Below are 109,799 nucleotides of genomic sequence, written 5' to 3'. Positions count from 1 at the left end.
AAAATAAATTGAAATATTTACAAGTTATAGTAAAATTTTGGATTCTATCACCATCGCATATTAACGAACTATCAGTAATAAAATTTACTATAGATTGTAAATATTTTATAAAATTTACTGTTTTTGAAAAATTTTCTACTATTTACCAATTTTCAATATCAAAATCAATTCTTCTTAATTTTTCTCGTAATTTTTTTAAAACTTTATTTAACGAACTGTGGTATATAATTGAAGTCTATTAAGAAAAAAAAGGTGTTTAAAGTATTTGAACCTCTAGTCTAGACCTTTCAATCATATACTTTAATGAATTAAACCTTTCTCTACTAATTAAAGTTCTATATTCAAGTTGATCATAAGTCAGCCTTTGATATAATTAAACGAGCATATAAATTTGCAACGTCTATTGGAAATCATGAAATCTTCAAACTTACTGGTCATCCCCATCTAAAATTATTGATATCATATTCATTTTTAATGCTAAAATGCTATATATAAAGGGTTTGGCACGTAAAAAGATTAATTTGATATAACTCTCTCCCCCAATAAATTTCAATTTAATTTTATGTACTCCCAAAATTGGATTAAGTTAATTAAATTAAAAAATGTTCATAAGGTTGAATTTCAAAATCAATTAACAAGGATGGATGAAATCAATTAAAAATAAGATGGATAATAACACATGTTATAAAGATGGTGAGCCTTCTTGATATTTTCAACATAAAATTCTCAATGTCTGATGGTGCATCTTTGGTTATCTTGATCAGATCTTAATTTTATTATTTTATTGAATCAAATATTTGTTTGAATTTAATGGACAACAATATATATCATATTTTTCCATCTTAAATACAATGGGCAATGAAAAGAGTATATTTCTTACCTATCTTATAGTTTGTGAGTCTTATTAATTTTTTGAATGTACGTACTCCACCTCCACCGAGTGACTATCCACATATGGAAATTATATTAAATTTAAATTTCTAAGCTATGAACTAAAATAATAAAACCTCAATTATTATTTAAATTTATATTTTCAACTAATGTGTAATTGTTTATCACACACAAATGTTGAAGTCTCCACCCCTTCATATATTGAATTAAAGAAAAAAAATTGGTCAAACTCGTATGTCATGTACTGTCATAGAATTCATTTTGTCATCATCTTTTATTATCCTCCACACAAATCACAACTTGGAAGTCTCAATCAAAACCTACTAATAATACTCACGAAAATTTTTAAATATAATTAATGATTCAAACTGAAATCAAAACTAAAATAAAGATTAAAATTTTTGTTTAACTAACTTTATTTGGTAAAACAACTGGGGAGAGATAGAAACTGGATCAAGAGAGGAGAGAAATATGAAACATAACATGTTGCTATATCTTATTATAAATGCTCACCTCCTTATTTTAAATCAAGTTTTATTGTTATTATTAGTTTAACGTGATTATTTCAATGTTTGACCTATTGGTTGATATAATATGTATTTTAATTTTAACGAGTTGAGTTATGAAAAGATTAAAATATCCATTGATATGTTGATAGGTATACATTCATGTATAAGTCAAAGAATTTAACATTGATACATAGGGCATCTAAACCATGCCTACATTAAAAATGTCTAGGAGGGAGGAATCACTTTACATTCTATTTTGCTCTTACTTCCTTCAAAAATTTCTATTTGTCATCCATTGTAACTATATGGGTTAAGGTGATTATGTAGGAAGTTTTTTTTTTTTTTTTTTGTACGAGCGTGATCTAGATCTTTGATATAAATTAAATATCACAGTCTAGATCATGTGTCATTTTCCCTGAGTCTAGATCATATCCTTTCCCCTGTCACAAATGTTTGAGTTGAGTGGAACGTTACACGGTAAATTGATATATATATCTTTTCATATATGTATGGGTGTGATCTATGATATCTAACAGTTGAGTGGACTCATACATATGAAACAATAGTATGAGATCTAAAAATAGAAATATGTTTGAACATAACAATTACGTCCACATTGCTTTGGTACAATGAATTTCAAGTCCAAAGTGGTTACATAATGAGGTGGTCAATTTTTTGGAGTGTAATTATGATTTAGACCGAAGCATTATCACCATCCTAATGCAGGGACGACAAATGTTTGAATGTGTTATGGTCTAGTCTTTTTTTATAAACTATGCTTATCAAACATAAACGAAAATGTTCTGTTAAATCAAAATACTAATTAATAAAACACATTATCAACAACTTAATTAGTTTGGGAGTAAAACGACTAACTTAATTATGTTAATCTAAATATTTTTCAAGAAAATACTTGTCGATTTCTAGGCTTGGTTTTGGTCTAGATTTGGTCTCTAAGTTTTAGAGTGCTACACATTAATTTTAAGTTCTAAACTTTAAGTACAGTTTCATTAATCTATAGATTTCAAAATACAACCGTTTTAGTCTTGAGATTAAGCTTGTTTAATATATTGTATTAATATATACCATGGATAAATATATAAATGTTAAAAAAATGAAAATTTTGAATGGCGATACCGACAATTATTTTAATCCTAAAACCACATGGAAAATGTGGGTGTGGGGAAGGAAAGACAAGAGGTGGTGAAGAAATAAGAAGGGTTCGTACGATCCGCAAGGGCTCAATTGTCTTTAATTATAAACCCACAGTCGTCGTATTTGGGTCTACATATTCATTCATCTCTGCAACCTTTCTCAGTGAATTTTGCAACAAACAGATTTCCATCTTTTTTTTCTTCCTAAGGATTTTATTTTGGTAATTATTCAGAAAGAAGAATGGAATCACACATTCTGATGAAACACCTCATCTATGGTCCCCTATGTTTGATACCATAAGTTGTAGAAAATTAACTAAAACCCTAAAACTTTTAGGGTTTCTTTGATAAGTAGTTTGAAAATTAGGAATATATATTCCATCACAGTTGTATTGTTAAAAATCCATGAAATATTAAAAAAAAAACAACCAAATGTCATTAATCTAAATAGAATATATAATGGATTAAATATCTATGAATATGTTTATAGAATTTTTTCCCAAGATTAACGCATAATGTTATATTTTTATCCTTCAATTTTGAGTTCTTAGTTTTAGTTTAGGTTTCTAGGCTTCCATGTTTTACACTTTTACCATTTAATTTTAGTAATCCTTACTTTCATTTTAGTATTATCTAATCTAAGTAGTTAACTTTAAATAATTATGAAGTGAAAATTTTAAATTATGTATAGCAGTTAGATTAGTGAAAAACGATTGATTATATTCTAAAATTAATCAATACACGTCGATTCTATACATCAAAAGTGAATGTTATGTGAAAAATCATAGTTAAAAATATTAATTTTAAAACCCTCAAATTCATAAGAGAGAAACAAACTCCAAAATTTAACCTTTTAAAACTTTAACAACTTAACAAAAATCAAGTTGAGTAACTCAAAATTTAAAAGGTGAGCAATTTTCCACTTATAAACCAAATGGAAACTATTTCTCTTTTTCTCAATTTTAATCTTTATATATTACATATGTTAATTTAGCACACCGAATATGTCTTCTAATATAGTTATTACGATTTAAAATTTCAAATATTAATACTGAAAATATAAAAGTACTATTCTTATAATTTGGACTATTTAAATCTTAAACTTAAAATTAAAAAAAATGTTAGCTTACTCTAAAAACATGAAACAAAATTTAAATTTAAAGCGTGTCTATCAAATAGCCACAAAATTCTTCATTATTATTCTTGTCATTGTCTCAAATAATACTTGAGTTTTTTGGACAATGGATTTTTTTTACTCAATGGTTAAAAAAATAACACTTTCATGTCACGTTTAACCACTGAACAACTATTCAAATTTCACAACTCTACTTTTTTTACTTTAAACGTTCTCTCGATGAATAATTGCGAGATATGATTAATAAAATTGTCACGTTTGTCGTGTGTTTTAAATTTTGATGGTTGTAACTTGAGACAGAGCCAAAAAAAAGAAATGGTACGAAAAGTAAATAAAATGTTACATTTAACCCTCCTAATTTTATTTTTTAAAAAAATAAAAAATAATTCTTGGTTGGTGCCTGGTGGTTGTCCTTTTGAGTCTGAAGAATTGCTCACCCCTCGTACAAATGGTTTTTCCTATTTATGGAATAAGTTGTTGTGGTTACCTTATGTTGTAGCCATAAGCCTAGCAATTGAATTGACCTATTGCTTAGGGATTGTGCCAAAGTGCACCTCACATCGATGGGTGGGGTGGGGTGGGACCTTCTCTATTTCATTGTTCGATAGGACTTTTAATTATCTCAGGGTCTTTCTAATTTTTTGGACAGGTCGTTTTAATTTACCAATTCATGTGGTCATCAACGGATAATTTTTTGTGGATGACACACATTTTCTAACTTATCTAATCTTTCAATTATGATTCCAGAGAAAATAATAAATTAAAAGCTTTGCTCTCCAATTTTATACCATTATTTGGTCTCGAGTCACACCCTAGGTAACCTATTTACACGATTGCACATGATTCCATTAAAATTTTTGGTGGAAAAACTTTGAATCTAATAGAAGTTTAATATACAAGCAAACCAATTAAACTTTAATCAGAAACAAATATACTTAATGTACAATATTTATACTCAAACTTAAAGACAAACAAAGTCATAAAGCTTAGATATGAAATCAATCAAATATTTGAAAAAACATAAAAAAAAACCGTGTACTCAAATCGTGGTCTAACACATTTTTGATAAGTATTGTCCTGAAGATAAATACAACAACTAACTCCAATAGAACTATAGCCTTAAACTAATCGGATACAGTAAAACTTTTGGATATTTGCTCTCAACTCAACGTAAGAGCAAAGAAAAAAAAAAAGAATGAAGAGAACTCTTCAATTTGGAATGGATGCTTCAAATGAAGGAACAAATCGTCTCAGTAGATACAACGAAATTATTCTCATATTTTATGTGTTTATTTAATTATTTTATAGGTTTCGAGTATCAAAGAGGTAGAATCGAGTGTTAGAAAGAAAATTGAGCTAAAATTGACTAATTCAGAATTCTAACAAAGAAATTAGGCCAAAAGACCTAAAAATTATGAAACAACCACTAAGGGGTGTTGTCCTATAGAGCTGCAAAGTTGTTGCTCGAATATAATTCATAGCTTCGGTTCTTATAAGGTCATATCTTTAGATCCAGTCATCATTTTGGGCATATGACCACTTGTTTTCTTCGTTTTTCCACCTTCTATCCATCTACAACATTAATTTTAAAGTTTTCTTTTATCTTATAGGTAATCAAGCAAAATAGATGTGCGTCGCTATCTTTTCCACCATTGTGTGAAGGTATGATATTTGTTCTTTCTAGTTTTAAGAAAAAAGAAAGAAAAAAAAAATGAATTTCGACCATTGTATTTTTTATATATATATTTTGATAATATGCTTGTGATTTCTTGTTTAAGGATTTTACTCTTGATTTGTTGATTATTATTAATTACATTTTCTTGTTATTAATTGACAACCAATGTTTGATTGTATGCACATGCAATTCCAAGCTTTAGATGAATGCATAATAGGTGACATATAATTGTATGTTAAATCTCCAAGAAGCAATATGTTAGATAGGCTTGTGATTGTGATTGACAACAAAGATTAACATTATTATATTGTCCTAAGTAGTATAGATTGCATTAATATAGGTTTAGTATAAATTTCATTTGACTGGCATTTACAAGCAACTGTGAAAGGCTACATCAAATTGGTAATGTTGTTGAGAGGAAGCCAATTAGTTCTTTTCTAGTTAAGTTTTAGTTAAAGTAATTCTTTTACTTTGATTTGTTTTCTTTTCGTGTTAGTGTTCTAAGCATGACAGGATATTATCGGCAAAGTTGGGGACAATCTAGTGAAGTGTCTTTTCCTAATGATGAAGTTCATGATCTTCGTTGCCAAGTTTTCAAATTAAATTCTTTGGTTAGACAAATTAGAGAAATCGCAACAAGTGTGTAGATGTGTAGGATTTTCTCTTTCGTGGACCATCATAAGCAAGCATCATCAAGGTATTGTAGTGGAGCTTCAATGCTAGTAAGTGGCATTATGATTTCCATTAGCGTAGATGGGAGAAGTTCTTTGGCTATAGACAAGTAGGATAGGACCAGAGCCACTATGATATATACCCTTTTGCATCTAACATGTCGATGCATGGCTCCCTCTACCCACTCAGATATGTTTTTAAAGAAATTGGTTACAGAGCTTCCTAACGACTCTTCTAAGTTTCAGCAAGAACCTCTCCATAAGTACGCAATAGAAGTTAAGAAGAATTGCATATCCAAATCAAAGAATTGTCAATGACAAGAACCATGCGGATGAAACGTGGGAGGTTGCCAGTGATTTGAAACGTAGACGAAAACGCGGATAAAATATGTGAAAGACAACGACGACTAGGGTTTGAACCTACTCTCTGATACAATATTAACCTTGGGGCTTTGAATTGATTGTCTAATTAGTATTACAAATGAAAGTATATCGACAAGAATAGAAACAAAAAAGAGAAAAAATACAAATATACCCCTAATAATCTCATGTTAGAATAAAGTGTTTCAAAGAGACAATAGTGTTGGACAAAATCCACTACTATGAAAGCAAAACTTGAGGCAAATATTAAATAATGCGGCATTTAATGAATGAATACATTAATTGTTCTCTTACTTTTAGTTGAACAATTATTTTATTTTGGTGTACCAAATGACAATAAATTTAACTTTTCGGTACCAATTATATTGCACGTGCACACGATATTAATATGCATATGAAGATGTTATGACATAAATAAAAGACACACACCATGCCACATTCAAGGCATCACACACACACATATTTTGACTAAATATAAAGTAACATCAATTTGATTTTAAAAAACCCACCATCCCATGATCCCAAATAGAGGATTAAGAAAATGCTTTTAAATCATGCGCCGGCGCGAGATGAAGGCAGTCGCCGCAGCCAGATGAGCACTATCGTCGGGGGCCGGGGGCCGGCGGCCTGCTTCTTCGATTGTGGAGACAGCCACAGAGTTTGCCCTTTTGAGATATATAATGATGTGGGCATTGACTAAAGACTATTAGAAGTTGAGGCAAAGAGTATTGTTTTGATGGGTGGGAATGGGACGAGAAAAGGCATTTAGACCTCTCATTCAATATACTAACCGTACATTCCAATCAGTATGTGATATTATATTTTCATGGGATTCAATAATGAATTAGTGAATCTAACCTTTCTATTATTTTGAAAATAAGTAATAAAATGAATAAGAATATCAATAACTATTTAAAATGTTTAGTATTTTAAACATTTTGTTTTAAAAAATATTTATTAATATCAACATTTTATTATTGATATTTATATTGATTTATTAATTAATCATTATTCATTCAAATTTGAAGGAATATTTATGTATCATTGGTTTTGTTTTCTTTAAATACAAACTAATAGTAAAAAATTTACACTAAAATACCCAAACAAAAAAGATGTAACTTTGGATTTAGTTGATATTTGGGTTGTTTGGTTGTACTCCTATAAAACACATTCCATAGGTATATATATCTCTGGAATGAATTTATTTCAAAGCAAAAAATAATTAATATAATTTTCTTCATATAAAAAAATATTTTTTTTTAAAAAAAATATTAGAGATACGAATCTTTACCTACCATATTGAATTAAACTCCAATCAATGTTGTTGGTGTAACAATGTCCTTTTGTTAGGTTTATTTTGTTTGACACTTTTTTTCAAGCTATTTCAATACATTTGAATATATATAGAGAGAGAAATTTTAAAACGTTTTGTTGAAGAAATTAATTACTTGTTTGTATATTTTTGGGTTTGGTCATAAAGTTAATATATATATATATGGGTGAAAACTTTACTTAATCGTTTTGATCGTGTGAGATATTCTCAAATGTTTTTTTTTTTAATTAAACCAAATGTATTGTTATTGTTGTTGTAAAAGTTTACATGTGTTCATTGTATGCGTCTCGTGGCTAGCTCCTAACCTAGTTCTTTTTGTCGTTTTCTAAGTCAAACCTACCTTAAAAGAACTAGTGTGATGTCGAGTCTATATTTATTAATTAATTTAGAGAAACAATTAAGTAAAATTTTATTATGAATTTTTAAAATGATAAAAAGTAATGAAATTTAATTAATTATAATTTTTTTTAATTATTCTAAATTTATTAACTTACGTGACCAAAAATCAAAGTTATAAAAATGTAAAATCTTAAAATCTATGAGTAAAATTGCAACATTTTGATACTTAACAACTAAATTTGAAACAAAAATCAAAACTTAAAGATGGATGGTGTAACACTTTGAAAAATATGAAAACTTAAAAAAAATTTAAAAACTTAATCAACTTAAATAATAAATTTACACGAAACTAACTTAAATTGATATAAACTTAATTCCGAAAAGTATAAAGTATAAATTGATATAATATACCCTAAAATATTTGATCAAAAGATGTTAATAATATTAAACGGCTTTTTCAAGGGCTGAAAGGGTATGAAACTTTGATGAAAAATAAAAAAGAGTAATGCTTCGTAGTTGAATAATATTAATGCCTTGTATATTGCATTGTTTATTGATCCTTAATTTAAAATAAATGAAAAGGTTGTATGAAAATTTTAACTAATTTAAGAGACATCCGTTAACGTGGTTTAGATGAAAGATAATCCAACTTTTTGAGCCCATAAATTCACTTTGGTCTAAAAACCAAGTTAATTAAATCATAATATTTTTATTTTTGAATATCAAGCTGATAAATATTGGTTGTATCTCATGATTTGTTATATAAAAACTCATATGGTTTTTGAGACTATTTTTATTAGAAAAACAAACACATATACTTCTTAAACAAAAAAAAATAATTAAACTATAGATAAGAATAGAATGGAAGTGCAAAGCTTTTAAAATGAAAGGGTAGAATAGTGAGATGGGTGGAGAGTCCACCCCCAACCAAATAGAATAACTCCATGAATCTATATTGTTTGGTAAAATGTCACACCCAAGAAAACTCTCTCTCTTGTCCTAATTGCTTGAGAATGATGTGTGCCATGATGAAAACTATGGAGTGGACTACAATTTTTATTGTATTAAATGTTTCTGCCACACAATATATATTGAAATAATCAAAACTTTGGATCTTACACACACACAATAATTTTATTTTAGAACCTAATGTTTTCATTTTGTAATATAATTCCACCATATTAATTGTTTTTGTTGGTGATATATATATCCATAATTTTACTAGTTCGACTTCAACATTATTCGAATGAATCCATGTTTTCTATGTATTGTTTAAAAACTAATTAAACATTACAAAATAAGTAACCAAATGTTGGGAATACAAATATTAATATAAATAAAAAATATGTTAGTTTTTTTAAATCTTATAGAACATTTATTAATTAACAATTTAAATATATATATTTTTAAAATTTCACTACTTTTCAATAAATTGTTCAGGGTCTAGTGAATATTTTTATCGACATTTTCATAAAAATTAATATTTAAAAAATAAATATTCCGATTAGTAATCGATACATTCTAAACCCTAAACTTAACAAAAATGGACTCTCTCTAGTCATATTTATGTTGCACAAATGCATGAAATTAGTTATTGTCAATCATGCATTAAACAAATATTTACACTCAAAAACTTATGAAATTTCATCAAATTTAACTCATATCCACATGGTTTACTATATAATCATTACGCATGTACTTGGTTAATAATAATACAAGTTAATATGGCATATGAGCATAAAATTCACCAAATTATTTCAAGAAAATATATAATGTTATGTAAGTAAGTTATATTTCACCTCTCTTTTCGTAAATAATAGGGTGTGTTAAAAAGTTATGACGCCAACTATATGTGAAAAAGAAATAGATTTTCATTCAACGTGACATTAACAAAAAAAAATTGAAAATATATAATATTTGGTATGAGATTTGCTATTGAGATGTATTGAGAAGATCCAAAATAATCGATAAGTTGGAAAAAGAACCAAACCTCAATGGTCGACTTTACTTAAAATAAACTAAATAAAATTGTTCAAACGATTTTCTAAAAGAGTACTAGTTTTAAAAGACGAAAACTCAATCACGCTATCACTAATCATTTTTCATTTTTGAAATCTACAATACACCATCAATTATCTAACATAACATATAAAAAATATATATATTTGGAGGTTCCAAGTATTTGGTGCAAAGATTCATTTTTTAGTGTCACATTCACTATCATTTTAAAAATAAAAAATAAAAGATATTTAATTTAGTATATATATTTGACTATTAGTTCTCTCATTTAGTCTATGTATTATTTTTCTAAGAAGTTTCATTTCCTTCCTGTCATTCAATTAAAAACCAAAGGGGCGTGGAGATATTCAAGATATATGTTTCTTTTAAGTTAGCTCATCCCATCTCATTATCCTACCTAATTTTTCTTTTAACAATAACGACAATTAATTTTCAAAATCATTATCAAATATGATTTTATTGATACTAATATAATTTTTTTTAGGGATTGAAATGTATATTTTAGAATAATTTTAAACGTATATTTAATTAATTGAAACATACTCAACTAGCTAGTAAAAATGTTAATTAAACTTTTGAATCTTTGAAACTTCATAATTGATCGATAAAGAAAAAATAAATATTTTATTTATTTTGAGGTAGAAAAAGAAAATCAAATGGGGAATGTGAGGGAGGTGGCAACTACACACATATATTTATGTGTATTTTAAGAGAGTATTTGGAGGCAAAGTCAAGAAGAGTGGTGGTGTTTGCTTAATTGGTCTCACATTTCTTGGAAGATAAGAAGTTGAGGGTTTCATTAAAAATTGGGTGCAACTATTCAAGGTTGAAACTTTGCATTTTTCCTTCTCTCTCTTTCTCTCTTGCAATCTTAATTGCAGAAGAAATTTGATCCCATTTTGATGTCACATTATTTTTTATGACCAATTCTTTTCTCGAAAGGTTGACTAGTGCGTCTTCTCATAACTACAAATAAACAAGACAATTTAAAAGACGTTAAAAGCATCCTTATCTAGCTACTTGGGAGTAGGAGTAGGAGTGAGCATGATAAACTAAAAAACAAATTGATCGATTGAATTGGCGTCGGTCAAAGAATAAGAGAAATCGGTTGTTGTCGATTTGGAAAAAATTCAAATTAAATCAAGAAATCTAGAATTTTAAAAACATCATAAAGAATTAAGCCGACTGACTTTTACTACTCAATGGTCGAGTCAGTACAAAGATTTACTAAACTGATCATAGTTGGTTCTGTTGGATTTTATGTTCTAAAACTCGTGATTCGTGAATATTAAACTGTTTTATTATTCAATGAACTTTGTTATTTAGGTATTGTTCACCTAATTGTTCTTGAACAAGAGATTTGCTCATTATAGATTCAGAATCCAATAAACTAAGGTTCCTTGACTTTAAATATGAGTACTTGAACTTTATGTAATGACATAAATATAGATTAAGTTCAAGTAAATAGTCTAAACAATTTATAGTATAAGAATAGAGTTGGATACCTTATTCTGAGGACAATATGGATGCAACCCAGTTTGTATTTAGTACAAATGATGTGATCCCAAATCTTTCATGTAGAGACATGCGAGTGGGTCATCCTATGTAAAAGAGTTTGCATAAGTTCAGGTCATGAAACAGTCACTTTTACATTATAACACTGTTTACTATTTAAAACTAACTATTTCAATTTTGATGGCTCAGGTAACTTGACCTTAGTCATAAGCTAACTATGAACTCTTGTTTACTTGGATTATCCTTAGATCTTTATAGGAGATCAGAGTAGCTCATCAACACTAGGCCAATAAACCTTCCATTTTAGTGGGGTGAGACTGGGTTGATAGTTGAGGACATAAGGTGTTCAAGATGAAATTCCTCCTAACTCGCTTTTAGGGATAGTAGATAGATTGTTCCCTTAAGTGCTAACTTTAGATCTTGAACAAGAAAGTTCACCCTCTCATTAGTCTAAGAGAGACCCATTTTAATGGTTGAGCCATAAATCAATTGTTCATCAGAGGACCAATGAAGCTTAAGGAACAAGATGTAATTTTGGAGGTAAAACGATGATATTATGACCTAGCTGAAATTACGAATATCATATGAAATGTTGACTTACTAATCATGGTTATATAAAAGTGTATACAAATATATCTACAATGAAAAAAATTCATTTAGAAACTATAGTGGATAGTCCCGTTAGTTAACAATGTTGATTAACTAGGTAAAATAGTTTAACTGGTTAATTTCATATTGTTGAAGCTCACATGATCCTTAGGTCCATTAGATTCTCCTACTAACTTATAATATAACTAAATTTAAAATATTGTGATTGAAAATTTTGAACGGTTCCAATTGACACTATATTATTAACAATATAATATTGAGAGAGAAATGAGATTTAAATATTGAAATTTTGAATGAGGATTCAAATTAAGTCAATTAGAGTTGATCGAGATTATTGAATAAAATAATAATTTAATACTGGATATTAATTAACTAATTTACAAATTTCATATAATTATATAATATTTTTTAATATTTTGATAATGAAAAAAATCTAACATCAACTTAGTGAGTTTATCCAACTTTTCATCTTGTATAAATTAGGATAAGTTTCCACTTCAAATTAAACTTAATGAATTATCAAATTCTTGTTAACTAACTGCATGCATTGCTTACATGGATAATGCTTATAAATAGGCGAGGATTAATTTTCATTAATTCTTAACGTCATTTGCTCAAATTTAGCGTAAATTAAGCAAATCTCACCAAAAAAAAAAAAATTACTCTTTCAATTAGTTGTTTTAAACTCACATTCTAGTTTCCACAGACTCATTCTAAGTTGGTGATCTACAACAACGAAACAAGGGACAATTTGAAGTTCAAATTAATGTATAACTTCTAAACTTTGTTTTTCCAATAATACAAAAACATGTTTAATCCTTTATTCTAGATTCTTTAGCTTTCGTAGCATGCTTTACTAATTTTTTAGGTTCAAATATTTACCAAACTAACCAAACGGTTTGATGGAAAAACCAACACTAACCGAGCGATGATCACCCCTGCTAGGAAGTACACTTTGTCCAAATCCGTCAAGTACCCCGTATTTTGCCACCCACCTAGTGAGACCATCGACAGCCTTGTTCGAAAAACACATAACATGACAGAAAGAGATCACCAACCTGTATAAAACATGCTAATATGGGCACAACTAGACTAATGAGTTATATAGTTACTTTTTCTTTTCATGATTAGTTGATTTTAGTGCTTGTTATTCAAATTGTTTTACCCTATTTCTAATTGCATTCTTTTTTTTCTAATATCTTTCTAATGAGAAACTTAAATGCATTTTTACACAGGTTGATCTGTTGTTTAATAAAGAATTACATTACAATTATAAAAAAAAATGAGCAAATTGTAAAAACCACCCGTAAAAGATGGATATTAATTTCAATTGTGCATCAAATTCGCTCAAATTGAATCCTCAAGAGGGTAGGAATTGAAATATTTGTATAAGTTTAAAGTTCAATTTTTTATCTTGATCCAATTTCTTCCACTATTACTATTACAAGTTTTATAGTCAAATTTTAACACAAACACACATATATATAAAAGTTTTACAACTCAATTTTAATTGTCAAATGTTTGAAATTATAATTATAATTAATGGAAAACTTTAAAAGTACTTGTAATTTTCCAAAAGAAATTATAATAGCTAAAAAAATGTGGACTTCAACTCTTCAAGAGTTCTAGACATGGATATGACGTTTTTTAATTAAGATTTAATGATTGAGAGAAATTTTGTTTGAGTGGTCAAATAATGTAGAATCTTGGTAGCCTCCCCTAGAACAGACCTTGATCATAAACTTAGGTGGGTTGACTAAGTCTTCGATTGCGAACGAGTTTAATTACTCCCTAGCTATGTACCTTAGTTCGATGATCAAAAGAGTCAAATCAAGCTTAGGTTAGCGGTAATGTCTTGATGTTCTTCCTAATAAATTGGAGACGCAATTGAACGGTTGATACTTAAATAATTTTATATGGATCAAAAGAATATCTTGAATTACTTGGTGTTAAAATATAAGATATAATTAAATTTTGGGTAAACGTCAATCTATATAAACTTTGATAGTTGTATCATTTTGAACTCTCTATTATGATTTATAATTCTACCAATCAAGTATCTAAACTTACGTAAGTGAATTAATATAAGCTCTTAATTAAGATTTATTTGGAAGTGTTTTTTCCTAAAGTTTGAAGCAAACAAAAAAGAAACACCTCAAACTGACTGAAAGCCATGTCCGTTTGGGTTGAAGACGGTTTGTTTTGGGGACTAAAGTGCCAATTGTGGGTTCGAGTTTTCAATTATTATTATGTAAGATGGTTCCGGCCAAACCACTTACACCACAAGAGCCTTAATTACAAGGGAAGTGTATCATTGTTACTTATGATTGTACCCTATTTATACATATGGGGATGGTCATAAGTATACGTATGTGAGAAACGTGGAAAATGACATTCTCTACTTTCCTAGTTGCACGATTTCAAAGAGTTATGCATTACCTATTTCAGAACATCTCCAACTACATTAACATACCAAGAACTTTCACTCTGAGTAATCATTTTAAAAATGGCAAAGAGAAGTTAAATTTCTGACCTACTGATAGACCAATAGGAGAAGAGTAGCATCATTTATTATAAGGTTCTTCTGAGAATTAAAGTCAAAACATAGCTGAGCGCTGAGTCCACTGACGAGAGCGCTACGATCAACAGAGCAACCAGAACGAGAGCTAATGTGGCAGTCTTCAGCTGCACCAAATTAGATTGAAATTACAATAAAAGCCAAAGTTCAGAGATAATATTAAGTGAATTGGGATTATGAGTTAAAGTGTTTTATCAAATATGAATCTTACAACTACAAGAAGACAATGCACATGCGCAATATTTAACATAATAATCTTGCCTTCGTACCGTGCTTTGGAAGCTAGGCCATTCAATGTACTTCAGTTGACTAGGCTGCTCGACCAGAAATATTAACAATGATCTCAATCCCCTAAAGTTCAAAACAAAACCATTCAAAAACAAGATGGACCAACATTCATGAGACTTTTTTTTTTAATGAACAAAAAAAACTAACCATCCGACACCGTTTTAGTGACCGGATAAAGCGCAGATATGGGCACATTGGAATAAGCAGAACAGGGAAAATATACCTCCAGTAATACAAATAAGTGATTGTAGGACTAAAACCAGCTCTAATTTTCAACGTCCAACATTCATGATTAAGATGGGAGAAAGAGGTGGGAAAGATTACCAAAAGGTTTCTTTAATCAGACTCAAGAAGAAAGGTTCTGGAGGCAATTCATCATTAAAGCTCGGTTGCTGATAATTTTGTTCCAATGCAGCATGGTTAAAGCCCATTCTCCCAGCATAGAGATGATGTCCACTCCTTTTGGAAATCTAAAGTAACAAACAGAAATTGAAAGATCAGACTGTAATAGCAATCAAATTTTAAGTTTGAAATGAGTAGAAAGTACCCTTGTGTGCAGTCTCTGAAAGAGACTGGATTTATTTAATCTTGTTGTGTTGTACTGTAGAACGTGGTATGGCTCCTTGGACTGAGGAAGACAAATTATACCTAGAATGAAACAAGTTTCAATGAGGACCAAAATGATACTTGAACAAAAGAAAAAAAAAGATATATTATGAGAAAGAGAAAAGTGGACTTACCAATATGAGGAGTGCCAAGTGTAGAAGTGATCACCATTTTAGAGCAAGAGTTCGACAACACCACTGCAACAGGGTACAAAACATGCTTACTATCAATCCATTACAAAATCAATGTGAAATAGACAAATAAACATACAATTTATTATATGATTTGCCAGTTGCTCGAAACTCTATCAAACAGCTTAATTGTTACTCTGAATAAGATAGATTATGATATTTGCGCTACAATAGTGTTTCAACAGTGTAACGGCCTGTATTGTTCAACAAAGCTATAACAAACTATAATGCAAAGACATAATCTTCGCACAGTATAACAACTTATATGATTCAGCAAAAACGACTTTTAAGATAATCTAACAAATCCTTAAAACAAAAGCATCAAGGCCAAACTTTGCTTCTTTCACAACTGTCACCTGATCCTTCATCTGAAAACATTTTGGAGAAACAGAAATGAGTAAAAAAATACTTAACAAGCAATTCCAATACCAAGCTTCAAAATTCTTTTTTTTTCTTTCAAATTTTTGTAACAAAAATATAAATCCTTGCTAAACTTTCAGTGAAAACTTTGTTACAGAAAATGCTTTTAAAACCAAAATCCTTCAATCAAATAAGCTTTTAAAACTAAATGTCTCGATCTAAAATTTTCATATAGTAGTTCCAATAAAACCAAAACATTCGAATAAACTTGTAATACCTTTAAACAAGCAAAACTTTGTTCAGCCCTTAAATAAAACAGCAAATATTTCAATACATTCAATACTTTGGACTAGACGGAATTTTCAATCAATCAATACTTTTGATTATCAGAGTAGAAAAGATGCATAATTGAGACATATGTGGTTACTCATTAGTAACACCAGTTATTCATTCATTCAATTAGAGAAGTCCATTAGCAATAGACCAAAACATTCAATTACTTATATGTGAGGTCATATGAGTCATGAGTGCAACACACATGAATCTTCATTCCAAAGGAATGCCAAACCACAAAATGTGTCGTCTCACATAATTTCAATCAATCAATTTGCTATGACTACAAAAAGAAGCAAACAATTTTCAAAACAAAATCTTGGCGTATCCGAATAACCATTTTGTATCAATCAGAAATCTTAAACAAGCATTTGAAACAAAGCATTTAGTTTCAATTAGCAATTTCATTTGAAAATTCATCAAATCTAACCATTCAAACTTTCATAAGTGGACTGAACTGAAACATACTTTTAATTTCAAAACGCTTCCAAAAAAGTCGTTTGAAATAGTCTATACTTTCATTTAGCAAAAACCATTAGAAACAAACAAAACAATTTTGGTCAATCCTCAAATCATACAAACGTATTTTCAAATGTTCACAACATACTTCCAACATTTTTTAAAACACAATTTTGTCAATTTTATATTTTGAAAGGTATGTGGAAACTGCTTACCTGGACGGAAAATTTATTGTTCTCAATCCAAAATCCAAAACCTTGAACGAAGCCTCAACAGCATATAAGCCTAAACAATAGAAACAGCGTATAGGTGTTAGAACGCTGCTATAAACTTCAATAACTACTAAGAGACACCGAGAGATTGCTCGTGTCTTCATGGTGAATATTTTTACTCATAATCCACCATAAACTTTAATCAACCACTTCAAATCCGTCCAATACTACAAACAGATAGCTTCAGCGTGTGAAAGAATAATCTAACATAATTTAACTCGGGTCCAAAAGGGTTCGAAATATGTTAATACTTAAAAGAACCTTAATCGAATACTTCGAGAGTAGTAAAAGAAAACGCTGCTGGTGCTGCATTCGCAAACTAAAGAGCGGTGAAGAAGAAGAGACTCACCGTAAAAAAAAAAAAAGAGTACACCGACGAAGCTAACGCAGTTACCTCGGTTGGGTTTCGTGGGTACTGCCGTCAACACAGGAGCTCACAGGGTATGAGGTTGTCGAAATCCAGAAGAATTTAGGCCCGCCGTCGCTCGTGGTATGTTGTAGCCGGCGAAGAGGTTTGCAACCGGGGTGGGTCGGGCAGCTGCTAATGAAGGCTTGAGGCTCTTTTTCTTTCTTCCCCTTTTCTAATTTCCATATAACCTCGTCAATAGGAATTTTGGTAAGGATGACCCATATGGAGGAATTGCTCCACTCCTTGTGATACAAAAGACTTTGGACATGTATGGGGTAGGGGTTAAAAAAACAGTTAAAAAACTAACCAAACTCCCATCTAATTGAAATCGAACCAAATTGTATGCACGTGGTTTGGTTCGATTTTATTAAAATTGATAGTGCTTCTTATACGGTTTGATTCAGTTTAAAAAATTAAACCAATTCTAAAATTGAACTGAACCACTTTATTTTTTAAATATATATATATACGTAACTAAAAGTAGAAGTTTTCAACCCAGTGGCACTCGGAGTCAGTGCTACACTCCGAGTGCCACTAAAGCCTGATATCCAATAACTAAATGCAGAACAATATTTATGCACTTTGACTTCGATTATAATATTTATGCACAAGCGGTTCGATTTCAATCCGATTTTATTTATATACAATCAATCGTTTTCAATTCGGTTTGACACGGGTGAGCGGTTTTGGATGATAATTTTTTTCCATTCTTTTGTTTGATGCGATTTCAGCTTCAAACTGAACCGCGAACACCCGTAGTATGGGCTAAGGGTAGATTGGACGATAACATTAAACTTTTGTTTAGGGCAAGATGATTAGGATTTTGATTAAAAATCACCCACGTGTCATTGTTATTCTTTGACCATACGGGTATTTGTTTCAAAAGTTGGAAAATTCGTTCTACCAACTTTAAGACACCATCTTCGATGATCATTGCCGGCCAATCACCAACCACCACCTCTAGTGAATCCACTAGCAAATTTATTACCACCACCTTCCACGACTCTACCAACAAACTTTCACAACCAACTCTAGCAACCACAATGGTCTACACCCATCAATCTTGAACGATTTTAATAAAAACATTCTCTAGTGTATATAACACACAAAATGAACTTGTATATACAAATACTTAAAAAAAAACTTTTAGAACATATCGTGTTTTTATTTTAATAAGTTTTTAACAAAAGTGTTTAAATGAAAATGAATTTACGAACAAACATTTTTCTAAGTATTTCCAAATATTTTTTAGAATACATGCAAAATTATTTCATCTACTTGTCGATAGTCATACATGAAAATTGTAATTAAATTTATTAAAGGAGCAATCTAATTACAAATTTTAATTAAATTACCTATCAACTTCTACCAAACATGTTATAATATAAAATTGTGGAAGACATACATCCCAACTAGTAATGAACTAGTTTGTATAAATCAATGGAAGATACAACTCGAACTATGATTTTTAAAAGTGGTATTTCATATACCTAGTATATATGCCAAAAAATAACAGTGAAAAAATAAACATGATATAACATATATTATAATAAGAGAAACTGTATCAGATGACAAAAATATTTAGAAAAAATCTGCATATCACACTTATTTTTTTGCATATTGCAAATATGGTAAAATTAGTGACATCTGACCATTAGATAACTATCAAAGGGTTATCTTCTTTTAAATTTACTACTTTTGTAATTTATAAAATGTAGTGACATAAACTTTGTTATCATTTTTTTTTGTTATATTTGCAAGTGCTCAAACACATACTACAATAAGCCAGATATTTTGTACCCAAACGTCCTTTTGTGTTTTTTGTCAAATGAGTGCTCTAATTCTCTATCGTTTGCTCTTCTTTTTTGCTCTCTTTCCTCTCATCCATCCATCACCTTAATATGCACTTATAAAAGCTTACATTTTATTTAATATTACTTTTTAGTCTTTTAAATGCAATTTTTATACTATCGAAACTATTTTTTAAAATGATTAAAAATATGTTTAGAAATAATTTCAATATTTTGTAACACGCACATAATTTTTTTCTTAATTTCACGTGTTCAAAAGTGATTTCAACATTTGATAGTATCGTGATCATTTAGAAGAAAAATTACGGAGTAGGTACACGTAGTCGATTTATCGGGTATTTGCTTAAATATTTTTTATATTTTTTTATTGTGTATCTGTGAATTTTTTTATTTTAGAAATTGTTCTATACATTATAAATATTTTATCGATTTGTTATATTTTTTAAAAAACCTCTCAAAAAAAATTCTATATAAATAAACAAATTTAAGACCGAATATGAGATTGAGAGCTAAAACAAAAACATAGACTACAATCGGGCAAAAGGGCAGTTAATCTTATTGGGCTAATGGGCTTTACACAATTACACGCTCCACGTCCACGGTAAACCAGAACCCAAATTCTTCTCCGCAGCGTACCTCAAAAGGAACTGTGACCCAGCAGCGGAAGCACCACAACAATCCAGCCAGTTTATCATCCTCCTTCTGCGGGTCTTTACCAATCACCTGGAGGCTGCAGCTGGTGAGCGTAGCTCAAATTTTTTTTCGCGCTATCGAGGTAATTCAACGTTTCTATGAAACTATTGCTTCCAGTTAGCATTCGAGAATGGTAGCGAAGTGTAATGAATTGTTTGACATTGAGAACTGAAGGACTGATTTTCTCTGTTCGTAATTAGGGCTTCAGTTTCAGCGCAGCTTTAGTTTTTGAATTACTGTATTTTATTTTCTATTCGGTGAGTTTGCGATTAGGATTAGCAAGTTGACTGGAGTTTCTTGTTTAGCTGGAAGATAATTGTGTTATGGAGTTGGTTTATGGTCGTGAAGCTCTAGAGAACTAGGATTGTTTATTTGTTTACTAATTTTTGTTGTTGCAGTTTTTTTGCAGTTTAGTGGACACTGTTTAGCTGCTGTATGTTGCATAATTCGCTTTAGAGACAGTAGTTATGGATTTTGACGAGTATGATTATTTGGAGAAAACAGTTGAAAATCCCGAGGGACAAAAAGTGAAGGAAACTGCCAATGGCGGTGATGGAGAAATGAAATCTGGAGATAAGCATCATAGTCGAAGTTCAAAATATAAGAGTGATGGTAAAGATGATGGGGAACATAGGTCAAAGCATTTGAAATCGGATGATGAGTCACGTGATCGAGATCGGCATAGAGATAGGACTTCTTCCCGGCATCGGTCTAGGTCCAGAGAGAGAGACCGTGATAGGCATCGAAGCAGTAAGGAAAATAGGGGAAAAGAGGACAGAGAAGGGAATCGGGAAGAGAGAAGCAGTAAGGACAGGGATGTGGACAGAGATAAAGAACGTTCTCACGATCGTGATAGACGGGGTAGAGATGGTGAAAGGAATAGGGAAAGAGAACAGTCACGTCGAAGTAGAAGTCGTTCAGAAAGACATCGCAGTGATCGGGATGATGGCATAAGAGAGAGGAGTCGAGACAATGAACTCAGGGAAAGAGAAAAGGAGAGAGAGTCTAGAGAGCGAGGCAGAGATGGCAGGTATTTTGTACATTTATATTTTTGTACCATGTTTTTTGGTATTAGAAGTAGAGAGAACCAAAAGATTATTTGCGTTCCTATAATTACTTTCACTGTCTAATGTTGAAACTGAAAACTCTTTCACCGAGTAATTTAATTTCATGTTATGTCAATGGATTATTGACATTGTTGTGCTGCTTTGATACACATTTTGATTTAGATTTAGATTAGACATGGTGCATGGGCATTCTAAATGATGGTAGATAATGCTTCTTCAGGATTGAAAAACAAACTCTTGTATGGCGTCGTATGATCATGAAATGATCAGTATGCACTAGTCATTTAACAGTTTAATTGCTTTGAGGAATAAACTTATGGATTTCAGTCCTTGGGCAGCTGTAAGTTCTGTCTAATGATCGGATCTCTTCTTCTTATTTCCATACATCATCCATTGTGAATATAGATTTTCATGAGATCCAAAACCATAAAACCAAAAAAATGATGCCCTCGTTTTGGAAGGTGAATGGTAGGTTAAGGTATAGCCAACGAGAGAACCATGTCACTAGGAGTTTTTGTTGTGGTCTGAGAAAACCTGCGTCTTCAATTGCCATCGTGATATATTGTCTTCTAAGGACATACTTGGTTATTTTATTGTTAATCATTATCCATTGAAGTGAACCTCAATTGGGTACTGTATGACATCCAGAAGAACTTGTCATTCACAAGGTTTTGCCTATTTTTTTCCCAACTAAGTTTTACAATGTTGATAAATGGAACTACCCCCATGATGACATCCTTGGGTAAAATAAAATTGATAGTTGGAAATTCGTCTTCATAGTTTATAAGTGTGTACAGTAACAGTTTTCTGGTTTTCTCGAATTTCTCATAAAGATTAGTAATTAGGAAACCTTAGATGGGCAAGACTGCCTGCTGGTAGCAATTTTAATGGCAGAGGAATTCAATCCATTTCCAGTGTCCCTGCAGAACAACTATGAAGTTTGCTTTGGAGCTTTCTGTGTTTCAGTAATGGAGGTCATATTTAATGGCGGTGACGTGACTTATTTTCACCATCACCACGTTGAAGTTGAAGATTTAATTTTTTATCTATTCTGTTGCAGAAATGCTGGTGAGGGAGTTGTGGGCTTTACTTAAGAGATGAATTCCATCTTCTGATGCTTGTGGGAAATTCAATATTCAGTGGCTACTGGATTCTCATCATACATGAAATTATTTTGTTAACGTTTAATTTAGGTGTTGGAATAATTGTTTTGGAGAATTTATAGTAATTTGAACGATTTTATTTTTGGCAACCATTGCTTGCAATTGTTTTTTGTACACCTTCAGATACTTTCATTTATTTTAAATTACTGAAGTTTTTTCTAAGTTGAATTTCCAAAAATCTTGCATATCTTTAACTATTAGTTTTGAGAACATGAACAAGTCATTCATTATCACCAATATCAGTTACTGCGATTGAATTTACGCCCCTTCCCTTGAATACTTCAGTTGATGCTTTATATGTAATATTGTACAAATATAAGACTGCAATAATTATTTCTTTCACTTTTTGTGTGGTTAATCCTTTTCTCTGGAGTACAAACTTTTAACGTGTTCTGTGTTAATGCAATTAGGTTCTTTGCTACTGCATCAATTCAACTTGATGACGCTGTTGTCATTTAAGATTTTATTATTTATGGAAGGTACAAAATCTGTGGTCAATCCATTGTATGACTATTTTGGCCTGATTCTTAACTATGCAATCAAGTACTACCAGTATGTCCCATCTTTGGGATTTTTCATATCTCTCGGTTGTTTCTTACCTATTAAAATGCGTAGGGAACTTTTTAATTTTATAAGCTTTTCATAAAAAGTGGAAAAATACATGTTCTGGATTGTTCTACTGTTGCCATAATTTAAGGGTGTAACTATCTCATTGTATTGTTTATTTATTTCAACGTGTGTTTCTTCACCCTTTTAAATAGAGTTCTTTTTAGTTCACTTATGGGTGGTCTCTCTCCCATGACTTAATTATGCATCTGAAGGTTGTGGTTATAATTTTGCTAGCTAATAACAAAGGATGTCTCTGACCAATGTTTTTTCTCCACCCCATAGAAGATATAAAGATAAAAAGGACGAAACAGCTGAACCAGAAGCTGATCCTGAAAGGGATCAGAGGACTGTATTTGCCTATCAGGTGAACCTTCTATTGGGACAGAGAAATTCCAATCTTTCTTTTTCTTATTGCATATTTTTCTTTTTATGAAAAAATATATTTTCATAAGAACAATCAAATTTCATTTTAGTACTTATTGCATATATTTAATAATGTCTTGTCAACTGACATTTTTTGCATGGCTTGGCCAGATAAGTTTAAAGGCAACTGAAAGAGATGTGTACGAGTTCTTCTCCAGGGCTGGTAAGGTTTGTATGCTCGTCAAATTATTTCTATCACATTTTCAGCCCTTTTAAACTTCTCTAAGGATAGAATGTTAGTATTGATCAAACTAAGTTGCTTTATTTTATTCGTATTGTCCTATTCTGTGGGAAGTTTAACTGCATTTTCTTTTGTTGAACTACTATATTGCATGGTACAACATACAATTAATCCAGATTATCCATAGAAATTATACATCAGTCTTTTTGCCAATGCCAAGTAACATCTCATGTATGGTATAAGAAATTGGTTGTCTCTGATAAGTATGCTTTTGTGTGTGGAATTTGGGGTTCAATGTGATAGCACCCCCTACAGCATGATTCTTTGTGGTATATGATAAGATTATATTGAGTGTATACAGACAACAGACCAATTGTTAGAATTCATGCTTGGTGGGTATTGGGACTTCTAGGAACTTGGGGAACTCGTCATGTTTTTTTGTAGTAATCTACTGGTTGATGAAGGATCTTTCCAATTGGTCTATATGATAGGCTGATGAAAACTTTTGAAAAATGTGTTTGGTGCTCTTTTGGTTGGTTCAAGCTGTACCCAAGATAACTTATTCTTGTCGATAAGTTCCTTGTATCTATAGAAATCTCTCCCCCCCCAATATTTATAAATTATTTCTAATTTATTCTCAAGGAAAGTTGAGTTTCTTAGCTAGAGATGAAAGCCATCAGCCTGGAAAATCTCTCTCTCTCTCTCTCTCTTTCTTTCATTTATTATTTATTAATAGAAATTGAGCTTTATAAGTTATATCCATAGCTAAAAAAAGTCATCAGCCAGGCAAGTCATTGCTGTCCAATTTTTCTTTTCATTTGATGTTACTAATTTCGTACATGATGAATCTCTCTAATTCATGGGACTCAACTTACAGGTGCGAGATGTACGCCTCATAATGGATCGTAATTCACGACGTTCTAAAGGCGTTGGGTAAGATTAATGTGCTTGATGATGTTTACGGTTAATTGGAGTTCAAACACTTTTGATTCACGTCAACCTGTATTTCATATTTTGATTATTGTCTTGAATCAAATGCCATTGCTTTTTCAAAGTTCAATGAATGTTTAAGACAAATGTGATAGAACTTTGAGTCTTCTCCCGAACAAGAAGAATATATTGCCAAAATAATATAATTTTCAGGGAGAATGATTTTATTAATAGAAGAACAACCCATTACAAAGAAGGAAAAAATAAATTTGGCTAATATAATAAAACCAATACAATAAAATATATAATACAAGAAAGGAAATAATCAATATGTATGTGTATATATTTTATAAGAAGAGCAAATAAGTATATTCTTTTTTATAAGACGAGCAAAGAAGCATAAATTGTAGATTCTGTATAATTGACAGAAGAAGGGGGAACAAATCAGCTTACGAGTGTAGGTGGAGAAAACCCTGATTCAAAACTACAAAAGGAGAGCCTTTCAAAAGTGCAATAATCACAAAAGAAATTTTTGTGGTTTGAGGATTGCCAAAAAGTAATGTAATGAACATTATTGCAAAAAGAAAAAAAAAAATCCTTCGAGACCCTTTTATTCCCCCCCACCCACACCACCACCACCAAAAAAGAAAAAGAAAAGAAAACCCTGGTTTCTTTTGTTCCATATCAACCGAAAGAGGCAAGAACTGCCCAATTTCATGAACCTTGGCTTTGCCCTTCAAATCCCCCTTTAGAGGAAGGCAAAAATCCATGCTAAATTTAGACAAAGTGCAGCACTAGGCACTATAGGTGAAAAACATCGGATAAAGGGGTGATCCAGGGTTTCTTCGTTCTTACTGGAGTATGATGGCAAATACATTGGGATAGGTTGGACCTATTTATAGTAGGAACTCCAAAAGAGAAACAGTAGGGTTTCTGTATCAATGTGGCAGAGAAACATTAGGTTTTGGGGACATGGAACTTAATTTGATAGGTAATTTATGGGAAAGACTCATTTTTGGATGAGGTGAAAACTTCTGTAGTTCTTTACAAAGGTAATGAGGTGACATGTGAGGGGATTAAGGGCTCGAGGAATAAGGGAGTCAATAACTTGAATCCGGTTGTGCTCATTCTCCAAGAGATAAAGTTCGAACTTGGAAGTACTAGGTAAAATGGATGGTAATGTCTCATGGAATTTAAAATATAGGTTGAATGGACATTTATCAAGTCTTGTAGTTGTTCATAAGGAATTTAATTATGTGGGGATAAAAATATGATTTTGTTTCTCTGACGTTGTGAGAGGGCATTGACATTTTCAATTGAGTGATTGGGGTATCCTTGATTCCTTAGTAAATGGCTCGTTGGGGCTATTGGTTAGGGTCTTGAGAATAAATGTTTTTTTTTACCATGTCAAAAGGACCATTGGAATTTACAATGACCTTTTCTGTGTGGATGTTGGATGATAAGGTGTTAGTGTATAAGGGTGACTTCTACACCTTAAGCTTGTTATGAGAGAACTTGGCTTCTTCTATGTATATGTAATTTATCCTTTGTTTTCCTTCGGTTTAGTATCATACAAATATGTGCAGGTATGTTGAATTTGTGGATGCAATGTCTGTGCCCATGGCTATAGCACTTTCCGGCCAGCTCTTGCTTAGTCAGCCTGTGATGGTAAAGCCATCTGAAGCTGAGAAAAACCAGGTTCAATCAACTTCCGCAGCTGGTGGACCGGGTGGAGCAATGGGCCCCTACTCTGGTGGTGCCAGAAGGTTATATGTTGGCAATCTGCACCCCAACATAACTGAAGATAACCTTCGTCAGGTTTGTAATTGTCATGGGACATAATACAATCGTTATGCAGTAGTAATAATTCTTGGTGGCTTATGATTTCTTGAATCAACTCTTTTATGTTAATTGCCATGTGCTGCAAAATTCAGTTTTTTTTTTTCGTCTGTTGTTAAAATGTTGACATTGTAATATTATAAAACGATCCTTCCTCTACTTCCAGGTTTTTGGAGCTTTTGGCACTGTGGAACTGGTCCAGATGCCCGTTGATGAATCTGGCCATTGCAAGGGTTTTGGTTTTATTCAGGTAATATATCTAGAGGTTATTTTATTCTTCGAGAGGGGCACAGTAATGTTAGGGCATAACCCTAATCAGAACTGTTTGGCTGCAGTTCACACGTCTTGAAGATGCTAGAAATGCACTGAGTTTGAATGGACAACTTGAGATTGCTGGTCGAACGATAAAGGTGATGCATATTCATTCTGTTTTCATGTGCACGTATTCTTTTTTAGAGAGACAAATTTCACGTGCATCTATTCTTATGTGCTAATTTTTTTGCTAGCATACTTGGTATGCTCTTTTCCGTGGTGTTGAATAGCAGTCAAATGCTAATCTCCTAGCTGTGGGAGTGTTCTTCTCATTTGTAAGGATTTAGAGTTCTTCAATGGAGTGAATTGGCATGTTAAGGGACAGGGGGTATGTGGAAGGAGTGGAATGGTGCAGAGTTAGGAGCTATGAAGTTTAGGGAGTTGTGAACTTTTGGGGCCCATAGGCTAAATATTTTATAAGATAAAAAAGTGATGTTTTTAGTAGTCGGACCACTAACTCCTTTGGCTAAACACATCTCAGTTTAATCTTTTCGTTTGAAGAGCTTTGAGAGTAAGTTCGTTGTCATTTTCTAATGCATTTTATATTCTTCTTCAAAAAAGTGGGCCTTTTGTTAAGTGGTTAGCCTGACAAATAGACAAGGTGTAGACTTTGAAGGTTTTGATCGCTTCAATTTTCAATGGCTGCAAATGCTCTAACCTCGTCGTGAACTTCTTCACTTTCTTCTTCTTGGGAGAGATCTCGTAGGTTCTGATTACTTAAATTTTCAAGGGTTCCAAACACCTGAATCTTGTCGTCTTCTTGTTTTTTGTATTTGTTGTCACAGTCTTCTTCTTCTTTGGTTATCTGATTAAGCAATATTGAAGTTTTCTCTCTGTGGGTGTTAGATTTGATTACTGACAAGTTGATAGCAACATTTAGTATTCTAATACTAAAAATTATGTTGTTGAAAGAGAAGTGGAAAATAACAAACAGATAGGCAGCCGAAAAGCTAGTAAAAATATGGCAAGGTTTTCTTTAAATGCTCTTTTCACTAAATAGTAAAATATGTTTATTGGTTTTTTCGGTGCTTTGGAAGATTAAGTTTTCAAGAAAAGTAAAATTCTTTACGTGGCAAGTTTTACATGGTCATACTAACATGATGGATCGTCTTGCCTGGAAGTTGCTCTCGCTTGTTGGCTCATTTTGTTGTATTCTTTATCGAAAGGCGGAGAAAGACATGGATCATATTCTTGGGCACTGTGACTTTGTGAGAGCTGTGTAGGATGATTTTTTTTCAAATGTTTGGATTCTCAAATGCACGTCATATGGTTACTACTACTAGTTATATGATCAGTGAGTTCCTCCTCTTTTTAGGAGAAAGGGTGTTTTTAATGGATGGCTGAGGCGTGTGCTGTTCTTTGGGTTCTATGGGGGAAACAGAATATCAGGATGTTTCGAGGGTTAGAGAGAGGCTCAAATATATATATTTTTATGTTTGGTATCTTGTTAGATACCATATTTCTGATAATATTTTGTTATCTTGTTATACAGGTGTCTACAGTCACAGATCAGCCTGGTTTGCAAGATGTTGGAGCAAGTACAGGAGACCTTGATGAGGAAGACGGCGGTGGCTTGGTAAATAAATCTTCTGTATTTGTTCCTCTGTCTATCTAATAACTGAAGCAAAATTATACTGCATCTTAAAAGAATCACCAAGAAAGTTCAGTGAGTTGACGGATTTATTTCATGCTGTAAAAATCTTTCATCCATTGCTTCTATTACCATTTGAAACTTGGAAGAATACATTCATATTTATTTCTCTGTTTTTCGTCCTTTCTGCTTTGTTAATGTTTATATACCCAATTTTGTGGACATCATCCGTCAAAAAGTATGCCTCTCAGCTCTTTCTTACTCCATTTTATTTATTATTATTATTCTTTAATATCATTTCATTTGTTTTAGTCGTTCTTATTTGAATGGACCATTAGAGAATCAAGGTTGGTCTTTCTATCTTGGTATGTGTTATTTTTTAATCTTTATTTTTAACACAAAGTTCTATTCTTATTTCTTAGAGAAATATTTAAGTAAATTCAGTCTTTCCCGCCCTCACTTTTTAACTCCATCTTCGTCTCAAGGGCCAAGCATCAGAGATATCAAGAAGTATTTTTGGTTTTTTTAAAACACAGTTCTATTCTAAGAGAAATATTTAAGGAAACAAAGTTCTATCCTTTTTAGCTTGTGCCTGAACGTGGGCCAAGCATCAGAGATATTAAGGATTTAAGTGTCTTCCTTTTTGAGCTCTCCCGAAGGTTCAAACATGCAGACCTTTGGGCAAGGCAAGTGTTTGTCAAGATTGAGTGCTTAGCCTAATGGGGCGCCTCTTAGGGGGCGGGGCTTAAGTTGTCCAATTCAAATAAAGGTAAAAGTAATATCAGAATCTAAAGGCTTAGCATTAACTCTTGATTTCTTTTTTTACACTAATCTCACAGGCTTCATGATTTATTTATGGTCATTGGCCGTGGTAATATTAGTTACCTCTTTTTTTTCTTTCATTGGGAAGTGTACTCTAAACCTCTGAATGTAAAAACTTACGAGGTAATGTGTGATAGTAACTACTTTCTATATCATCTATCCTCTTTTACAGTTATCCTATAGATTTTGAAAGTTTCTGGTTGAAACCTTTGATTAAGAGTTCTGTGTACTTTAGCCTCTACGTTAACAAATATGTTTTTAATTTTTCAGTCTTTAAACGCTAGTTCTAGAGCATCCCTGATGCAGAAGCTGGACCGTACTGGTGCCGCATCTAGGTTTGTCTTTGTTGAGCTTATTATCATTTGGAGATTTTCAATAAAAAGGTCATTTGAAATTTGCATGTTGGTCTTATATCTGTTCTCTTTGCAGCATTGCTGGTTCTCTAGGTACACATGTTGTAAATAACACAGGTGCTACTATGCCGGCACCGATCCTTGGTGGTGCAACTATCCCATCCCTTAGTGTTGGTACTTCTTTGGCCGCCTTTCCTGCTTTTCCTGGACTTGGTGCAGGCGTTCAGGTTCCCCCCGTCACTGCCAATTTACTTGGTGTTGGTACTCCAAGTGAATGTCTACTGTTGAAGAATATGTTTGATCCTACAGCTGAGGTATGCTTCAGCATTCTAAAGGTATATGTTAAATATTCTGTTTACGTCTAAGTTTAACTTGTTACCCTTATGTTTGGCAGTCGGAACCAACTTTCGATCTGGATATCCGAGATGACGTTGAAGAGGAATGCTCTAGGTTCGGAAAATTGAAACATATATATGTTGACAGGTAAGTTTAGGACTTAAAGTTCATGAAGCTACTGCACATAGTTTTTAGGGCCAATTGCAAAACTCACCCTCTAGGTATAGGGATGGTTGCAATTACATTCTCAAATGTCTATTTGTAAAAATTGAGCTCTCAAACTTACACAAATATTAATATTGGACCTTCATACTTACAATAGTTGTAGAAATTTGACCCTGAAACTTACGATGGTATGGTTGATAGTTGCAATTACACCCTCAAACCTTTTCATTTGGAAGTCAAATTTCTACAACTATTGTAAGTTTAAGGGTCCCATCTTAGCACTTATATAAATTTAAGCGCTCAACTTTTACAATTAAAAATTTGAGTGTAATTACAACTACCATCGTACTCCAAGAGTAGATTTTGCAATTTGACCTAGTTTTTAACTCCTTATTTTCTCAAACATTGTGTGTTCATTACTTCTTTATGGACAGGAATAGTGCCGGTTTTGTATATTTGAGGTTTGAAAAATCGGAGTCTGCAATGGAAGCCCAACGTGCCCTTAATGGAAGATGGTTTGCGGGGAAAATGATTGGTGCAACTTTCATGGTAAATCTTTGGTCATTGTCCCAAACTCTTTTATCGAATTTTGTCAATACCACCTAACAAGAAAACACAAGAACTATAAAGAGCACCTAAAAGATAGAAATTAATATTGCAATACTATCGAAGAAACTATGATATACCGTAGTCTTTCGAGAGGGCTACCTCCCTAAATTTCCCACAGGAAATCCAACAATTTTTTACCTCTCAACCCCACTCGCTCTACTACTACCTATAACCAAAAGCTCTAATGAACTTAGTAAATGAACTTACTACTTACTATCTTTTTACTAATATGTTCCTTCTGATAGAATGATGACCAGTCGAATTATCCTAATATTTTCCTAATTAGAAGTCTTATAAATTTCTTTCGTATCTTCAGGACATTCCAAGCTATGAAGCGAAATTTCCAGACAGTAGATAACACACATCCAAAGCACAGTTTGAACGCTCTACTCCGAAATGCTTACCGGCTTGTATCTCTTTGAATCCGTTGATTATTCTAAAGTGGCTTAAAGATGCCAAGGTCAGAAGATGATTTGTATCTCTTTGAAAGGTACCAATTTTCTATTTATGAGCACGATGGCCCAGCGAACGAAGATGGTGAAAGGAAATTGCATAAACCTATATAGGATCTATTGTTAAACAGAATATTGAAAAGTTGATTGTAGTGTAGCTCAGATATGGCCCTTTTGTATGTTCTATTAGGAGTTTTTTAATCTGGACATGATTTGACCTAGGAAACTCTATGCCGATTCTTCGGCTTGCTCCTATGAAATCTGCGATGTTATGACGCTGTTTATGTTTATGCATATTATTTTATGCTTAGTTTTAACTGATTTTGGAACATATGAGATTTCAATCTTAATGTTCTGAATGGCTTGGCATTTCTTTTCTTTATTTAAATTGAACCTTGCAGCCCAAGCATCAGATCTGCCAGAATCCTGCCATTGCAATAATGCTCATTGACAAATGGTTTGTCCTTTTCCATCCAAACGAATATTTATATTAAATATTTACGTGCAACATGCAAAATATGTCATGCATTGCATCTGCAGTCTGTTTCTTTCAAATATTCCTTAAAATGTCATTTTAATCGCTTTGAGTTTTTTTGTACATAAAACTTTTATATTTGTGAGCATATATACTTTGACTGGACAACCTGGTCGATCCTATAACGTTTAAGTTCTAAAAAACTCGTAGAATGTTAAATTTTAGGTATGCGATCATGGTGGATTGAACCAATAATTTCTTAATTTTTCAGATCATGTATTAATAAGGAATACATGATGATTTTAATAGTTTAGTTTTAGTTTTTTCTCCCTTAAATCTTATGTTTAGATATTCAAATGTGAACAAATTTTGTCAAAATTGATTGCAATATATAAATGTAATTTAAGATTAAAAATATAGAACTAAAATTCTAACTCAAAAGAACATCAATGGGGAAAGATGCCAAGCATGTTTTAAATTGATTTAAAATATTCATGTCCATGGACAAAATCCAATTTGTGACTTTATTTCTTAAAGAGCAATAATCCTTTTTTCCCAAATCCAAAAGGTAAATAATTGGTTGATGCTTTGGTTGAATCGAACGAAACAAATAGAATAAAATAAAATAAAATTTACAACTATAAATTTAGTTATTGAATTGCAAGGGTTGCACTTTTGCTTTAAGAGATAGGAACTTGACTAGTGGATTTGCGTTCTTTTAAAGTTTACAGACTTGTTTGAAGTCATTTTATCAATCCCTGAGGGACTATATAATTTAATATAGTTTATAATTATGATTTAGATAAAGTTCTTTTAAACTAAGATTATTTACAAGGATTTGTAACAAACTATATATTGTATAGAAGATATTTTTCAAACTAGAGAAATTAAATTCTAATTTTTGAAACTATAGAACAAAATCACAACTTTGTCCAAACAGTGGGGCTAATGAGGTTTTCTCAACAATAATTGGTTTGACCCTCCATCTTTAGTTGATAGGTTTGGTTTCTATCTCTATCTTCCATAATTGAAATTTGAAAATAATATAAATATAATTTTAAGAGTTAAAAAAGTATATTAACTAATTTTGTACAATAATTAGAAAGAAAAAAAAACTATAAAATCACTAATTAGAAAAGAAAGGAAAGAAGTTTATTGGTAACAAGGGTCCCACTAAGCAACTAAGTTATTGATTTAGCAAACATTCAACAAGATATTATCATCAGATTGTGTTTTCTCTTAAGATTGCTATTCTTTTTCTTAACGTTCATTATTGGTGGCAAAAGAATAAAAGCCTTTTTTTAATAATAAAAAAATGAGTTCAATTCATATAAGGGTTGAGTTAAAAATAAAAGAAAAATATATCTTATATACCGATCTTCATTATATATGTGTCAATAGCTTGTTAAATTGAAATTTGATAACTCTCGATAGTTATTTAGGACTTGCATTTCTTTTTTTATCAACAAATTATGTGAAAATACATCTTCCAAAGCCCTTAAAATTTTAAATAACTTTTTACACTGAAATTTGGTACTTCATAATGATTTCGTGGAAACATCTATTTTTTATAGGTTACAATCTGAGTGTCTCATGATAGTTGATCACATGATAATTTTTTTCTTTTTAAAATTGTTTTCTACTCATATAGCCTAAATTAATTGGCGTTATTATATGGTTGTCTAAATTTTTTTTTATATTTTTACATGAATAACTTAATAGAATATTATTTTACACGAATCTATCTCAATTATCTTATCGATCGTGTGTTTCGAAGAAGAAAACAAAACATAATTGATAATATCTACAGTACTATACATTTGAATTTTCTAGAAATAAACTAGGAGTGTATTTGATAAGTGTATGAACAAGGAAATTTGTACAATATATGTTCTTATATAGTCAACAATATATACTATGCATACCTACATTTTTCAATATATTAATAAACACACCAAAGAAATAAACCAAAATATGTATATTTACCTATGGTTGATATCCCAATGAAGGATGATTAATATTCCAATCATATACTTGATATCCCAATGGAGGGATGATTAGTATTTCTATGATTAATTTTCAGCTAAAAGTACGGAAGGAGATTAAAAAATGTATTTTACAATGAAGAAAGGTCAATTTGAAATGTGCAACATTAAATATCAACTAAAACTAATTAGATAACAAAAATAAAGTAAAAATTTAAAAATAATATTAACAATAAAACAATCAAATCTTTAAAGAATGTATTGACGGGGAGATACATGTAACTAATGATATTTGAAAAAAAATTACAATCCTGCCTAGGTATGAATAAAATATGAAAATTGAGAAAATATAATATTAAAATAAAATAAAATAAAATATAAATAAATAAGAAAGTTGGAAAAATCTCAAAATTTTCACTCTCCCACCTTTTCTATTTTTTTGAATTTTTTTAATGTAAATTTGGAATACATGACTATCTTATAGACACATGACATGAGCATGACATGAGCGTTGGATGATTAATAGAACGACACATGTTAGATGACTTGATGAGTATCTATATATTATCTAATATTTATAATAAAGGTAAATTAAATGTATGCATATACACGTTTGTTTAAATATTACAACATTAAAATAGATGAAAAAAATCTACCAATAGGTTAAAAATGTCGTGAAATTTAGTTTTTTCTATTTTGAAGTTTGGAGTGCAATTGAAGGTGTATGTGCATCCAGTATTGTTCTTTTAAACATATCAATAATCTCTTTAAAATTTTAAAGACCATGTGGACATTGAACTCTGAATAAAAAAAAAAAATCGTAATTCTTCTATGTGATCACAATACCACAACTTATGCATTTTTCACCAATTTCATTCTTTCTCGTAAAAACTCCAATCATTACACAATAATAAATAAACAAATGAATTAAAAATTGTTGTTTTTTTTATATCAAAAAAGGAAAAATTTAGAATGAACCAAGATATTTACAAAATATAGTAAAATTTTATTACAGGTAAAAATACTTCTAACAACATTTAAATGGATTATATATTTTATTTTCAGTCTTGTAAGAAGAAAGAAGAAAATAGAATTATGAAATGATAAAGTAATCCCGGCGGGGGAGGTGGAAGAGAATGGTGACATTTGATGAGTCGTATTTGGGCGGCTAGTGCTTGTAGTTGTAGCAGTTCCATTTTCAAATAATAAAAAGAAAGAACTTTTGTCTTCGTCTTCGGTCTCCCTCGATTCTCAAATAGGTCAAACTTTAATCCTCACTTAATGGCTTCCGTCTCCATCTTTTCCCCGTCCTTCTCATCCCTTTTTAAATGCTCCCGTCCTCAATTTTCCCCACAACCGTTGTTTTTTCTTTTGCTTTTGCACCCATTGAATTGGAAGAAGACATGGAAAATGTGGTTGATGTTTTGATTGTGGGAGCTGGAATCAGTGGTCTCACTACTGCATTGGGACTTCACAGGTGAACCCACTTTGTAATTTCTTTGTCTGATTCTGAATCCATGCTTTCTCAGTTTTATTCTTGATGTTTATGATTTCACTTTATATCGTGTAGATTGGGTATCCGAAGCTTGGTTTTGGAGTCATCGGATGATTTGAGAGTCACTGGATATGCCTTGTCCTTGTGGACGAATGGTTGGAAGGCGTTGGATGCCGTTGGAATTGGTGATTCACTTAGGCAAAACCATGACCAACTTGACGGGTAATCATACACCATCCAGTCTTCAATGCTCTTTTCTTTTTGGATTCATGGTGTTTGTTCTTATGCCAGTATGAAAACTTCGAGTGAGTGTAGGAGAACTTAACTGACTAAATACTTGATTTTCTGAAATGGACTTAACTTCCAAGTTTTAATTATTCTTGTGTTCATTTGTTCTCACATCATAATTTCTTTCTAAGTTGATTTCTTACGGTTATTGTACTTTTTTTGTTCATAGCTTTACATCAATGTTTGGAAGTTATGTTAATTGTGATTTCAAAAGACAGTGATCTTGATGATCTCACATATGAAAAATCAAGGGACCCCATGTTCTTTATAAGATATATGAGCTACTTCTTTCATTGTCAAATGTTTTGAGATAAAACCCTGTAATGGTTCTGTGTAGTAGTATTGATCATTATTGATAGGATTACTAACAATTCTAATAAAATTTTAAGATCTTTGGGTAGTTTTATTAAGTTGAAATTTGTTTCATAGCAACTTTCATCACAAATTTTCATTTTAACGACTGTTATATAATGTCAATTATCTTCGTTTTCTGCAATGTAACGACTGTTTTATGTCAAGGATTGTGGCTCTGATTTCTAACATCGTTGCTAATTGTCTGCAACAAAATGCAGGATTATTACTACATCAATGATTTCAGGGGATAAAACATCAGAGCTTTTGTTTCCAGCCCCAGAAGAAGGGTTAGTTAGGCATTTTTTTCGTTTTTATAACTGGAACCATATAATTATTCTGCTCAATTGCTGTTTTGTTGAGATCTATGAGCTTGTTTTGATGAGCAGTGGAGTCCGCTGTGTGAGAAGAAAGTTTTTGCTGGAATGTCTGGCCAAGGCACTTCCAAGTGGAACCATCAAATTCTCCTCCAAGGTGGTTGCCATTGAGGAGTCTGGTTTGCTTAAACTTGTGCATCTTGTTGATGGAACCTCAATCAAGACTAAAGTAAACTGTGCCTCCTCTCTTCTCTTATTTCTCAGATATGATCTATCTTCTGTATTGATTTGGTTTATTTCAATACTACTTGATTTGATTGAAAAGGTGCTAATAGGATGTGATGGGGTCAAATCAGTGGTGGCAAAATGGCTAGGCTTCAAGGCACCAGCCTTCACAGGGAGATGTGCTGTGAGAGGCTGTTTACAGCTTGACTCCAACCATTATTTTGAACGAAAGATGAGCCAATATGCCGGTGAGGGAGTTCGAGCTGGTATCATCCCTTGTGATGATAAGACTCTTTATTGGTTTTTCACTTGGACCCCCTCAGCTGAAGGTGAGTTCACAATGGTTAAAATCACGTAGACCCAAAAGCTACCACTTTAACTTTAAGTATATATCTAATCATTTGTATATGCAATCTTTAACACTTCTTCCACATATGAGTTCTGATTTTAACTTTGTTCACGATATCTAACAATTTAATTATCAGTGTCTAGAAAATTAGATCAAATGCTATCGAGATTTAAAATTGATTTAAATACAATTAAGGTCCTTTTACTTATTTTATTTTAGTCTTGCACTTTTAATTGTCTGAATTTTGTCTCCATAATTTTAATAAAATCTTAAAAGTAGTCCTCATCCTTGAGTTGAATCCGATACATCTTTAATTTTCCCAATACTGACACAACTAGATAATCAAATTTGTCTATTAATTATTTATCTTCGTCTTGTCTCTTGTCCTACAGTGAAGGAAATGAAAAGGAATCCTGTAAAACTGAAACAACTTGTGTTAAGCATGCTTGGAGAGATACCTGAGGCAGCAAGGGTTGTGATAGAAGAAACCGATGTGAGTTGTTTTCAACCAGCAGCATTGCAATACAGATCTCCATGGGAGCTCATGTTGGGCAACATTGTAAAAGGCAATGTATGTGTGGCTGGTGATGCATTGCACCCAATGACTCCAGACTTAGGCCAAGGTGGGTGTGCTGCTTTGGAAGATGGGGTAATTTTAGCCAGATGTGTTGCAGAAGCCCTGCTGAAGAAACCGAGCAGCCAGGTGGGGGAGAAGGCAGAAAGAGAGCAGCAAAAGCAGGTCGAGATGGGGCTGAAGAAGTATGCCGCAGAGAGGAAATGGAGGAGCATCGAGCTGATCAGCACAGCTTATATGGTGGGTAGGATGCAACAGAGCAGTGGGGTGTTTGCTAAGTTTATTAGGGATAAGATTTTGTCTAAGTTTCTGGTGGGACTCTTACTTAGAAATGCAAAATTTGACTGTGGGAAACTGACCCCTTCTTTGTAGGGTAAACCACTCTCGTAGTCGCTGCTTTTCTTTTGGGAAAAATTACAGTTTGTTGATAAGTTAGAATAATGGCAAGCGCTGAAGTTTGCTGGTGTGCAAATATATAGAAAGAAAGATAGCAATCTCATTGATCATCTTTGTTGTAAGATAGTTGCCTTTTGGATAATTATTAATAAAATAATGGCAGGTGAAGGCTCTTGCTTGTGAGGAGATTTTGATAAACAATTGCTTTTTAGTGATGTCTGCATCGGTAAAGCTCTAAATTCTTGTGGTGTATTTTTTGGCATATATATATATATTAAGTACATCAAATACCATTTTTTGAAAACATAGTTCAAATTGTACCTTCCACTAAATTATATAAACTAGTTTATTACTAGTTAGGATGCATACCTTTTACAATTTTATATTATAACTGTTGAAATTATGTCATAAAACTCGTAGTTTGTAATAATATTTTATTCAATAAAATCGTTATTTAGAAATTATTAATGAAATTGAATACCATAATCATTTAATCTTAAATTCGATAAAGTAAGGTCCTGATGTCATTTTGAGTAACCTTGAACTTTATGCATAGGCATAAACGTGGATCAAGTTCGAGTATATAGCCCAAATAGTCTATAGCCCAAATAGTCTAGTATACAAATAAAGGTTGGACATCTTATTTTAGGGACACTACGGATGCGGCCCACTTTGTAGATAGTACAAGCGATATGATCTTGGGATGTAATAGTCACTTTTATGTTATAACGTCGTTTATTGTTTAAATCTGACTATTCCAATTATTGATGACTTAGGTAACTTAATCTTAATCCAGAGTTAACTATGAACTCCTGTTTACATGAAATTATCCTTAGATTTACATAGGTGAGAGCAGCTCATTAGTGTTGGTTCAATAAAAGCCTCCATTTTTAGGGGTAAAACCGAGTGAATAGCTAGGGACATAGGGTGCCAAACAAAATTTACTCATGCTTGCTTTAGGGATAGTAGATAGCTTGTTCCCTTAAGGATTGAATCCAAGTCTTGAATAAGGGACCCCATCCTCTCGTTGACTTGAGAGGAATTCGATTAATAGGTTGGACTTAAAACCAATTGTTTAATAGTGGATCAGTAGGACTTAAGGTACAAGATGTAATCTTGGGGGTAAAATTGTATTTTGACCTAACCGAGGTTATGAACAACTTGTGAAGAAGTAACTTACTGATCATACTTATATTAGATGGACATAAATATATCTATAATAAGTAAAGTGCAACTACAGGACTTTAGTGAAATTACCCGTTAGTTAACAAGTGTTGATTAGCTTAGTCTAAAAGGGTTTAGCTAGTTAATCTTGGTTCGTTGGAGCCTATGATCTATAGGTACATTAAGTTTCCCTCCAAGCTCATATGTAATAAACTTAAAACAATGTGATTGATTGATTTAAATTGTTTGAATTAGGCAAGGAGAAAGAAACCGATAAGTATATGTAATATAGACTATAGTCGTTGGTTTAGAGATAAAACTTTATGTTTAAATATGGTTTAAATATAAAAAATGCGAATAGAGATTCATGCTCGAAAACTAAAAAATGATGGAAATAGTCAAAGTTGAAAAAAAGTCAAAATGTTACTTTTTTATTTTAAAATGATGAACTTTGATAGATATATTCAAACATGATTTGAATTTTAAGAAAATGAATGTAGATTCATGCTCGAGAGGTCGAAATTAGTAAAGAAGGTCAAAATCTTGATTTTTGACTTTGACTATAATGATCAAATGATCATTTTGCTCGTGGATTAAAGTTACTCGAAAAATACAACAGTTTGTTGAATAATCCATCTAACTCTTAGTGGGCTAAGTGGAGGCCGAAGGTGATGACACCAACTCCATTAACAAAAAATAGAATGGTGAATAATTGTAGAATTATTGGAATGTGAGATATGAATGTGAGATATCAGAGTTGGAGACTTCCGTAATTAATTGCAAATTCATATGTAATTTGTTTATAAAATGAGGAGTTTTTTTTTCAAGATTAAACAAGGAATTCAAAACAAACACCGAAACAAAGAGTCATTTGAAGTTTCCATTTCTACGGGAAAGGTCGATATCCATATGAATCGTATTTGTACGGCTAGTCCTCGTAGTTGCATTGCAGCAATTCCATTTTCAAATGGAAAAAGAAAATGGACTTTTGTCATCGTCAGCGTGTCTCCCTCGATTCTCAAAGAGCTCAAACTTTAATCCTCAATTAATTAGTTTGCTTATCTTATGCCTTCCCTCTCCAACATTTTCCCATCCTTATCTTCCCCGTAGTGTACTCCTGTCCTCAATTTTCTCCATAACCGTTGTTTTTTCTTTTGCTTTTGCACCCATTCATTTGGAACAACACATGGAAATTGTGGTTGATATTTTGATTGTGGGAGCTGGCATCTGTGGTCTCACTACTGCACTCGGACTTCACAGGTGAACCCACTTTGTAATTTCTTTCTTTGATTCTGAATCCATGCTTTCTCAGTTTTCTTCTTCATGCTTATGATTTCACTTTATACTTTACATCGTGTAGATTGGGTATCCGAAGCTTGGTTTTGGAGTCCTCGGATGATTTGAGAGTTACTGGATATGCCTTGTCCATATGGACGAATGGTTGGAAGGCGTTGGATGCCGTTGGAATTGGTGATTCACTTAGGCAAAACCATGACCAACTTGATGGGTAATCATACACCATCCAGCCTTCAATGCGGGAGAACCGAACTGACTGGCTACTTGATTTTCTGAAATGGACTTAACTTCCAATTTTCAATTATTCTTGTGTTCATTTGTTCTCGCTCCAGAATTTTCTTTCTAAGTTGATTTCTTACGGTTAATGTACTTTTGTTCATAGCTTTACATCAATGTTTGGAAGTTATGTTAATTCTGATTTCAAAAGACAGTGATTGTGATGATCTCACAGATGAAAAATCAAGGGACCTCATGTTCTCTTTTAACACATATGAGCTACTTCTCTGATTGTCAAATAAAACCATGAAATGGTTCTGTGTAGTAGTATTGATCATTATTGATAGGACTACAAACAATTCTAATAAAATTTTAAGATCTTTGGGTAGTTATATTAAGTTGAAATTTGTTACACATCAATTTTCCCTCCAATTTTTCATATATAATTAAAAAATTTCTAGTTATATACGGAGAATTTACACCTGAAATAGCTGTAACTTGTTAAATCATGTCAATTATCTTCATTTTCTGCAATGCAACGACTTATTAATGTCAAGGATTGTGGCTCTGATTTTCTAACATTGTTGTTAATTGTGTATAACACAATGCAGGGTTATTACTACATCAATAATTTCAGGGGATAAAACATCAGAGCTTTTGTTTTCAGCCCCAGAAGAAGGGTTAGTTAGGCATTTTTTTCGTTTTTATAACTGGAACCGTATAATTATCCTGCTCGATTGCTGTTTTGTTGAGATCTATGAGCTTGTTTTGAAGGGCAGTGGAGTCCGCTGTGTGAGAAGAAAGTTTTTGCTGGAATGTCTGGCCAAGGCACTTCCAAGTGGAACCATCAAGTTCTCCTCCAAGGTGGTTGCCATTGAGGAGTCTGGTTTGCTTAAACTTGTGCATCTTGCTGATGGAACCTCAATCAAGACTAAAGTAACCGTGCCTCCTCTCTTCTCTTATTTCTCAGATATGATCTAACTTCTGTATTGATTTGCTTTATTTCAATACTACTTGATTTGATTGAAAAGGTGCTAATAGGATGTGATGGGGTTAAATCAGTGGTGGCAAAATGGCTAGGCTTCAAGGCACTAGCCTTCACAGGGAGATGTGCTGTGAGAGGTTGTTTACAGCTTGAGTCCAACCATAATTTTGAACGAAAAGTGAGGCTATATGCCGGTGAGGGAGTTCGAGCTGGTATCATCCCTTGTGATTATAAGACTCTTTATTGGTTTTTTTCTTGGACCCCTTCAGCTGACGGTGAGTCCACAATGGTTAAGATCACGTAGACCCAAAAAGCTACCACACCTTAACTTAAAGTATAGCTATACCTAATCATTTGTATATTCAATTTTTAACACTCCCTCCACATATGAGTTCTGATTTTAACTTTGTTCACAACATCTAACGCGTTAATTATCGGTGTATAGCAAATTAGATTGAAAGCTATTGAGATTTAAAATTGATTTAAATACAATTAAGGTCCGTTACTTATTTTCTTTTAGTCTTACACTTTTAATTGTCTGAATTTTGTCTCCATAATTTCGGTAAATCTTAAAAGTAATCCTTATCCTTGAGTTGGATCCGATATATCTTTTCCCTATACTGCACACAACTAGAAAAGCAAATATGCCATTAATTTTTTATCTTCGTCTTGTCTCTTGCCCCAACAGTGAAGGAAATGAAAAGGAATCCAGTAAAACTGAAACAACTTTTGTTGAGCATGCTTGGAGAGATACCTGAGGCAGCAAGGGCTGTGATAGAAGAAACTGATGTGAGTTGTTTTCATCCAGTAGCGTTGCAATACAGATCTCCATGGGAGCTCATGTTGGGCAACATTGTGAAAGGCAATGTGTGTGTGGCTGGTGATGCATTGCACCCAATGACTCCAGACTTAGGCCAAGGTGGGTGTGCTGCTTTGGAAGATGCGGTAATTTTAGCCAGATGTGTTGCAGAAGCCCTGCTGAAGAAACCGAGCAGCCAGGAGGGAGAGAAGGCAGAAAGAGAGCAGCAAAAGCAGGTTGAGATGGGGCTGAAGAAGTATGCCGCAGAGAGGAAATGGAGAAGCATTGAGTTGATCGGCACAGCTTATATGGTGGGTAAGATACAACAGAGCAGTGGGGTGTTTGCTAAGTTTATTAGGGATAAAATTTTGTCTAAGTTTCTGGCTGGACTCTTACTTAAAAATGCAAAATTTGACTGTGGGAAACTGACCCCTTCTTTGTAAGGTAACCACTCTCGTTGTCACTGCTTTTATTTTGGGAAAAAATTTAGTGTGTTGATAGGTTAGAATAATGGCAAGCGCTGAAGTTTGCTGGTGTGCAAATATATAGAAAGAAAGATAGCAACCTCGTTGATCATCTTTGTTGTAAGATAGTTGTCGTTTGTAAATTTTTTAATAAAACAATGGCTGGTGAAGCTCTTGCTTGTGAGGAGATTTTGATGAAAAAATTACACAAATCTACTTGTCCTTTGGTTTAAAATTTATCTCTTTAGTTGTCTGAGTATTTCACAACTGGACTCTTAGTTGACCAACAACTTGATGATTTATTAAACGATTGACCTTTGTTATTGTTGATGTCACCCTCACTATTTTAACTATCACTACTGTTGAGGTTAAGAATCATTTCAAATTTCAAAACTACTATAAAATTTCACGAAAAAGATGTACTTTTACCAAATTTATGTGTAAAATTGTTTTTTTCATATAATTCTATTTGATAATTATTTGGTTTTTTAAAATTGGTACTTATTTAGTTACTTTCTTACCACTTAGAATTTCACAACATCACTTAATAATAAAAAACGTCATTTTATAACCAAACTATTCTTGAAAACTTTATTGACATCGATCTTTTTGTTATGTGAAATACCGTATTTGTCCTCAATCTTAAAAAGAGGTTGTTTCCTTTTGTTGTCCCCTTCTTCTCGTTACCTCTCTTGTGCAATTGCATCTCTTTTTCTCTTGTTGTCTCTCTTCTTCGACCTTTGTCCTAACTTTTTGCCACCATTTCGTTGGTCATTTCTACATATTTTTCATCGTTCTTGTTTCCTAAAAGGTATGCTTTTCTTATCCTTTAATGCATGTTGATTTTTTCATTCCGCTGAGCATGGTTCTAAGGTTTGTTTAGTTCGTTAACGTGCATTGCCCAACTTTCTATGAATGATCACACAACTGTTATTAGACGATCATCCATATTTTATCAAGCGATCTCTCATGTTTTACTACATAATCTCCCACATTTTACTACACAATCCGCCAAAGTTTACTGAGCGATTTTTCCCAGTTTACTGAATGGCTTCCCACAGTTGACTACGTGATTGCCTAGGTTTTCCATTACATATATATCATGTAACATAGATGGGCTTGTTCCAGGTGCTATTAACGTTTGTCTTCATGTTTTCTTGTATATCAAGCATGTCCAGGTTGATCAGTTGGTGCATAATTCTTACTAATTCACTACATGTTATATTATTTCTGATTTGTACACCTTTCATACAGCCTCCATAAGACTGGTTTCATTCTCCCCCAAATCGTATATGAAGATGTGTATTAACGGTTGCTTGAGAAAATAGACAACTGTGGGAGATTGCTCAGTAAATTGTGGGAGATGGTTGAGTAAAATGTGAGTGGTCATATTGTTTAATAACAGTTATATGATCGTTCATAAAAAGTTAGAAGATGCACTTCGACGAAGTAAATGAACTCTAGACCCACGCTAAACGAAAGAGAAAAGGCAACAGTATAAGAGCAACATACCTTTCAAGACACACGAGAATGATGGAAAACGTGTATAAAAATAACCGGCAAAATGTCAGCAAAAAGCTTTGACGAAGGTCTGAATAGAGAGATGATGAGAGAAGAAGAGATACGATGAAGGGGAACAATTTCTTTTAAAATTGGATTATGATATTTCACAGGGCAAAAGGATCAATGTATGGCAATAAAGTTTTTAGGAATGAGTGTGGCGTAGAAAAGTTGTTTTTATTATCAGGTCATTTTGTGAAATTTATAGTTATTATCATTGTATTCATCTTTCTTACCTAAACCATTCAAATTTTAACCAATGTAAAAATAAAAACAAAATTTTAAAAGATACTTCTTTTTTACTTAAGCTCTAGGGAGGTTCTTGAAAAACAGTAGACAATATAAGATTTATATCCAATATATAAAAAATACAAAAAAAAATTACTCTAATTTGTAAATAGTTTGATTTCTTTTTCTATAATTAAAACTATGAAAATGTAATCTATCTTAATTTAATTTATAGTAAAAACACTACTAGATAAAAACTTTTATTTTTTTAAAAGAATAATCATCAACAACCAAATTCAAGAATGATTGAAAATATTTAAGCTTAAATTAAATAACTTCCAAAATACCAAAATAGCAATAGGGAAGAAAAAGAAAAAGAAAAAGAATATGCACTTTTCCGCCCGCCAGCAATTATTGCAAGAGGCAGCCTACCCTCTCCAATCATATCTTCTCCCTCTATAAATCCAAACTTCTTCAACTGAAAAAGAAAAACAGAGCAACTTCTCTAATACCCAATCATTTCTTCAATTCATCCACACAATTGAATCGTTTTCTCTGCCCGAATCATGGAAGAAAAAGGTGATCATGTTGAAGACATAGTGATCGTCGGAGCTGGAATTTCAGGTCTCGCCACTGCCTTAGGGCTTCACAGGTTGGGGATTCGAAGCTTAGTATTGGAAACTTCCGATTCTTTAAGAGCTGCTGGTTATGCTTTGACTACATGGAATAATGCTTGGAAGGCTCTCGATGCCTTGGGAGTCGCCGATTCTCTCCGCCTCCGCCATGATCGCCTTGCCGGGTAAATTCTTCTGCTTCGTTATTTTCTTCTATTCCTAAATGCTTTAATTTCAGAAAAGTTAGTTTGTGTTAATTCGAGACTCCTTTTTGCTTTGTTGATTGTAGAAACGTCACTTTCTCGGCGGTTTCCGGGAAGCCAACTTCGGATTTGCTTTTTAAGGCTCACCGGTGAGTTATTTATTTATTTTACATCGACCAGATGGGGATTGAGAACAAATAATATTTTTTTTAATGATACGAATATAAAGAGGCTATCCCATAAATAGCAATTGTATTTATGATAATAAAGTTGTTTTCACTCCATTTTCTTGTCAAAGTAATTAATTTAAGTGCTCATAATCCTATAATTATCGTATGATAGCTCTCTCATTGTCATATGATTACTATCTGATAGTTGGATATAACTAATTTTGTCGTATTTACAATTTGTAAAAAAATAGATGTGACGAGCTATTTTTTCCTAAATATGATATATTTATAAATATTTTGTGTCATCTGAGACAATTTTCCTTGATTTTAAATAAAATATGTTTGTGAGAAAATTAAATTAATGAGCAGAAACCAAGAAGGAAGAACTCTAATGAGAAAGTCATTACTAGAAGCACTTGCAATGGATCTTCCAAAAGACACCATTAAATATTCCTCCAAGCTTGTTTCCATTGAAGAAGAAGCAGCAGGCTTCCTTAAGCTCCTTCATCTTGCTGATGGAACAATTCTCAAAACCAAGGTAAAATAAATCATATATATGAACAAAATCCCAACTCTAAATAAATAAAATATATAGTTGTAATGAAAAAATTTAATAGTTGGAATAATCATGAGATGTTTAGGTGTTGATTGGATGTGATGGAGTGAACTCTGTGGTGGCTAAGTGGCTTGGCTTGAAGAAGCCTTCTTTGTCAGGAAGAAATGCTACCAGAGGGATCGTAACATACAGCAATGGTCATGGATTTGATAACAAGTTCATGTGGTTCTTTGGCAAAGGCCTTCGCTTCGGTGTTATGCCATGTAATTCCAACACTGTATATTGGTTTGCCACTTGGCGTCCTTCCAAACAAGGTTAGTTTCTTCGACCATAAGGCTGCTACAACGTGACTCCATTTGAGTAACTTACTTCATACTATAAAATCTACATGTCCTGAATAATTATGGAATCGTATGATTTAAAATCTTTTTTAATTTTCTCACTTATACATGCATTCAAAGATATAAAATTGTTCGTGTAATAATGACCAATTCTAATAACCAATTACATCAACTTGTTAATGTGTTAAACGTACGTTCTTATTTCTTAGGCTTCCTTTAGTTAGTAATCAATTTGTTTTTTTTTTTTTTAAATTAAACTTATCTTTTTTACTGTTCGTTTTCTTCTTTTTTATGTTTGTTTTCATCTTTTCGAAGTAAAGTAACTTAATTCTTAACTAAATTTCAAAACAAAAAACAAAATTTTAAAAACTATTTTTTTTATATAATTTTATTAGATATTACGTTAAATTTGCTTTCACCCATTAGTTTAAGGTTTTAGATTAAATTGATAATTTAAGATGATATTAGAGCACGTGATCGCAATGATATTTTCTTTTCATTTAATATTGATTTTCACTGTAATGTCAAGTTTTGGTTTTGTTTTTTAAAATATCGGTAAAAGGATATAAAAAACTAAAAAAATTTAGAAGTGAAACATATATTTATATCATTAATTTCCAAAAACTAAAAACCAAATAGTTATCAAACGGATCATGAACATTGTAATAGAACTCTTTAAAATCTCCTTTATACTATTCCTAACACATTTTGAAACTTGAAGAGGAGGAGATTGAAGAGAACCCAACAAAATTGAAGGAACATATTTTGAGGAAGCTTGGAAAGGTACCTGATCAAGCAAGGGCTGTTGTTGAAGACACCGAAGTTGATTCGTTTGTCTCACTTCCATTGAGATATAGGCATCCTTGGGAGCTTGTTTGCAATAACTTTTCTCGAAGTAACATTACCATTGCAGGTGACGCGCTCCACTCGATGACCCCAGATCTTGGCCAAGGTGGTTGTTCTGCATTGGAAGACGGTGTCATTCTCGCCCGTTGTTTAGGCGAAGCTATGTCGAGGAATCCAAATGGTGAAGTAGAAGACAAGGAGGAATATAAAAGAATAGAGAAAGGTTTGGAGAAATATGCAAAAGAGAGGAGATGGAGAAGCATTAAGCTTATAATTGCATCTGATGTGGTTGGCTCAATTCAAGAGAGTAAAGGGAAAGTGATGAACTACTTGAGAGATAATATCTTGGCTGATTCTCTTGTTGGTGTGTTAATGAAGATCTCTGATTTTGATTGTGGGACACTTAGTTGATGCATTAGCCCATTTTTTGTATGGTTTGGGTCGATGATATGTGGGCAAGAATTTTCTACTTTTTTTTTTGTCGATAATATATTACTTAATTATTTAAGTCATACATGAGTTGGCTAAATCAAAGTCGTTTTGTATTAATTTAAGACACTTTATGGTTTTTGTAATTTTTATTTTGGTTCATTCTGATATGTAGATTTTGGTACTATAATTTGGTTTTAATGATGTGTTATTCTTAAAAAATGACCGATAAAACTTTCATCTACACCTTTACCTACATTATTAATTGAAAATACTTAATTATAAAAACATCAACCAAAAGTTTCTTTAGGTTAGAGCATCAAATGCCAAAAGAAATGGTATATAATAAATTAATTACGTATGCTCATTACAATATTCATTGATGGTTTTTAGCTTGTTTCGTTATTTATTAAAAAATATTATTTTAATTGTTGTACTTTTAATTTTGGTTTATTATATTTATATATTTTTGAAATGTTTTATTTTGGTATTATATTTAATGCTTTCAAGTTTCAATATCCTAATGAACAAATTTGGAAATATTGATAAAAAATTTAGTATAATTGTTTTTACATATTCTTAATGCATAGATTTTATTTTGTTTTTATGTTATATTGCAAACTTAGTTTTTATTGTTTTAGATTAATTCTAATTTATTAGGACAAATTTACCATTTAACCTTCTTCTTATAAGCTTAATATTATATCACTCTTTTTTTAAGAAAAAAAAAGAAAAAGAGAAAAAACCCATAATTTTGGTTTTGGTTTTGGTTCTCTTCTCGCTTTCACTGGGCTTGTCTTGCTGAGGAGGCAACCTGAAGAAACCCTTGTTTTGTTCCCTCTCCAATCGCTTTATACTCCAAAATCTCCGGTTTTCTCCATCTTACATCTTCATTTTCTTTGAATTTTTCATCTATTTTCTTCTTTTTGTTTCTCCATTCTTATTTTTCTCCACTCAGTTTTTTAGTTTTGTGGATTTCATATAGAATTTGCGAAGATGACGACGCAAGACGCTGAGATGAAGGAGCTTCCTGCTCCCATTTCTTCTTCTCCTTCAACTTTACAAAGTATCATACTTCTATCTTCATTTTTTTCTTTTTTCTTTTTCTAATTCTTAGCGTGCTTGATTTTGATTTTTGTTTTACGATTACGATTTCTTTCAATCAGATTTGAAAGAGATTGTGTCGCTTCTTGAAACTGGTGCTTATGCACGGGAAGTCCGTCGAATTGTTCGAGCTATTCGTCTGACTATGGCGTTGAGACGGAAGTTGAAAGCGTCTGTTCTTTCTTCATTCCTCAATTTTGCTCTCCCGCCAGGTTCCGATGTGCACACAAGGTTATCCTCATTTATTCCGAAGGTGATTCCAAATTTAATGGAAATATTGATATTTATCTGCATTGTGTAATTTCCTGCTCTAAAGATTTGTACATAGTTTTTTTTTTTTTTTTTTCATGGTGCCAGTGTTCTGAGTATTAAATTTTTTGAACAATTGGGTAGGAGGAGGACTGCGAAATGGATGTTGACTTGGCAACACAGACACCTTCAAAACACCTCTTACCCGAGATAGAGATTTTCTGCTATTTGATTTTGTTAATATTTCTGATTGATCAGAAGAAATATGGCGAGGTGATGTATATTATGCATATCTATCTGGGATTTTTCCATTTTGCCAAAATCGTGACCCTGACAAACTTGGTGGATGTCTCAGGCTAAGGCTTGTGCTTCAGCAAGCATTGCCCGATTGAAGAACTTGAATAGGAGAACGGTTGATGTGTTAGCATCTAGGCTTTACTTCTATTACTCACTTAGCTATGAGCTCACCGGTGATCTTGCTGAAATCAGAGGGTAGGTTTTTAACTTAAGATTTTAGTAGAGTTATATTTTTTTTCTTTTTTATAGAAACAATTGCTTTCCTTGAGGGGAAGAAAATGACAGGATACAAGGATTTACAAAACCCTAGGGGAAGTGTTTTCAATTAAGTAAGATATTTCCTAGGAAATAATTCCAAAGTCTTCAAAACCAAAGCCCAAAAGAAAACATGAAACCTCTCGCCATGAAACACTCTTATTGTTTCTTCCACCCCGCAGATCCCACAGTACCCCTGCAAATAATAAAAAGAAAAGACCCTTCCCTTTGAAATGCGGGTGGAGCTCCTCCCCAAACAATCGAGTTATGTTATTTAAGCCTTTTGAATTTGTTTGATTCCAGAGTAAAGGAGCGCACAACTTTTGTTATTATGTATTGATATTCATCATGTAACATGAACTTTGATTGACAGTAACCTCCTAGCTTTGCATCGGATAGCAACCTTGCGCCATGATGAATTGGGTCAGGTAGTTTTCTTCACTTCTATCAGTGAACACCTTGTTGTGCCTTGTGGTGCCTTATGCATTGGTAACAATGGATGTAGGAAACCCTCCTCAACCTACTACTTCGCAATTACCTCCATTACAATCTTTATGATCAAGCAGAGAAGTTGAGATCCAAGGCACCCCGATTTGAAGCTCACTCGAACCAGCAGGTATGTTTAAGAACTTTAGTCCTCTAATATTTATTATTGTTATCCATTTCATATCTTATGAGGAAAGAAGTATTTGTGGATTTATGAATGTTTTGTGCAACATTAGACAGCATTCTTTCCAGTAGAAATGCTTGAAAGTTGTCACCTGGCTCCTAAAATAGTTTAGGCAATGACATTTTAATTTTCCGATTTGTCCTGTGTATATGCTTCTGAAGTTCAAGAATAATTGCAGTTGTTTGGAATGACTATGCATCAGAAGAATTCAAGCGTCATATATATATGTTTTGGTTTTGGTTTTTAGTGATGTATAAACTTCCTCACCTTTGTGTAATCACAATTTTAGAGTTTAGTCAAGTGTCTCATAAAGATTGGTCTCTATTACAGTTCTGTAGGTACCTATTTTACCTCGGCAAAATCAGGACCATTCAGCTGGAATATACTGATGCAAAGGAGTCTCTTCTACAAGCTGCTCGGAAAGCACCTATTGCAGCTCTCCGTTTTCGAGTACAATGCAACAAATGGGCAATCATTGTTCGCTTGCTGTTAGGAGAAATCCCTGAGAGGACTGTTTTCATGCAGAAAGGCATGGAGACGGCTCTGAGGCCATACTTTGAACTCACAAATGTAAGTTCGAGAAGTATTCAGCCATCTGATTTCCTTTAACAAAAATAAAAGTAATTTTGTTTTCCAAAAAGTTAAGGTTGGTGATTGCTATACTGGGAGAAATTCAATTACCATTCGTACTGCAACATTTCTAGTTGTAGAATATTATTAACATTTATCTCTAAACTTCCCATCACTCCCTCCTCCGTTTTCCTTCTCTTCCTTCTTTTCCTCTATGAAGAAGAAAATAAATAATAAATGAATACACCTTGAATTAGCCTTTTGGTATGAATTATAGTAAACTCTTATCAATAACAAGTCAGGATAGTGACTGTTGGATTTCTATTCTGCTATATTATATTAATTATCAACAATTTTTCTTTTTTCAGGCTGTGAGAATTGGTGACTTGGAGCTTTTCCGAACTGTTGCTGAGAAGTTCTCTAGTACATTCAGCTCAGATCGAACCAACAATTTGATAGTAAGGCTGCGACATAATGTTATTAGAACCGGCCTTCGCAACATTAGCATATCTTATTCACGCATTTCTCTGGCTGACGTTGCTAAAAAACTGAGACTCGACTCTGAAAATCTTATTGCTGATGCCGAGAGTATCGTCTCCAAGGCGACCCGAGATGGAGCAATTGATGCCACAGTTGATCACGGGAACAGATGGATGGTATCCAAGGAGACTGGAGACATCTACTCTACCAATGAGCCTCAATTTGCCTTCAACTCCAGGATTGCTTTCTGCCTCAATATGCACAACGAGGCAGTCCGTGCTCTCAGGTTTCCGCCAAACTCCCACAAAGAAAAAGAAAGTGCTGAAACAAGGAGAGAACGACAGCAGCAGGAGCAAGAACTTGCTAAGCATATAGCCGAAGAAGACGATGATGACTTTTAACTGATTCAGTGCAAGACTCAACACAATTACGAGATCTCAATGCCTTGAATCAGATATACAATTTCATCCAGGTATGCTGAGCAGGAAGTTTTTGTTGCATGAGTTCAAACTGCTCTTACCCATTTATTTTACCATGAATCTTTTTATGCTTGTAATGCCGGCTGTTTCATTCATAGAACGTACTTGAGATACCCATTTTCTTATTTAGTGATACTCTTCTAAATTGTAACATGAGCTTTTGGATTTTTCATCTGGGGAAAGTGGACAACTTATGGCACTTCGTAGTTGATATTAATCGGGAAGCTTTTTACATTTGTGCAATGTAGATGGCCTGCTGTTAAATGTTCAAACGGCTTACTTAAGGTTTAAGAATGGGATCGAACCTATGCTTTATTATATGAACTTTTTTGTTTCAACTTTTTAAGTCGGGGGATTTCTGAACTCGATTGTAAAATTTTTAGAGAATTTCTTAAAGCACAATAAGGGAGAAATTTAAAACCAATGAATATGTTTTTGAATTTGTGCTGTTTAGACAGCACGTAGATCCCAATGTAAAGAAGTTCTTCAAAATGTGTAAAGTGTTGTGAATTCAACTGAACGTTGAGTTGAACTTGAATTTATTTGTAAATGTTTTTTCTTTGTTATAATATATGGTAATACTTGAATCAACCGAGCTACACCCATCACAAAAGAAAAAAATACCTAAAACCTAGATGGACTAGGCTCAATATTCACCTGTTTTTCTTTTCATTTCAAATATAGTTCTCCCTTCCAAAATTTCAAATTTAAGATCATAGTCAATAAAAGCAAAAAAAGTATTTGTTTTAGAAATATTCACTATTTCAATCTTGAATAAAACCAAGCTTTAAAAATATGTCTACCAAATGAATCAATAGATGATTTTGAAAATGTAAACTTAAATGCCTCGTTCGGCACGTATCAAGTTCCAAAACTTATAAGTTATAACAAAAAATGCACTAAAAGCTAAATTTGTACAACTCATGTAACCTAAAAACACATTATACAACTTTAGGCTAACCAACTCTAAAGTTAATATCCTCATAGATAAAATTTCAGCTCGAAGCAGAATCCAATATGTGAGAAAGAGCTCAAAATAGAAACAGTCAATGTCTATGAAAAAAAGTTCAGTTGTATCACCTTTCTTACCACAACGGATAAAATAAAAATCAAATACCATCAAGAATACAAGAAAGATGACAGTAATCAACAAAGGTTTATAAACTGCTGTCGTCAATGGCTTCGACTCGGTATTGAAGTTTCAGTTCTACACAATGGTTGCGTGGTTCGTCACTCAAATAGCTGAACTGAAGCCAAATGACTTGACAATGGTGCTCACACTTTCTGCAAAAGTTTTGGAAGTAATTTTCTTACCTGGCACATGAAACGGGTTCGAAACTGCATCTACATATGCAGCATGAAATCTCCTGAAAAACTGGATGCAAATTTGAACTAGGGTCAGATGTCATGTTAAAAAATTGGCTAAGTTTAACTTTCTTTATCAGAAAAGTATAGTGTATGCGAGAGAGGCATCAATTAAGACAACAAAATAGTATCACTTAGGACATAGCTACACAACCTATAGAATAGATCTTGTTTAATGGAATCTTGCATAGCTGAACTATAAACATGCAGTACACCAGATTTTTTAAAATTATACGCTTGTAATTGAAACAGAAACTGTACAAAAGAGAACTTCTTACAATTCAATCCTCCTCACAATCCAAATAAAGGCTACAAATAACTAAACATCCTTATAAACTAACGAAACTCAGACTTCTCAAACCAATGACAAACCACAACTCCCTAAAGAAGCAAGAGTTATAAAGAATAAAACCGTTGATCTGTCGAGTTATAAGTACAAACGTTAAAAGAAAACAATGCTTAAAAATAATAACGACAATGAATCATATATTGCACATTATTAAAACATCCTATTGTAAGGTTTCGTTCAAGAAAAATTGAACGCAAATATTTTCAGATAAGAAACCAACTTCAAATTTGAGTGGACGTCATTTCCTGTTTCTGCAGCATGTGAGGTGAAAATAAATACTGTAATAGTGTACCTCTCAAGTCTCTAGAATATGTCATGTTCAAATCTATCTTCCTTACCAGCTAAAATGGTATTTGTATTCACATATCCTCTACTACAGGTTTAGAGCCCTAGACCTCAAGGAAAGAATTACATCTCAATTATCGTTGGGTATTGAGCATGCTAGCACTCACATATCCTCTACTACTATATGTATTTAGAGATTAAAGTGTGCATATTCGGAGCATAAGAAGCTCATTTCAGATACCGGCAGATGCCACTTCTGGTTTCAGCTCGCCGTCAAGGAAGGTAATATATGTCAATTTCCTCTCTAGGAATATATCATGCTCACATCAATACTAAATAGCAACCACGGGAAAGCTTGCCCTTTAACATTGAAAGCAAGCTTCTAAAAGACAATTGAATAGTAGGAGGCACTTATCAAGTGTTTGCATCACTAAAGTTTTCACAAATAAACAAGTTTGAAGCTTTTCAAAACTTACTTGACAGTAATAGTCACAAGTGAAATGGAAATTAAAGAACTATACTGCTGTAGAAAATTGCAAAAAACCCACAAACGAAACTCACACTTCTAACATCGGCATCTCTGACATCTAGATCTGTTGTCACCATAATAAACTTCACTTTGGTGTTAGTCAAATAGCCATACCTGGAAATGTACAGAGCGTTAAAGGTCTACTCCAATTGAAATAGAAAACAGGACCAATTCTGATCCTACTTATATGAACAATCATACTCACACTTTGTAATTTTCTGTCGGATAAAGAAGACCCAGAAATGTCTCGTTCAGGGTCGGTCCAGATTTTCTCGGATTGTTCACTGGCAACAACACCACAAACAATATAAGAAAAACAAATTGGAGTCTACAAGACACATAAATCAAAGCAATTCGAAAACCCTACTAGTTGAGTACAACAGCAAGCGAGATTCGTAGATCTGATCGCGAAATATCAAATTACAAGAGAGATAAATATACCTCGCTCATCGACGACATCCAGGGAACAGTGAACAATGTGGTGGAGCTTGAGAGCATCATCGGCCTCCGTGAAGCTTTGAATGTAAAGGGGGTTGTTCTGTTAGCTCGGCCCGAATCGGAAAAAGGGATCACAAAATCTTTTCTTATAAACATATATGAAATTATTTTGGGTTCCATAAAATATGGTATTCATGGGGTCGCACCTGGTGGCCAACGACGGCGACGCAGACGATCATCTTCGACAGTGGCCGCCGAAATTCTTTCTGGCAGGATTGCGAAAAAACTCGGGAGATGCTAATTTCTCGGTTGCGATACCACGAAGAAGGTCCGATCTTCTAAATCACAACAAAAAACCGATGGATTATTATTATTCTTTTTATCTTTTTATTTATTATTCTTCAAACAATATATCATAAGATATCTATATGACATACGTTTCTAAAACTCACCAAATTTATATAATTTATGTATAGTTATTAATATTTCCTATCAAACGGTGATTTTCAATTTGAAAAAATGGAAAGAAGCCTTCGTAACCATAACAAATACAAACTTATCACTGATAGCTAGTTTTATATAATTGTTTTATCCATATGTTATATATTCTACAATTTTTTACCTAAATACCACCATTTATGCAAGTGGTTTATGTTTCTTAATGTTAACTTCGATTGACCTAGTTAAATATGAATAGACATATATATTAATTTATTTGAAGTTTGGAATTGAGTTAGAGTTCAAATCATCCTTTGGTGATAATTAATAAATGATTGAAACTATCCATCGTTCATAAAATTGCACAATATTGTTCATGTTCCTAACAATTTACTCTTGAAGTGAAGGACTACCAAGCTTTTCTTCTAACAGTTATTCAGTCGTGTTTACTCTTTGATATGAATAATGGCATATACAATTAAGTAAAAGATACAACTCTGACACTATTTTGTTACAATGTAAGACTATCAAATCTCATGAAATATTCAATCCATATTGATTCAAGAGCATGTGACTACATCATCAAAACACATTGATATGAATAAGTCAAATGCATGGCTTCAATAACAATCACTTACTTTTTTCAATATAGTCCCTCACATATGTTTATTTTTAAGTATATGACTTCTAATCAAACAAATTTTGGTTTCACTTCACACAGCTTTATTAATGAGTTCAGTCACAAACCATCATGACTATGTCAGGAAGGCACACTAAATTAACTAAATGAGGGGCTAAATTTGATATCACTGGTTTAGAATATTGGAACTACTTGCACATTTTTACATTTATAACTGTATGATATTATTCATTTCAGCGTATGTTTTTAGTGATTTTATTTTTTGTATTCACTCAAAAAGTCCCAGTATGTGTAATATTGTCTCTTCCGTTATGTACACATGACTTATCTTTCTGGTCATCCATACCTACTTTGATTGCATTTTTAACCATTTTCTTATGGTATTCGAATTTCCACAAAAGCCTCGTTTTCGTGTTTATTGCTTTCCATATATATACTATTGAAAATCAATTCCAAAATGAATTGCATCACCAATCTGAGAAATCCACAGCAGCTATATCCGTTAGAAGATAATTTAAACATCAATTCGTAATTTTGGGATGGATTTATTAGGAGTGTCTGTCTATACATGTTGAGCAATGAACAACACCACTATTCCAAACGGAAATGGAACTAATACTCTGGTCCCCATTGTTTCCAACAAAGAGGATGAAAAAAAAACGTAGCTGTTGTTGCAACCTGTAGTAGTATGGTAATTTTCTCTACAAATGCTACCCACATCATCATTGGAAAAGAGTAGCCATTTGGGTTCATTTGATAGCAATGTCTGCATATAAACCCTGTTCAACAAAGAACATCCGAGACAGAGAAGAGGGGAGAGGAAGTGGAAGGGGGCATGAGATGATAAAAATCAACGAAATACCCAGAATTTAGAGGCACTGAAAGGGCAGTTGATCACAAGAACTAGCTCTTGGGTGTGCACATATGGTATCCCTACATGGAATGACTTGAGAAACAGAAAGCACAAGTTCTTCTCCACCTTTTTTATTATTCTCAGTCCCAACACAACAACAACCCATCCATTCAATACATCTGAAACAGAAAAGAGAGCTTCAGAGTGAGTGAGAGAAATAAGATGGATCTGAAAGGCTGAAACAAAATTAAAAACCAAGTTTAGGAATGACAGAAAAAGAATCAAAGTAGTATCTCAACCTTTGGTCTTGGCTCAATTTCGAAATAACACAGTAGTCCCAGTTTTTGCTACCTACAAGAGGTTTTAGTCTCCATCAGGTTTTGCATGATGACAATGCTATGATTGAAATCACCTGTATTTATTGATAGAAGCAGAGGATAATTAGAGACAGCATTGGAACATGCCAAAAACATCTCAATAATAGATAGATTTGGTCAGAGAATCATATACTCAAAGGGAATTATGTCCAAGAAAATAAAAGTATTAATGTTGCGTACAGGTTCGAATGAAACAGTTTGCTCAAGTACATTCACCAGGCACATACCTAGTCAGTAAGGATCCTCTCCAAGTTCCTCTAAAAACTTTGCAATGGTGAGAAAAAAAACAAAGGTGAAGATTTAAAAAACAGTTCAATTCATAGCCATAGTTAACAACTGGACTATGGGAATTGGCATCATCATATAGTCCCGAAAGCTTATCAGACAAAAACCTATATACCTCAGGTTAAGGGCCAACTAAAGTTCCATCTCTTTTCAGCAATTTTTTTCCCATTAGAAACAGAGAGAGAAATAGAATACAAACAATTAGTTGATGTAGAATACTTCTTCAATTGTTTCTTTTTATATAATTGGTTGTTGGTTCAAATTTTGGTGGGTGAACTGTAGTCCATGCATGAGAGAGTGGCTCTTTTAGGATTTTGTTTTCCTTTCAATTTCTTAGAAGTAGTATGGATTAAAGGAAGAAAAATGTAAATGAGTTGGTAATGATGGGAGGAACAAGATTGTACATGAGCTCAGACAACCAAAATGCCCCTCCTCAGTTAATATTTGATTAATTATTGAAGATAAAAGTGACGAAAGAAAATGATTATGATAATATGTGTTTGGGAGAAGATTTATAATAGGTAAAAATATTTGTTTGGGAGAAGGATTGGGTGAGTAGATTATGAAAATTATTTATTATTTTATTTTTTAAAATTCATTACACAAATATCCGTATATTTCAGTTACCAAATTGTCATATTTTTGTAAAACAAGTTTCATTAGTTTTTTTAAATACAAGGTTCATTTTCAATGTTTTTTATACTTTCGTGCTAATAATTTTTTTTTAAAGAATTCGTATTCTTACTTCAATACACAAATTATATATATTTAATTTATCAAACCATCATAGTTTTCATAAAATAATTTCCACTAATTTCTTCAAATATGACGTTCATTTTCTACCTTTTTCAATGTTGGGTGTGTGAATAAATTATATTTTTATTTTTTTAATTGATATTCTAAATGCAATACACATGTTGTGTATATTTAACAATTGATTTAAACTCAATGACTAACACCATAATTTCATTCAAACGAAACGATATACGATATACGAAGAACAAAATAATTTCTAGGAGGGGCTGAAGTCAGTTACATGAAACAAACTGCACAAACAAAAGTTATTATTATTTTTAAAAATTTATATTCTAACTCCAATACACAAATTTTATATATTTAATTTATTAAATCATTATAGTCTTCATAAAACAATTTGGAGTGATTTCTTTAAATACGACATTCATTCTCAATTTTTTTTACGTAATTGTTACGTGCGATTAAATTATTATTTCTTTAAACAAAATTCATATTCTAAATCTACCCAATCCATATTTAATTTACCAAATCGTCTTGGTTTTTGTAATGCAAGAGAAAAAAAAAACTGATCAAACAGTGTAATCACGATAAATTACCTAATTTAAAAGTAAAATAAAAAATAAAAATTTTAAATTCATGTAATTGTACCAAATTGAAAGTTATGTTTTTTAAATAAAAGTATTAAAATTAACAAAATTCATAGGTAGAAATTATAAGAAAAAATAGATTAAATAATATTTAAATTTAAATTTAAATGAGTTAATTATAAATAAGAAATGGTAAGGAATGATGGAGGAAGGGTTGATGTAAGATTTGAGGGGATGAGGAATGAAACCTTTCCCTTATAATCCTTTCCCTCCCCTAAACTTTTTGTTTGTGACAATTTAATCTATATAGTTTAATTTACAATGTAACGATTTAGACAGTTAATATTTATAACAATTTACTCTCTATTACCATTTTGTTGAACTAAACTTTATTGCATAAATAAATTGCTCAAGTAAACGAAGACTCACTGTTTTTACTCAATTATAAAGTGCATATCTTAAATTAATAAATGTTAACATCAATTAATTATTCTAATTATTCTACATGAGAGACTAAATTATTAAAAATTTAAAATTGCAAAAACTTAATATGAAAATTGAGACTAAATTATTGTTTTTTAGTTTGTCAAAGAATGTGATTTTGTTAATTGTATCCAAACAATTTGAAGTACTTACAAAAATGCTTACATATACATGCTTTGTATATACGTATTCCTCTTGAGCCAAAGTTTCTATCTGAGGTCATAGATTTTGATTATTGCATCTTGCTTTGATAATATTTTTTTTATCGGTGGTATTCATCTAGTTTTTTGGTTTTTTGATGGTATTCATTTACTTTTTCTTGGTATTCATTTAGTTTTTTCTTTTCTTTTCTTTTTAGTGTTTCAAACCGTAAAAATGGAATTGGGTTAAAGTTTGTGTTTGAGTTTGGTTAGAAAATTGAATAAAAAAAGTGAGTCGAGTAGCCGTATGTAAGGGGTTGTACACACGCGTGCACACGCACAAATACGCAAGCACACACTCGCATACATATACACCTAAACACACGCACACGCACATACACACACCGTGAACTTACATATTGAAAAATAAAATGAAAATTTGTACTATAATGAGAAAAAAAACTAAAAATTGGCTGATCCTTGCTTATTGAAAGAGTTCATTTTGGATGGACCCTTTTTATCGAGGGAGTTCATTTTCGTTTTGCTAAATTCGATAGTTTGTCATGGTGTAAATTAGACTAATTTGTAAATTGTCGATGCATTGAGTGTTGTGTTATTTTAAATTTGTGATTGAAAATATGAGATAAAGCTAGAAATATTTTGAAACTGACCGGATTGATATTTGTGCACAATGGTAAACTGCTTAAACAAAACAAATATTTTGAAACTATATGGAAAAACGGACCTAAGAACTTCATTAATTAAACAACCATTATGAAATTGGTATATAATTCAAAGAAAATTTATTTAAAAGTAAAGTAATTTAAAATTTTAAAATGAAAAGTTGTTGCCTCTTTTTTCTTCCACGTAGTTAATTCCATCTTTATTTCAAAGGAAAAGTCAGTGTGAAAGAAAGAATAATTAAAGATGAAATTATCTCTATGTTTAGTAGTAATTAAGAGGTTGGAGAAATTAAAAAGATGACTCATACACACATTTTGTTTCCCTTTGAAATTGGAAGTTTCTGATGGCCCAAAACAGCACACATCACACAAGTCATGATCAATACTCAAAAGAGTAGCTGCTAGTGATGGGTTTTGGTGTTAAGCTCTAATTCAATTTCCAAATGTAGCTTTATCTTCTCCACCCTCTTTTTCCTCTATTTATAACTTACTTCCCTAACAAACTACTTAACTCATTTCCTACATTGTAGTTTCCTTCAAACCAAGTTTTAAATTATATATATCTCAACATTGATAAATAAATATATTCAACCAATTATTGTATAACAATTGAATAGAAATTCATCAACGGTTATTAGATGATAATCACGTATCAATTAAATTTTATGTGTAAAATTCTGAATTACTCAGAGTATTTTAGACCTTTCAATTTCAATCTCTCTTTTAAATTGGATTCGGTGTTTAGTTTTATTTTATTTTTTATTTTTTTACATAAGATCGAACTTTTGAGTCATGGGTCTAAAATGTTCGAATGTTTTTGACAATTTTACAAGAGTTCATTTATAAGTTTTTACTTTAGTTGATATTCATGGCACTAAATAGTTATTTTTTTCATTTTTACTTTTCATCCTCCTTTGTTTTGTCCAATTTTTCCATGAGATTTCAGACATTTAATATCTTTTCACTTTTTAAAATCCACGATATTATTATTCAACTCTAAAATATTATTATCAACAAACTTTAAAACCTATCTTTTTTAGTACAGGTCAAAGTTTAACTAGTTTAAAAATTAATATAAATTGTTGGTTACTATTAATTTTTAGTTAATTATGAAATATTAATATGTTATTTATACCTAATAAATAATTGATATGAATTATGCTATCTTAACCATTTAATATGAGTTATTATCATTAAATTTTAATGTTATAATTAATTTATATTAATTGAATTGCTTTTAGTAATGAATTTAGTTATGTTTAGTTAAAAATGATTTTTTATTTTTTTATTTTATTAACTAAGTAATTAGTTAACCTAACAATAAATTATTTTATGTTAAATTTAATTCATCACTAGTATTTAGTTAAGTAATTATTTAACGAATAATTGTCCTAAATAGCAAAGAATTGAAAGGGTTTTTTAAAAATAAAAAAAAATTGACAAACTATTTCAATATAACTATTAAGACATAATTCACTATATTTGATTATACAAAAGTGTAGATATTTAGTTAAATATTGTTTTTTTTTACAATTTTCCAAACTATATCTAAACAATATAGCAAAAATCCTCAAATGAGCTCTAACAAATTGAATGAGTTTGCTATATTTCGTAAATAGTTTCAATTTTTTTTGTTATATTTAAAAATGTCTCTTATATAGTTTTGTTTTTTACAAATTATTGAATTGAACACATATATTTAATTTTCATATAATAATTATCTTTCACATCCAAACCCAAATGTTAGTTATATGTCATTCGAACAGTCCCTTAGACATTATTAAAATGGATTTATCAATAGAGTTGTTAGTCTAATTTGATTGTAATTAACAATCAATCTTGAGAGTAAATGTTGAGATGGCATTGTGTGAACAAGTTAGGCATCTCTACTTTTAAATTTATAGGGTTAAACTCAATAGTTGTGAATATTTTAGTAGAGTACAATCTATTAGTATAAGACTAGGTTTGAATACATTTTTGTTTGAAACACTTTTTTTAAAATAAGTAAAATTTAAACACTTAAATATTTGATTAGATCTTCCCATGTAATAGTGTTTAAAAACATATTTTCTCAAATTTTGGTTTCAAGTTTTTTCTTTAAAGTGATTTTTTAATCTCATTTTTTAATTAACATACACTACAAATATTTTGAAATTTTTTTTTTTTAATTTAAACACTTTAAAAAATAATCCAAACAAGCTCTGAAAACGTTTGTTTAACATATTGTTGTGATTTTTTTTAACATAAAAAAAAAAGGGATTAGGACTATGTTTTGGTTGCTTGAGAAAATATTGTTCTCGAAAGTCATTTTTATTATTTTAAAATAAAAACGATCATGTGTTTGATTACACTTTTTTTCAAAAATGTTTTTATACATTTGCCGGTTCAAATTTATTATACCCTAAAATAATAATTGTAATTATAGCAATTAAATATTTAAAAAATTAAGTATATAGCAATAATTTTAAAAAGTTACTAATATAACCAAATTTGTTCTAATATATGAATGATATAAATCTATCACTAATAGATATTGTTGCAAATATTGATCTATTCATAAATCATAAGAGTATATCACTAATAAATTTTGCTATATTTATAATTTTTTTAAATGTTACTATATACTTAATTATTATTTTTAAAATTGTCACCCTATATAGACGTGTTTCTGTTTATTTTGGTTCATTTTTGCATTTAAAAAAATGTTGATTAAGCTAAATTATTAGAATAATTTAAATTTAAAAGCACAATGGTATTTATGCTTTTTTTTTTCTTTTTTAATTTCTATAAGTATGCATCTTTGTTAACAAAACAATTTAGAATTGAATTAAGATATATTATTTATATACATTAGTAAAGGTTGAAAAGAAATCCAACCCAATCATCCACTATATAAAACTTTTATATTAAACAAAATAGAAACAAATAAAAGAAAAAAGAAACCATACATATTAATTACCTAACTTTGGACGATGCATTATTCAACTGATACACTAACAATAAACCTAAAATATACATAATTAAAATTTGAGGGACAAATTAAATTTGATAAATAATATTTTTCCAAAATAAAAAATAGAGAGATGGTGTGTGTCTATATATATATATAAGTTATTAGTAAAACAAAAACCATGAATTTGAAATTAATTGGCAAAAATTTTGAAATTTTTTTATGAGACTCATGGAAAATGATGGAAATTTGAGTAAATTATTAATTCATGAAAGTTTAATTGTGACTTTAACTATTACTATGTTATATTAACCATTTTTAATTATCATATCTAAAAAGTAAAAATAATATTTTAGATGTAAATTGTGAAAGTGATGAAATTAATTTCGCTAATGCAGAGAAAACGTTTTTTATAAAATAAATAAATTAAGTTTATTTGAATAATGTATTTTGTCTTAATTATATATTTATATTTAAAATTGATTAGGTTCAATTCAATCATCCCTTCAAATAGTGGGTTAATCACGAAATAAAAGATATTTTCAAAAAAGAACTCAACATAATAATAAAAAATGAATGAAAAAGCTTAAAAAATTAGGAAACAGAAATTAATTAAAAAGATCAAAGAGTTAATAATAAAAAAATTGAAAAAAATATTATTAATATATGTAGACTATAAATATTTGGGTATTATTGTTTATAAAGATTTTATTTTATATTTAATAGGATATGGATATTGGTAATTTTAGTTAATTTATTATGAACCACACAAACACAAAGTTTGAAAACATATATATATATATATATATATATATATATATATATATATATATATATATATATGCATATGTAGGAGTAGCCTTGGGTTATGCATTTGACTTTGCTTCTCTAACAATTTAATTAATTCATTAACATTATCCCCAAATACCCACCAAACCCTTTTCTTTTTTGTCAACACAAAATTTAATTTCTAATTTCTAAAAACGTATAAAACTCTGTCATTTTCCCTTAATATTTTAGTTTTGAAATTTTCGAAAATAATGTATTGGTTGGTCTCTTCACTTTTATTCATGACAAATTGGAAGGTATGGATTATGAAAGGTACATTTCAAGTATATATTAATAGATCTGTAGTAGGGGTAGAGGTAGAGGTAGGTGTGCCAACATTTTTATTTAAGATACATTTTAGTCCTAAATCTAATATATCATTTTTTATTAACCTTCATTTTATATTAAATATGGGTTTCAAGTAAAATATCAGTATGCATGCATGGGACGTTCATTTAACACACTTTTTTTTTAAAGAATGAAGAATAATGTCAAACTAAACCATAATATATTAGTTATCAAAACCATCCTTATCAGTTCCAACAAGAAAAGGTTAATAAAAATATTACAAGTTCAACTCTATGAGATACAAAACTACAATGCACGTTTGGTAGAAAAAAAATGGGTATATCTAATTATTGTAGCCACCTAGAGGTATATAACTTAATCCTCTCACATTTAATTGACTGATTAAGGAAGCCACTTCATAAAAAAAATGATTCCAAAAGGTCACCAAAACCAATAAGCTATGAAGCAAACTGCTGCATGCCTTCCAGCAAAGCATAGATTTTAGTTGTAAGTTATATAATATAGAATTTCATGTATCAACATTCATTTAACATTGTATTGTGTTATAGCAGTGAATCAATCCATGGGTCTTACCTGATCATGTATCAAAACAAATTAGTTAACATGTGTTATTTCTACTGCATATACAGTATATCAATATTCATCATTGTATTTCGATTCTAAATTAAGTATATGTTATTTATATATTATATATTAACATTTTTTTTTTTGTCCAAGTTAGTTTCAACTTGTAACATATTTTTATTAAGATTGATGAAAAGTTTGATGTTTCTTTCAACAATGCTATTATACTAAAAACAAGAATTTATTTTAAACATTTGTTTTAATAGTAAATCAAGCATATTATTGCTATTCATAACAATTTTCTATATTAATTTTGTGATGTCAATTACATAAATTCTCTCCCCACAAATTAAACATATAAATTTGTAGACATCACATGCGTTTTCAAATGGTTTTTAAATTTGATAGGAACTCATCGAACAACCACATGCCCATTCCTACTTTTTTTTCTACTCATTAAAAAAAACTTTATTTTTGTTGATTAATTTAAGTGAAAAATATTTCTCATTTGTCACTGCCCTTTGGCTATTATTTTTATTAGATTGGTAGATTTCAAAATATGATATTTTTATTATTAAGTTTTAATTAGTTTTATTTTAATTTTGTTCATAACTTTGTCTTAAAAATTAAATTTAGAGTTTAGTTTTATTTTTGTTTGAATCCTAAACTTTTTAACTTTGGATTTTCATAAACTATCTACCCTCGAATGTATATCTAATTTTCATAAACAATAAATTTATTCTAAAAGTAACGTTTGAATATAAATGAATGATAAAAATACGACAAAATAGAAAATATTGAGAAAAATAGTTATACTGAAAAATAGTTATTAAAAGTAACATAACTATGCCCCATTTCATTTACAGTGGAATGCCACGTCAGAGGGTAATGCATCTTGACATTTATATTTGTATTGAAATCATAAAACGATTTATACCCTTTGATGTGATAATCCAAAGCAAACGAGTAAAATATGACGGTATGTAGATGTAGATGTATATATATGAATATAAGAGTGAGGGAGATGGCATGGGAGAGGTGATGGACCATGTGTGGGACTATTTTGTGGACACCTTATGTTGCATAAAATTAATAATGTTATTTGATTGTATTATGTTCTTCTTTTTTCTTTTTCTTTTTTTTTTTTTTGTTAGAGAAATAAATAAAAAAGAAAGCAGTTTTTGAAGTTAAATATTAGAAAGAAATAATTGTAACAAAACTTTAACCACTTTGTTTGACGTTTGATATCACAACCACATGTGGTGTGGAACGAACACCCTACTCACCTCTTACATCACCTCTACCTACTAAATATTACTCATAAATATATATGCTTTTCCATTCTTCTTTTTTCTTTTCAATCTTTTTTCTTCATTCCACTTATATTATTTATTCTAAATTATCAAAGTTATATTGAAATGTATTTATTCCAATAATTTATATTTATAGAGATCAAATTATTAGAGACTACTTTATTTATATGTGTGTGTGATGTAAAAGGTTAACTATAAATCCATAGCATATACAGGTTTTTAGATGGATATATTATATATTTTGTTTATATATGTTTATATTACAAATTTAATTTATATGGATGAACAAAAATTCAAGTTTAGATTAGAACTTACATTTTAGTTCCATAAATATTAAACTTTTAACTTTTACTAAACTATAAAAACCGATTTTGGAATTTAATCTTTTTAAATTTATACAAAACACATATTAAATTAATATGTCAAAACTGACCCTTTCAAAATTACCAAGATTAAAATTGAACTCGAATAAAAATTAATAATATAAGAATTATTGAATGTGTAATAACTAAGAAAGCTAAGCTGAATTTAGCTTTAATAAATGGAATAAAAGTTGTTTCTTTTTTTCAACTTCATTTATATTTTCCTTCTAATTTAGATCTACCACTTCATAACTTTTTTTTACAAAGAAAGTAAATAATAAATATAAAGAAAACACCAATTTTGGCAAAAGGCTAATCTTAATATGGACCTCTATTTAATGGCCAAATTAAATTAGAATGTTGGTTACTAAAATACTTTAATGGTATGTGTATGATATTATAGGGTTTTCAATGCAACATCTAATTTTAGGATAATATATAATAAACTAATTCATGTTTAAATCTATTTTTTTTAGATCGAAAAATGACCTTAAAAGGATGTTGAAGTCAGGAAAGCATAAAACAATTTTGTTCTTATTACGAGACATTGACAAACTTTTCCACAAAAATAATATCCTCGATAAAGATTTGAGTATCAAAGCGAGATGAATTCAACTATGGGCGAGCATTGGTTAGTAGGAATCGAATTTTTTTACAAAACTGTCAATGAACCGACTATATGATCGGTTTAATAAATGTTAAAACCCGCCTAGACCATAAAGATTACACACCAACCGTAGGTTGGTCAAAAAGTGAGTAATTCAAGTCTTTAAATCTTTTTTCAAAAAAATTGTGAGTTTGTACTTTTTCCAAATCGATACCAAACAAACTTGTCCTTCTCTTCAATCAACCACCTTTCGATTTAGTCGATTTTGGTTGGTCGGCTTGATTTTTCGATCTATCATGTTCATCATTTACAAATATAACAAAATTTAGATCCAAATTTTAGTATCTATAAAAAATAAATTATATCATTAGAAAGGGTCTATCACAAAGAAGAATTTATTATCAATAGCCTTTTACCAAAAAAAAAAAAAAAAATTCTTATGTTTTATATACTTAATTATTATTAGTGTCATTTAATGAGTTTTAAATTTTCTAGTCCAATACATACAAAGTTTAAGGGCAAGTTTGGAGCGTTGAGTGAGTTATCATAATTTGTGGTTATTATAGTCGGTGAGCTATAATAGTTTAGGGTTGTCTCTAGAGGCAGATTATAATAGTTTGAGTTATTATAATCTATGTTTGAAAAAATGATGAATAGTGAAATGAAGGAGTGGGGAATAATGAAAGGGAGAACGAGGAATAGGAGAAATAAGAAGAAAAAAAACTGTTCTAATCTTAAGATTATGATAATCCTTGAGACAAACATGAAGTGAGCTACTCCTTCGTAATCTATGGACGGTTGGGTCATGAGTTTAGATTTAGAAAATTATACCAATTAAAATTTTGTTATATGGCAAAAAAATTTTAAAACCTTCATCCAAGGAGTTCCAACCAATGAAAGTTTGAAAAAGAAACACTAAATAAGAAAAGATATGGATGTTTAACTACTTGAGCTCGAAATCGACTTAGAGTCAACAAAATTCTTGATGGGAAGTTATTTCTTATCCACGATATGATTTTGATACATCAAAATCAAACTCATATTCATATTTTAATACAAAGATGATGAACTCTGTAGAAATAGAAACAAATATGGAATTGTCAAGTGGCAAGTGGCAGTCTTTTGAAAATCTGTTCAATTAATACACACTAATTCACATACCAAATTGATTTTCAGCCATAAACTTCAAGGAAATTGTATAATAATTTCTTGTTTTTCAACTTTTTGATGACTAAAAGAGTCTTGTTTTAATTTTATATGTAAAAGTGTCCATGTTTGCTGGAATTTTAGCATTGAAAAATGCCCCAAAAAAATTCAACTTTTTAATTTTCTTTTTGGTGTTTCACCTAATAAGTCAATCTTTCAACGTCGTCCAAGAAAACCCATTAATGGCAGCGTTAGAATATAGTGGCCACTCCAACTTTACCTTTGCATATGAAAAATCTCTTCCATTGAGAGAAAGAGAGAGAGAGGGAGAGAGCAAATCCTTCAATCAAAACCAAGCTCGATTTCAAGGTTGGTTCATTGTTTTCTGTTCTTTAAATCTCTTTTTCTGTGAATTTTTTTTTCTTTCGATTTTGATTTCTGGGTTTCTGGGATTTCTTATGTGGGGTTTGAGTTTGTTTTCTTTGAAACGATCCTTTTTTGGGTATTTGATTAGTTTTGCTAATTTAAGCTGGATTCCGGTTTTACCTATGTTTGGTTGTCAATTAATGAATGTGGAGTTTGTGTACTGTTTTCTTCTTTTGTTTTCCATTTTGTTAAGTTTGTTCGTCAAATAATGAAGGCATTGAAATTCTCTTGTGAAGATTGATGAATTTTGAATCCCCTTTTGCCATCCCTTTTATTGGATGATTTGAGGTTCAATTTTGAGTTTAGTTACCTTCCTGCTTGGCTTATTCTTTTCGTCCATCTCTCTCTCTCTCGTCTCTTTTTACATGGAAATTTTTTGTTTGAACTGAGAAAAGCATTGTGACAAAGCTCTGACTATGCTACAAAAATGGTGAATCTGATGCTGTGAATATTACAGGTAATTAGATTTTAGCAAAGTAACAAAGGGGATGGCTGAAAGGAGAAAAGTTCGTCCAGATTGTATTTATGCTTCAAATCCATTTCATGAATGCACTGACTATTGCATTAAAAAAACAGCTGAAAGCAAGGCAGGAAAGGATAAAAAATCTAAAGGTAATAATTCTGTTCCTGAATTTCAATCCCTGTTGGCTTTGATAAACTACTTTTTTTTCATTGGATTCAATTCATGTTTCATTCACAAGATTGTAAGTTCTCTTATTACCGGGGATGTATAGCCTGAGGAATTGAAGTTTTCTTTGTTTGATTTCTTAATGGTTTTTTTTTTTTTCTCTTAGATATTTACTTTCAATTTTCTATTTGATAACTCTCAACGTGATAAAGAAAGCATGTGCAACATGAATAGGTGGTTGAGCAAACAGTTTTCATTAAAGCATTAATGTCCTCCAATAATACAAACAGTTCTATTTCACCTAAAGTTCTCTAGCTAGGATGTGGCTGATAAAATCGAATGAAATCGGTCCATTTTGTTTGCTTTTCTTTTTTCTTTCTCTAAATTTAGTGGAATTATACTCTCTTTCTATGCCTGTTCTTTCTCTCAAAGATTAAATGTGAGAATTCTGAACTCTTAAATGGCTTCTATTATTAGTGAGAAAGTTCCATGAAGACATGGAATATTTAGGAGAATTATTCACTTTTGTTGAACAGTTCTATTAAATTACCATAATTTGACTCTGCTGATCTTTATAGGAAGACAGCTTTGAGGGTAATTCAGGACTTTCGGGATCGAGAGATCTTTTGCAAGAAAATCATGCATGTATTAAGTTGTCTTCTACTGTATAGGTTCATCCAAAAGACTGCTGATTTCTGTAGAATGTAATTTTCAAGTTTTAAAAGATGGCCATAGAGACTAATGAGGGAAACGAAAAACTTTCTTCGCTTAAAACAAATACTGTAACTCGAGGTCCGACTCTTTGCCTGATGGCCACCTTTTGAGGAAGTTCTTTTCTCTTGTGTGTTTTCTTGTGAACCATGATGCACTTTGTTGAGTTGTTGACAGCTAATCTCAAAAGAACAAGATGACGAGCATGGATTGTGGTTTATATACTACTTATGGAATCCATGTTTCTGTGACATCATCTAGGAATGCTGACTACCTGTATCGTCTCCCCTAACCTGAAAAAATAAAAAATAAAAAACTTCATTAACTCAAAGAATTTATCTTCAGAGATTGTCAGTTTTTTGTGATCTAAATTTATTTGCATGAATTTGGGATGACTATCCAATGTAGCCTTTAGTAGTTGATCTCCGCCAAAGGAAATTTTAATTCAAAGATATTTCATTGCTTTGCATCATATTAATGCAAGCATGGTTTAGTATTAGTGTAGAAAACCCTTCATTCTCTTATCCTGAGATACAATCCCAATTATGTATTAAATTTTAGTCAGAAAGAAAATACTGACTTGGTTTCTAATGCATTACCTTAATTTTAGTATGTCAACTTCTAGAAAGATTTATTTATTTTCCTCTTCTGTAGAATTTAGTCTGGAAGGCAATGCTACATTGTTGCCTGTTTGTGCTTTCAAGAACGACGGACTTGATGGAAATTAGATAGCTCTTGAAATCTGGATATTCTCTTTGATTGATCATTTAGTTGAAATGGAACGAAATGTCAAGAGACTTTGTTTCTTCTCAAACTTCTATTCATGCTTTTGAAAATTATTCTTCTAGCTCAATTTGTTTGTTTTTTTTTTTTTTTGAACTTTTACTTTTTATTCTTGCAGGATCTTTTAGGCTTGATATTTCCAAATCTTTTGGAAGGAAGAAGGGATCCCGACCAAAGCCTCCAAAAGACGTTGACGGTGGACGGTACTCAAGCACAGTTCCTAGTGAACCGCTATCACTCAACTCACGTATCTCTCCTAAGAAGAAGGTAGAATCTATAAATGGTGGTCACATATCCCCTGCCAAAAGATTTTATTCAGAAGAAATTCATCCTGAAGATCCTAGTCTTAATGTTGAGCAACATGATACGCCTCGAATTCCTTCATACGATAGTCTCATGATGGTGCGCCTTTTTTTCCTTCCCCCATAATTGATAACAAATTGATAACAGTTTTATGTCGTATCAAAATGTTGAACCTGCAGTTGTCTTTTTTGACAGCCTGAGTATTCAGTGGATTCACCAAAGAAGGGTTCCATTCGGATGCTTGAACAGATGTCAAATAATAAGAATGGGGGTGGGAATCATGAAACTTTTTTTGATAATCGTACACCCAACGGCAACAACGGTAAAGAAAGATTTCGAAAGCAATCTAGTGAATCTAGCTTTAGCTTGTCTGGCTTTGAGCAAACTCTAGTAGACAGTGACGAGGAGGAGATTGAGTCTGTAAATTCTGAGCAGTGTGTTCCTGTGGGAAAGTACCATGTAAAATCCAGCTTTTCTTCCATTCTGACATCGATCTTCGAAAAGTACGGGGATATTGCAGCTACCTGTAAATTGGAATCAGTTTCCATGCGCTCATACTATCTAGAGTGCGTGTGCTATGTGATTCAAGAATTGCAATCTACTGAGTTTCACCAACTAACCAAGTCCAAAGTTAGAGAACTCTTGGCAATTTTCAAAGATGTCGAGTCCTCAGAAATCAATATTACATGGTTAAAGAGTCGCATTAATGAAATTGCACAAGCTGTAGAGCTGAGAAGTCAGCATCGAGCCATTGATGCTGCAAAGACAGACTGTGAGCAGAATTTGGAATCAATAAAGAAAGAACTAGATTCCCAAATGGCTGATTTGGCATTGAAAGAAAAAGAGCTTTCTGATGCAAAGACAAAAGTAGCAGAAACAGAAGCTCGGTTAAGTGAATTAGAGCTGAAATCATCTCAGCTGAAAGAAATGATCTCATCCATCGACTCCAAGGTAGAAAATTTTAGATGCAAATCATTCTCTGATGATCTGTTATGATATGGGAAAGGAAGTATTACCATTAGATTAATAACATCACTTATAGATCATTATCATTTGTCATTTTAGCTATATAGGTGTTGTTAACACATGTTATGGATAATGTTAAAGCTGTATCATCTTAGTGTATTGCATAATGAAGCATATCATGTAGTTAAAGATTTCTCCTGTATCCATATTTTAGAAAAAGATTAAGCTTATGGGTTCTGTTTGTTTAGGTCCACCTCTCTTTCTATTCAAAGTAACAAAAACAAAGAAATTGCATAGAAAAATCAATTCCAGTTGGATCCACTGACTTTATAAGTTAGCTTTAAATAACTTAATTCCACCAATTTCAAACACTATTGAAGGGTGCACATTTGTCAAAAAAATTCATCTTCTTCTCTCTCTCACCCTCTATTGTTTGCTAACTCCAAACTAATCAACTCCTTCAAGGTTGAACCCTGTTTTCCTTTCTGTAACTCTACTAAACATTACTGCACCCCAAACAAACTTCATAGACTTGAATTCAACTATAAAAAAAAAAAACTTTTAAGGGGGGTTTAAAGGAAAACTTGTGAGTGGTGGGTGGGGCAATGAGAAAACTGTGGCTATGTGGGTTTGACCCATTGAGGACCACTGTGTTGCTGAGGCTCTCTGTCTGTCTGTCTACTTTCAAGTGAAAGTGACATTTCACTCTCTGTCTGCCATCAATTGGATGATTCTAGCACTAGCACCACCTTAAGAGAAAAGAGAGATTTTAAAAACAAGACAGAGAGGCAATAAATATGTCAATTTGTACAACACCTTTTCTATTATCTTTTGTTTTTTTTCTTTTTCTTTTTCTTTTTGAAGGACTTCTTCGTTATTGGAGTCCTTTTTTCTTGTTTTTTTTTAATCTTATGTAATTTCTAATATTACAACATAGAAGATTTCAAGCTACAACTCCTACTGATTCATGGAAGCATAGTTTGTTCTGTTTATGTCAGATCAAGTTTAATATTGCAATTTTTAAAAGAATGGAGTATTTTTAAACCAAATGGTAAAATTTAGTGATGTATGTTGATGGTTTCTGTTAATGGTCATATTATATATACTAAGTTTTTTAATTTGGTGAGCAAAATATTTTGGAAGCAGCATTCCATAGAGGTGCAAGGAAAAAAAAAAAAGAAGAAAGCTTAACTTGGTTGAAATTGTTTGGTCCAAAAATTGAAAAACAGTATCAACTAGTTGGATTTGGGTTTCTAGATTTCGTTCAGGGATGAAAGAGTTTGGGTGGATTTTGACCCCTATCATTTGTTGTTACTGTTTGAAAACAAATGTGCTCTTCACTTTAGTTTGCATCAATGTTTGTGAGAGCTAGGGTTTGATTCCCCTCAACTATTAACTTTTTCAAAAACCAATTTACCCTTTCTATGGGTCCCTTTTGATTCCCCTCAACTAAGAAATAGGCTGTTCACATATAGGACATAGCCCAAACCTACCTAAGCCTTATACTATATCTTATTGCTACTTTTCAAGAAAGAAAATGATGAATGGATTTGAATCTCTAATATCTCATAGAGATTTAAACTAATACCTAAAGTTAATTTTAGAGCATCTTATTTGTTCGATGATTAACTTAACTTATTTGATATAAATTAACAAAGATTGCTCTGATGTACTTTTCTTGGCCAATTTGAGTTAATTTCTATTTCTGGATTTCATGATTTATAGAAGTTACTTTGTAAAATTAATAAATAAATAAAAAAAAAATCAGTTTTTCATGTTAAAATAGTTAAATCTCGAAAGAAAAGAGAATTTTGATTAGGAGGAAATTGAAATTTAGAAGAAGAAACACATTATTAATTATTAAGTTAAGATGAAAAAGTTAGAATGAAAAGAATTGAGGTGAAGCAAATTTGAAATTGTAAAAAGAAAGGAAAGCAGAAGACGACAAAGGAAAGAAGCGGATTTTCAGAGTGTCTGGGACCCACACACACCCCCCATGTGCTGCCCCTCAAATATTAAATAAAATACATTTCTTTCTTTCTTTCTTTCTTTCTTTCTTTTTTATTATTATTCTGTTGTTGGAGTTTAGTCCAAGATTGACCCAACACATCTTTTCCTTTTCTTTTTTCCTTTTAATTATTTACCTTTTTATATATATAAATTTAAAAAATAAAAGAAATGAAAAGCTGGTCTTTCACTATAGAGAATACCCCACAAATAGTTTGTAGTTTGTAGTTTGTAGTTTGTAGCTCTCCCCTTCCTTTTTACCCTCTCTTTGTTGACACCTGCCCCTTTTGTTTTACTTCCATGCAGTCTAATGTAATCAACCTCATCCTAATAATCCTAACTTCATTTTCCATACATCAAATATCCTTTTCTCCCTCTTCCTTTCTAAAATATCCCCCTCTCACTATCATTTTCTCTAATGAAATATATGTCCTTACACTTACAAATATTAAAATATGGTAGCTTATATATAATGTCTCAAATACGTACAAAAATTCCAATTCTATTAGCACATTTATAACAATTTGGTTTCTATCATGAAAAGGTTCATCCAAAATAATTGCATTATACATAAATCTTTACTTAAACAATTAATAGTTGCCTAAGGGTTAAAAAGAAATACAGAAAATCAAAGTGGAATAGAATATTATAAATTTGAAAATTTAGCTAATTAATTCCAAGAAAGTTCAACATTGCTTCAAAATGCAAAACATTTCTATTACTTACACAAAGATATATTATTTCTTTGAAGTTTTCAAAAGTTAGGGTAACTGTTAACAAATCATAGAAGCAGTGAATAAAAGCATAAGAGGAGTAAAGGATGAGGGATAAAGAAAAATTGAAGGCCAAATTGTCTTGAAATGAACAAAAGGAAGAGATATTCATAATATTACACAGCCAAAAATAAACTAAACAAACAAAAGATTTTTAAAAATTAAATAAAATTAAAACATTCAAAGACAATCCTCCTTCGTTTCATCCTCCTCATAATCTCATTCATCATCACACATAACCACACAAATTAATAATGAATCATTCTAAAAACATGCTCCACATCCATCATCATCATCTTCTTCCTCTCAGTTTGTGGGGTTGCTGCGGAATGATCCCAATGCTTTAATGGCGGCTGCCCGGAGAATGTACTGGTGGTACGCTGCCGCCGCTAACGCTCCCACGAACGGACCCACCCAGAAGATCCACTGTAAAATTCCAACAAAAAGGGTTAAAAAACAATAATTCCGACAATAAAAATTTTATCTTGCTGAGGATGGACTTACGTGGTCATTCCAGGGTTTTTCACGGTTGTAGATAACGGCGGCGCCGAAGCTTCTGGCCGGGTTGATTCCGGTTCCTGTGATGGGAATGGTTGCTAGATGAACCATGAACACGGCGAACCCAATTGGCAACGGAGCTAAAACCTGTCACATTGTTCAAGAACAATAACGTATTTTTTGAAGTGAGCGTAATCAAGTGATAACTAACACTTACATGCACATTTGAGGTTTGAGGTTAGAGGTTAAAAATATGGGCAAAAAATAAGCGTGGAAGTTGAAGAAAGAAGAAGAAATTCATGGCGATTTAAGAAGGGAAGAAGAAGAAACTTACAGGAATGTGAGAATCACGCGCGCTCCTCTTGGGATCAGTAGCGGAGAAGACAGTGTAAACAAGAACGAAAGTTCCAATAATCTCAGCACCAAGAGCCGTTCCTCTACTGTAACCAGAATTAACGGCGTTGGCTCCGCCGCCGTTGTTGTTATAATCATGCTTCATGAAAGCCTTAACTAATCCAACGCCAACGATGGCTCCGGCGCACTGCGCCACCATGTACCCAAACGCTCTGATCAGCGACACTTTCCTCGCCAGGAACAACCCGAACGTCACCGCGGGATTAATATGACCACCTACAAGAAAACCAAAACCCTAAATCCAAATTCCAAAAACGACAAGAAGCTAGCTGAAATGAGGCTTTATTGTTTGAATGAAATTACCGGAGATTCCGGCGGTGCAGTAGACGAGTACAAAGATCATGCCACCGAAGGCCCATGCGATACCGAGGATTCCGACGCCATCACACGCTTTGGTCTGTTTGTTGTTGCCGATGACGGTGGCGATTGTGACGTAGAGAAAGAGGAGAGTGGCAATGAACTCAGCGATAAGGGCTCTGTAGAAGGACCAGAGGGTGAGTTCGGCGACGTCGATGAGTGGAGCAGGGGGTGGGTCGACGTAGTCCTTTCTGAGGCCGGACTGTCCCTCTTCCGTGACTTCTTTCGACATTGTGTTTGAAATTCCGGCGAGGAAAGGGCGGAAATATTCTATTGGAGAGGGAGGTTTTTGGTTGCCTCGGCTTGTGTGTAAAGGTAGTCTGGTAGCAAGGTGAGGAAATGGTAAATGGTTGCTTTTTATGGATAAGGCCAAATACCCCTAGGGGTACTTTTGGGATTTTAAGCTTCTTTATTAAAAACAAAACAAAAAAAAGAAAAATCAAATAATAGTTATATTAATTCCAAACTTAAACTTTCCTAAATCATCTTTCATCTACTAATGTTCCTATTTATTCTTCCACATGTAAAACCCAATTTTACAGTTATTAGTGAATGGTTGATTTTCAAACCACAATGAAAAGTCTGAGTTGATTCACTCATCTCTTGAGTTCTTTAATGGTTATCTAAAAAAAATGATGTAAATTGATAAATTTAGAATTTGAATTCGTGTTCTGTTAACGTATAAATCTTAAGTTTTGAGTGTATGTTTATTTAATTATGTGAAAGATATTTGTTTTAGTATATATATAAAAAGAAAGGAATGAGATTGTAGAGAGAGAGTAGGGATTGAGTAGAGGAAGAGCATGTGAGGGTAATGATGATAAAGAAAGAGAGAAAATTTGGGGAGGGAAGAGAGAGGGCAGAAGGTGCAGGCTGGCATCCAACTCAACCTCTCCCACCCACTCACTCACTCACTCACTCTCCCCCATAACGGTTACATCCTGTCTTTTTCTCATACCTTTTCTTTTCTCCTTTTTTTTTTCCCTTATTTCTCTTGAACCAATCATAAATACTTTATCGTTGTTACTTATTTGGATTTCATTTCAAAAATGTTATAATATTTATGAAGTGAGAAATAAATTGTGAAGAAATTAGAATAAAGTTTTGTGTACAACTGTGTGTCAAGTCACCTCTCTCTTTGTGTTCTAACATTTTATTATATATTTTTCTTTTCTTCATCTTTGGATTCCAAACATGAAAGATTCCACACTATCAACACCTCCCCCCAACTCTCTTACTTTTATATCTTATTACTTCTAACCCTTTTTTTTGTTTCTTTTCTTGTTTTCTTATATGTGTTTACTCCAGCATTCAAATTTTAAATATCTTTCATACTATGTATTTATAATTCAGCTATTGTTAATTTATTTTTAATTAAAAATTTGATTAAATTACAATTTTACTTCGTGTGTTCGAATAAAGTTAGAGTTTAGTCTACAGTTGAATAAAACACACTATACAAGTTTTTTTACACTGGAAACATGAAAAGTTATTTTCAAAATTTATATGGTTGTGATCATATAATTTGAAAATAGTTTTCAAAAACAAAATTCAGGTTGTCTACCAAACCCATATATGCTTAACTCAATCAATCTAGAAGCATAAACTAGAATCTTGATTAAATTTGAGGGTGTAAGTTAAAATTGGTTGAATACTATAACGTGTATGGTTTAGAGATGTGTTGTATGATGAACATGTTATTGCGGGAGGTTGTTAAATTCATTTCTTGTCCCCTATTGGAGGTGGAGCTCGATGGATTGGATGTCATCATACTCATCTCAATAGAAAGTGTAGACTCTGTTTGTTAATATTAGCTTTTTTGTCATCATTTTGATATCTTCTTTGGGTGTATGCTCTGAATTAGAAAGATGATTTTTCTCGAAAGTTTTATCCTCATCTTTAACGAGCATGCTGGAGAGTAGTTGATTTCGGATTTGTATGAAATTTTCTTCAAAAAAAGAATAGATAGACAAACATATACGTATGCCATATGTCCTTTTTTAATATATTTGTTACCTTTTTAGATTTAATTGGCAAAAAGTATAAAGTTATTTATTTTACACAAACTCCAAATTTCAAAGGTTAAAATTTAACATTTTAAAAGTAAGAGTATATATAGAAACAAGATGTGAAATCTTACTCATCTTACCCATACAAAATGTGAAATGACAATTGAAAATTAGGAAAAAAAATACATGACTTCTAGATACTTACTCATCCAAAACAAGATAAGTTACTCTAAAATATAAAATCATACATCCAACCGTATCCAACTCGATCATAGTAAAAAAAATAATGAGATATAAAAAATAAACGACCAGAATAGTCGCTAGACTTTTAAATTTGTATTTAGTGGTTTTGAACATTTAAGTTCATGTTGGACAAGCTTTTGAATGTTTAACAAGTCCCTAAATTTTCAATTTATGTGTTTTAAACAAATTGCATAAAACTACACTAATTAAAATTTTAAAAAGTTGTGAAATACTAAGTTTATTTATGGAATGCTTTTAAACTTGAAAAACTTATTAGTAACCGATTCTAATTTTTGAAGCTCAACTTATTATTCAACCTAAGAATGAAAGTGTCACTCAATTTAAATATTTTTTTTATATTAAAGTATTGTTGAATTCTTTTTTTTTTCTAAAGATAAACTTAATTGAAAAAAAAAAAATATGGATAATATAATTATATTAAAGATAGGAATGACTTGTAAAGTGTGATTATTATTATTATTATAATTGCCAAAAGAGAGAAGGAAAAAGAAAAGCACTTTCGAAAAATGTGAAATTTATATATATTTTATAGGTCTAAGTGAATTATTGAAACTAAGACAAATGTGGAACCCCAGCAATGATGGGTATAATATGGATTCAATTTTTTTAAAAAAAAGAAAACCCATTTAATTTAATTATTATTAATTACATGCCATTTTTCAATTGCTTGATGACCCTATCATCATTATGTAATTTTAATAATAATAACTATATAGTATTATAATCAAAAGGGATTACATTTATTCATTTGTTTTCTTTTGCATGCCAATAATGTATATATGTGAAGGATACAGTTAATTAACAAATTAACTATATTGTTAAAAAACCAATTAAAGAAATTGTTTCTAAACCTTAAGGACATATATACTTAGGTCTATTAGAAATTAAGAAGCAGTAGTTTGGCAATTACATATATCTCAATAACAAATAAGTTAGATCGCTCTAGGTTTCATGTTGAACAAAAAAATTATCAAGTTGTATTGGCGATTTGCAATCTCAAGAACCACAGTCACCCTAAGACTATCGATATTACACGTGTAAGCTAAGAGTAATCACTATACAAAAGGCGTTATAACAGCTCCAAGAAAATGTGTGTAAGTGACTGTAAAGTGTGAAACTTTGAATTCTTTTAATACGTATTAAAACGAAGTATTGATTAGCGTAATTAATTAAGTAGGGAAGGGTTGTTTAAGGGTAGAAGATTAGAAACGTTTGCAGGTAAGTAAGCTCCAATAAGCTGATGAGCTTTTCTTGAGCCAACAAAAATGGAACTGAAAAACTCCAAGTTCATGATTAAAGAGAGAGAGAGGAAGAAAGGGTATTTTGGCTTTTTAAAAGGAAGCTTTTTATTATGTATGAATTTTCTTTTCAACCTTCAATGAGCAGAAGAGATGGTTCCAAGGCTGGCACTGCTTTGTCCTTATTTTAAGGGAATATATATGTATGTATGTGTATTTTTTGTTAAAAAAAAATAGAAAGGAATAAAGAAAAGAGATTATAAAATGAGAGAAAGAAAGAGTTGGGATAATAATTAAATTTGTTCCAATTCCTACCTTTGTATTTCTTTTCATTTTCCAAGAGAGAAAAAAACCGAACTAGACTTTGAAAATATTTAAAAGTAAAAAAAAAAATTATAATTTATTGGATGACGAGACATTCTAAATATTGATTTATTTTGCTATATTTAAAAATATCTCCTAAAAAGGAATATGTATATAGCGTTCGAAAAGATTGATTTGTGAATAATAGTTTTTTTAAATGTTTTTATGATTTGATAAATTTTTCATTAAAAAAAAGAAAAGAAATGGAAGGATGTTTGATTTACAAGAAAAGAAAAGAAAATCATGTGGTAACTCTTTAGGGAGGAAATGAAAATAAGCAAATTGTCAACATCTTTACCTATAATTCAATTCAACCACCAAACCTCTATTTATTTTTAACAAAAATATTCAATTATTACTAATCATATCATCCCAATGTTTTGCTGCTAACACTTAATCACTATTTTCTTTTAACTTTATTAATTATTTTTGGTTAATTAACTATGTAATGAATTAATTAAGCTTTTATAATGAGACTTTCTTGCAAAGTTAAATTTGTGTAGTACAACATCATAACTTGGATGTTAAGATAATGTATATGATGAGTAAGCATTTAGATATGGGTGAAAGGTTAAGATCAATCAAAGTCGCTCCTTAAAAGCAAAACTTCATTAGACTTTGAAAAGAAAATTACAACTTACCTTTTACACAAAATAAAATTTTATCTTTTTCTTTTCTTTCCTATTTTACTTTCAGTGTGATGGAAATGGAAATGGAAATGATGATGTGCCTCAACAAAGTTGAATAATAACAACAATTTCAATATCAAAATTAGCTTTTATTTTAAGACTAATTTGAATTAATTAGTTTTCACCTTGCTATTTAAACTAAGATGGTTAATACATTAGAGAAAGAAAATGATAACAACAATTTTAGGAGTTTTTGGGTGAATTTGTTTTGCGTTTGAATTTGGTTTTATGAACAAATAAGTAAATGTAGAAAAGAAAAGAAAGGGCAAAAGTGTAATATTTGGAAAGGGAAAGATGTGGAACCGTTGGGAAAAACGGCAGAAAGACGGTGAAGGAACGAACGGTCATATCATTGATTACGCCGTCGGTAAGCGGCCGAAAATGAAACGACCGCAAAGAAAAAGAAAGAAAAAAAGACTAACGGTAATAACTGGGTCCCACCATTTGTCCACATCTTTCTTTTAAATCCAAAGTCATCTTATTGAATAAATAAACAAATTTTCATTTTGTTTTCTCTTTTTTGGAAGGAAAAAAGAAAACCACTATACATATTTTTAAATGAAAAATATGTTAATTTGATATCACTTCTTAATTATATTTTAAAACTAATTATTTCTTACAATTACATTTACTACTAATTTTAATTTTTTTCCCCTTCAGATAATATTAAATTTAAGGAAAACTATTTTTTTTACACTCCAAATTTTGAAAAATGTCTACTTTGTTCCGGTTTGGTTTTCTAATTTTTTTAAATATATATTAAAAAGTTCCTCAAATAAACTTTACACTTTATTTTAAATAATTATATGACATTTTAAATTAGAAAATTAATTTTTAAAAATCAAATCTCTAAAAATTATTTTTTTAAATTTAAAAATGTAGATTTTTAAAACTTGATTAAACTTTAAATATAGGTATTCATTCTTAAATTTATGATAACCTACCAACTTAAGCATTTTAATCGAAACGATAATAACATTTTTTTAGTAAGATCAATGTGTGTTTTCAAGAGCTTTAGATCCCCTTTTAGTTCAGATTTTTGGTTCATTGTGTTGTTTCAAATATCATAGCAATGAGAAAAGAGAGAGAGGGAAGGTCTCATCAGAAGCAGAAAGCCTTGGAATTTTTTTGTTTATTGATTTATTATTATTTCATTTTGAAAAACGACACACTAGCTTTGTTAATATTCGAAAATTACCAAACCAAAAATATACTTGTATCTATGCTCCAATACCCTACCTCCCATTGTACTAAACAAAAATTAATATTCCAAGATCATGTTGACTGCAGGACCAAAATCAGACTTCTCTGTTCAAGAAGATGGAGAAGAATTTATCATTTAACTTCACAGGAATTTTCCGTACTCTATTCTATTTATCTATAATATGAACAAAGAGAAGATGATGGTATTATTGCAAGACTAAAGAATTCTCAATTGAAATGTATACAAGAGTTTATCAAAATGTGTATATGTGTAATATATTTACGTATCTTCCTAGGTATGTATATCCACACATGAGAGTTGATGAATTAAAAAAATAATTGTATTACAAGTCTCTAAACGTTGAATTCTTCTTCTTCTTCTTCTTATTTTTTTTATAGAGTAAAGTCCATTACATACAAATTTACAATGAATAGAACTTAAAGTAAATTGGGGGGAAAAAGTGGTGGAAAATGATCATAGGGGAAATTGAGAGAGAGGAGTCCAAAAGAGAATCCTGCGAGGACGATCGAGAAACCTGGCTTGCCAACTTGGTTCATCACTTTCATAAACAAAACCACTCTTCATGTAAAGCTTCTTTCCACCTTCGTTGTTGAAAGCTACATGCACGTATAGATCGCTTATCCCTATATAACATAAACACACATATAACATTCATTTACTTCTCATAAATGAATAAAAACGGTCCACGTTAACGATATGAATGAAATTGGATATATTAGATAGTATGAGGTTCTATCTCAAATCGATTGACAACGGGAGAAGTAACTCATTAGAGATCGAAGTCCCTTGATTTTTCTAATGTGGGATTCTCAACGGAATAAAATATGCATGTAAAGATGGTTAGAATTACCCCAATCTAGTGCAATTGTTTTTGCCTTGGCAATAAGAGCATAACCCAACCCATTCCTTTGCAGTTCCTTAGCAACACATACATTACTCAGGTATGCCCTTGCAAAATCAGCCCCAATTCCCTGATGGAAAGAAATATATACAATGTTTTAGATGCCATGACAATTCAACTCGTTTATCTAAATCTCAAGTAAATATCGAGAGTTCTATTGATATTTTTACATGTCTACGAGTTTACTACTGGCAGTCCAATCGACATTTTCATTGTGTTACATGAAAAATAACTAATAAACAATTAACATAAATATAATACAAATTAATAGGCATTTTAATTGGCCACTAAATGTTGTTTCTTCTGTTCTCTTGAAGAATTTTCATCCATATCGACATTTCCGTCACCATTGATATGGCTTAATCCTAATATGGCTTTGGAATCAGTAGTTCACTATTGGGTTTGAAGATGAGGTTGGCAAATCAGCATAATTCTTCATGTAATTAAGATATTTTCTTATGGAGGGAGAGGTTTACATTTTTCACGGTTGTTGCACAAACAGTTCATCAATAAGACAAATTATATTGTTCCCAACATGGTATAGCCAATTATTTCTCTAGTTTCTATTTTGTAAACAGAACTTAAACAATCACTAAAGGAATGTCAATGACTCATCAGTTCGATCAAAGACCCTCCTCCCTCTGCCTTTCAAAGAGAATGGTCGTTCTACGTGGTTTGCCAGAGTGTGAACTTTGTAATAGGACCTTCGATGTGAAAGAAATAATAGAGTTTTTGGAGGTATGGAAAGGGAAAACTTAGTGACGTTTGGTCCTGGCTAAAATTTGGCACATCCTTTTGAGCATTGATTTCAAAGACAAAATTTAAGACTTTTTGTAGTCATTCTTTAGGCAATATTTTACTTACTTGGTTGTGGGACTTTTGTGGGCTTAGTTTTTGTTTTTTACACAATACTACACTTTTTCAATGAGAATCATGGAAAACTCATGTTGGCTATCAAATTCAGATCTTAAAAATCAAGAGCTATTGAATACTGGTTCTAGATTAACAAGCTAATAGCCAATTTGGAATCATAATTTCCAGGTTGAACAGAGATTTAGCTAAAGAGTAACACTGATGCTCATAAATAATAATGAGACATGTTCATGATTTATTATCAGAAGAATGTAAAACAGAAATCAAAATGTTATAAAAAATAAAGAAAATAATCATTTACCTCAGGTTTCATTCCTGTTATTTCGTCTGGAAGCCTTACACATTGATTAATGTCAAGTGACCCAACAACAACTCTATCTTCTCCATTATCAGAAAACTAAAATTGAAAATGATAGTAAAATTGTAGATCAGAACAAAGTAAAAACTTTGTAGAATTAATACAGTCAAAGCTCAGGAGAAGACACATAAGGTTGCCAAATCTGCTTCAACTCAAAACCAACAGTAGGAAGAAAGTAAGAAAGGAAGAAAGGGAAAAACATGGCCAGAGCATTCTGATAGGCCTTGCTCAACAACAAATTTATTCATGATCAGATAGCTGTATCAAGAAAGCTTTCTACCTCGCCTACTTCTCTGTGAGAATTACCAAAATGAAGCAAAAAGATACCCTCACTAAACAACCAACCATCTATATAACCAAGCATGGACATGGACTTGACATGATACGACATGACATGGCAATCGCTAATGTAGAAAAAGAATAGGACAGATTTTTTTCTCTTTTTTTTTAGGATATATATAAATTTGACATAAAGTACTAAATGCACTCCGCTAAATGGACATAAAACTTCAAGTTAATTAACAATTCTAGGAGATGAAACATTTAGGCTTCTAACTTCAGTTTTTTAATATTATTTTTTTAATCTTTGGTTAAGAAAATGGACTTTCCTGTTGTTATTGTTGTTTTTTGGTTTTTTTAAATCTTAGTTTAACATATAATTTATTTGTGCTATATATTTGGGTCCAATATAAAAGGTTGGACCATTATCTTTAAAAAAGTTTTCCAGGCGTGTACAGGTAGTATCCCAAAAATGTCAAAATTTTAAAAGTAGAAAATAGAAACGACACAAAAATTTGCGTGTCGGACATGTGATCAAATGTGTCCATCTCCGCAAGTCTGATATGGACAATTCCCAAAAAATGGAGTGATTGTGCTTCATAGCAACCAACCATACAACTCAGTCTAACAAATACAAACATCATGACCACCTATATAAGTGTAATTTCTGCTTGACTCACTACTTTCCTACCTTTCCTACGTGTATACACCATCGTAGTTGGGGCCTATCACATTACAGTCACACTCTAACTTTTCTGCACTATAATAACCTACATTAACATAATGAGAGGAAAATAGCAAGAATATGGTTTGTTCTTTCCCCATCTTTTGAATATGCTTTTAGTAAGACTGATCATTTGTTTATACTTTTTATAAGACGGGTATATTCAAAGAACAAAAGAAAACAGCCTAAGGGCAAGGGACAAGAGGGCCCTCCCCAAGAAAGACTAAAAAAATAAGGTCCTTCCAATTGTTGAAAATCATAGAAAAGGCTGTAATTACAAAAGTGTTTGGTGTAGTTCATGCTCTACCAAGAAGTTGTGTGTTGAAACACAGTCCAAAAAGAATCAAAGAGGTATAGTTATTTTAAAAAATTATACTATTCCTCTATTTCCAAATACACCACAAGAGGGAACAGGTAGTGTTGATTTTATGGAATCAATCTATATTTTATTAATTACTTAATAGAGATACAAGCCTATATATATAACCATAGAGAGATACACTTAAGGAAATAATATCAAATAATATCTCCAGAATAATATCTCCAGAATAATATCTCCAGAATAATATCTCCTAAGAATAATCTAATTATATTAATACCCTTCCTCAAACTCAAGGTTGAAATCACAAACTTGAGTTTGCTAAGAACTAAGAAAAGAAACAATATATCTAGAATAGAATAAAAAACCCGAAGATCAAACACACAAAGAACTTCTAGGCTGAACAGGAAATCTGGGTGAACAGAACGAAAACTGAAGAGAGCTGAGAGGTTGAGTAGATAGAGAGCTGAGAGGTTGAGTAGATAGAGAGCTTTGCGGCGTTCTTCGCAAAAAGAGAAGATGCGTTTCATGACGGCGAGCTTCACAAATGGAGAGCGGACAAAGCCGAACCTGTGCGTCGTCGGCTGTGAGTGGAGCGGAGCGGTGGATCATGGATCTGAACAAAGATTCACCCTCTTCAGGATCGGGAGTCTTCAATCTAAAGAGATTGTCTGCTACGAGTAAAGGGCGGCGTCGGCAGGTCGGTCTGATCTTGAACAGTATGATTCGAAGGCGAAAGATGAAAGAAAACACAGATCTGGAAGTCGAAGACACGAACAGAGATGCACGAACAAATCGGTGCTTGCAATGTGCGCACAAGTAGATCTAAGTGAGGACGAATGGAGAGCGGATATGGGTCGAGAGTGCGACGAGCAGTGATGGCGGAAGGAGCAGTGATGGCAGAAGGAGTAGTGGCGGCGGCGGCAGAATCAGAGACGAGGATTATGATCTAGGAGGCAGAGCGAATTACTTGGAGACATAATGTGTATTGACTACTGATGGGTATGGCTCTGCCTCTGTCGACGAATCAACGGAGGCAGACGTGCAGGGATGTGACGGCTAGAATACAAGGAGACTTAAAACCCTATAGCTCTGATACCATGTTGATTTTATGGAATCAATCTATATTTTATTAATTACTTAATAGAGATACAAGCCTATATATATAACCATAGAGAGATACACTTAAGGAAATAATATCAAATAATATCTCCAGAATAATATCTCCAGAATAATATCTCCTAAGAATAATCTAATTATATTAATAGGTAGCACATCTCTACAAAATGTTACCCTACGAACTAAAACCTTTGTGCTATTAAGCCTTTCAAGCATCCAACTATTAACCTTACTAGGAAGACAAAACTCCAAATTAAAGATTTTGCACAACAATCCAAGGTTTTGTAGTAAAGACAGTGCAAAAATAAGTGGTCCAAGGTCTCTTTGTCATTGAAACAAAGGCAGCACACCAAAGGACTGAGCGCAGTGCGAATTTTTTTTTAAGCTTCTCATGAGTGTTAAGACTTCTATAGGTGGGCGACCATGAGAAGAACTTCACCTTTTCCGGAATAAGACTGACATCATTTGTTAGGCTTAAGATTTTTTTCCTCATAACTTTGGCATGCATAACAATATCAAATAGTATTGTTTCAAACAACAAACAAATACATTGTATTAACACGCCTAACACAACAGAGGCAACCCACTTCATGTGAGGTGAGGCAGCCTCATTAATACACAAGCATCACTTTTCCTGCAAATATATCATTCACTTTCTCATTTTAATAAGACGAAAAGTACTAATGTCTTTAGACAACCTCTTCAACTTTTCGCGAACTCTCAAATCAAGTTTCAAATATAAAACATAAGAACTTATAGGTTTGTATTTAAACGAATTTCCTATTCTTCAAAGATCATAACCTTCTGAACAGATTGAAACTTAGTTCCGAAGTTAATCTAGGAATGAAGTCCATAGCATACCACATTCATATTGAAACAATAAAGAAATAAACAGACCTTACATGTTGAACATAAATCTTCAGCTAAGGTTGATATTTCTGATAATGGAAGAGTAGCATTTATGCAAGATACTCTTTTAAACCCAACCCTTTTCCCCGCAATACGTTCTTTCATTGCTTCAAATTCATGCTCGGCCAAGTACTTCTTATGATCCTAATATAACTTGAAGAAAAAGGAACAACATCAGTATAGCATACAGAGAGCAAGAAAACTTATACATGCAAAGTGAAGTCTAAATCACAAGAGATCAGAAAAAGGAGGATTTAAGTAAGAAGTGCTAACAGTTCATTTTTCCATCTTTATCTTCCTTTACTTATAACTATCGTCTTTCTACCACCAGATATTACATGTATCTTATAAATTGCAAGGTCTCTTCATTCCTTCCAACATGAAATAGTCAACGTGGTGCTCTTTTGTTTACCTATTTAGGTTTCATATGCTCTAATATAATATTCGATAAACACAAAGTTCAATATCTAAATCAATTAGCAATGAGAGAAGTAACTCACTTCATAAAGAGACATCTCCATCTTTTATGTGTGAACATTAAAGATGTGTGAAATTCCATTAAAAGATATATACCCAACAAAATTGGATCCACACTACTAATAGAAGTATGGTGAGGATTCCGAAGACGGAGAAAGTGGTTAAAGGCAATGAAGCCATTGAGGATTATCGATCTAAGAAGAAGGGGGTGGTGCTTAAACTCGATTTTGAAAAGGCTTACGGATGTTGATTGAAATGTTTTGGATAAGGTGATGATGAAGAAAGGTTTTGGATATAGTGGAGGATGTTGATTTGGGGTTTTGTTAGGAATCTGAGATACTCTATTTTTCTGAAGGATCTCCAAAGGGTTGACATTCAAGCTTCCAAAGGGCTAAGACAAGAAGATCCTTTGTCCCTTTTCTTGTTTTCACTGGTCGTGGATGTTTTAAGTTGGCTCATCTTAAAGGGTGTGGAGGGTAATATAATTGAGTCTTTTAGAATAGGGGCAAATGAGGTGGCCTTATCGCACCTTCAGTTTGCAGATGATACAATGTTGTTTTACTCGGTGAAAGAGGAGTCCTTTTTTATCTTTAATCATATAGTGGGCTTCTTTGAAGACATGTCAGGCCTGAAAATTAACAGGAACAAATGCCAAATATTGGGTATTAATAACAATCTTGTGAAGCTTAGGAATTGTGCGGAGGTGTTTGGTTGTGAGGTTGGTTTGCTTCCTTCTTACTACCTGAGACTTCCATTAGGGGGAAACCCAAGAGCTACAATGTTTTAGAATCCTGTTTGTGAAAAGATTCGGAGGACACTGGCATGGTGGAAGAAAGGGTTCTTCTCTAAGACTGGGAGATTAACCCTTATAAAGTCTATCCTTAGTGGCATTCTTGTGTATTACTTGTCCCTTTTTTGATCACCTAGTTCAGTTTGTAAGAGCATGGAGAAATGTATGCATGATTTCCTTTGGGGAGGGGTGGATGAAGGGATGGAATCTCATCTGGTTAGTTGGGAGGCGGTCGGTTGTCCGATAAACCAGGGAGGGTTTAGAGATTGGTAATCTAAGGATTCGTAATGAATCTTTGTTGGCCAAGTGACTTTGGCACTTAGCCGTCGAGCGCGAATCCTTATGGTGTAGATCACTATGAGTAAGCATGACATCCATCTTTTTGATTGGGTGGAGAAAGGGTGAAAGGCACACACCGAGACCTGTGGAAAGACATTTATTTTGAGCTCTTGACTTTCTCTCATTTCTCGTCATTTTAAGGTGGTTTGAAGGATAAAAGTTCCTAAGAAAATTAGGTTTTTTACTTGGCAATTTTTGCTCAATCGTGTAAACATTGTGGATAGGCTTGTTAGGGGGAGAACTTCAATTGTCAGGCCTTTCTGTTATATCCTTTGTTGGAAGGCCGAGGAAGACCTTGATCATCTTCTTTGGGATTGTCAGCATGTGGAGTTTTTTTCTATAGGAGTTCAGTGTCACTTTGGGATATTTGGGGGTGAGAAATGATAGGGTCTTTAGAAGTAAGGATTGGAACCCTAGTGAGGTTTGGTCTTTAGCTAGATTTCATGTGTCCCTTGGGGCTTCGGTTACAATGACCTTTTGCAATTTTTCTCTTGGAAACACTTTACTTAGGACCCCCTTCCTTTAGTTGGGGTGTTTTGGAAGACTTGTGTTTTTTGTTGTCCTTTGTATTCTTTTATTTATTCTCAATTAAAGTTGTTGCTTTTTTTTTTAGAAAAAATAGAAGTATGCAAATGTACGTTCGTGACAATATTTGTAATCGAGAATAACGAACCAATGGTAACAAAAAATTAAAAGCACACTTCAACAAACTTATATTAGTTTCCCACTTCTCAGAAAATTAAAGATGACAAGAGCGAAACAAGAATAATAAAGTTGTGGACAATGAGTTAGTCAAGTTTAATGTATATAAACTTTTAACCTATGGAGTAGGTTTATTTTATATAAGTTATCGAAATGAGAATGGGGTATCAAGAATGGAACTTCCAAGTTCCACAAACAGTTGAATAAATAGATTGCTAATAAACGTACGACAAAAAAAAAAAAAGAAGGAATGTAGAAGACTCACATGGATGCCAAAGGAATCGGGGGGCAATTGATTGAAAGTGCGGACGCGGAGAGAAGCAGCAGCCCATAACTCGTCGTGGGAGGTACCTTCAGAAACCCTAAATTTAGAATTGTGAAGAGTGATGGTTTGTTGTTGGTTGGTGAAAAGATTTGAGATTTTAATGGATGAAGGATTGAGAAAGCAAGAGGAGGTTGAAGGAACAGAGGGTTTAGTTTTAAGGCAAGAGAAAGAGTCGGAAGAAAAGAATGAAAGCTTTGAAATGAAAGAAGAAGAAGAAGAAGAAGAAATGCAAAGAGGAGAAGGAGGAGATGAGAGGAGTGTCATCCTTCGTTTTGTTTTTTCCTTTGGGATAATTTGTAAATTATCTTATAAGATAACACTCTTTTATCTTTCAGACATGAAAACAACTCATTCATTCATTTCCCCTTTCAGAAATAACTATGTACCATTGTTGGAATTAGGAAACTTATGAGCAATAATAGTTCTAATACATTCAATTGCAACACCCAAGTGCATGAACGAACGTATTAAGGAGTGAACGAGAACGTATTAAGGAGTGAACGAGACACGTGCTCCACTCACATTTTCGATTTATATATTTGATCTTTGGTATAGACTGTGCCTCTTTATAATTTCAAGGTCCTTTTCAAATCCTATCTATTGCAATTATTTTTTTTTGTTAATAGTTTTGAAGTTGAATTAGTAAATTTACACGGTGGTAAATGGATGAAATGAATGATTATTCAACACCAATTATACACTATTATTTATTTTATCTCCAAATTGGTTTTCAATATGAAACTTTAAATTACAGATATATGATTTTGTTTAAAAGGAAGAGCATTAACAAATTTATTATTTCATCTAATTAGCTCAATTATTTATGTCAAATGAATATAAGACAACATATATTAGAAACTACATGACACTACAATTTAATAATCATACAAAAGCTTATAATAAAGCTATAATATTTATGAGTAATTATAATTAGTTTTATTGTTTATAAATTATATCAACAAACCCTGATCTTATTTTATAAAGATTCAAACATTGATTTCTGAAATATACAATACTCGTAAGGTTAAAGATAATGATAATATCGAGACATTGGCCTCTACAGAAAAGTAAATGAAATCCACAAAAACTAGATATTGATTTTTGAGAAATATGAGAAAAGTTACAACCAAGAGCATCCCAGAAAGTGAGAAATGAAAAGAGTCGAACTTCCCTAAAATCTATAGACATTACAAAGACATTAATTAATTACTATTATATAATCAAATTAAAAATGACTGTATTATTACTACTCGAAGGCCCATTGATTCTCCCTTCGAACCTCCTCTTCCTCCTCTGGAGTAAAATCATTCTTGATGTTGAATGTCTTTCTAATTTCCTCTGGTGTCTTTCCTTTGATCATGTCTGCCACTGTCTGGCATGTTAGATCCAGTAGACTCTTGATGTTCAGATAGTTAGCAGCCTGATTTTGGAAGCACCAAAACAAAGAAAGCACACCCATTATAAACCATAAACAGCAATGGGGAAAAAACCCCATGTATAGTGAATTTATACAACAAATATTACTTTGTAGAATAAATCTTATAAACAATTCTGTGGAGATATTAAAGAACCAAATTGATATGATTCGTAACTGAGGAATTCCAGTTTTTATAGAGTCGTCCTTTGCTACTCCTAATCACTACGAATTTTGAGGGAAAGGGTTTAATGGGCTTAAACCAATTTGATGATTGTTGTTTAATCCAATAAAATACAGCAAAAGGGAAAGGATCCTTTGAAGTTTGGTCTCCTAAATCATTTTAGAATAATCAGCCAAACATACCATCCCAAAGGAACATGATCAATCAAGTCCTATTTGGTAATCATTTTGTTCATAATTTTCCAACACTTTCCACATCTAAATTTCTTGAATGTTTCAAAAACCAAGTCAAATTTTGAACACTACAAAAACAAGTTTTTTTTTAGAATTTGGATTATGTTAACCAAACGGGCCTAAGCGATTCATTGATTGAGAGTAATCTTCAATTCCAGAGTTCTTTCTAAAACAAGGAAGCGAGATCATTCTAAGGATATATCCGATCATCCAATCAACAAAAGAAATCGCAAAGATAGATAGCCAATTCGTAGAAGAAATGAGAAAAGGACAGAGCATGACAAAACATCATTAAATGACAATCCAAAATCCCCAAATTATCAACAGAGTAAAACAGAGCAACAAGAAAAATCAAATTCACTGAGAAACACCACGAATTATCATAGTTCCAGAGAGAGATAGGAAAAAAAGAACTCACCAAGATGAGATCGAAGAGAGTATTTTGATCAACCTTGACAAATTCAGCATCCCAGGTTTTGAGAGTATCATCAATGACCTTAGAATCTTTATCATCGGTCTCAACATGCATCTTACAATACTCAATTACCTTAGAAAGAATGGCACTGGTGACATTAGGCAAGGGAATAACAGTGTCAGCGCAATCGTCTTCGATCATGTGCTTGATGGTCTGAGACTCGACGGCGACGATTTCGTCGACGTCAAAGGTTTCGCCGTCGGAACTCCTGAGGACGATCTTCTTAGACGACGACATTGCGTTGAGAAAATTTGATGGATGGGTTGTTTCCGATTTGGGGAATATGAAGAAACCCTAACTGACAAGCGACGATTCGAAAGATTCAAAAAGTGAAGAATGAGGAATTGAACACTGACCGATTCCTTTATATACAGGATTTTCTTTCCTTTCTTTTCCTTCTTTTCCCTTTTCTCTTATCAAACGACGACGTTTCGCGCCATAGTTATTTTATTTCATTTTTCTAGTAGGTGGGAGGGCTTTTTTTCAAAAATAAAAAAATAATAATAATAAATTATTTACACTCACTTGCACAAAAAAAATTTTTATCGTAAATATTTGTGTATTGAAGATTAAATATAGGAATTATTTGTATGAGATGAAAGTTTAAGATTTCTTCAAAATATAGGGATTAGTATTTGGAGATTAAAAGTATGGACTATATTACTAATAATATGATATTTTAAGTAATAATAAATATAGTTTTAATGTAGTGGCATGCTCAATATTATTTTTATTCATTTAAGAGTTATATTTATTTGATGAAAAAATTAATTTGCTAATCCTTTTTTTTTTTTCAAGGGGGTTGAGATTCATCCAAATTCCAAGGATAGAGTTATTTCAACACCTTTCTATTTCCTATTGACATTAACCGCAACAAAATTGAAATTATGGAAAAGCTATATTTGTGGGAAAAGAAAATACATGCTTCTTTTTAAGTTCTCAATTTATTTTGAATAAAATAGAGAAGTAGAATTGATGCGGAACCCATGGACGAAAATAGAGAATTCAAACTAATTAATATATTTGAACAGTGGATAAACCAAGTAATGGAATTGCATTGAAGGAAGAAGATAAGATACACATTATAATCAATTGACCAGAGTTGTACATTCATGAAATACAACCTCCATTTACCCCCATATCTATAATGCTTCCAATTCGTGCTCATACATTTTTTAGCCATCCCCTCCTGCTTCACAGCTTTGAAGTAGACGATCCTGCAACACACAAAAAAAAACCATAAATTATGAAAGAGAATTGAACTAATAATTATATTAGTTCAAAGATATTATCAATTAATACATCTCCATCTCCATTGAATTTTAAATTTAGCATGAAACTTACCACTCGGGTGTAAATGAGTTGAATTATGAGATATTAACAATGATTTAACGAAACATTCATAACTCTACTTTTATTAAATAAAAAATAATTATATATATATATTATTAATTCGAGTTGGATTAAGTTAAACCAAAATTTTTAATATAAGATCTAACTCAATCCAAAAAAATCCGCATGGATTATTTTTAAAGTTAAATCATAATATAATGACCCATAAAAATTTAAAATTTTAATTGACTCAAACAACAAGTTTCAAACAAAGTATCGCTAAATCAAACTTTGAAGTTAAATCAATAAAATTTTTAGTTTAAAGTTTTAAAGAGACAACTCTTAAATGGATATTTGTCCATAATCTTAAATAAATAATACTTTGGTCTCTATACTTTTCACTTTGGTTTACTTTCAATACGTTCGTATTTGTCTTTGTAGTTTTAAATTGTCCATTTTGGTCTGTGGAATTTTATCAAGTGATCATTTCAAATTGTTTATAAAAAAATTTAAAACAGAGGAAGTTTTTTATTACAAATTTATGGTTACATTTTAAAGAATTAAAGGAATGAAGTGTAATGTTAATATTTTGATAAAAATATAAGATAGGAACAAAAATAAAAGACTAAAATCATCCCATTTTAAAAGTACATTGATCAAAATAAACATGTTGAAAGTAGAGAGACCAAAATGGACCAAACTAGTATTTAAACCTTTTCAGTTAGGGAGGTTTCTGTTAGGCGTTACCCAAGGCTTTGGCATTCACAATGCTAGGTGATGCAGCTGGAGGTGAAACATTCTCGTCGAGGAACGGTTCTACTCGGTTTGGATCGGACCAAACAGGATATCCTTTAATCTTTCCCTGTGGTTAAAGAAGCAAGTGTTTAAGCTCAGAATGTAAACCGAAATTTTTTGAGTACGCAGTCATAGGTTGCATACCAAGACATTAAGAGCAGCCAGTGTTGCCATTCCTTCGCGAGTCCACTACATGATGGTTATGAAACAGGGTCAATATTTCTGTAAGGAAATCTTCATTTCACTCTCATGATAGGCAGAGATTTACCTTGGAAGCAGAAGCAATGTGAGGAACAATGATCGCGTTCTTCATATCAGCAAGTCCAGGTTTCATGTATGGTTCATCCTAAGAGTGACAAAACAAGCTGTTATGGAATTGACAAAGAAAGAAAGCAAAAAACATACAAATGTAGAGAATCGATACAAAGCTACAATTACAAGCAGAGGGGGAATAGTTTACCATTAGAGAGAATAATTTAGATAAAGACATCTCTAGAGTTGGAGAGTTTATATAAATCCTAGAGTCAAAATCGTATATTTCATGCAGCGACAATTCTGTACTTGGTCATTTAAAGCGCCAGCACTAGTCATCCATTCACTTGGGAATGACCACATCCTTGTAATTAAACCAATTTTAAGATGAGAAAGTGAGTGAAATATGAGTATAAATACCTCAAAAACATCAAGGCCAACTCGAAACATGGGATTATCTCTCAAATGATCAACAAGGGCTGCTTCATCGATCACAGGTCCCCTACTGCAGTTAATGAGAATTGCATCCTGCCATTATAACATAGTTTAAAGAAACATAAGTTTAAATGTAACCCCTTTCATGGGATTGGGTTGATCAAAACTATAATTGAAGAGAGAAAAGAGCTTTAGCAAGCTTAACCTTCTTCATCGCTTTAAGACTTTCTTTGTTCACAAGATGGAAGGTAGTTTTATCCAGTACGGGATGAAGACTTATCTATAAATTCAAAGGAAAACACAACAGCTAATCACATAAGGAATATCGAGGTCTTCATAAGCATGTTGATGAATCGTATCAAAGTCATACCACATCTGCTTCTCGAAGCACCTCATCCATTGATGATGCTCTTCTCCATGTCACAGGAGCCTCACCGTTGGCTTTCAGGAACTCACCATAGGCTGCAATTAAACAAGCACTTCAGCTAAAGGAACTCAAACTCAATTCTTTTAAGAATATTAGGTCAAGACATGCCTGTAACGAACTTTTCGAGTCTAGTTGACTGGTAAAGATCGAAGTAGATCAGGTTCATCTTAAACCCTTCTACCTGCAAGAATATAACAACAAATCATCAACAATGAAAAACATGCACTGTAACATTCAATCCAAAATCAATTATCAACGACAACACTTATTGGTTTGAAATCCAATTTCAAAACAAAGAAGATTAGATTGAAACTAGAATAATTAAACCATAAACAATTGAGTTAGAGAAAGTACCATCATTCTTGCATAAGCAGATCCAATACGACCAGCTCCAATCACACCAACAGTCTGTCCTTTCAGCAAGTTCCCAACAAACCTATTGATAAGAAATTACTTCAAATTTATTGGGCCATTTTGGTTGCCTAATTTTCTTACAGAACAAACAATTCAAATCAGGAAAGATATTCATACAAATTTGGAAGCCATCCATCATATCGACCTGCCCTCATAAACTCATCTGCTTCAACTATCCTTCTTGCAGCTGCAAGAGAAAGTGAAGCTGCCAACTCTGCTGTAGTCTCTGTAAGTACTCCCTAAACAAGTAAAAATTGAATGTTATAAATTCCTGTCTGTATCTCAGTATATGCAGAATCAAATATGTAAGGTAACAGAGAATTAAATTCAAACTTACAGGAGTATTTCCTACAGCAACACCGTACTTATTAGCAGCATTAACATCTACATTATTGTAACCAACAGCCATATTACTAAAAGCTTTCCCTCCCGCTCTGCTTAACGCAGAAAACAGCACCTCTCCCCAATCTTCAGTCAACTGAAACAACCAACCAGACAAATCTCAAATTCATCCAAATACGAAATCTAATTAGTAAATCATTCAACAACCAAACGATTTTCCAACTATCTACTAGTTTTTACATAGAGATTAAGTTTCATTCTCTTATTCCTCTATAAATCCATAATTCATTCGATTAAATTCATAAAAAAAGCTTTCAGATTAAGAAATCTAGTAGGATTGAGTTGAGATACCTGTCCAATGACGCCGTCGCACTTATCGCCGATGAGAGCAAGAATATCCTCAACCGAGAGTATCGTCTTTTTCTCAGTACAAATCTAGAACATGAAAAAGAATGGAAAAATATTCAAAACACATCAAAATTTCCGCCAAGAAGCAGAAACAAACGAAAAAAAAAAACAGAGAAAAGAAATACTTCGACTCGGCAATCTTGTTCGATCAAGAGATTGATCCAGCGAGTTCCAGGCATAGGCTTAGTGCTGACAACTCTGTACTTTCCATTTGGATTCCATACTTCGATTTGAACTGGTTTCGCCATTGGAGCTAACCTTGAAAGCTTGGAAGCTCTTTTCTCCACCACTGAAGTGAGCGATTGCTGAAGGCATTTTTCATTTCGGTTGGTTTTTAAAAATTTCGATTGTAATCAGGTGAGGTGATAGTACTGGAGGGAGTTTTAGCTGTCCAATAGAATATTCGTAAATTTTGACTGTTGACTTGTTTTGTTTGTTTGAGTATTGGATTTGATGAGTTGCGTTGTAGCGGAATATTAAAGAATGGATTTGTGTCTCTGCTTTGCTCCAGGATGGGAGTTGTTGGACCTCTCGTTTCGGTGAAAATGGATAATCACGATATTGCCCCTTTCAGATAAACGCCACGTTAGTACCTGCTATCCTTATTAGTTTAAATGACGAAAATGCCCCTCAATCTTTGAGCCTTCTACCAATTCTTTTGTTTCCACCGGTGGAGCTAACAACTCGAGAATTGATACATAGGGTTTAGAGTTTTAGGATTGAATTTTTCGTGAAAAGTATATTAAGAAAATAATATAAAGTTATTCCGTAAATGTGAAAGTAGAGATACAAAGAAAGTTGAGTTTCTTCTTAATTATGAAAATGGAAATATGAATTTGTTGAAAAACAAATGTTGATCATTTGTGATTTTGGCTGTGTCGTGTCGAATCTCTGTTTGGAAAGCAAAATTTAGCGTGACCTCAGTGCTAAATTCCTACTTCTCAAAGTTAACACAACTTTTTCAACTCAAGCGTGCACTCACCAAAGTTAGAAGTGGAATCGAATGAAATATTCCTCACAGAATAAGGAACTAGAGTTTTTCTTCTGGCAAAAGAAATAGCACAACCCTAAATCTTTTCTTTACTATATATATAATAAGAATAATGGTTTTATAATTAGAAAATATATTAAATTATTATTATTATTAATTTCCAACTCAAATATTATTTATAAAAAAGTACGATAATAGTCATTTCCAACGAAACTTACTTGATAAATCAACAACACTTATTCTTGAAGTTGAACTGTTTACGTCTACTCACCGACTTTTGCAGTTGTTGAACCAAATGAAAAAAAGGAAATGCGAGAACAAAACAGTCACAAGTAAACATAATTGGATTTCAAAATATGCATTTCGGTCCATATTTAAAAGTTAGATAATAAATTAAATAATTGTGTTTAATAATAAATTTACTTATTAATATGATTTTTATTTTAGAAAAATGTGTAATTATTATTTTGTAACATTATATAATTCATATTATATTTCAGAATACATGTTATATTTTTAAAAAATCATTAAAAAATATGGATTGAGTTTGTAACGTATATATTATATTTTTAAATGTATAATTCTACCCTCTAAAATTTGACTATTAATTCTAAAAATTTGTCCTTTTTGGATCAAAAAATCCAAAACCTATTTTTCTAAAATAGAAATTTGATAATCTATCAATGCATATTTGTTGAATTTATTGAATAACCAAACATGCCCTAGTTAATTATTATGTATGAATAAAATGTGGGTATTTATAATAAATATGTTGGTATAAGTAAAATTTGGAATAGTATATATTTGATTTAATTTTTGAATATAATGTTATTGAACAATCAAAGCACATACCTGAGGTAGTCAAACACACATTTTATTCATACCTTTAAAGGATAACAATACAATATAGAAGACCATCATATTCATAGGGAACATTAGTGAAACCAATACCTCTTTTTGTTAAATTTCTAGTCATAGACCTTAATGTAAGGTATCAAATATATACACTTAACATCAAACAATTATGAGACGTCAATTTTTATATTCCTATTTTGTTCCAACATTTTTTTTATATCTCTGTTGCTTTGTCAAAGAAAAATAGAGTTTTTATATAAAATTTCAAATTGAGGTGAGAAAACATAACATTCACGTGATTTCGTCAATGAATTTGTTTAAAATGGGAAAAGAGAAACAATCTACACTCCAGTGTGGTGTTTGTCACACACTTGAGTGCATAAGTCAAAGAATGTGAGAGATAAAGAGAGTTTGAGAGTTAGACTAAGTTATCTTTTAAGAAGTTATTATAATGTATTTATAGAAAAAGTTAGACCTACGGTTTTTCTGTCATATTAGAATGAGTAGATAATCTATCGAGTCAAATGGCATGCTCGATTTCTTGTTTGGCTAGGATTGGCCTCGATCTTAGCCTTTATCGAGCCTCTTAATTCATTGGGATAAATTTTGGACTTAAATTCAACTACTTTGCCTAGTAGCATGACGCTACCTCGATGTCAACTCTTTGCCACCTGGGTTTTACTTTGGTCGAGCCATGCATAAAGCATGCTTTGTTTGACATTTGGCAAGGATCGACTTGAGGTTTTTGGCTTGGGTAAGATCTAAGCAAGCTCCTCTTCTTAAACCCATTTCAATCCTCAGTCACTTTCGATTCATGCTTCTTCTTGATTTTGTCGCTTTTAAATGTCAATTATATCATTTGATCCAAAATCACTACGTTAATATCACATTAGTTTCTCTTTGGATAATTTTAGGCACAATATATATATATAATGAATAGAAATTTGAATTAATTCAATCAAATTGATCATCATACGTGATTAAATTACCTTTTCAATCAGAAATTTTAACTTGAGGTATATTTGAATTAAAGTTTAAAATTTTATTTGCGTTGAATATGTTTGTGCAGTGGTAGATCTAGAAATTTTATATAGAGAGCATCAGACACTATATAATAAACACACTAAAAACTGTTTTAAAAAAAGATCTTGATGTTTCACTGATGCTCAAATAACATTCACTATATTTTGTAGCAATAAAGAAAGATCAGCTATTTTCACACAATTTTTTGTAATATAAATATGTGAATTTAAAAATTGCATACAAAAAAGAAAGAATAATACATTTTTTATAGAATATTGTTGAGAGTGTGGAAGTTTAGATCACCGACTCTCTCTTCCATTTTTTAAAAAATATTTGTTAAATAACAAGTGAGGGGTATAAAATAAGTCGGTGATAAGTTAGGGTCTCACCGGTTTTGCATTTTTTCTTAAATATTTGTTAGATAACAAATGAGTGTTAAAAATTAAGTTAGAATTTTATTTTAGATGTTTTTTTTTTCTCTTTTTAAAAAGTTTTTATTTTTGAAAATGATTGAAATCTAGGAAGAGAAATCAAATTATCTTCGTTTAAGGAATTATCTTTTATTCTAAATATTCGTTAGATAACAAACAACGGCTAAGAAATAAGAAATTTATTTTAGATGATTTTTTTCTCTTTTTAATTTTTTTTCATTTTTGGAAATCATTGAAATTCAAGAAGAAAAATCAAATTATATTCTTTTAATGAATTATTAAAATTTAGAAAGAAATTTGATATCTTATTGAAATTTGGGAAGAAATTTGATATATTTCTTTTAGGAAATCATTAAAATTTAGAATTTTTTTTGATATCTTTGTTTTAGAAAATTATTGAAATTGAAAAAGAAATTTGATATTTAAAGAAAAAAATTTATTTTATAGCAATTTAGAAAGAAATTTGATATTTGAAAAATTGAAAGAAAATTATTGGTATTTAAAATAAAATAATCGTAGCTACGACCCACAATGATTTGAAGCTAAATGTATTTACTACAGTAGAACTAAACGAAAAATTAGTTAAAAAGAAGCTAAATGTATAACTTGAGAGAGGCACGTGTCCCGACTAGTTAATAAATAGGCGCATGCCTTTGTGATTAATTAATAATAATAATAATAAAATTTGCAAATAGGTTGAGATTTTAAATTAAAAAAGATTTTTCGTCCGTCGTCTCGTCCCTTCCCCATTAACTCCACCTTTATTTTGTTGCCTCTTATTTAATTATTGGTTAAGGGTGATTTTGGCTTAGTCTTATAATAAAAATATACAATTAAGTATGGAATAGGTGAGCCCACGTTCATCTCATTGGACCATACAATAAATCAATATTTAAAAAATTAAAGAAATTGCGTATTTCAATTTTCAGTTCCAACTGTCTTACTTGGACTCTCTCTTTCTCTCTATCTTCCGAGTTCCAACTCCACCAACCCCCCAGGGCAGCCTCATTTCTCCTCCTCCTCCTCCTCCTCCGCCGCCCCCCAACTCCACGGCCAACACCCTCTATGGAAAGACTTCTTTTCTCTTCTTCTTCTCCCTCTTCCCTCAACATTAACCCTAATTCATCTCTTCTTCTTCCTCGCTTTCCTCGCATTTTCGACTCCCTTAAGCCCAATTTCCCCCTCCCCACCCGCCATGGACTTCGCCCCCTTCCTGAAATCTCCTCTAAGTACCACAACCCTTCTTTTTCATCGCCCAATTCCTCCACTCATTCCATTTTCCACTCCGATTCTCCACCCGCCTCTCCTAAACCTCATTCCCTCAAACCTTTCGCCCCAAAGGATAAGGTATTGGACACTAATTCCTTCATTTTATATTTCTGAATTGCGTTGGTGAAACCAGTTTTTTTTCTTTCTTTCTTTAGCTCAGTTTTTGGAATACTGTGAGTTTTGGTCATTTTTGTTTGACTTAATTATCGAATTTTAGGTCATTTTTGTTGAATTTTATTACTTGAAATTTCACCTGATTATACGAGTCATGTGGATTCCACTTAGATCTTATTGTACAATTTCTGTTTTATTGTTGGAATCGCTGGAAAGAACGACTGATTTTAAATTTCGTAATATTAGATCAGGAATGCCTCTCATGAATTACAATTGTCAGCAACAACTTCATATATATGCTTTAGCATTATACCAATCCAATTTTTTGGATCACGTTTCAGTTGTCTTGACCGTTGAGTGAGATTTTTTATTGTGGATTAAATCTTGAAAAGGATCTTAATGTAGAACCATGGGGTATGGTCAGAGAAATTTCTGTTTAATGTGGCATTCTTCTTTTATTGTCAGCGGTACTCATGAAGATTTAATATTTTCATTTGTTTATTTGTTTCTATGTGGTCACACACTCAAAAACTGATACAGACTATAATTTACGATTTTATTTTCTGTCGCCTTATCTTTTTCTGACTCTTTGGACACCACGAAAATCCCAGCTCTGTTCACTTGTCCAGGCATCCCTGACATTTACGAAGCAATATAATGGAACTAGTGAATAATTTACAATCTAATTATTGACCGTAGAAACGTACACATCCCTAATTAGTCTAATTTACATTTTCCAATTGGGGATATTCTTTTAAATCTAATGCATAACAAGTTTGTGGATTAGCAAAGTTGACAGCCATAGCCATCGGTCTTGAGAAAAAAAGTGTTATATTTTTTATAGCTATTAACTTGGTAAATATGTTGAATAGCAAAAACCCTTTTGGCTCTCTGATTCTTTGATGTCTTTGCTTTAGTTTCTAGTAATGTATTTTTTTCTTAGAAGTTAAAACTGATGAAATTTCACATCTCTAATTAGTTTGTTTACATTTTCCATTTGGGTTTATCTATTTAAACCTAATGCATAACTAGTTTAAGGATTAGCAGAATGTCCAGCCACAGTTCTGGAGAAAACAGGCGTTAATATTATGAATAACAAAGACCCTGTTGGCTGTCAACTTGATATCTTTGCTTTAGTCTGGAGTTATGTATTTTCTTCCTAGAAGTTAGAACTGATAAAATTTCATATGTTGTTAAATTTCATAGGTCAAAAGTTCACTCTTTGTTCTTTCTGCTCTTGCTCTGATCCTGATTCAACCAGTCTTTGCACCAGCAGCTTTTGCATCTTTTCAAAATGCAGCTAAAACTGGAGGTCCTGCAGCTGTTGCAGTTGGGCGACGTCTGATCCAAAGTGAACTATTAAATAGTGCTTGGACTGGTTTCTTCGCTGGTTGCTTACACACATTATCAGGACCAGATCACCTCGCTGCTCTTGCACCCCTTTCAATTGGGTGTAACCGCATGGAAAGTGCTGCAGTTGGGGCACTTTGGGGTTGTGGTCATGATGCAGGTCAGGTCATTTTTGGTTTACTATTTCTACTGCTAAAAGATAAGCTTCACATTGAAATTCTCAGAACCTGGGGCACAATAATAGTAGGTGTAACCCTATTTATTATTGGTATTATGGGAATAAGGGAAGCTTCAGAAATTCGTACCCCATTTGTAGTAGCTCTAGATAATGGTGAATGTGATGTCGGCATCTATGAAACACTAGAGAAACCAATGGTTGTAGGTAACAAGAAGAGTAAAAAGTTAGGTTTTGCTACTTTTGCCACTGGAGTTGTTCATGGTCTACAACCTGATGCACTTATGATAGTTTTGCCTGCCCTTGCTTTACCTTCCCGTGTAGCCGGCGCTGCATTTCTTCTAATGTTTTTAGTTGGAACAGTTATTTCAATGGGAAGCTATACTGCTTTTATAGGCTCGTTTAGCGAGGCATTGAAAGATAGAGTGCCTAGAATAACTGAAAGACTGACTTGGGTTGCTTCTTTTGTAGCCATTGCTCTTGGACTTGCCATTATCATTAGCCAGTTTCTTGGCTATAGTCTCTACTGATTCATTTACCCAAAATACTCCATTCTCATTGCCAGATATAAAAGTTAAAAAGTATAGAGGAGTAGCCAAAGTTTTCTCCCACGCAATTTGTTTCTTTCTTACATTATCTTTTTCCTGCTTTGGATCTTGTTTGTACTCTATGGATCTCAAATTGTATAAAATGTTGGTCAAGAAATGATATTCTGAATAGTTAATATTTGACATTTTTCTGTTCAAAATGGCTAAGATTTGATTGATATTTGTGAGATGGCCTTCATTTTCTGTATAGGTTCATGACATGGGACAGCGTGTTTTCTGTACTCAAAAGATAATAATAGTAATCCTTGCAAACTTTCATTCTTCTTTTCCAAAGTCAGTTTGTTTATTTATTTTATTTGTTTGGTTCTTTTTTCTCTTGTCTTGAAGTTTGAGCAATGTATTTTGGTGATTTCCATTGAAATAAAAAAAAGGGGGGGAGGATATAAAGAAAGAATATATAGAAATATGTAATTGTGATGTGATGTGACTTGGATTGACTAATGGAATGGAGAAAGAGGACTTGGAATTTTCCTAAGCCCATTAATGGATGAACTGAACAATGTTTTTCCAATCTGATTTTTCAAACATTAATAAAGAATTAATGCTTTGTTTACTTTAATGGAGATAAGATTGGAATGAAGAGAGTCGCCACTTTGAATGCGATCAAAATCAATTTAAATGTGGAATCAAAATGGTATTGTGTCTCCTCTTAAATTTACTTTTGTTAAATCACACCCTAAAGTTGATGGATTTAATTGTTTTGGGTACCAATTTTCGTTCATAATTTTGATTTATGCTTCCACCATAGTAGTTTTGTAATGCTTGCCAAAGTTAATAGTAGTTTTGAAAGAATATGAGTATCTTTCTAGTTAATGACAAAATTTAAGTTTAACCTTTAAAGTCATATTATCATGAGTGCTGAACTTATTTACCACATCTTTTTAGTAATTTTGAAATGTTGAGCATTTTGTTACGTTTCAAATCACCAAAACACGTGGATTTAATCATTTCATTGAAGATAAATTTAATGTTCGATTTCAATATTTTAAATGCAGTATCTAAATCAAAATTGATTTTAATTCATTACACGAATATCTTGAACTGTTATTCAAAATAGAAAAAAAAAATTAACAATGTAAAACCACTTTTTAAACACAATCTATACTCCTCAAATGTCTTCTTGACGTGAAACTATATTCGAGATTCGTACTCCTCTCGAGTGGACTTTCATCAATCAACTTTTGAAACCTAGGAAGAACTTGTTCTTATCCAAATCAACAAATCTTGTCTAGAACATACAATCCAAATGATCTATTACAAAAATTGACCACATCTATATTCCAACTCATAAATGTATAAAAAGAAAAAGAAAAAGGACTTGGAGGATAATTTAGAAAGAAAAAAAAAAAGGTCCAAAAACACTTTTTTCCCTTTTAACCAAAAGAAAATATTTAAAGGGGTAATTTTGTGGAGAAGCCTTGAGAAATGGAAGAAATAGAGATAGGTTTAGGTTTAGTAGGTCCACCACTGACCACACTATATTGGTTTGTAACAATTAGAAGAGAACCCCAAACTTGAAATGTGTAAGCAAAAGCAAAGGATGATGCGGTAATTCCTTTCATTTGCTCCCAATACTCTTCCTTTTTTTCTTCTTTGGTCAAAACACTCTAAATGCCCCCTCCCCTCCCCTTTTATCATAAAACCTTTTAAACTTCCCAATCAAAATTCTTCCATCTTTATGGATTTATGTTCCTATACCAATTGTGTTTAGTACACATTCATGTAATCCTAGTAAAAAAAAAAAAAAAAGCCATCGTGTTGATTACTTTACGGATAATTAACTTAAATTTCTAATTAATTAAAACACTAAAAGTTATTAAAAACGTGATTAACACCAACATGTAATCAAAAAGTCCCAACTTCAAACCTTTCATCCCCAATTTGTAGATTGATGATTCTCTTATTCACTATAGAACTATGGTGGTGGATTATGAATTTAAAAAAAAAGAAAAGTGAGAAAAAAAAGAAATGGGTGTGGCCACCTGGGAGAGTGAAAGGGAAATTGAAAATTGAAAAATAAAGACGAATCAGATCTCGCCACCTGGCGTACAAAAAGAGATACAGCATGGTTGGGAAACACCAGATTATAGTTGTTGGACGACATATCGGAATGATATTGAAGTGCCCAATTAAACCCTATTTTGCAATAATAATTTCGTTTGATTTTCTTATGAAGAATTGAATGCATAAATAAAGAAATAAAGAAATATTTGAAAAGAAAGAAAAAGAAAGGAATGAAGATTCATATAATTAAGACATAGTTTTAGTTGAATGAGAAGAAGAAGAAGAAAAGGGGGGGTTCTGATCCAAGTGACCAAATATATATGGTCATGTGTTTGGTGGATCATCATTCATTTCTCCACACATTTTCACTAAACATACTCCTTCCTTAATCCTTCCACTTTTCTTTTCATTATTATTATTACACACTTTCTACTTTAACCAAAATTTTACAAGGTGGGGATATATAATTATTTCAAGAATGATCTTCATTCTTCACAAAATTTGAAATCAAACTCACATCCATTCAGGTTGGTAAACACAGTAACATAAAACCTAATTCGGATTCTGTATCATTCAAACAACATAACTTTTAACTAAAATAATAAGGCATAGAATCCAAATCCAAATCCAAATAAAATTTGACAACTAATTTTTCAATGGCAAAAATGTCCAACAAATCTAAATTGGTCAAATCGATTTGATGGATCGATTGACTAAAAAAATAAAATGTAAAAATGTCGTATTTGAATAAATTAATAAAAACAAAACTATTTTTATTTAGAATGAGAAGAATTGAGAAAAGAAAAAAAGATGGGAATATACCAATTTTTGATACGAAGAACAAATGGAGCCAAACAGAGGACTGAACCAATCTGACAAATCTTTTTTCTTTCAAATTTTGCAAATTGACCTCTGACAATGAAACCCCAAAATGGGTCACTAAAAACTGCCATTACATAATCAAAATCAATCTTTTAAAACCTACAAATTTTATAAAATAAAACTTAGAATCAAAGGATTTGGAAAAAGAAAAAGATGCTCTGTCTTGTAATAATCTGTCCACTTCATTTTGGTAGTTTCAAAGTACAATTTTCCAATCCAAAATCAGAAGAAACAGTAAAAAAATAATTATAATAATAAGAAAACAAACATGGAAGAACAGTGGCTTCTTCTATGGACAATTTTTTTTTTCTGTTCATCATCATCATTTTCTATCTGATTTTCTCTCAGTTTCCCGGAAAAGAAAATTCTGGGTGTCTTTTTTTTTTTTTTTTTCTGTTTTCTTTCCTTAGAAAATCAAAGCTTCTATGCTTGCTTTCTTCCCCGTTTGGCAAACTGGACATGAATCAAGAACGGTTTCACAATCTTTACAACAACAAAGATGTCGACATGGCAAGAAAATCATTGAAGAATTCCTAAAATTGCAGCTTCTACATATCATTTTCTTGTTCTTCATTTGCCCTTGTTCTGAAACGGAGCAACACTCGGTTCCTCTGTTTCTGGCCGGGATTTGTTCGTCGGCGGAGTTCATATCACAGCAAGATTCGGCATCGTCGAAGGAATTGGTAACTTTTTCTCTCATTTGATCCAATGTGTTGTTGAGAGACATAGCCATGGCTTCGTTTTCTTGAGCAATTCTTTGCCAAAGTTGATTCTCTGTTTCTAGTTTTCTCAAGAAAATTTCAAGTTCCATTGTTTTTTTAGCAGCTTTGGCTATTTCCTCTTCTTTCTGTCTCAACAGAATCGCTGTTTTCAATTCGATTTTCTTCATTAATGCTACAATTTGTTGCTTCCCTTGCTCTCTCAACGCTATTCTCAAACTCTCATTCTAAACAAAAAAAAAAAAAAAAAAGATTCAAAATATTAAAACAGAGCATCATTCTAAAAGAAGAAAACAAAAAAGAATCAACATCGTAGAATAGATTTTGATTGGAACCTGCAATCTAATGTAATGGTCGATCTCCTGTCTCTGCTTCTCAACATGTGCACTCACACATTGAGAGAACCCCGCCGTTGCGGCAGCCGTCCGGTGAGGATTCTTCGTGAAGTTTAAAACAGAGGCCACATCGGCACCGTCGCCGCCGCCGCTAGAGACAGAGAAAAACTCAGGTTGGGAAATGAGCGGCGGTTTCTGGAAGCTAAATTGAGAGTGGGAATCAGTTGGTGAGTTGGCGGCGAAGGGGAAGACGAGGTTTTCAGGGTAGAACTGAGCGTGAACCGCCATGGATTGGGAGGAGGGAGAAGAACCCCTTTAAAGATAAAAGGAAAAGAAAAAATGGGTTTGGATTAAAGAGAAGAAGTTGGATTAAGATTCACACGAAATGAAGAAAGTAAGAGGAGAGGAGAGAAGAGGAGAGGAAGGGTGTGAAAATGGGGGAGCTTTTAAGAGAAATGAATGAATTATATTATTTATATATGCATTGGAAAAAGATGTGATTTTTTTAATGAAATTTTTATTTCAGAATTATAAAAAATAATAATAATAAGTGGTGATAAAGAGAAAAAAAAAAAAAGAAAAGAAAATCTTTTTTTGGGAAGGGCAAAGTAAAGGGAAGAGGTTGACAAGAAAACAGAGAAAGAGAAAAGAGATTTAATAGGAGAAGTTGGGGAAAGGGAATAGTCTACCCATACTATTTTCTTTTCTTTTTAACTTTCTCTTTTCTCCCTCTTAACTTCTTATTTCTAACCTCAACTTTTCAAATATACCCAACTCCCTATCTTCCTTCAAATTATACACAATTATTACAAAATTTGGTTAATTCTAGTAATCAAATCCAAAGTTTGTGATAGACTATATTATAAACATTTTGCTATAAGTAAACATATTACATTTACCTTTTGTATGATGATGTAAAATTGATGGTTGAATTGGTATAATAGATAGAGTTAAATTGTAACAAATAATAGCATATGGATGGATGGTAGGGGGTAATTTTATTTTTAATTATGGATGAAAGAGAAAGAGGGTTTATAGGGAAGGGTAGAGAGAGAGAGAGATGCAGATTTGGTGACTAAAGTATAGGGGTCAGAGATTTCAGAGAGAGAAAGCTTAAAAAGAGAGAAAAAATGGAGGATTGAGAGAGAAAGAGGGGACTGAGTCAGTATTGAATTTGGTGATTGATGATGATGATGATGATCATAAATAATGAATATAATTCAATTTAAGGGGAGGGGAGAATCTCTAGATTTGTTTGTTTTTTTTTTTTTTTTTCTTCTTCTTTTTATTCAATAATAATAATAATATAACTTTCAAAATTAGAGTGAACTCCTAATTTATCTGTCTTGATTTAGTCCATTTCTTCTGCTTTTCATCCAACCATTTTTGATGGGTTAAGATAGTTCCATTTTGTAATCCCTTTGATGGATTCTTTATGGCTCTTTTTATGTCATTGTTTGTTACCCCTTTTTAAGTTTTTCTTAAATTACAACTTTCCTACTTCCTTCCCATTCTCTTTCTTTCTCATTTTTCAACTTAGCCAACCTTTTAAAATCATTGAGATTAAATAAAATAAACATACTATGATTAAACTAATTAAATAATAAGAATTAAAAATATAAAATGGAGATGCCAGAAATTTGGAGATCCATATTTTAAAAGTTTGAATATCTTCTAATACTCCAAAACAACCACAGTGATCAAGATGTTTGATTATCGATTTTAATTTTTTATTTCAATCAACTTTTAACTTTTAATTTTATAACTTCAAATTTATTTTTTATTTTATTTAATGAGACATTTTAAATATATGTATTTGAGGTATATAAGTTTAGTTTTGAATATATGGACCAAAGTTAAATTAGATGTGTGTTTGGTTTTGTATTATTTGTGTGGCTAATTATATTATTTAATTGGGTTAAGATTTAGGGTTAAAAATGGAAAAAAGTCTATAAAGAAATATTTGGAATATAGGTAAATAAAAATGGAAAATTGAAAATTATAGAGACGAAATTGGAAGTATACTATGATTTAAAAAAGGGTTTGATATTGAATTATGAATATTTAATAGTGTTTGTTGGGAACTTAGGGGGACAAAAGCAAAATTGATTAGTAAGGTGTTGAAGTCAATCTTTGACTTCATATAAATTAGAGGATCATGTGGAAGTCCAATTTTTCTTTCTTATATATATATTTCAAATCATACTTTCCTTGCATTTTAAAAACCAATATTTAGTTGAGAATTCAAGTACAAATATGAAATTTGTGATTGAAAAAAAATATAGAGAAACTAAGAAAAAATTGTCTTAATTATGTTACTTGAAGCTAAGTGATATATGAAGGGTCTCATTATTAAAATTTATAGTTTGTAGTAGAAAAAATTACACAAGTTCACCTAATAAATAACTTTCTTCTAGATAATACGATCCTGACTTCTTTAGTTTAATCCAAGAAATAACGGATTTTTTTTTATAGGTTGACCACAATATTACATCTTAAATAGATTCAATTAATTTTCTTCCATAAAAGAGTTGCTAATATCAATTACTCTAAACTAATTTAAGCATTATATCGTATGCAACATACTTAGAGCACAAATTTATGGGGACTTTCAATCATTTAAAAACATTTTTTCAATTTTACCCCTAAGTTTCTACATTCTATATGCATCTATTGTTTCTTCAAATTCTTCCCATCTAACCAAGCGGAAACAAACATGATCTAAAACAAAGAAAAAGAAAAAAATTGATTGATCAAGAAAAC

The 109,799-nt window shown here is 31.8% G+C and overlaps 14 protein-coding genes and 1 long non-coding RNA gene across 22 annotated transcripts; 7 read left to right on the top strand and 8 right to left on the bottom strand.

Annotated features, from left to right (window-relative positions):
• Positions 1-14,526: 14,526 nt before the first annotated feature.
• LOC101211352 lies at positions 14,527-17,972 on the bottom strand. 3 transcript variants are annotated; one of them, XM_031888450.1, is made up of 7 exons: positions 17,713-17,972; positions 17,262-17,331; positions 15,838-15,900; positions 15,645-15,745; positions 15,422-15,567; positions 15,021-15,160; positions 14,527-14,916 (listed from the first exon to the last, which is right to left on the bottom strand). In XM_031888450.1, the coding sequence occupies exons 3-7, from the start codon at positions 15,872-15,874 to the stop codon at positions 14,765-14,767; spliced, it is 576 nt and encodes a 191-aa protein (XP_031744310.1). In that variant the 5' UTR covers positions 15,875-15,900; positions 17,262-17,331; positions 17,713-17,972; the 3' UTR covers positions 14,527-14,764. The 3 variants fall into 3 exon arrangements, with proteins under 3 accessions (XP_031744310.1, XP_011658604.1, XP_004144859.1); XM_011660302.2 differs by having other exon boundaries at positions 15,071-15,160; positions 17,713-17,968; XM_004144811.3 differs by having other exon boundaries at positions 15,079-15,160; positions 17,713-17,968.
• Positions 17,973-20,107: 2,135 nt separating this feature from the next.
• Positions 20,108-31,419, top strand: LOC101209872 (RNA-binding protein 39). 4 transcript variants are annotated; one of them, XM_011660301.2, is made up of 14 exons: positions 20,108-20,313; positions 20,630-21,261; positions 23,356-23,434; positions 23,605-23,661; positions 24,552-24,607; positions 26,191-26,422; positions 26,610-26,693; positions 26,779-26,853; positions 28,248-28,331; positions 29,439-29,503; positions 29,598-29,835; positions 29,916-30,004; positions 30,457-30,571; positions 30,948-31,419. In XM_011660301.2, exons 2-14 carry the CDS (start codon positions 20,699-20,701, stop codon positions 30,987-30,989), a joined length of 1,779 nt encoding a protein of 592 aa, XP_011658603.1. In that variant the 5' UTR covers positions 20,108-20,313; positions 20,630-20,698; the 3' UTR covers positions 30,990-31,419. The 4 variants fall into 4 exon arrangements, with proteins under 4 accessions (XP_011658603.1, XP_011658601.1, XP_031744308.1 ...); XM_011660299.2 differs by having other exon boundaries at positions 23,353-23,434; XM_031888448.1 differs by having other exon boundaries at positions 20,157-20,313; positions 20,641-21,261; positions 23,353-23,434.
• Positions 31,420-34,693: 3,274 nt separating this feature from the next.
• Positions 34,694-37,739, top strand: LOC101206459 (monooxygenase 2). Of its 2 annotated transcripts, XM_004144874.3 has the most exons (6): positions 34,698-35,020; positions 35,114-35,260; positions 35,899-35,967; positions 36,067-36,223; positions 36,320-36,548; positions 36,961-37,739. In XM_004144874.3, the coding sequence occupies exons 1-6, from the start codon at positions 34,872-34,874 to the stop codon at positions 37,512-37,514; spliced, it is 1,305 nt and encodes a 434-aa protein (XP_004144922.3). In that variant the 5' UTR covers positions 34,698-34,871; the 3' UTR covers positions 37,515-37,739. The 2 variants fall into 2 exon arrangements, with proteins under 2 accessions (XP_031744206.1, XP_004144922.3); XM_031888346.1 differs by having other exon boundaries at positions 34,694-35,020; positions 36,067-36,548.
• Positions 37,740-39,582: 1,843 nt separating this feature from the next.
• LOC101210614 (monooxygenase 2) lies at positions 39,583-42,697 on the top strand. Its single transcript, XM_004144808.3, has 6 exons — positions 39,583-39,962; positions 40,063-40,209; positions 40,826-40,894; positions 40,994-41,150; positions 41,246-41,474; positions 41,888-42,697. Exons 1-6 carry the CDS (start codon positions 39,670-39,672, stop codon positions 42,439-42,441), a joined length of 1,449 nt encoding a protein of 482 aa, XP_004144856.3. The 5' UTR covers positions 39,583-39,669; the 3' UTR covers positions 42,442-42,697.
• A 1,997-nt stretch (positions 42,698-44,694) lies between these two features.
• LOC101210368 (monooxygenase 2) lies at positions 44,695-47,610 on the top strand. The gene is made up of 5 exons (XM_004144807.3): positions 44,695-45,049; positions 45,154-45,216; positions 45,607-45,775; positions 45,879-46,107; positions 46,856-47,610. Exons 1-5 carry the CDS (start codon positions 44,817-44,819, stop codon positions 47,389-47,391), a joined length of 1,230 nt encoding a protein of 409 aa, XP_004144855.1. The 5' UTR covers positions 44,695-44,816; the 3' UTR covers positions 47,392-47,610.
• A 506-nt stretch (positions 47,611-48,116) lies between these two features.
• On the top strand, positions 48,117-51,804 carry LOC101210117 (probable 26S proteasome non-ATPase regulatory subunit 3). The gene is made up of 9 exons (XM_004144806.3): positions 48,117-48,279; positions 48,395-48,475; positions 48,576-48,766; positions 48,907-49,035; positions 49,118-49,254; positions 49,688-49,742; positions 49,820-49,930; positions 50,315-50,554; positions 50,923-51,804. Exons 2-9 carry the CDS (start codon positions 48,406-48,408, stop codon positions 51,433-51,435), a joined length of 1,446 nt encoding a protein of 481 aa, XP_004144854.1. The 5' UTR covers positions 48,117-48,279; positions 48,395-48,405; the 3' UTR covers positions 51,436-51,804.
• A 653-nt stretch (positions 51,805-52,457) lies between these two features.
• Positions 52,458-54,865, bottom strand: LOC101211102 (trafficking protein particle complex subunit 2-like protein). The gene is made up of 5 exons (XM_004144810.3): positions 54,686-54,865; positions 54,483-54,579; positions 54,247-54,325; positions 54,074-54,155; positions 52,458-52,888 (listed from the first exon to the last, which is right to left on the bottom strand). Exons 1-5 carry the CDS (start codon positions 54,716-54,718, stop codon positions 52,748-52,750), a joined length of 432 nt encoding a protein of 143 aa, XP_004144858.1. The 5' UTR covers positions 54,719-54,865; the 3' UTR covers positions 52,458-52,747.
• Positions 54,866-55,991: 1,126 nt separating this feature from the next.
• Positions 55,992-57,473, bottom strand: LOC116405063. The gene is made up of 3 exons (XR_004218118.1): positions 57,015-57,473; positions 56,710-56,822; positions 55,992-56,589 (listed from the first exon to the last, which is right to left on the bottom strand). It is a non-coding gene; the product is annotated as an uncharacterized LOC116405063 (long non-coding RNA).
• Positions 57,474-67,921: 10,448 nt separating this feature from the next.
• LOC101210853 lies at positions 67,922-71,870 on the top strand. Its single transcript, XM_004144809.3, has 4 exons — positions 67,922-68,169; positions 68,684-68,838; positions 70,467-70,750; positions 70,847-71,870. Exons 2-4 carry the CDS (start codon positions 68,715-68,717, stop codon positions 71,645-71,647), a joined length of 1,209 nt encoding a protein of 402 aa, XP_004144857.1. The 5' UTR covers positions 67,922-68,169; positions 68,684-68,714; the 3' UTR covers positions 71,648-71,870.
• Positions 71,871-74,452: 2,582 nt separating this feature from the next.
• PIP2-5 (aquaporin PIP2-7-like) lies at positions 74,453-75,898 on the bottom strand. Its single transcript, NM_001287447.1, has 4 exons — positions 75,613-75,898; positions 75,230-75,525; positions 74,902-75,042; positions 74,453-74,823 (listed from the first exon to the last, which is right to left on the bottom strand). The coding sequence occupies exons 1-4, from the start codon at positions 75,896-75,898 to the stop codon at positions 74,704-74,706; spliced, it is 843 nt and encodes a 280-aa protein (NP_001274376.1). The 3' UTR covers positions 74,453-74,703.
• A 5,784-nt stretch (positions 75,899-81,682) lies between these two features.
• On the bottom strand, positions 81,683-89,880 carry LOC101206225. Its single transcript, XM_011660297.2, has 5 exons — positions 89,510-89,880; positions 86,925-87,080; positions 83,530-83,625; positions 82,305-82,425; positions 81,683-82,077 (listed from the first exon to the last, which is right to left on the bottom strand). Exons 1-5 carry the CDS (start codon positions 89,831-89,833, stop codon positions 81,908-81,910), a joined length of 867 nt encoding a protein of 288 aa, XP_011658599.1. The 5' UTR covers positions 89,834-89,880; the 3' UTR covers positions 81,683-81,907.
• Positions 89,881-90,577: 697 nt separating this feature from the next.
• Positions 90,578-92,232, bottom strand: LOC101209382 (SKP1-like protein 1B). The gene is made up of 2 exons (XM_004144803.3): positions 91,819-92,232; positions 90,578-90,989 (listed from the first exon to the last, which is right to left on the bottom strand). The coding sequence occupies exons 1-2, from the start codon at positions 92,110-92,112 to the stop codon at positions 90,816-90,818; spliced, it is 468 nt and encodes a 155-aa protein (XP_004144851.1). The 5' UTR covers positions 92,113-92,232; the 3' UTR covers positions 90,578-90,815.
• A 632-nt stretch (positions 92,233-92,864) lies between these two features.
• Positions 92,865-96,605, bottom strand: LOC101209132 (glycerate dehydrogenase-like). 2 transcript variants are annotated; one of them, XM_011660232.2, is made up of 13 exons: positions 96,406-96,605; positions 96,224-96,307; positions 95,868-96,008; positions 95,648-95,769; positions 95,471-95,552; positions 95,225-95,297; positions 95,060-95,151; positions 94,895-94,969; positions 94,675-94,782; positions 94,271-94,348; positions 94,147-94,191; positions 93,955-94,069; positions 92,865-93,092 (listed from the first exon to the last, which is right to left on the bottom strand). In XM_011660232.2, the coding sequence occupies exons 1-13, from the start codon at positions 96,526-96,528 to the stop codon at positions 93,070-93,072; spliced, it is 1,161 nt and encodes a 386-aa protein (XP_011658534.1). In that variant the 5' UTR covers positions 96,529-96,605; the 3' UTR covers positions 92,865-93,069. The 2 variants fall into 2 exon arrangements, with proteins under 2 accessions (XP_011658534.1, NP_001267567.1); NM_001280638.1 differs by having other exon boundaries at positions 92,911-93,092; positions 93,921-94,069; positions 96,406-96,568.
• Positions 96,606-100,499: 3,894 nt separating this feature from the next.
• On the top strand, positions 100,500-103,358 carry LOC101208891. Its single transcript, XM_004144801.3, has 2 exons — positions 100,500-100,927; positions 102,170-103,358. Exons 1-2 carry the CDS (start codon positions 100,646-100,648, stop codon positions 103,016-103,018), a joined length of 1,131 nt encoding a protein of 376 aa, XP_004144849.1. The 5' UTR covers positions 100,500-100,645; the 3' UTR covers positions 103,019-103,358.
• Positions 103,359-106,118: 2,760 nt separating this feature from the next.
• On the bottom strand, positions 106,119-107,505 carry LOC101208647 (probable BOI-related E3 ubiquitin-protein ligase 2). The gene is made up of 2 exons (XM_011660295.2): positions 107,037-107,505; positions 106,119-106,928 (listed from the first exon to the last, which is right to left on the bottom strand). Exons 1-2 carry the CDS (start codon positions 107,322-107,324, stop codon positions 106,389-106,391), a joined length of 828 nt encoding a protein of 275 aa, XP_011658597.1. The 5' UTR covers positions 107,325-107,505; the 3' UTR covers positions 106,119-106,388.
• Positions 107,506-109,799: the final 2,294 nt, after the last annotated feature.

The sequence above is a fragment of the Cucumis sativus genome, chromosome 7 (genome assembly GCF_000004075.3).
Source record: "Cucumis sativus cultivar 9930 chromosome 7, Cucumber_9930_V3, whole genome shotgun sequence".
Lineage (NCBI taxonomy): Eukaryota > Viridiplantae > Streptophyta > Magnoliopsida > Cucurbitales > Cucurbitaceae > Cucumis > Cucumis sativus.
Note: the sequence above shows the minus strand (reverse complement) of the source record. Positions and strands in the feature narration are given on the sequence as shown.

Coding starts and splice junctions, on each gene's coding strand:
- LOC101206225 (XM_011660297.2), bottom strand. CDS start 89,833: ATGACACTCCTCTCATCTCCTCCTTCTCCTCTTTGCATTTCTTCTTCT. Junction 83,626..86,924: donor ATTTATGTTCAACATGTAAG/GTCTGTTTATTT, acceptor TTTCAATTTTAG/TTTTCTGATAATGGAGAAGA. Junction 82,078..82,304: donor AACAATTGCACTAGATTGGG/GTAATTCTAACC, acceptor TATGTTATATAG/GGATAAGCGATCTATACGTG.
- LOC101210614 (XM_004144808.3), top strand. CDS start 39,670: ATGGAAAAAGAAAATGGACTTTTGTCATCGTCAGCGTGTCTCCCTCGA. Junction 39,963..40,062: donor ACTGCACTCGGACTTCACAG/GTGAACCCACTT, acceptor TACATCGTGTAG/ATTGGGTATCCGAAGCTTGG. Junction 40,210..40,825: donor AACCATGACCAACTTGATGG/GTAATCATACAC, acceptor AACACAATGCAG/GGTTATTACTACATCAATAA.
- LOC101209382 (XM_004144803.3), bottom strand. CDS start 92,112: ATGTCGTCGTCTAAGAAGATCGTCCTCAGGAGTTCCGACGGCGAAACC. Junction 90,990..91,818: donor CTCTCTTCGATCTCATCTTG/GTGAGTTCTTTT, acceptor TTCCAAAATCAG/GCTGCTAACTATCTGAACAT.
- LOC101210368 (XM_004144807.3), top strand. CDS start 44,817: ATGGAAGAAAAAGGTGATCATGTTGAAGACATAGTGATCGTCGGAGCT. Junction 45,217..45,606: donor TTGCTTTTTAAGGCTCACCG/GTGAGTTATTTA, acceptor ATTAATGAGCAG/AAACCAAGAAGGAAGAACTC. Junction 46,108..46,855: donor TTGGCGTCCTTCCAAACAAG/GTTAGTTTCTTC, acceptor TGAAACTTGAAG/AGGAGGAGATTGAAGAGAAC.
- LOC101211352 (XM_031888450.1), bottom strand. CDS start 15,874: ATGGTGATCACTTCTACACTTGGCACTCCTCATATTG. Junction 15,746..15,837: donor ACTTGGCACTCCTCATATTG/GTAAGTCCACTT, acceptor GTTTCATTCTAG/GTATAATTTGTCTTCCTCAG. Junction 14,917..15,020: donor TGCATTGTCTTCTTGTAGTT/GTAAGATTCATA, acceptor AATTTGGTGCAG/CTGAAGACTGCCACATTAGC.
- LOC101210117 (XM_004144806.3), top strand. CDS start 48,406: ATGACGACGCAAGACGCTGAGATGAAGGAGCTTCCTGCTCCCATTTCT. Junction 49,255..49,687: donor GATCTTGCTGAAATCAGAGG/GTAGGTTTTTAA, acceptor TTTGATTGACAG/TAACCTCCTAGCTTTGCATC. Junction 50,555..50,922: donor CATACTTTGAACTCACAAAT/GTAAGTTCGAGA, acceptor TTCTTTTTTCAG/GCTGTGAGAATTGGTGACTT.
- LOC101210853 (XM_004144809.3), top strand. CDS start 68,715: ATGGCTGAAAGGAGAAAAGTTCGTCCAGATTGTATTTATGCTTCAAAT. Junction 68,839..70,466: donor AAAGGATAAAAAATCTAAAG/GTAATAATTCTG, acceptor TTATTCTTGCAG/GATCTTTTAGGCTTGATATT. Junction 70,751..70,846: donor CATACGATAGTCTCATGATG/GTGCGCCTTTTT, acceptor CTTTTTTGACAG/CCTGAGTATTCAGTGGATTC.
- LOC101209872 (XM_011660299.2), top strand. CDS start 20,699: ATGGATTTTGACGAGTATGATTATTTGGAGAAAACAGTTGAAAATCCC. Junction 24,608..26,190: donor CGACGTTCTAAAGGCGTTGG/GTAAGATTAATG, acceptor AAATATGTGCAG/GTATGTTGAATTTGTGGATG. Junction 26,423..26,609: donor CTGAAGATAACCTTCGTCAG/GTTTGTAATTGT, acceptor CTCTACTTCCAG/GTTTTTGGAGCTTTTGGCAC.
- PIP2-5 (NM_001287447.1), bottom strand. CDS start 75,898: ATGTCGAAAGAAGTCACGGAAGAGGGACAGTCCGGCCTCAGAAAGGAC. Junction 75,526..75,612: donor CTGCACCGCCGGAATCTCCG/GTAATTTCATTC, acceptor GTTTTCTTGTAG/GTGGTCATATTAATCCCGCG. Junction 75,043..75,229: donor CGCGTGATTCTCACATTCCT/GTAAGTTTCTTC, acceptor ACAATGTGACAG/GTTTTAGCTCCGTTGCCAAT.
- LOC101206459 (XM_031888346.1), top strand. CDS start 34,872: ATGCTCCCGTCCTCAATTTTCCCCACAACCGTTGTTTTTTCTTTTGCT. Junction 35,021..35,113: donor ACTGCATTGGGACTTCACAG/GTGAACCCACTT, acceptor TATATCGTGTAG/ATTGGGTATCCGAAGCTTGG. Junction 35,968..36,066: donor TTTCCAGCCCCAGAAGAAGG/GTTAGTTAGGCA, acceptor TTTGATGAGCAG/TGGAGTCCGCTGTGTGAGAA.
- LOC101209132 (XM_011660232.2), bottom strand. CDS start 96,528: ATGGCGAAACCAGTTCAAATCGAAGTATGGAATCCAAATGGAAAGTAC. Junction 96,308..96,405: donor AACAAGATTGCCGAGTCGAA/GTATTTCTTTTC, acceptor TTCATGTTCTAG/ATTTGTACTGAGAAAAAGAC. Junction 94,349..94,674: donor TTGGCCTTGATGTTTTTGAG/GTATTTATACTC, acceptor TGTCACTCTTAG/GATGAACCATACATGAAACC.
- LOC101208891 (XM_004144801.3), top strand. CDS start 100,646: ATGGAAAGACTTCTTTTCTCTTCTTCTTCTCCCTCTTCCCTCAACATT. Junction 100,928..102,169: donor CTTTCGCCCCAAAGGATAAG/GTATTGGACACT, acceptor TAAATTTCATAG/GTCAAAAGTTCACTCTTTGT.
- LOC101211102 (XM_004144810.3), bottom strand. CDS start 54,718: ATGATCGTCTGCGTCGCCGTCGTTGGCCACCAG. Junction 54,156..54,246: donor CCGACAGAAAATTACAAAGT/GTGAGTATGATT, acceptor GTACATTTCCAG/GTATGGCTATTTGACTAACA. Junction 52,889..54,073: donor GAGATGCCGATGTTAGAAGT/GTGAGTTTCGTT, acceptor ATTTGCATCCAG/TTTTTCAGGAGATTTCATGC.
- LOC101208647 (XM_011660295.2), bottom strand. CDS start 107,324: ATGGCGGTTCACGCTCAGTTCTACCCTGAAAACCTCGTCTTCCCCTTC. Junction 106,929..107,036: donor ACCATTACATTAGATTGCAG/GTTCCAATCAAA, acceptor TTTTTTGTTTAG/AATGAGAGTTTGAGAATAGC.